Genomic DNA, 144,179 nt, shown 5'->3' with positions numbered 1-144,179 from the left:
AATGGTGAGTCCATGGGTCTGAGTGTGCACAGCTGGAGCCTTGTGTGGCATATGTTGCAATGTGTGTATCCAGCTGACTGTATGCTAAGTGACTTAGATGTGTGTTCAGATGTGTCACTCGAGTGATGATGTCCTTCCACACATTTTAGCTTAGACACACAATTGTAATATAGCATGGTGACAGACTTATTCCTGTAGAGTAAATTACCATGCATGCTGATGACAATATCTTCCCTGACTTCTTGTGTGTCTGTCATCCCCAGGTTGTTTTGCATGCTGTCTGCTCGTGTCATCGTTGGGCTCCCGCTATTCCTCATGAGTATTGCAACGTGTGCTGAATCAGCGTCCCATGCACGGACATGGGGAAAAGTCTATTTGGTTAAGGATTGCTGCACGGCATTTTGGTGTTGGTAGGTGTTTGTAATGTGTGGGCACTGCTCCTGTGCATGTTGTGTTACTATACATACATGTCGACTCACCATGGGGCACATGACATGTTGCATGACTCCCATGTATTGATAGTCACCCTTCGTAGCAGTCATCTGTGATGGGCTGTGGATTCTGATGAAGGCATCAATGTGTGTACAACTTCCCTCTGAAACATACGGGATGCTACGGGTGGACATAGTGTGGGACATCCCCATTGGATGATAAATGGGGAGTTGAAGCCCCTCCGTGTGCAGCAGGGGGTGTTTGGCCCACACACTTCACTTGTGTGCCAGTTCTATGGATTTACAGCATCTGTGTTGTGAAGGGGTGTCCAGTGTAGGTCCCACATGTTCTGCAAAATGACCTGTGAGTCTGTTCCTATTGATGCATTTCCCTAGGTGTGAACTTGAGTAATAAAGGTGTACCTCACCCTCCAAGGTGCCTCTGTCAATGCTGGTCTCTTGCCACTTTGCATACGGCATCTCTGGCATAGTTGTCAAAGATTGGGCATATGAGTCTGTGTGTAGTTTAGCAACATGCATGCAGTTCTTCAGGGATTAGAATATCCATTGTGCATGATGTCCATGGTTGTGTATGTATTTGGGCATGTTGGTTGCCACAACAGACCGTCAACACCTGCTGAGGGTGTGTATCCTGTGCGCAGCTCGTCCTTCAGTTTAATGATACGGTGTCAGTCATCTTTGGGGATTGTGCATCCATTGTCTCTGGGTGTGCCATTGGAAACCGGACACTCCTCCTTTACATACGCTTGTTGCAGTAGTCCTTTCTGACATCCTTGTCTTTGTGTGCAACTAGTGGCATAGTTTCCAGGTCATGCCGCCTGCTGCTGCAGCCCCTGCAGCGAGGGCACAGAGAGTTTTCAGATTCGGCAACACACACACCTCAAAGATGCTCCTCCCTTCCTCCCTCCACCCATTCATTTGTCTGGCATCAGCTTGTCTGTGCCACTGTTGCGCCCACGCGGTGCCAAAGGCTGGACCGTCAGCACATGCAATGTGCACATTGCACGAACCTCATGTCCTTACATGACCCACATCACACTACAGTCTGATGTTGCAGCCACCCTCCAAGCATTGTCCATCCAAGGAGCTACCGCCTGCTCTCAGGCATACCCTAGGCGCACACACGACACCTTTGCATGATGATTGTGCAACTCCAACTGCCTACACAGCGCTGCCCCTCCTTCCAGGCTCTGTCACACCAACCAGGTAATGTCCCTCCTAGTCCCCACCGGCTCCGTACACCAGCAAGGCCATGGGAGTGGGACTCAAGCCTTCAGCATATAGTATAGTGGCATTATCTGGCACATGGCCCAGGTATCATCTCTCAGCGTGTCAATCCTCAATGTGTCCAGGTCCCCCTCACCGGCATCACATGCACACAGCACCTCTTCATCAGCTCGTATGCCATTGACAGCCAGGTGCTCCTCACCCTCACCAAAGACGCAGCCATTGGCAGTTCCAACATTCAAGAAGGCATGAGATCCATTGATGGATGGCTGAACATCAGCCACCTGAGGCTGAACTTGTACAGGACTGAGGTACAACAGACCGTCAACACCTGCTGAGGGTGTGTATCCTGTGCGCAGCTCGTCCTTCAGTTTAATGATCCGGTGTCAGTCATCTTTGGGGATTGTGCATCCATTGTCTCTGGGTGTGCCATGGGAAACCGGACACTCCTCCTTTACATACGCTTGTTTCAGTAGTCCTTTCTGACATCCTTGTCTTTGTGTGCAACTAGTGGCATAGTTTCCAGGTCATGCCGCCTGCTGCTGCAGCCCCTGCAGCGAGGGCACAGAGAGTTTACAGATTCGGCAACACACACACCTCAAAGATGCTCCTCCCTTCCTCCCTCCACCCATTCATTTGTCTGGCATCAGCTTGTCTGTGCCACTGTTGCGCCCACGCGGTGCCAAAGGCTGGACCGTCAGCACATGCAATGTGCACATTGCACGAACCTCATGTCCTTACATGACCCACATCACACTACAGTCTGATGTTGCAGCCACCCTCCAAGCATTGTCCATCCAAGGAGCTACCGCCTGCTCTCAGGCATACCCTAGGCGCACACATGACACCTTTGCATGATGATTGTGCAACTCCAACTGCCTACACAGCGCTGCCCCGCCTTCCAGGCCCTGTCACACCAACCAGGTAATGTCACTCCTAGTCCCCACCGGCTCCGTACACCAGCAAGGCCATGGGAGTGGGACTCAAGCCTTCAGCATGTAGTATAGTGGCATTATCTGGCACATGGCCCAGGTATCATCTCTCAGCGTGTCAATCCTCAATGTGTCCAGGTCCCCCTCACCGGCATCACATGCACACATCACCTCTTCATCAGCTCGTATGCCATTGACAGCCAGGTGCTCCTCACCCTCACCAAAGACGCAGCCATTGGCAGTTCCAACATTCAAGAAGGCATGAGATCCATTGATGGATGGCTGAACATCAGCCACCTGAGGCTGAACTTGTACAGGACTGAGGTAATCATCTGAGGATTGTCCCCTTACAGGTGGGCCAACTGCTTGTGTCCCACCCGCAAGAGCCCTGCACATGCACCCAGTGGCCACGCACACAAGATGGTGTGCATCATGGAATTTACCATGCTAATCACCAGCATATATACGTCAGGGTGCAACACCCTCTGCATGATGCACATGATCCACAGATAGATCCACTCCAGGGAAAGACAGACCATGCCCCAGGAGCACATCCAGGCTGAATGTGCACACCTCAGCTTCAACATCCTGCGCCCCAGCCACATCACCGTCCACCAGAGATAGCTGCAATGTATCACTGTGTGCTGCAGGATGACCTTCAGACTCCTCACCCACACTCAGGAGGCAGGACACAACCCCAGACCCCACATCAACCTTGGCCGTCTGTCATCCGAGACCCCGTTGTGCCAACTCCGTGCATCCAACCTTGCCCTGGCCACCATTCTTCACATCCACCATACTCCAGCATGCTGGACATAGTTCTCCCACCTGGCAAGACAACCTGCTACTCCCTCCCCGCAACATCCACATGAGCCATGACCTCTACGCCTTCAGGATACTCTTCCCAATTGGTCTGTCCGCACAGTAATGCATGCCCCCCTCAGCATCTTGAGGCGATCACGGGTGAGTATTGTGCTCCATGTCTCTATGGTATGATACATTGTGACCCATGTGTGTCCTGTACCAGACTCAAATTCCAGGGTTTGGATGGCTAGAGTTAGTTCAACACTCATGCATAGTTTGACATTTCCCCACACATAGGTTGTGTACTCATGCGAAATGAATGCAACAAGTAATTGTAGAAAAAGAGATTTATTCTCGGTGGGGGGCCTGTTTAGTGTGGACAAATAGGTGCTATACAGTGTGCATGGAATCCAAAGTTCACAGGGGGAGATGGCATCCTTGACAGTTGGAGTCATCAGAGTCCAGACCTCAGTGTTGGTCATCATTGGTCAGACTGTGACCAGCAAGTCCATGTGGCAGAGAATGCCATTGGATGAGGTGTTGCTGTTGCGCCAGAGGGCCAGGTGCCAGGCCAGGTGACCTGGGAGATGTGGAGGGTCCGCTGCCTCTCACGGTCTTTTCCGTGGACGACCCACCTTCCTTGCGGGACCCTCAGATGCAGGTCTTGACGATGCTTGGGACGCTCCGTCGGATGAATGCTCCTCCTCCTCCCTGCCTGTGGCTGGTGCTGGTCTTCGCCTGGTGGCACAGGGAGGGTTGCCCATGTTGTCGGCGATCCGATGGAGTGAACGGCTTAAGTCCGTTTGCACCGGCAGGAGCTCAGACAGTCTTGCCTCCATCCGTCCTTGGTGTTGTTGTTGACTGGCGTGTCGCTCGGCCTGCTGGTTCTTAATCTCGTTGAGGGTCCCCACTACCTGGCTGATGCCCCTGGTGTAACGCCAGTATGTCTCCAAGATGTGGCGTATGTGTGACATACCGGTTTCCTCAGCTGGCTGGTCAGGTTTGCGCCTCCGCCTGCCTCCACTCCCACCACCCCTGCCCACACGAGCCTGGCCTGCCGTTGTGGGCACATCGGGTCTACCGGACCCCTGAGGGATGGCATTTGCAGGGTTGTCTGCCTCCTCCTGGGTGGCCGGAGAACCTTGTCCCTCCAGGTCAGACTGGGTCAGTTGTTCTGTGCGGGCAGGGCTCCTGGGTGTCTCCTGGGATGTGGCAAGAATGGGGGTGGTGGTTGGCACAGATGTACCTGACGCAGGTGCTGCAGGGGCTGGGGCACCAGAGGGTCCAGGTTGGTTGGGGTCATCCACAGAGTGCTGAGAGTCGTCGCTGCCAGTGGGATCATCTTCCTGCCGAGCCTGGGCCTGTGATTGTTCCCCCCAATGTTGGGGGGAGATCCATGACGTTGCCCTGTGTGTGAGAGAGAGAAAATGTTAATGCTGTTTCATGCGACATCCATGTTTCATACATGTTCAGGTTGCCACAGTTCCTCCAGGTAGTTGTATGTGCCTAGCATTCACATCAATGTTCACTTATGGATGGGTATGTTGCAGGGACTGATTGAAAGGTTATCCAGGGTCTTTGACATGTTGCATTTGGCCTTGGATGCTTTTTTGGCTGAGGCTTGATCTTGTTGTGTCACATGTCCATTGTGAGAGTGTGTGACTCCCTTGGCTGCCCCGGGGGTGTGTGCTTGTGTGAGGGGTGAGTGATCATCACTCAGCCTGACGCTATTCAACATCCACATGGCCCCCCTCACACAAGTGGCCCGCCACCACAACCTCTAAGACATCTCCTACGCTGACGACATCCAGTGCATCCTCTCCCTCACCAAGGACCCTCACACTGCCAAGACACACATCCATGAGTGTCTGAGGGCCATAGACAACTGGATGCGGAGTGGCCATCTGACACTGAACTCGGACAAGACGGAGGTCCTCATCCTGGGAACCACACCCTCAGCCTGCGACGACTCCTGGTGGCCAATCGCTCTGGGGACATCACCGACACCCACCAAACACGCACGCAACCTAGGATTGATCCTCGCATCCTCCCTCTCCATGTCCAAGCAGGTCAATGGCGTCTCCTCCTCCTGCTACGACACCCTACGCATGCTCCGCCGGATCTACTGGTGGATCCCGACTTAAACAAGTAGAACAGTGACACAGGCCCTCGTCAGCAGCTGACTGGACTATGCCACTGCACTCTACGCAGGACTCCTATCCACACACCAATGGCGGATACTACGCTTCTGCAACGCCTCGGCACAAGTGATCGTCAACGCCCCCCGCCACAGCCACATCACCCCCCTCCTGAGAGACCTGCACTGGGTCCACATCGACAAGAGGATCACCTGTAGGCTCCTCAGCCACACACACAAGGCACTCCACACCCATGCACAAGCCTACCTGCACATCAGACTCAGCTTCTACGCCCCCACCCGCAAGCTCCGCTCCGGCATCCTCGCCCTCGCAGCTGTCCCCCACATCCAACGTACGCCCGCCTGCAGCAGATCCTTCTCCTACCTCGCCGCCAGGAGCTTGAACACCCTCCCAACCCACCTACGACTGACCCAAGACCTACTTGCCTTCTGATGTCTCCTCCAGACCTGTCTCTTCGAGCAGTATTGGAACCCCCCCTCAGCGCCTTGAGACCCTCACAGGTAAGTAGCGCGCCTTACAAGTACCCAGACCGATTGTTGATTTATTGACGGTGCCTGCTGGTGGGTGTAGTGTGATTTGGCAGTTGGTCTCCCAGGTGATGTATCTGTCCCCCCATGGCGCATGCTGCCATGTCAGTGAGTGTGAGTTCCTGTCCTAGTTATCTGAGCTGGATGTGTTTGTGTTAGATTTTGCAGTTGTCACAGGAGGGCCTTGTGCTGCCTACAGCAGGGCCAAGTGTCAGCTACCTTGTCAGTACTTTGCCAGTCCCTGTGAATTGCGCATGGTGCATGGGTATGTACCTGGGCCATATGGGCTAAGGGCATTGGTGTCTGTTTCAGAGTTGTACAATATGTCTAGTGAACCCCACCCTCCCAAATCCTGGACATCCAGTCTTGGGTTTGTGGTTTGTGTAGGCTGGGACATGGCATGGCCTTGCTTTGTGAATGGGGCATACACATATTAGTGGCATGAGCGTTGTTTTTTAGTGTGGTTGTGTCCGGTGAGGGCTTGGGGGTAGGTGTGTGCATTTGTTGTAGTTGGGGTGTGGATGCCATTACCCCCATGTTACGTAAGTTGTTTGTGTACTCACCAGGCTCGGCAACTCCTTCGACTCCGTGTACTCCCACCGGTGGAAGCAGGGCCATCACCTTCTCCTCCCAGGGATGGTAATGTACCGGTCTGCGGGGCAGCCCAAGGTGTGTGAGTTAAGGTGTATGGGGGCAGTTGTTTGTGTGTGATGTCTGTCAGCAGTGAGTCTGTTGCAAAGGCTCATGGTTTGTGTTTGTGGGCCCTTTTTATTGGTCCATTTGTGGGTGTGGCTGTGTTTGAACTTTTGGTGGGTGTGTTATAAGAGGTGGTTGTGATTGTGGGCCTCTGTTTGACTGTTTGGATGTGCCAGGTCAGTGTTTTAGTTGTTTTTTGTCCTGTAGACCTGTTTTGTGGTGTTGTGCGAGTCGAATTGACGGTCCTTGTGCTGTTTTACAGTGTCCTGGTTCTGTACGAGTCTTTTTCGCGTAGGTAAGGTGCGTCCATGGCTATGTTGTTGTACAGTGTTCACATGTGCAATGGTGTTGTACGACTTGTACATACGCGATGCTGGGGTACGGTGTTGGGGTACGGTGCGTCCAAGTACGGGGCTGGGGTGGGGGGTACAGGGTGTACATACGCGGGTGGTCTGGTGGGGGTACGGCACTTACATACGCGTGTGCTGTGGTACGGCACGTACATGGGAGGATGCTGGGTTACGGTGTTGGGGTATGGTGCGTCCGAGTACGGGGCTGGGGTGGGCGGTACGGCGCTTACATACACGTGTGCTGGGGTGGGGGGTACGGCACGACCATATGCAGGTGCTGGGGTACAGGGCGGGTGCTGGGGTGGGGGGTACGGCACATACATGTGCGGGTGCTGGAGTGGGGGGGTACGGCGCGTACACACACGGGTGCTGGGGTGGGGGGTACGGCGCGTACATGCGCCGGAGCTGGGGTGGGGGGGTACGACCCGTACATACGTGGGGGCTGGGGTACGGCGTGTACAGGTGTGGGTGCTGAGGTGGGGGGTCCGGCGCGTACATATGCGGGTGCTGGGGTACGGCGCGTACATGCGCGGGTGGGGTGGGGGGTCCGAATGACTCGTACCCCAGGCCCAAGTGTGCCGGGGTATTGGTCATACAATGTTCGCTCCGTACGGGACGTTTTCCATATGCTTGGGGATTCGGAACGCCAGTACGGATCGGACTTGTGCGCTCGGACTTCAGTTTTGAGACTCGTATGTAAATCTGTCCGGGGACGTCTTGTAGACTTTTCCCGAGGCAATTCGTATGTAATTTGACAGTATGAATCGTACTTCGCCGTTTGTACGGGACTTGTACGACTCGTACGTAAAAAAATACGGATACGAGTCGTACGGGAAATATTTTTACCGGATCGGAATCGGCACCTAAGTGTTAATTATTACTAGAAGAACTTCACACCCTATCCCCCTAAAACACGCAACAGCATACACCTAATATATAACATAAAATATATATTTATCAAATAATTTACAGAAATATAAATAGATAACATATGTTAACTAAAATGTAAAATTACTTAAACATTAATATTTACTTAATTAACTCCTTATCCTATACCCCCACAAACCCAACAACCTGCACCTGCACCTAAAATATAACTTAAAATATATCATCATTACACAATTTAAATAATTACCAATTAAATACTGAATAATTAATTAATTATTCATTAATATTACATTATTAACTTCCCACGTATATGCCTGCAAATCCAGCAATCCTCACCTAAAATATAATTTAAAAATACAACTGCACAATTTACATAATTATTTCATCAATTTCCTAATAAATAAATAATAATAATTAATCATTAATTAGTTAATAATATAATTACCCCTTCAAAACCAACAACCCTCACATAAAATATAGTATAAATAATAATAATTACACAATTTACAATCACATGATTAATATTAATTAAATATGAAATATTAATTAATTATACTTAAGTAACTCCCCACTCTGTACCCCTGCAACCCTCACAGCCTGCTATGACCCTGCAAATTACTATTAACAATAACATTAAGGTGCCGATTCCGATCCGTTAAAAAACAATTCCGTACGACTCGTATCCGTATTTTTTTCCGTACGAATCGTACAAGTCATGTCCAACCCGTGAAGTACGATTCCTACGGGAAAAAGTACATACGGATCGGCCCGATCTGTACGAATTGTAGCGGGAAAAGTTGTACGAGACGTACCCGGACACTTTTCCATACGATTCGTAAACATACAGTCTGAGCGTACAAGTACGATCCGGACCGGCTATCCGATTTACGAATCGTAGGGAAAACGTCCCGTACACGGGGAATGACTCTACCCTCTACGAAGCGAAGTTTGTACGACTCGTAGCCCGGGAAAAGTTGTTCCCGGGGTACGAGTCATACAGGCCCCCCCCTGCGCACCGTACCCCCCGTATGTACGCACCATACCCCCCGTATGTACGCACCGTACCCCCTATGTACGCACCGTACCCCATCGTATGTAAGCACCGTACCCCCGTATGTACGCACCGTAGCCCCCCGTACGTACGCGCTGGGGGTATGGTACGTACATACGGGGGGTACGGTGCGTACATACGGGGGGGCCTGTACGACTCAGCTTTTACAGCTGTTATTGGCTCCCGTAAAAAAAGAGCCGTACGGAGTACCGTAGGGACGGATCGTACTTGCTGGGCCGTAAAACGCTGCTTACATACATACGGACATCGCGTACAGGCTGTTCCGGATCAGAATCGTAGTTTTTTTTTACCCGTACGGTCTTTTGTACGATTCGTACGGAAATAGGCTTTTTGCACGAATCGTACTTCCTAGGTTGTACGGACAGTTTACGAGGTACGAGTCGTACGGAGAAAACGCTCCGTACGACGATTCGTAGGGCCTTTTTACAGGATCGGAATCGGCACCTAAATGTGCAAATAACTTAAAATTGCAAACTATACTTTAAAACATTAACAACAATTACACAATCAATTATACAAACAATAATACAAACAGTATATAACATATGCAATTAAAATAATATTTAAAACACATACAGATAATTCAAAAACTATATTTTTCGCAACTATATTATTGTAAACAATATTAACGGCAAGGATATTCTTGAAAACAATATTATTTACCTTAAAAAATAGATATTCCTGCATAACAATATTAGTATCACTTGATATTTATGACTCAATATTTTGTCCTCATAGTGTGAATTCAAGGTGGTTTCCGTACTTCAGGAGTCACAGTAATGGTTTTATTTACAAGTGAACTCAAGTAGGATAAATAAGCAGTTATTGGTAGCCATAATAGATCTCTCTTTATGGCTAAGGATATAGGAAAGACATAGTTTGTGTCAAATCTATGAAGAAAGCATATGACATTCCACCAAGACCGAAAAGTAAAAGTTGTGAGCTTTTTTCCAATTGGATGTGATTAAATGAAAAACAACAGCTAATAATAAATCTGTCCAGAACTGTTCAGGAAAACACTGGTTAAGGAAAATGGTACAGCAACCCTCAAGAACTTATTGATTTGTTGCTAAACCAGTTTCCAAAACTGGGGAATAGAAGGACATTCAAACAACATATGTTTCAAATCAGCACTTGAACATGAACAAGACCATCACGATGAACTTAAGGATAGATAGAAGGATTTTAAGGTTATGAGATATAAGGTATAAACTATGGTAAACATAGTAAAGAGTGATAAGGTTTAGCTATGCCTGGATAGGGAGAGAGCCCGAATATGGAGGTACCTTAGTATACCTCTAGTATTGTGGGAGGGTTCCCCGGGGTGGTGGGGATGGAAGGAAGAGGTGCGTGGGTCACAAATAAAAATAAAACACAAAAAAAAAAGTTTGCCTTTTGTGCACCGGGTGGGGGAGCATGTGCGAAAACAGAAAAAAATTGTCCTCATTAATGAAAAAAAATTAAATAGATTTTATAGGTTTACACCAAATTGCGCTACCTGTTAAGTGTAGCAACCTTAGATCTCTCAGGACACCTTGTACGTATTTATATTTTCATGACAAGTTTAGGTAGACCTGAGAAGTCAAGGACCTTGAAAGTTTTATCATGGAATGTAAATGGCCTGATAGTCCCCTCCAGACGAAGGAAAATTCGAGAATATTTGAGGCTCTCAGACAGTGATGTCGTTTTTTTGCACAAGAGTCACATCTACGTAAAGAGGAGTGGGCAACAATACTTAAAAATCAGAAATGGGTGGATCATTGTATATGTACCACTCAGTCGTGCCCAACAAAAGGGGTTGCCCTCATCTTTAAAAAAAACACTCAAGCTATACTTGGAGACAGCGCAGTAGACCTGCTTGGAAGGTGGGCAATAACCAGGGCCAAAATCAACGGCTCTTGGCTGGCTTTTGTGGGCTATTATGGCCCTAATCTAGATGATCCGACCCCTCTACATTTGTTACTTCTTAAATTAATTGACATTAAAGATCCTATTATAACGGGCGGTGACTTCAATGCAGTTTTGAATCCAAGGCAAGATTCTATATCTAGAAGAGCAGTGGAGACAACTCCAAAAAATTTGAATTGATGACTGATATGGGGCTCCTAGATATTTGGAGAGTAATGGGATGTAAAGCCGGGACATTGGTGGGCAACTACCCTTTTCACAATAAAAAGTGAGGTCACTATTCCAGGATAGATTTTTTCCTGGTAGTAGGAATACGATCAAGGTTAGCCATATCCCAGACCATTTGTCTGACCATTCAGTGGTAGCCCTGGAATTTTCCCTTATGAAAGACCACTCACCCGTAGATGGACATTAAATCGCTCACTGCTTCTCGAACCACTTGTAATTGAGAAACTAAAAGCAGCGACAAATGAGTTTTTTTCTATTTAACGCTGACTCTGCATCTCCCCACATTGTTTGGGACTCATATAAAGCTTTCCTAAGGGGCATTTTAACTTCCTTGTCTATTGCTCAGAACAAAAAAGTGAAACAAGAGATTAAATCGCATGAGGCTACAATACTTATAAACCAGATAGCGTTAGGATAAATAACCAAAATAATATACAAAAATTAGCCACGGCAAAACAAGATTTGGCTGACTATCTGGAAGCAATAATCAAAAGAAAGTGGAATGCCAGTAGGTTATCGCATCATGAGTATGGGGAAGGGTGTAGTAAACTTCTCGCATGGAAAGTTAAAATAGATCAGTCTAGGAACCTGATAAAGGATCTCAGATGCTCTACCTCTGGTAATGTTATCACCGAAGATACTGGGATTGAGGACACCTTCGCTCAGTTTTTCCAAGGTCTTTATTCAGAGGATGCAACACATAGGGCCCGATACCGAAGTTGCTAAAAATGCCTTCCCAATGCTAGTCGTAGGCTTTCCTTATGACCAACTGGTATCCGGAGCTTTTATCGACAAACGAGCAAGTGCGATGTGTATTAAAGGCAAAGTTCCGACAGAATCATCCGCTCCGATTCGTGCTCTATTTCACGTCCGAACAGGCTCAGGAAACACAGAAATCGAGTCGTATGGAGGCTTTTCCCAACCAGTTTCCGGACACGCAAGTATGATGCGTCTTTACTACGCGTCGTACAGGGCGCCGCTTCCAGCACGTCGCAGCATTCGGACGAGGCGTATTGAAGCTCCAATTCACGCCAGAACACGATCAACGGGGACGAGACGGAGCAGCTATTTATCCAATCGCGCATGTCTTCCCAATACTGTATGCCTACCATTACCAACGCGCACGACGCAGAAGGTAAGTCAGACATCTACCACACACCAAAATGACATGAAACCATAGGGGGGAAGATGCCTATCACTCCCAGCATTGTCCACCCCATAGGGGGTTGGATGCCTCTCACTCCCAGCATAGTCCACCCCTTAGGGGTGTGGATGCCTATCACTCCCAGCATAGTCCACCCCATAGGGGGGTGGATGCCTATCACTCCCAGCATAGTCCACCCCATAGGGCGATGGATGCCTATCCCAGCATTGTCCACCCCATAGGGGGTGGATGCCTATCACTCCCAGCATAGTCCACCCCATAGGGGGGGTGGATGCCTATCCCAGCATTGTCCACCCCATAGGGGGGTGGATGCCTATGACTCCCAGCATAGTCCACCCCATAGGGGGTGGATGCCTATGACTCCCAGCATTGTCTACCCCATAGGGGGGTGGATGCCTATCACTCCCAGCATAGTCCACCCCATGGGGGGTGGATGCCTATCACTCCCAGCATAGTCCTCCCCATAGGGGGGTGGATGCCCATCCAAGCATTGTCCACCCATTAGGGGGGTGGATGCCTATCACTCCCAGCATAGTCCACCACATAGGGGGATGGGTGCCTATCACTCCCAGCATAGTCCACCCCATAGTGTGGTGGATGCCTATCACTCCCAGCATAGTCCACCCCATAGGGGGGTGGATGCCTATCACTCCCAGCATAGCCCAGCCCATAGGCGTGTGGATGCCTATCACTCCCAGCATAGTCCACCCCACAGGGGGGTGGATGCCTATCACAGCATTGTCCACCCCATAGGGGGGTGGATGCCTATCACTCCCAGCATAGTCCACCCAATAGGGGGTGGATGCCTATCAATCTCAGCATTGTCCACCTCATAGGTGGTGGATGCCTATCCCTTCCAGCATAGTCCACCCCATATGGGGGTGGATGCCTATCACTCCCAGCATAGTCTACCCCATGGGGGGGTGGATGCCTATCCCAGCATTGTCCACCCCATAGGGGGGTTGATGCCTATCACTCCCAGCAGAGTCTACCCCATAGGGGGTGGTGGATGCCTATCAATCCCAGCATAGTCTACCCCATAGGGGGGTGGATGCCTATCCCAGCATTGTCCGCCCCATAGGGGGGTGGATGCCTATAACTCCCAGCAGAGTCCACCCATAAGGGGGTGGATGCCTATCAATCAAAGCATCGGCCACTCCATAGGGAGGTGGATGCCTATCACTCCCAGCATTGTCCACCCCATAGGGGGGTTGATGCCTATCACTACTAGCATAGCCTAACCATAGGGGGGTGGATGCCTATCACTACTAGCATATCCTAACCATAGGGGGGGTGGATACCTATCACTACTAGCATATCCTAACCATAGGGGGGTGGATGCCTATCACTCCCAGCATTGTCCACCCCATGGGGGGTGGATACCTATCAGTCCCAGCACAGTCCACCCCATGGGGGGGGTGGATGCCTATCACTACTTGCATATCCTAATCATGGGGGCTGTATGCCCATCAGCACCAGTACCCCCTACTCATTGGGGCACAATGCCTATCACCACCAGTACCCCCACCCATAGGAGGCTGGATGCCCATCACTATTACCATCCCCACTCATAGGGGGCTGGATGGCTAGCACCACCAGGATTCACACACATAGGATGAGTAAGCAAACCCCCTCTACCATCTTTGCATGATTTAATCTCTGTGTGTGTAAAATGCTCACAACACAAATCCTGACAGTGAACATACATTGTGACTCCCAACACATGTGTGCTCAAAAGGTGATAGTGTAGTTCAAAAATCAAGCATCTCTGGACCAATGTGGTAATGGGGTCTAAATCCCCCATCACTACAGTGACCAAAAGGTGTTAGTGGGGTTAAAAAATCCAGCATCTGAGGACCAATGTGGTAATGGGGTCTAAACCCCCATCACTACAGTGCCCAAAAGGTGTTAGTGGGGTTCAACAATCCAGCATCTTGGGACCAATGTGGTAATGTGTTCTAAACCCCTCATCACTACAGTGACCATGAGTGAGTGTGGACATGAAAATAGCAGCATCTCCAAACCAGCATGCATGATTCCTGGTCCCAACACCACAAGCAATGTTGTGGCAATGTAGTGGTTGTGTCACATACAAGCATAGATTTGATGAGGCAAACATTGCTGTGTATCACAAGAACACCCTCTACCATGTGCAGAAAATCAATGGCCATGATCCCTGATAATTAGTCCAGTGTACAATTATACAATGCGACAAGTGAGCACCATGATGCATACGCACAAATCTATACAAACAGACACACAAACTAAGGAATCCTATGGAGACTGTAGCTGTCAGGTGAGCAAGTCCCATACCATGGCAGCAATGGAACACACCAATCATGATGAATGTGTAGACTGCTGAGCCAGGAGACGCAGGGACACTAGGTATTAGACCTGGCACCTTGGCGTGGGTCTCCCTTCCATTTTTGCTGTTGCTTCATGTGTTTTTGCTGGTGTTAGATGCTTTGGGCAATGTGCCACTGCTGTCCAGTGCCACAGTGCAAGTGCGCCCTATTGTAAATTGATGTATGAATTAGTGGTTCCATGATTGGTTTGGTTTGGTTTACCTGTCAGACCCTAGTACAGTGCACCAGGAGTGCCCAGGGCTGGTAATCCCTGCTGGTAGGCGTGCAGCACTGGTTGTGCCACCCACAGAAGCAGCCTGTAAAAGTGTGTCTAAGGCCTGCCATTGCAGAGCCTGCGTGCAGTCTGGTACTGTCATGCTGACTGGGCAAGTGCACCCACTTGCCAGTCCCTAAACCTTCCCTTTTCTTCATATCAGACACCCCTATGGTAGGCCCAAGGGCAGGATGCATTGGCATTGTAAGTATAAGGTAGGACATGCCCTGGTGTGTGTGGCATGTTCTAATAGTGAATTACAGCCATTTTAGTTTTTCACTATTGCAAGGCTATCTGTTCTCCATAGGCCAGAATGGGCAGTTTGATTATTACATCTTATAATCCTAACTGACTCAGGGAACATGTTCGAAATTCGAATATAGTATGCCTGAACCCAGAATGATAAAATACATCTTTTAGTGAAGTTGGTTTTAACATTCTGTGTCTGAAAATACCACTTTTAGAAAGTAGGTATTTTCTTGTCTAACCATTCAAACCTGCCTCTGCTAGGCTGTGTAATCCTTGTCTGGAGTTTGAGTGACAGGGCTGGGGAATTCCAGGAGACAGGGTGAGGTAGCCCAGTGGTGAATAGAGAGATCTGGCTCTAGATGGGAGGGAGGAGTTGCACCTGGGACCTGAATAGGGCTGTGCCTTCCCTCCACAATGCTGCCTCTACCTCCTGTGGTGTGTCTGATGTCTCTGCCCTGCACTCTGAAAGGAAAGAAGGAGTCATGTAAACAAAGTGCCCCAGGACTGACCAGAACTGGTTTGGACTAGGCAAAGGCCGCTCTGCCTTCAGAGAACAGAGAAACTTAGAATAAATATTGGGACCCAAACCCAAGTTCACTTTGGGAAACAAGAAGAAACCTTTGAGTGGAACCAGACGAAACTGAGGGGAGACTATCCCTAAGCTGAAGTGCTGCTTGGGGGATTGGCCTGCAGTGGTTGCCTGATTGCCAAAGAAAGGACAAAGGACTTTGTGTGCATTTTCATTCAACTTGTGTAAGGATCTCCAAGGGCTTGGAAAAGAGCTTGCCTTCTGCTGAAGTCTCAGGGACAGCAGACTTCAACCACCAGCTCCCCAGAGTTCTTTGGAAGTGCCTGCTGCTGTTTTGGGCCTTCTGAGGGACTGCGTGTCGCAAGGAGCTGGAAGCGCGAGTCACGGAGAAGAAGCGTGTCGCCGTCGCAGCCGCTGCTGTCGCATCACTGAACAAGGGTGTCGCCGCTGTAGCTGTCGCATTGCACCGCACCACAAGAAGCGTCCCGCAACACCGAAGAAGCGTGTCGCCGTCGCAGCCGCTGCCGTCGCATCGTGGATGTTGCCGCTGTAGCTGTCGCTATGCACCGCATCAAGAAAAGTGCCTCGCATCCACGGAGAAGTGCCGCCGTCGGAGCTGCTGCCGTCGCATCACTGAACAAGAGTGTTGCCGCTGCAGCTATCGCATCGAACGGAAGCGTCTCGTATCGTCGGAGAAGAGTGTTGCCGCCAAAGACGCAGTCGTCGCATCACTGGACAAGGGTGTCGCCGCTGCTGCTGACGCATCGAGTTGAGTCTTCTCCCAGCATCGGAGAAGCGTGCCGCATCAGGAAGATTTCACGTCTTTATTTCTTTGCACCGAACTTTCATCGCATCACCAACGTTGCAACACTTTCGTTGCCCTGCGTGTCGCATCTGAAGGTACATTGACTCAAAGTGTCGCATTTAAGATCTAAAAGAGAACTAAGCTAAATTCTACCATTTTTAAAGTAACAGTATTGTGGATTTTTGTTGTTTATGGTCTTGTGTTAAATCTATATAAAGAATACCTATTTTTGATATGAAACCTGTGTAGTGTCCATCTGTAGTGTTGTCACTTGATTACTGTATGTGTTCACAAATGCTTTACACACTGCCTCTGAGATAAGCCTGTCTGCTCGTGCCAAGCTACCAAGGGGGTGAGCAGGGGTTATTTTAGGAGTGTACCCCTTACCCTGACTAGAGGCAAGGGTCCCTATTTGTCACAAGTGCGTACCTGTGCCAACTAGAGACCTCTAAATCTAACACTAGGGAAGAACCTCCAAAAAACATACAGCCAATGGACAGCAAAAGCCATACCAATGCAGTGGAGCACATGCACAAACACAGACAGGCAGCTCCACACTGCATATCATACACAACATGTGTGTGTGTCTCAGTGTCCCCAGGCAAGTATACAACTCCTGACAGTGGGCAGAACTACAATGACACAGATGTGTACACAGTGCCATACAAAAGTAACTCATGAACTGGGCACCCCTTGGTGGGCAAGCAAGCTTTGTCAAGTGAGTGGGATCCCAACTCATTCATGTGACACAAGCTGGGTGACACAGCAAGAAACACAGCAAGAGACAGCCCGACACAGCACTACCCTCAGGGACACTACATTGGGGGTGACAGTAGCTTGTAAAATCCCACTGTGATGACAAAGGTAGATGTTGCCCATACTGTGGAGTACAGTCACCTGCGCGCACTGGGTCATGTGTCCTGACCAACAAACTGCCATCACACCTACACAAACAAATCACTGGCCTGGGCATGTCATCAATGAACAAAAAAATAGGTAGGAGCCTAGCCATGAGACAACTCACATTTGGCCACCCTCAACACAACACACCTTGATTTGCAACAATGTGCATCAGCTAGGCACACATGGACTGGTGACATTGCTCAGGCACCCATGACAATCCCAGGGGTGGTGGGGGATCTAAGGTTCCCAAAAATACTCACACATGGCCAGTCAACAACCCTTGTGAATGTCCGCCACACTGCACAGTATGCGGTACCTGGGCATGATGTGAAATCTACCATATTCATTGGGATCGCTGCCACACTCTCACAACAAAGATGAACCAAAGGAGAGCCATAAAGAACACATGTTATTTATTATTTATTATTTTATTTTGAGAATTTGTAAAGCGCGACTGACACCTTGCAGGCTTCCTGGCGCTGGAAATTACTCTGTTAACGGATAACCGGGAGAACAGTCAGACGGACAATTTATTTGGGGAAGAGCCAGGTCTTGATACGTCTCCTGAATGGAAGAAGCTGTGATATCTGACGTATGTCAGTGGGCAGGCTGTTCCACAGCTTGGCCGCTGCAACACTGAAGGATCTGCCCCCTGTTCTGGTTCTGTTGAATCTGGGCACCTTTACCAGACAGGCAGAGGATGAACGTAGGTCTCTGGCAGGAGTGTACCACAGAAACAGGGCTTGCAGAGGTTTGGGTCCAAGTCCGTGCAGAGCCTTAAAGACAATGTAGAGGGACTTGAAGGCCACTCGTTGTTTTAAGGGTAGCCAGTGTAGCTCAGCCAGAGCCGCTGTGGCCGAGGCCCTCCTCGTCCAGCCAAGAGCCAGCTTGGCGGCGGCAGACTGAATTCGCTGTAGTCGACATGTCGACACCTTCCAACATTGCAGCTATGACCCTGATGAGTGGGAGTAGTCACACACATATACAAATGACCCACTCACTGACAGATACCACATAGGGAAAACTACATCATGTTGGCAACACAGAAGTGCCAAGGGGAATCCTGAATGTGTCCCACGTGCGTTTGACAACATGCCCGGGCTTTACAAATAAAACACCTAGGGCTGACACCCTAATGACCAGTAGTGTGCCATGCACCTACATCCCAGGAAACCCAGGACAAAGATGTTGGATGAACACAGGACAACTCAGCAAGCGCCATGAACAGGAACATCTGTAGGGAACACAGGCTGTGTAGAAAAAGTTAATGGAACACACACAGACATGGTCACACTACACACACCATGGGCTCAGGCAATGTCACAGTATGACACACTGCCATGAGGGGACTCCACTCCTGGGGAAGGTTAGCTGTGCCAAACGTTGTCTGTTCAGGGCTCTGTCATGTCAAATGACACACAATTGATGGACGGAATGCAGAACAAATCAAAACATTCACCCCCAGTCAAGAGATCTGGGTTAAATCCATCATTATCTTGCTCGCCATGCCACCTCAGTTTAAACCTGGCCATATGCAAATCAGTCTTGACCTTGTGCCTCATGGGAACAGTCTAACCCGAACTGCCAAGCCAGGTCCTCCCTGGACCAGAAATAAGCATCCTTGGACTGGTTTCGGGGTTTCACCACTCTTCAGCCAGGATAGCTTGATTTTAGTGGCACAGTGAGCCCAGCACCCACGCCTGGGCATACCTGGCACACTTAGGGTGAGAAAGCAAAAAACACACAATTAATGGACGGAATGCAGAACAAATCAAAACATTCACCCCCAGTCAAGAGATCTGGGTTAAATCCATCATTCTATTGCTCACCATGCCACCCCAGTTTAGACCTGGCCATATGCAAATCAGTCTTGACCCTGTGCCTCATGGGAACAGTCCAACCTGAACTGCCAAGCCAGGTCCTCCCTGGACTGGAAAGAAGCATCCTAGGACCGGTTTCAGGGTTTCACCCCTCTTCAGCCAGGACAGCTTGATTCCAGTGGCACAGTGAGCCCAGGACCCACGTCTGGGCATACCTGGCGCACTTAGGGCGAGAAAGCAAAAGACAGACAATTGATGGACGGAATGCATGTCAGCATAACACTTGCTCAGTGAGCCAACAATTACAACACAATGAAAGCTCTGGTCACATCAGTCTGTGTACGGGAGTGTCCCTTGAGTCATCTGCACATACGCAATACACATGTAAAGCAAGGTACCCTGATGACACAGATGACTTGTGTACCATTGATGCACAAACCTGTATGTCCAGTGGAGATGGTCCCAGTCAGGGAATCTCACAATGTGCACAAATGTAAGCCCAACATATGTGCAACAGTGCATGGCAAAGATGTGGAGTAGCAAACAGAAGGAGTAATACCTTGTCCACAAATTCTGCATACATTACGCCATGAAATAGCAGCAAATTATGTCATGAATGCATACCAGGAAAGTACACATATCCCATGGACCACATGGAGTCCATCACATCAACAAATCAGTCTCTTATACCTTTAAAACACCATTACAATAACAAGTTCATGATACACATCATCAACATCATGTACATTAGATGCAACACCACTGGATAACAACAATTTGCTTTATTCAGCAGTTATATCCATGCAACTGTGAACTCAATAATGTCAAAAGGCCAATGGCCAGTCCTTCTCAAGAGTCCTAATAGCGTGACATGTGGCAACTTGACACCCATTGCTTGCCTGCACTGCTACGGCCAAGGGACATCCCCCCTTGGAGGGGCCTACATAGGGGCAGGCCAGGCACCGCAGGGACAGGATCAGGGGACAGCAGAATGGGACAGGGGGGTGGTGGTGGTTGCAGGAGTGTTGCTGGCAACTGCAGTGGAGGTGTCTGACACTGTGGGTGGCGTCACCACTGCCGAGCCCAAGTCAGATGTTGTGGGTGCTGTGACCACTGCAGGGCTCAAGTCTGATGGGGTGGTTGCTGGCACCACTGCAGTGGGCAGGTCAGATGGTGTAGACGTGGTCTGCACTGCAGTACCCAGGTCAGACGGGGTGGATGTGCTCCCTACTGCAGTGCCAATCTCAAGAGGGGTGAAATGGGGTTCTGATGAAGTGGGCGGGACAGAGGGGGGATACGGACTCCACACCACTGGCAGGAACAGGATGAGCATGTGAGGTGGGGGTGGCAGTGCATGTGGTAGGGGGAAGGGCCTAAGCATTTTGGGATGTGGTATCGGTGTGTGGGTGAACCTGGGGCAGGGAATGACGGTGGGATCTGTGGAGTGGTGGAAGTCTGTGGTTTTGGTTGGGTCTTTCCCTTCCTCATCCGGGGAGATTTGCGTGTGGGGGCCTCAGTGTTTGTGCTCCTGGGGGAGGGTGTTCATGTGGCAGGGGAACTCCCATCTGCGCATGGTGATTTCTTCTTCCCCTAGTAAGTTGGAGCAGATGGATCGGTGGGGAAGAGGCTAAGGTCACAGAGGAAGAGCTGCTTGGAAGGGGGGGTTTTAGGTGAGGCAAGGGAAGGGGTTTCGGAGGGAGGCATCTGAGGACTGCAGAGTGCTTGCTGATGCCTGTTCGTGTGTCTGCGACACATCCCCTGTGTGTGTGCCATCAGTCCCCAGAGTGTGCGTGCTTGTGGGTCTGGATTTTGTCTTGCGTGGCTGTGTGCTGCTTGTGTCTGATGTGGTGCCTGCCTGTGCTGGTGTGTGTTTTGGGACAGGTAGGGTAGTGGGGATTGTGGATGTGGCAGAGTTAGGAGGGGTGAGGGCCTGTTGGAAGAAGGGACACTGCTGCCGTCTGTGTGGAGGCCATGCCCTGAATGTAGGGCAGACATGTTTGATGAGATGCCCTCTATGAAGGATACCAGTTGTGTCAACAAATTGGTGTGCGAATGGAGGACACTTAGCATTGTGGTCTGCCCTACATGGATCCGCGTAAGCAAGTACACAGACTCCACACTCAGGGCAGCAGTGGAGACAGGGGCAGGGGGTTCGGTACCTGGCACGAAGGAGACATGCTCCCTTACATGGGAGCCTCCATGGATATCTGGGATGGGAGCAGATGGGAGGGTGGAGATGGTGGTGGTGGCGGGAACAGACTCGCTAGGTGTTGTCTGGGGGCTGCCGACACCCGCTTCCACAAGGGAGTCATCACTGAAGCTGCTGTGTTCCTCAGCCGAGGTGGTTGTAGCTGAGGTCTCCTCAGTGTGGCTCCCCTCATCCTCTGTGCCACTGGGTCCCTCCGACTCCTCCGCAGCAGACCCTGTCTGGCTCTGTGGCTCCTCCTGGTCCGTGGAGCTGTCTCCTCCAATAACCATAGATGTAACTGCAAAAAATCAGGGTAAACAGATCCACATCAGTCACCTGTATTGACCTCACACATCACAGTCAGAACAGCACATACCAACACACGGTTTAGCATCATTTGCAGTAGATTACCAATGATGCTGACACATATCTGAACAAGACACATGTCAGTCTGCCAGTCAACCATGCCCCTCATATCCTACCCGTCCATGGACCCATCTGTCTGGTGAATGTAGTTAGTCACTACTCATATGTGCACACATGCACCACATATACAGTTGTCTGAACTGCAGGATTTGTGATGCAAATGCGTCAATACACACATATCCCATCTCCTGCCACTGAATCAGTACATGTGTCAGGATAAGGGATGGCCAAAGTCATTGTCAGTCAAATGGATATGCTTCCTACACCACACACCATGATGTGCTCATGTATTGATGACCAATGCCATAATTGAGTGCATGCAGGACAACTGACATCACTGCAGGATACACATGTGGAAGTGGTATACCATGCTACAGGCCAGTCCGGCTAATCAGTCATTACTGGCTTCAGTCACAGGGGCAGTGCATCCAAAAGCAAACAGTCTGCACTGTATCACAATCATGTATTTGTGGTGAATGTAAGCCCTGCAGCTGTCAGGTGCACATGTTCCCCCACTGCTAGCCACATTTTAAGGTTTCTAATGATTCCACGTCATACAAATGCTGCAGTAGAGTGACAGCAAGCACAAGTCTGGCAACATGATGACATCACAGTCTGATGCGAATGAATTATAGCTGGCTGCACTTAAATGTCGAATACATCGTTAGGCACAGTCAAGTGATAACACACCGATGTTTGACCCCATTGTGATGATCCAACAGCCACATCTCAGCTGGCTGCCCACCCCAAACTGTTTGACACCGAATGAGCCTAAAACGGTAGGCCACTCCACAACGACACAGAGGCTGACACCTGATTGCACTTTTCACAATGCATGAAATGTAGGTTGACACACAGGAGTAGAAGAACACAGTGTACTTCATGTCTGGAGTAGGCATACCTGACCTCGTCCATGTGCACCATGGGATTACCAGGAACAATAGGCATGTGTCTATGCATGTGGGACACACATGACGTACATACTTCTGGGGCATCAACATTGTCCCACCTGCTGCATGGGTGTGTGGTAAACACTCCAGAAACATATGGTGAGGCAGAGCAGCAATTAGAACATGTATTAATGGCCCACACAGAGTACATGTCAGATATCTGGCAATGTGCAGACACATGTCAATCAATAGCCTCACTCATGTAGGCCTAAATATTGTACCGGTAGCAGATGCTGTTTCCCCCCTCAACCTTGGACAACAGTAGGGACACACACCCTAAGTGAGACAGGTCACAGACTGAAAGGGCCACACCTGTGTCTCAGATGAGGAAGGGCCATAACCTAATTCATGCACATGACTGGTGCAAGCAGACAGACAAACTGTGGTAGCGTAACCAGGCTGAAGGAGTGCAAAGATCATGTTAGACACAGTTCACAGGCAAGGCATGCACTTATCCCCTCCTTGCTGCTGTCTGGCCTTTAACTGCCCATCCAGGTCAGGGAAGACCACTATCAGGATCCAGAGCATGTGGGGGGGTCAGGGTCCGTCGCCCGCCCCTTTTGCGAGGAGGCGACAGCTTCGGCTGGACTCTTGCGATGCGACACGTCCAGCCGCATAGGTCCTGCCACCTCTTCTGGCAGTTGCAGATGCGACGCCTGTGGACCCCCACAGATCGAACTGCCTCGGCAATGGTCAGCCAGATCTCCTGTTTCTGATGGGCATCAACCTGTGAGGATGACAAAGTTAAAGGACCATTAACACACATGCAACATGTTTGTGCATCACACAGTTGGATAAACATGTTGTTCTCACAAGGGCATCTGATGTGCACAGGTAGTGCAACTATGGTGATGGTCACTTGTCCTGCATCACCAACATGGAAACAGTGCCTGGGTAGTATGACTGTCTAAAAATGCACTTTCCCAGCACAGTACCTGTTCACTGCAGGTACCTACACACTTTGGGTGTGACAACTACTGAGTGAACATGCTAGCCACTGCTTAACACAATGCCATTAGTGCTAGTCAGACAACATGCACAATGAGAGAGGATGTGGACTGCACACTCACCTGCTCCCCTGGTTTCCCATGCAGCTTGCTGTACTGTGGTAGGAGGCTGTCCAGCAGGGCCTGGTTCTCCTCCTCTGTGAAGGCTGGGGCCCTCTCCACAGCATGTGCCATTCTTGGAGCCAGAGGACACAGAGACAGCAGCAGTGGTAGCAGAGATGTAAATCTGGAGCATGTAGTGCAGGCAAGTGAGCTCTCAGGGGAAGAGACAGCCTTATATCTGTGCTGCAGAAGCAGATCCTCTCCCATGCGTCCAAAACGATAGGTCCTAGTCGTTCGCATCCTATGAATTAGTCCAATCCATGAGACATGCCTACCGCAACGTTCAAAATATCTGCATCATAACAGTTTTGATTTTGATACATTTGTGTAAAAACGAAACCGAATCTTACCGCACGCGAATCGTGCACGATGCAAAATGCGCCTCTGTCACCATGACAACCAACAGCCAATCTGTGCGTCTGGATCGGTCAGTATATGGCAGACGCGCATTTTAAACACTCACCCGCGTCGAACAGCATTGAATCAAGCATGCAATCTGTGTGTCTGCAACGGTCAGGATGTGGCAGACGCATATTTGGAAAACTCACCCGCTTTGAACAGCATTGAATCAAGCATGCAATCTGTGCTTCCGGATCGGTCAGGATGTGGCAGACGCGTATTTTGAAAACTCACCCGCGTCAAACAGCATTGTATTAAGCATGCAATCTGTCAGTCCAACTCGGGCAAAAGTTGGCTCACGCATCCATGCAATACTCACCCGCGTCGAACACCATTGTATTAAGCATGCAATCTGTCAGTCTGGCTCGGGCAGGAGTTGGCTCACGCGTCCATGCAATACTCACCTGCGTCGAACACCATTGTATTAAGCATGCAACCTGTCAGTCCGGCTCGGGCAGGAGTTGGCTCACCTGTCCATGCAATGCTCACTCATCATGTCAGACAGTATATGTAAGATTCATGTCATTCTGTATGCCCTGTGTGGATGGAGTGAAGCACGTGTCAAATGGAACACAGACATAAACAAGACTACTCCCATGATGATCCTAGCTTACAGTGCATCTATTGCATTGTTTGTGAGGAACATGACAAGTGTAAGTGACCACATCACAGGTCATCCTCCTATGCTTGGACACAGTCCCAGGGGATCATTGTGTTTACACCGGTTACATCCACACATAATCACTGCATCATCTGATTATGTATTAAAGTCCGATGTGTGAATTCCTATTGACTGTGTCCATAGTATGTGAGACTTGTACAACGGGGTAATCACTAGAAGGCACTGTTCCAGGGTCGGTATGGTTGTTAGTCAACCAAGGCCAAACCACAACAAGAAGAAAGAAAAAAAGAAAAAAAGATATATCTATGGGTCTTAGGTCTAGGGTGAGGTACTTCGGATGGGGGGAGACAGCAAAAGTGTCTCTTGTTGCCCTCACACACCCCGAGGGATGTCATGCTTCATCATCGGGCTGTGCTCCTCGTCGGGCCGGCGGTGCAATGCCCTACGGGTCCCCAGAAGGGTCTCTTTAGCGGAGATCTTTTAGAGAGCTGCCGATGGGTGCATGCGGATATGTGGAGGGAGAGTACCGAGGTCAGTGGTGAGGGAAGTGTGTGCAAAGATAAAAATACCTAAGGGTTACCTAGGAGGGTATTTTAATAAAGAGGTACCCTTGGTACAATAAAAATCGTGAGTAGATTGTTACTTTTCAAGACGTAATGTGTCTGTGGTAACTGGAGAAAAAGGTCAAATGGTCGACATGTTTCGCGCCTTTTAGTGGTCAAAATGATCCCTGGCGTTTCATCAGGACCAGTAGTGGTGAATAGCGTGGGAGAGGTGCCCAGACTAAGTGTAGTGGGAGGGGTAATAATCACCCTCTCACTAGGCAACAGGGGGGGGGGGATTAAGTGTCTCCTAAACAGGTAGTGTGTGAAAAAGGAGTCTGTTGTGCCCCCTTTGCACTGGACCTAGACCAAAAAAGAAATAATAAACATAACACGAGAGAGGGGTTAAAATACATATGCGGAGGTGCCATGTCATTCGGCATATGTAAGCAGCAATGAGAGAAATCACACACTGCTTGGAGACAGTCACATAATCATACATCAAAGGCCCAGGCTACTCTCGAGTTCAGAGGAGCGGGCAGCTGTGGGTGTTGCCCAATGCCAGCCAAGGGTGATAAGTATCGGGGCCCGGTGGCGGTCACAGAACCCAGCATGAAGGTCGCGCTGGATAACTGCTGTATCCCACGGGCCCCAACAACCTCCACCAGGCCGAGCAGAAGGCTCACCAGAAGTGTGTTCAACTGAGGGGGTCATCGAGACATATGTATCGCTACGGTAGATTCATAAACAAATCCGCAAGTTCATCACGGGTTGAATGCACATAGAGTGTTCTTACCTATAAAAAGAGTTGGGAATACTCCTTGAGTTAAAAGCGGCGTAGGAGGCCCACACCATCTAGGGCTGATAGCCAATAATGACAGGTGTCAGCAGGGAGTACCCGGTGGGTAAAGGAGACAAAGTGGAGCATTAGACTTACTTACATAGTTGTCAAAGTTGCGCAGGGTAAAGACTTACATATTGGGCTGCATGGTTTGGTTGCGTCGAGGAATACTCACGGGTTGCTCAGGTGACGGCACTGGAAACCTGCCCGGTCCAGACGCCAGCTCGAAGGTAGATGAAATAACCTAACCCGTGTTATTTAAAGGGTGAGGCCCATTTACGAAGGAGGTGCCTATTTCCGGTAGTGGGGGAACGCACAGTCATTGGACCCGGAGCTGCACATGCGTAGAGAAACACCAGGTCTCGGTATTCTATCGCGCATGCGTATTAGAATTCTCGCGCATGCGTGATGTGAGTGGTGTGTGATGCTACGCGCATGCGGGTCGTGACGGAATCCCGGTGTGCTATTACCGACTTGGAGACAGAACGAAAGTGATCTAGATTGTATTGGGTATGGGTATGCCTCAGCTGTCATCGTGTGTCACTGCTAGCACATGAAGGGCACACCCGGCTAGATACCAAGGTAGAAGGTATATGAGCAGTGTGGCGGGCCAGAGTGCCCTGGGGGGGTTAGATGGCTGAACGCTAGCAGACCCCTACTGTGTGTAGGTGCAATAACCCCATAGTTGACCGGTTAATATAGACATAATCAATATCAAATGTTAATTAGTGCGAGTTCAGCGGACCGACTGGTGGGTGTCTGAGTCGGGTTAAATGAGGGATTGTTCAGTGCTGTATAAGCGGTGGTTAGTATACCAATTGTTGTCTGCTAGTTCAGTCAAGTCCCTGGAAGGAAGTAGGGTTGTAAAATGGACAAGCCATGCACATTACGAATGTATTCAGATGTTGCCGTATCATAGCTCGGACCATAGAATATCGTCATTGAGTCCCTGGGTATCTGTGTGTAGGCGGTACACCCAGCGTTGTTCACGCCTAAAGAGGGACTCACTGGTCCAGTTGGTATTTGATTCCAGAATGGTCCATTGGATCGCCTCACAAGGATGACCCTTATCCAAGAAGTGATTAGTCAACTTAGTGGCTGAGCGGGCTCGCCTGATGGTACTTTTGTGTTCACTGATCCTCATCTTGATGGGTCTGGTGGTCATTCCGACATACTGAAGTTCGCATGGGCACGAGATCAAGTATATACAATTAGTAGTATTGCAGTTTGTATGTTTACGTTGTTCCCATTTGAGATTACCAAGTTGCAAGAATTTTGTGTGTCGTGTTGAGGCGCATGCACTGCACGTGCCGCACGGGTAATGCCCCTTCACTGCTGGGAGGTCCCAGAGGGACCTCCAAGCTCTTACAACAATTTCCCCAAAAAACTACATAGAGCGGTAACCACTCTTCAAAATGACGATACCATCATAATCAAACCGGCAGACAAAGGGGGTGCCATAGTGATCCTTAACATACAGGACTACGAACAGGAGTGCTTACGCCAACTTAACAACACTGATTACTATGAGGTTCTCGAGACTGATCCAACTTCAAGGCTGCTAGGTCAGATCAGAGTTATGGTCAATGAAGCGGCGACAGAAGGATGGATCACGTCAAAAGAGGCAGCCTTTCTGGTAAATCCTACACCAAGGATGCCCTACATTTATCTCCTGCCTAAAATCCATAAGGGGGTGACCCCGTGCCCAGGTCGCCCTATCGTATCTGGGATTGGCTCCCTTCTGGAACCTCTGAGCCAGTTTAGTGACTTCTTTTTGCGTCCTCTGGTTCAGGCCACACCAGCTTACCTTAAAGACACCCGTGATGTCCTCAACCTCATCCGGACCATCAATGATGAAAATACCGAGGAAATTAACCTACTACTCACACTGGACGTGGAAGCGCTCTATACGAATATACCGCAGGAGGCAACCATTGAAGTGGTTAGCAACCTGTTACGAAATTCGGAACTCCCAACGCAGACCCCGGCCAGTTTCATCTCGGCGCTCATTGCTCTTGCCCTAACCAATAACTACTTTATGTACAAAACTACCATCTACCACCAAGTACAAGGTACCAGCATGGGCAGCACCTTTGCGCCGAGCCTGGCCGGGTTGTACATGTCACATTTCGAGACTAACTATATCTTCACAGACTCCAACCCATTCCACCAACACCTTGTCACCTGGAAAGGGTACATCGATGATGTGTTGATCCTATGGAGAGGTCAGGCATCTGAGACACTGGAATTCTTTGAGTGGATAAACAACTAGGACCCCCATTTACGCTTCACTATGACTTCTAGTAAGGAGACAATCCCATTCTTGGATCTATCTATCCAACTGGAAAACAGGATACTTCACACCAGTACTTACAAAAAAGAGACTGACTGCAACAGTCTCCTGAGTTTCAAGAGCCACCACCCAAAAGCTTTAAGGGAAAATCTACCATATGGCCAGTTTCTCAGGATCAGACGCAATTGCAGCAAGCTACAGGATTTCGAAAGACAAGCCAACACCTTAACTGAGACCCTGACAGAGAGGCACTACCCGGTAAAAGTGATCAAGCAGGCCAGAAAACGGGCGAGGAACAACACTCGTGAGGGCCTCCTTGAAACAAAAGAGCCCGATACTAATAACCTGATCACCTGCGTAACCACCTTCACCCCCCTCTCTAACAAAATCAAAAGAATCATTAATCGAAATTGGAAAATCCTAAACAGCGATGCACTGAACATCCCCACACCTCGTTTTGCCTTTAAAAGAACCACGAATCTAAGAGACCAACTGATCAACACACGACCACGTCCAAAACAGGTGAGGAAGGAGAACACCCTCTGGGACCTCCCAGCAGTGAAGGGGCATTACCCGTGCGGCACGTGCAGTGCATGCGCCTCAACACGACACACAAAATTCTTGCAACTTGGTAATCTCAAATGGGAACAACGTAAACATACAAACTGCAATACTACTAATTGTATATACTTGATCTCGTGCCCATGCGAACTTCAGTATGTCGGAATGACCACCAGACCCATCAAGATGAGGATCAGTGAACACAAAAGTACCATCAGGCGAGCCCGCTCAGCCACTAAGTTGACTAATCACTTCTTGGATAAGGGTCATCCTTGTGAGGCGATCCAATGGACCATTCTGGAATCAAATACCAACTGGACCAGTGAGTCCCTCTTTAGGCGTGAACAACGCTGGGTGTACCGCCTACACACAGATACCCAGGGACTCAATGACGATATTCCATGGTCCGAGCTATGATACGGCAACATCTGAATACATTCGTAATGTGCATGGCTTGTCCATTTTACAACCCTACTTCCTTCCAGGGACTTGACTGAACTAGCAGACAACGATTGGTATACTAACCACCGCTTATACAGCCCTGAACAATCCCTCATTTAACCCGACTCAGACACCCACCAGTCGGTCCGCTGAACTCGCACTAATTAACATTTGATATTGATTATGTCTATATTAACCGGTCGACTATGGGGTTATTGCACCTACACACAGTAGGGGTCTGCTAGCGTTCAGCCATCTAACCCCCCCAGGGCACTCTGGCCCGCCACACTGCTCATATACCTTTTACCTTGGTATCTAGCCGGGTGTGCCCTTCATGTGCTAGCAGTGACACACGATGACAGCTGAGGCATACCCATACCCAATACAATCTAGATCACTTTCGTTCTGTCTCCAAGTCGGTAATAGCACACCGGGATTCCGTCACGACCCGCATGCGCGTAGCATCACACACCACTCACATCACGCATGCGTGAGAATTCTAATACGCATGCGCGATAGAATACCGAGACCTGGTGTTTCTCTACGCATGTGCAGCTCCGGGTCCAATGACTGTGCGTTCCCCCACTACCGGAAATAGGCACCTCCTTCGTAAATGGGCCTCACCCTTTAAATAACACGGGTTAGGTTATTTCATCTACCTTCGAGCTGGCGTCTGGACCGGGCAGGTTTCCAGTGCCGTCACCTGAGCAACCCGTGAGTATTCCTCGACGCAACCAAACCATGCAGCCCAATACGTAAGTCTTTACCCTGCGCAACTTTGACAACTATGTAAGTAAGTCTAATGCTCCACTTTGTCTCCTTTACCCACCGGGTACTCCCTGCTGACACCTGTCATTATTGGCTATCAGCCCTAGATGGTGTGGGCCTCCTACGCCGCTTTTAACTCAAGGAGTTTTCCCAACTCTTTTTATAGGTAAGAACACTCTATGTGCATTCAACCCGTGATGAACTTGCGGATTTGTTTGTGAATCTACCGTAGCGATACATATGTCTCAATGACCCCCTCAGTTGAACACACTTCTGGTGAGCCTTCTGCTCGGCCTGGTGGAGGTTGTTGGGGCCCGTGGGATACAGCAGTTATCCAGCGCGACCTTCATGCTGGGTTCTGTGACCGCCACCGGGCCCCGATACTTATCACCCTTGGCTGGCATGGGACAACACCCACAGCTGCCCGCTCCTCTGAACTCGAGAGTAGCCTGGGCCTTTGATGTATGATTATGTGACTGTCTCCAAGCAGTGTGTGATTTCTCTCATTGCTGCTTACATATGCCGAATGACATGGCACCTCCGCATATGTATTTTAACCCCTCTCTCGTGTTATGTTTATTATTTCTTTTTTGGTCTAGGTCCAGTGCAAAGGGGGCACAACAGACTCCTTTTTCACACACTACCTGTTTAGGAGACACTTAATCCCCCCCCCCTGTTGCCTAGTGAGAGGGTGATTATTACCCCTCCCACTACACTTAGTCTGGGCACCTCTCCCACGCTATTCACCACTACTGGTCCTGATGAAACGCCAGGGATCATTTTGACCACTAAAAGGCGCGAAACATGTCGACCATTTGACCTTTTTCTCCAGTTACCACAGACACATTACGTCTTGAAAAGTAACAATCTACTCACGATTTTTATTGTACCAAGGGTACCTCTTTATTAAAATACCCTCCTAGGTAACCCTTAGGTATTTTTATCTTTGCACACACTTCCCTCACCACTGACCTCGGTACTCTCCCTCCACATACCCGCATGCACCCATCGGCAGCTCTCTAAAAGATCTCCGCTAAAGAGACCCTTCGGGGGACCCGTAGGGCATTGCACCGCCGGCCCGACGAGGAGCACAGCCCGATGATGAAGCATGACATCCCTCGGGGTGTGTGAGGGCAACAAGAGACACTTTTGCTGTCTCCCCCCATCCGAAGTACCTCACCCTAGACCTAAAACCCATAGATCTATCTTTTTTTCTTTTTTTCTTTCTTCTTGTTGTGGTTTGGCCTTGGTTGACTAACAACCATACCGACCCTGGAACAGTGCCTTCTAGTGATTACCCCATTGACTTTTCGGAGCATAGGCACTGGACCATTAACCAGCTCCTGGTCCCCCCCTCTTTACTTTTTTGATACAGACTTGTACAACGCCAAAACTTATTGTTGAAAATTTTAACAGTATTTTAACATACCTCATCTTGTATTTGTCATGTGAGTTGCTGTTGTGTCTATGTGTCACTGACTTACATGTGTGCAAGTCAAATACATATGTGCTATACATCATCAATTTTTTGTGTATGTGATAGGACATGTAGGTCTGACATCACATCATGACAATGTCCACACCATGACAGTGGTGTGCATGGTGACAAGCTGTCTGTATCTAGTATTGTTGCTAGGTTGCAATACATGATCCATGTCTGTGTACCTTTAGAACATGTGCTAATTGACCTTGACATCTATGTTTGATACTTAATTAGGTGTGTGTCGTGTATGTTACGATTGATCACATGGAGAGTGACAGACAACATTGAATAGTCACAGTACAACACTGTATCACTTGAAAATTCATGACAAAATTGTTCAGGATTACATAGCTGTCATTTGTGGATTAGCTCAAACTCACACCTCTGACTTCACTGTGTCTTTATTTAAAGTGTAATGCGATATGTTGAATCTAAATTACGTGATTTTTATTTGTAATAGTGATATGTGTACATACTTTGTCATATGTTCTGCAGGAGACCAAATGTCCACAGACCCTTCCCTGATCTTGCGACCATGGTGGAACGTGAGTGCATGAGGAAATACAGGTTCACGAGGCAATCAATTTCAAAATTGCCAGACCACTTGTCACCACACTTGCAACCTGGACACACATATCCCTTTGCCCTGGCCCCCAAGGTGAAGGTGATGGCGGCACTACATTATTTTGCGAGTGGATCATTCCAGTTTACTGTGGCTGATGCTGGTGGGATGTCGCAGACGATGTTTAGTCGAGTACTCTGGGATGTGTGTGAGGCCATGTTGAGGTTCCTCAACCTGTACATCCAGTTTCGTACACCGCTACAATTCTGTGCCATTAAGGATGACTTTTATGCCCTGGGACACATGCCACATGTGATTGGATTGATTGATGGGACACATGTTGGTTTGGTCGCACCACAAGCCCATGAACAGGTTTACAGAAATCGTAAACACTTTCATTCGATCAATGCCCTTGTGGTATGTCTGGCGGACCAGATCATCTCCCATGTATGTGTGCGTTTCCCGGGATCTGCCCACGACGCATACATAATGAGGATGAGTCAGATATCCCAGCTGATGTCCCAGCTGAGGAATGAGCGTGCCTGGCTTGTTGGTGAGTCATGTTGTCAGTTTCAGTTGTGTGTTCATTGTCTGTCATGTTGTACCCTGTTTTTGCTCAATTGATCTTTTATATTTGATAAATGTAGGAGACTCTGGATACCCCAACATGTCCTGGTTGCTGACACCACTCAGGAACCCGGTCACCCCAGCTGATGTCTGTTACAAAAAGGCACATGGGCGGACCAGGCGAGTGATAGAGCGCACATTTGGGCTGCTGAAGACCAGATTTCGCTGCCTAGACAGGAGGTGCCCTTCAATATTCCCCGGCTAAGGTGTGCAAGATCATAATCGTGTGCTGCATGCTTCACAACTTGGCTGTGAGGAATGAGCTACCGCTCATCCAGGATGACAGGGACCAATGGCCTCCATCAAGGGAGGATCCAGGCCTCGAGCAAGTTGCCAGTGATGAGGAAGAGGAGGTGGATGTCAGGAGACAACTCATTAACAACTTTTTTACATGAGTGTAAGTGTGCAAAGATGTTTGATAATGCCTTTCCCAAGCGGGATGTGTTTATGTAGAACAATATGTTGTGATACGGGTGTGTGTATACTAATTTACAGGATCATTGTTGTTGTACAGTGTATGTTAAGTTATGATGGTCACTGTATTGTTGAAATTACTCCTAGCTTGGGTTCAGAAGTTACAATGGACAATAGTGAGTCAATAATTGGATATGTCATCATAGCAAGTTGTATTTAAGATTGTACTATGTCTCTCCTTCACAGGCTCCTTTGGCTGTTGTGTGGGTACACACAATGCTGTTCCAAAATGGAAATTCAATTTGGAACAGTACTCTCTCACAGACAATGTTTTCGGTCAGATTTTTCATTTCTTTAGTTTAATTGAATACTTGGAACTGTAATCAGTTTGCTTTTGTGCTGAGCAGAGCTTGTGCCTATTTAATAAACCCGTTACACACATCGATGTTTGCCTTGTCTGTTTCCACACATGCTACCATCGTTTATATCCTGTATTTATGCCATGGTGTTCATTTAATTAGACAATGGTTTATTTTGACAGCAGTGTGTGCAATGTTTTAATGTTGCATGTGCTATGTGTGTTGTGGTGACCTTGCGTCTCTATCTCTGGTATGTGTCATGTGACATTTATTCACAAGACGGTAGATGAATTGTCAGCTGGTCCCTAGGATCCTGCTGGATTATGCTAAGTTACCCTGAGCCAAGCTTACATTTTAGCTTTGTGTCTTACATTTTTGCGCACATTCTTTCTCTGCTTGTCATGCATGATGCCTTTGAGTCCACATGAGATCATTTTGGTACTGTTCAAGCGCTGCCCCACAAGGTTGAAATTCAAGACTCTTTGTAATGGAAGATCTAGTTAGCACGTATTGTTTATCCATGAAATGGTACACTTTTTGACACAAAAGAGAAATACTTGCATTGCATTGATGCACAGGGATTCATCTACACAGATGGAAGATTACCTTCTACGAACACGAGCTTTGCTGTGCATATGCTGTAACCAGTACTCCTAGTTGCTAAGGTGAGCGGTTTACCCAATTTGGCACAGAGATCTTCATTAGTATGATAAATATGTAACCATCACAGGGAGGGTGGTGATTTCCACACTGTTCATAGAAACACATTTCACCTTTTGTCTTCTATGGAAATGTGGAGATAATTATTGTTTTATTATCATGTATTCTGCTGCTGGTGCGAGCTCGTATACTGCATTGTAGGACAACGGACAGAGATTGTTCTTTCTTAAACGTGACATTTTAGACTTTACATAGACTCTGCATTATATTTTTGTAGACAAGCATGGGTGAGTGAGCGAGAAGGTGTGCATTTCAACCGCGACTCTGAGAAGTTGATAGTACTGTGTTCTGGGTGGTAGAATCTTCTGTATGTTTTGTTGAGCTAAGGAGACACTAGAGGTAGTGGCTCTTTGGATTGTGGGTTCTGATGTGCAAGGAATGTCCAACCATCTTTCAATAATGGCCTATTTTATTGTGCTTAGTTCTGTATGTGCAGAATCCCTACCACAGAACTCATGCACCTCATTTGGAGACAGTGCCAGGTTGTACTGATCATAATTTCAATTGTGGGTACAGTGTATAATTCACAGATGATACAGGGATTGTGTGAATATGATTTTATTAATGTGCATATGATAAATCTAACAGTTAAGGGTAATTGCATTCAAAAGATTTAAATCCAAAGTTCATGGTGGAGTTGGAAGTGTTGTTAGATGAAAATCTTCCAAGCAAAGTCCACAGTAATTTTAGCAAGTAGTCCAACTGAAACACTCCATCCCATGTTAGAGAATCCAGGGACTGTCAACAAAGTGAATGCTTTGCACACAATGGAGGATATCCAGGGCATTTCTTTACTTCCTGGGGGAGATGCATGGCCCTTAGTGTCTCACTTGCCAGTCTTCCTTGGGCGGCCCCTCCTCTTCGGAGGGGGGGGGCCCTCAGTATCAGGCTGCTGCGGTGGAGGGGACTCTATGCCAGACTCCTGATCCCTCACTGTGGCAGTTGCAGATGTTGCGTCAACAGGTGTGGAGTGCACACGGGGAGGGGGGTAATGTTGGTAGTTATCTGGCGTAGGCATGTGAGTATGTCCCTATGTACTGCTGTGAGATCGTCTATTTTCGACCAGTTGGACTCCATACGGCCCATGTGTTGGTACATACAGTCCATATGGTGGTCCATCCGGTCAAAATGTGCAGGATGCTGATGTTTGATGTCCCTGAGGATCCCAACAACCTGGCCAAAGTCTCCGGTGCATTCGCGATATACATCATATATGCGTTGCAACTCGGGGTCAGCTTGATCTCCGACACCAGCTGTGGGACGTGTCCTCCCACCACACACCCTCACACCACGCCTAACCCTACCCACACGGACATTGCCTGGCGTTGCACGCACTGACAGCTCCTGTCCCCCTTCATTGTTGGCAGGGCTGGTTTTTCCTGCCAACTCCAGAGTGGCCTGTGTTGCTGTGCTCGAAGGGTTTTGTTGTCTGGGTGTGTTGTGGGGATCCTGGGCGTCTGGATGTTCACAGATGTTGCAGGAGTGGTTGCTTGGGCTATTGGTCGTACTGGTGTTGCATGCTGACCCACACCGGAGGTGCCAGGTTGGTCCACATCGCCCGAGGAGGTGTGAGAGTCATCCCCACTGGAGGTCTCAGTGTCCGATGTAGTGCAGGAGGTGCTGGTGGACTCTGAATCGTGTCCAGATGCTGACTTCAGTTCAGGAGTGCCTGTGGGTAAAGAGAGACACAATGTTAGTTGTGTATTTTCACATGTTATGGTGTCATACACAGACAAATGTGAAGATGTTGTGGATAATATAGCGTTTCCTTCAAATTTATACTCATCAATCATCACAGACACTGGGATATTTGTTCATGGAACATTGGGATTTTGTAAAGATGTACTTTACTGTGCATGTCCAGCTCTATGCATCAATGTGCATGTCTTTTTATCCTTGACTGTACGAAGAAATTGATTGTCAAGTGACACACTATGCAGGGCCCAGGTGTGTTGTTATTTCACACATCAGTGTTTTCACTATGACTTACATACTGTAACAATTCTGATGTTTAGCAAGATTTGTGCATCTGTGCTTGCCTTTGTGCATGTTTGTAACTGTCACATTGCTGAGGTGACATACAAACTCACTCTCCTGAATCTGTGTCAGCATTTACTAATTTAGCTTGGATGAATGTGTTGATGTGAACCATCAATGACATCACATGTGTGACATTGAATGGAATTACAATGCGTATGTTATGACAAATGCATTCTTACATGGCAGTCCATTAAAACACAAGTCATTACATTGACATGCAGTAGGGGATTCACTAACATGAGTGGTTGTATAATCTGATATTTGTATTATCTGACATTCCCTACTGTTGCACACACTGGACTTGTAATGGTAAATTGTATCAGTTTGTAATTCTGCGCAGAGCCTACAGCAAGTTTGTGTGATGTTTTGCGTTGTGATGTTCTGCAATTTAACAACACAGTCGTTGTTATGCCTGTGTTGTTTTTGCAGGGTTTGTTAACGTATGCAATGTGAGAAGACATATTTGTGTTGATATTTCTCATCACTTTGCACACATGTGAATATCTTTCTGTAGTACATTTTGTTGCTGCTTACTTTTGCACCTGATCACTTCATGTACAATCTACTCATTCTCCATGGACAGAGGAGTTTCCCAAGGATGATCAGTTGCCTTTTCAGGGTCAGGGATGTGAGGTACAGTGTGTTTAGTGCTTGAGTTAGGCTTCTACCCCTCTTCCCAATGGCAAACAGACCAGCTTACTCATCATTGACAGAGGATCAATGATAGTGAGGGTAGTGAAGTTCAAGGATGCTGACACCGCTGACTGATGTTGAAGTACAATGCAAAACACAACAATGCCTTGTGCACATGACACAACGCAAGAATGTCAGCCATCTTGCATTGCACCTCACATCTACTGTCAGGTGGGCATTGTCCCTGATGTGTGTTTTTAGTGTGTGTGGTTTGTGTTATGTAGTGTGACTGCTAATTAGACTGTGTCCTGTCCTCCATGCACATTTGTAGCATGCGAGGGCACATGTGACTAATCTTTACCTGGCAGTGTGTGGAATGTACAGTTAAGATTATGGTCTGTAGTTGTGTGAGTAGGCCAAGAACTGGCTGTCAGTTTTTCCTAATTCATACATGATGCCCCTGTGTAGCCATCTCGACAGGGCATTTGCATTCACTCTCAGGTACAGCATAGTGACAGGTGTGTTATTGTGGGAGTGGGGTGTGTGTGTGTGTGACAAGTGGGTGCTGGTGGCAGTAGTCATAGCTTCCACTCCTCCTCCATCCAGACCAAATGGGCCAGCATGTACCATGGTTCCATGACAGTGAGTACAAAGTTAGATTCAAGATGTCTGGCTGTGATGTCTGTGGCTGTGTATTTGAGGTAATTTTAGACAAATTTGACATGTACTGGTTCCGGTATTCCAGCTAATCCAGTTATGGCCTCCGGTGGGAGGAGGTCCCGCACCTTCACCTCCCAGGTGGTGAAATGCACCGGTTTATGATGGCCACCGCCAATCTTGTTGCTCAGGGCATGTTCTCTGGCAATCAGCTTCTTAACCCTCCTGTGTACATCATAGTACCGGTTCCGGATATCCTTCTTTGTGCGCAAGGTAGGAGAATGGGCATTCACCTTGTTGACAATCCTTTCCCACATCTTGGTTCTCTGGGACTGGGAGGTCTGTTTGGCCAAGGTGCCAAATACCTGTGGCTCAACTCGGGTGATTTCATCTACCATGACTTCCAACTCAGCAGCTAAGAACTTTCGATTCTTCTTTGGGGGCATGGTGATGGGTGGTGGTGGAGATGTATGTGTGTGTAAAGGTGAGGGTGAGTGAGTGTGACTGGAGGTGTGTTTCAGTGGTGCTAGTTTTGTGGAGGTTGTGTGGTGGATGAGTTGTGTGTGTTTGTAGTGGGTAGATGAGTTGTCTGTGTAGTAGTGTGGTCTGCTTGCATGTCTGTCGAAATAGCAAATGGTGTTGGGAAGTTTTTGCTCTCTTTATATGGGTTGAGTTGTGGGTGTGTCTTAATATTTAAATTTAGTCTTTCTTGTAGATGACAATGCATGTTTTGGTAGTCTTTTTTATGTTTCTATTGTATTACTTTTTTCAGATTATGTAAGTCATTTTGACGGCATATGATGCTTGTTCTTGTGTTATTTGTTTTTTCCAAGTCTGTTCCATTTATACTAGGCTATGTGGCATCGTTCGCGCACGAGTCTGTCGCGTCGTGTATGTGCTTGGCTGTATAGAATCGTTCATGTATGTGTCTATCAGGTTGTGTTGATGCTGGACTATGTGGCATCGTTTGCGTCTGAGTCTGTCGTGTCTTGTTAATGGAGTCGTTCACGTACGTGTCTGTCGCATCGTGTATGTGCTTGGCTGTGTAGAATCGTTCATGTACGTGTCTATTGGGTTGGGTTGATGCTGGACTATGTGGCATTGTTCGCGTCTGAGTCTGTCGTGTCGTGTTAATCCTTGGCTACATGGAGTCGTTCACATACGTGTCTGTTGCGTCAGGTTGACGCTTGGCTATCTTGAATCTTGCGCGTACGAGTCTATCGCGTCAGGCTCCTTTCCTGCCGACTCGGCCGTAAAACATTTTTTCCAGCCAAGGCGGTTGTAAATTCAAGCATCGCATCGTACTCAGCCATTTGGAAGGCGTGTGTACGGTTCAGTCGGAAAATATGACGGTTCCGTGTCGGGAAAAACCTTTACCAGCCGGAATCGGAATCGACCTGATAAGTTAAGATTTTATGGAAGAGTTCCTTTTAGATCTGGAACTACCCATGCTTCAGAGCTCAGAAAAAAGACAGCCTGAGCAGTCCTTTTGTTCTGGAGGAAGTCTCTCAAATCATTAGCTTCTTAAAAAAAGGGAAAGCTGCTGGCCTTGATTCAATTCCAAACAAAATGTATACCATTTTAAAGGAAGCCCAGTCTTGCTTCAACTGTTTAATTCCGCCTTTATATCTTGCCAAGACCTCCCTTCATCTTGGGATGAAGCCACCTTAACTATTCTTCTTAAACCGAATAAGAACCCGCGGCTTTGTGAGTCCTATAGGCCAATATCCTTACTTAATAGTGACCACAAAATATATATCCAGATTTTAACTAAACGCCTGGAGAAGGTGGCAGAAACACCAATACACCCTGATCAAAGAGGTTTTATGAAGGGGAGGCAATTACAAGAATTAATACATGGTTTAATTGGGGCAATTGACATGGCACGACAAAAGGAGACTTCGCTAGCAGTAATGACCTTTGACGCTGCTAAAGCATTTGACAGGGTCAGCTGGCTTTTCCTGTACAACATAATCCAACGTTTAAATTTAGGGGAAACATTTTTAGCAGCAGTCAGGACCCTATATAAAAATCCATCTGCCAGGGCACTTGTTAATGGGAACCTCGCAAGGTCTATAAAAATAGGTAGGGGGACCAGACAGGGATGTCCTCTGTCCCCCCCTCCTTTTTAACATTTATATAAAACCACTGGCATGTAAATTAAGAGCTTGTTGAGATATTCTTCCTTTCTCTTGTAATGGTTGGGAAAAGAAAATCGGGCTTTATCCCCGTGATCTTATGGTTCTGACAGGGGATTTAGAGAAATAACTTCCTGCATTCTGGGAACAGATGGAGAGTTTTGTAAAGGGCATCGGGATACTCAATAAATCAACAAAAGACCAAGCTGATTAAATGGAATACTCCTTATATTAGTGTTTTCACAAGGCAGGAAATGAGATACCTAGCAGTCCAAATAGTTCAAAATATAAAAAACATAGAGCAGGTGAATATTGATAAAGTAACAGTTACAAGCATGGGGGGCTCTTCCACTTTCCTTTCTGGGCAGATCAAACCTTTTAAAAATGTCAATCCTCCCTAAATTTACTTTCTTATTTCACACTATCCTGTTCGAGTTTGCAAAAATCTGGTTCAAGAAAATACAGGGTTTTTTTTCTAGCTTTATTTGGGGAAACAAAAGGCCAAGAATATCTTTTAAAAAGTTCAGAAGAAAGAAGGCACATGGTGGTATTGCTACCCCAGATCTTTACCTGTATTATTGCGCTTTTCACTTAAACAACTTTCGTCAATTATTGATGGAAAGTTTGTGTATGTCCCCCCTCTTTAGGGCCCTTCCAGCAAGTGCTCCGCAGCAAGCAGACTTTTTTCTCCTAAAATGTGGTACCCTAAATTTTTTAAGAAGGTGAGGCTGAAGATCCTCCTAGCTGCCACTAAAGTTTGGTTTCAGGTGAGATCGCTCTTACAAATACCCTATTACAATGATGCAACACCTATTTGGGACTCTCCAGCTACCCCGGATTGTTTAATAGATGCACTTGCTGTACCGCTTCATACTTGGGGTATTGTCAGGTGTGGGCAGCTTATTGTGGACACTGAACTAATCTCTTGGTAACATCTCTCAGCGATTACCGAGAATTCAGTTTCAAAATTTAAATACTACCAACTTTCAAGCTGGGTAGAATCATCGGGGAAGGAGATCACAGGGAACGGGGTGTTAAAGATTTGTTCATGTAGTACAGTACAGAAAGAAATCGTAGAATGGTATTGAATGCTAGCTCAATATGGAGAAGATATACAAAAATCATTTGCTGAGATCTGGAGGAGGGACCTGCCAGGCAAAGATCTCGAGAAACTAGGGCAAGTATCTATGTCTCTTTTGTGGTCATATGTGAAACCTGCTCCATTAAGGAGAAAACAGCGCAAACGAGACCCACATGTTTTGGCTGTGTCATTCAATCCAGCTTTTTTGGCAGAAAGTGAGTAAGACCATCTCAGATATCTTGGGTCAAGAGATAAAATTGATCATATCTTCAGTGATCTTTGGAGTGCTCTTGGGTGGGGTAGAAAACCGTAGCTTTCTTAAAATCCATAAAGCTCTTTTTTTTGTTTTGATTCTTCTTGCACAGAGGGAATTATACGTTAAGTGGATTCTTACTTGTTCCCTTATTGAGGATGAATGGATTCGCTCCACACAGAGGGTGTTGCACCTCGATCGATGGGACGTTTGGTTTAAGATTTATGTCTCAAATCTAACTCAGAGAGCACAACTCTTTTCACAAACTCTTTTTCTCCTCCTATTTTTCTTTTTTTTTTCTTTCCCTGGTTAAACTTTCTGAGCTTTATGGTCCTATGATTAACAATATGCTACACAGGTTTGTTTTAGTGGCACAGCCACTACATATCAGAGCACCTGTCAATAGAAGAGCTGGCGCCATTATCCATCCAGTAGGCACACATTTTATGCTGGCTCTGGATAATTGTTTTTATCCTTTTCCTCCCTTGTGGAGAGACTGGGCTCTGTACTGCCTCTTCCTGGTTGTTGGTCAGGCCTTACCTCTTTGAACCTAGAGCATAATTGGATAAATGAGGACTAAAATAAAGAGTGTTTGGTATTTGCAGCCAAAGTAGATTTACAAAGCTTATGCCATATCCTATCCTATTGAGCAACAGGCCAACATTCCATCAAATCCTTCTCCTGAGTAAACTTTATCTTTGATTTGATTGTATCAGAGATAACATACAGTGACCAATAAATAATAGAGGCAGAGGGGTAAGTGCCTAAAAAAAGGAAGTAGTGTGGAAGATGTGGAGGGAAGAGAAGATGTATGGTAATGTGAAAATGTAGGAGTGAGGGAAGTACGAAGAAGATCATATTGTGTTCTAAAGGTAGATGGCAAGGAGAATTGAGGGCCTGAATGTGAGTTTGGCAGTCTTGGGCCTGCCGTTGTGTCGACATCGGAAACACCGCAGCACAGTTAGCAGTCCACCCGCAGTATTATGATGTTGGCAGTTTGCAGAACGAAAGACCGCCCGAAGACAGCCATTCGCAGACCGCCTCGATGGCGGTAGGGGGAAGGGCTGCTGTCAGAGGGCGGTACAGAGAAGTTCACCGCCGCTTGAATTACAAGTTGGCTTTATGATGAGCCAAAAATGGTGGGAAGACTGCCTGCTTAGAGTCAGCGGAATCGAAGGATTTAGGGTGTATACTCACCTACTTCCTTTTCTTCCCTTCAGTCTCCCACATGGATCCCGTCCTCCAGGCCCCCCTTCACAGCAGCATCTTGATCCCGAAGAAAACAACCCTGTTGGTGCCGAAATCCATGTAAGTTCATTTTGCACTATTTACCCATTGACTGGAATCGGCACATATGGTCCAGACTCCAGCAATGGGAAAATACTGATAGTAGTAGGTATTTTTTCACATGTATCATGCATTGGATACACTGCAGTCAAAATATAAACACCTGCACCAATGTATATGAAAACATATTCCCAGCCAGCAGAAATACTGCAGCTTTGACATTGTAAGCACCGTAGCCTGCTTGGGACCGCTACCGCAGCGGTACAACAGTAAGACTGCCAAACTCGTAATTGGGCCCTTAGTTTGGAGATCAGAAAAGGATAGGTAGAGGGTAATAGAGGGGCCAAAATGTTACAAGAGTGGCTAATAACTGGAGTAGAAATGAGCAATTTTTCTAAAAATATCCATAAAGGAGGATGTAGGGGAAGGTCCAGCGAGAGCTACAGAGCAGAGTGTTTTAAAGCGAAAGCATGATGATATTTTTTTTAATTTAAGGCCACCTTCGAATTTTGTCTTTAAAGTTGATAAAGCTATACAAGGTGATTTGCCATTACAAATACATTTTGATAAAAGGGAGTCTATATTTTATTTATACGGGTTGCAAACTGAATTCAGCATGAGCAGTGTTGCCTATTACACAAGACATTTAAAGGTCATATTTCAGATTTATCAGTATTAAGTGGGAGAAAATAGGGACTTGTTCAAGAAAAGCAGGAAGGGAATTGGTAGGATTGCAGCAATATAAGATGATGTAATCTGCATAAACTGACATTTTAATATGCTGTTTCCCAAAGTGAACACCAGAAATGAGTGGGTCCTGTCAAACTTTGGTTAAAAAGGGTTCAAGAGCAATAATAAATAAATTAAGGGATAACAGACAACCTTGGTGTACACCTCTAAACAAAGGAAAATAATCAGAGAGCATACCGTTAATAAAACTTGCAGCCTTAGGACCAATGTATAACAGGGAGATTAAAGAAAACAGTTTACATGGAAAACCAATCCATTTTAATGCATGAGACATAAAGCTTAAAGCTTTTTCTTCAGCCAGAGCAGCAATAGGATAGCCCACTGTTGAAACCTTGCTTAAAATATTTAAAAAAGACAAAAGTATTGTCAGAGGCCAATCAGCCTCAACAAAACCAAATTGTTTGGGATCTATGAGACCAGCCAGTATAAGGTCAATGTGCAATACCAAAATGTTTGCGAAACTTTTGTAGTCACTATTAACTTAAGAAATGGGGCAATAATTCTTACATTGCATGAGACCTTTAGTATCTTTGGAATTAAACAAATCATGGCATCCTGGAAGGAGCCTTGAGAAGTACCGTTAGTGATAATATATTTAAACAAAAGTAGAGGGTTGGGTAGGAGGAGTTTTGGGAAATTACTACAAAATGTAATGGTAAAACCATAAGGTACAGGGGCTTTCCCTCTTCGTAGCATAGAGACTGCATGGGTGATTACTGATAATGAAATATCCACATCCACTGAGTCAAAATCAACATGCTGGGTTTGAGGAGATGCAATGGATTGAAAGTAGTTGGCCAAATCTGATTGCAGGGGTTGTGTCTCCGGGGAGTCGATATTTGTATAAAAGTTAACAAATTCATTTAAAATATCCCTGTCTTTCAAAAGAGTAGCCCCTGTATTTTTTTTTAAAGATTCTATTCTGGTTTTGTATTTTTACATTTTCAAATAATTTGCAAATAATTTTCCCATTTTATTTTAATCCCCATAATATCATGCACTACTCTTTAATAAATAGGAAAAGAGAGTATTAATAGTTAATCTGTTAAACATGAGTTTGGCGTCTATGAGGTGTTGTAAGGAAACAGAATATTTCAATACCAGTAAGGGTACTCCAGTTTTTTATTTTGTCAAGTAATTGGTTTGATTAGGTTAACATACGTTTTTTTTTAGACAAAATGTATTAAGAACCTTGTGCCGTTGTTTAAACGAATCCCAAATCATTACAAAAGAGGAGTCAGGTTTAGTATTTAGAGCAAAACATTCAGAAGTAAGGGCTTCAAATTGGGAGGTAAATATAGGGCATCATTACGAAGTCAGATGGAGGCTTTATGACCAACATGGTAGGTTTAAAGTTTGACTGCCGTATTAGGATGACGGTGGTCAGAGTTTAAATCGGCCAGAGAATCCAACGTGGTTCCGACGGGCTCAGGGGGCCTATCGGTCAGTTGGAAAGACCTCATAATACCTTTCAGATGGCGATTCTGCCGTAGGGATTATGAAGTCAGTTTCTGACAGCCATTCCATGTTGGCCTTTCTGAGATGGAAAGGATGTCGGAAAGTGACATTGGGGGCCCTTAGCAGGGCCCCATCCCTCTGCGGCATCTGCATTTGGGCGCTCATCAACATTCCTGCACGATATGGCAGGCACCGTGAGGTGTGCAGTAATGTTTACAAACTTCCATTTTTAAATGGAAGCTTGTACTGTGGGTGGTTTTCACCCCTCACACAAGCTCCCATTGAAAAAGCGTTGTTTCTGACCGCATCATGTGCAGCCGCATCCAAATAAGGCGGTCAGAACCACCGACCTGAGGTCCGTCTGTTTCCAATCTGCAAAGGTTTCGGTCGGAGGCAACTCTGACCAACATTGCAATGAGGTCCTTAGTGTCTAAAAATAGTGAATTATTAAAATGCCAAATATCTGCTTGTGGTGAGAAGGGTATAAGATCAAGAACCGTGTATACTGGTGTGTGATTTGATATCAAAATTGATCGAATATCAGAGTGAAGGGTGTGTTGAGCCAAGGATTTACTCAAGAAAAGGTAATCTATTTGAGATTGAGAATGGTGTGGGGCAAAAATAGAAAGTGTATTCCCCATGATCCAGGTGGCATCATTTTCAAATATCAACTAAAGATTTGCGGTGGGTGATGGATTGAAAATGTATATGTACAAAATTGACTGCGGAATTTATATCCAATATGGGATCAGGAATTTGATTACAGTCACCACCAAATATAAAATAATCATCATCGCATTGAAGCAAATTGTCGGAAATTGTGGTCCAGAATCTATTATCAGCAGGAACTAGGCCATAAACATCGAGAATTGTTATGGGTGTGTTATCAACAAGAAGTTTAACAACAATCCATCTATCATCAGAGTCATGTTCTTGATTTATGACTGTAATACATAAAAAGTTTATGACAAAGAATTAGTACTCCATTGTTCTTACCCATAGCAGGGGAAGCACAAAAAAAATAGTAGAACCACGGAGAATAACACAAGAAAGGAAATAATGAAACAGAAAACAGAGACTGCACAAGTCATACGAATGATGACTAAAGAACATACCTAGAATACAAGTAAGACGTAAGGGATGGTAGCAACACTGAAAAACGAAGGCGACAACACTTGAACTCCACAGGACAGCAGGGCAGCCTTGATTTAGGTGAAGTTATCAAATAAGAATGAGAACATAAAGGAACAAGACGTGAAAACAGATAGCTGTATCATAAAATAGAGATATTATAAAAGTTTATCTTTGTTATATTGTGAAAAAAAACATTGTAACAATAAGCCATGAAAGAAACCATTTAGCCCAATAGTTTCAAACAGAAACATGCAAGTCAAAAAGTTAATAATTAAGTAATTCTTGAAGTGTCCATGTCTTCTCCTCCATGTTGCTAAAGAATTTTCTTAAGTGCGGCTGGCTCCTCTTAAGTGGTAGTCTTTTCTTTGGAAGCCTCCTTAAACAAGCAGGGATGTATTAAACCAAATCTAGCGTTTATAGCTCTCAGTTGAGGACGTATATCCAGGAATTGCTTTCAGCAATCCGCTGTGACTTTTAGCAACATCTTGGGGAAAAAATAGTCTGTGACCAGCCCAGATAATTTGCTTTTTAGATTTAACAGCAGACCTCATTTGTACAAGATCATTGTGTTGCAAGAAAAATAGCATAACGCCTCTTGGTTTTGCAGAAACTCTGGGGCCAAGCCAGTGTGCCCTTTGTATGTCAAGAGGGGTGCTCATAGACATGTTGAGAAGTTTTGGAAGAAAGGATTGAAAATAAAGGGTTGGATGAAATACCCCCAGTGTTTTTAGGAAGACCATATATGTGGAGGTTATTCCTGCGATTCCAATTTTCAAGATCCTCAGTGTGCACTAGCGTAACAAAATGTGAGGTGGCCCCCATGCAAATTTAATGGAGGGCCCCATTAGACTCAGTCAGGAGCTCTCTGTCCAGGGTCCTGTGCTGAGGGGGGCATTTGAAGCTCGGGCCCCCCGCACTACTGGGGCTGCGGGGGCCTATGTTTAGCCACTGTCAGTGTGCTTTTTAAGTAGAGAGATCTCTGACGCGAGATGAGAAATATGTGAAGCTGTGAGTTGAAGGCTATCTGTTTTCTTCTTCACCATCAAAACTTGTGGCTCCAGAGAGGACCATTTATCATCTAAATGTTGCAAAGTTTTGGTTGTCTCCTCCATGAAGGGTTTTAATACAGGCTCAAATTTCCTCAGGGATCACATCTATAGAAGCCAGGATAGATTTCACTGGAGAAAGGGGATCCTTTTTTGGCCTCTTATTTGACCCCAGCTGTATTTTACCTAGTGAAGATGTTTTCAGAACGGTACCTGGATGAGAGTCAGGTTTCTGAGAGTTAGCATCATCCATATCATTGTAAGTAGAGTCGGAGTCTAATAGTATAACGTAGTTGGAGGCGCCAGGTTTCTTGTTTACCCTATATAAGATAAAATGGACTCCAAAAGGGGACAATGCCAGGATAATAATGGCTGCGTACAATCACGTGAGACTGACAGTTAAGGAAAGCACTCTGGATAATACACTGAAAACAGTAAATATAAGCACTGAGGAAAGGAAAATTGTGTGAGAGAAAACATTATGTCAATAGTAGTGGGCATGTCACTGTTTGCAGCTGTAGAAAAAGATGACTTAGTAATCAAAACAAAAAGCAGCACCCCAAACATCTGAACTTTACAAAGAAATGCTCAGGAAATTATGTGGAAACATTGAGGCATGCGGTGGCATCACACACATAGAATTGATATAAATGGAGAGGCTCCAGAGACCAGCTGGGTCTTGATGACAAGAGTGCTGAGGTAACCAAACATTCTGGTATGAAGTAAAAGTATATGGAATGTGCTCACCTCCTGATTTCAAACATGCGCAATGTGTCCATGAGAGATAGAGGTCATCAGAGGTTGGTCACATAATGTTGAGAAAAGTCGGAAGATGCACACTAACGTCTCACAAAATAGTGAGCGCAATCTCTTTTTGTGAGGAGAAAACCCCTGAGGTAGGCCGCATACAAAGGCGCGGAGTAGCGCTAAATAAATTACTTCAAGCGACCCACCAAGTGCTCAGGAGGAGAAGCATTGATGTCTCCTCTGCCGGTGAGTGCTGTATCAGCCTCAAAACAGTAAAAAAATCTCCATGTCGGCCAAAGCTCAGAAGTGCGCCGCCATCTTGGTTGGCGTTGAGACCATGCACCCTTGTTATCTTTTTTATGCACCAAATATCTCTCAATCTGTCTAATTCAGCAGCACAATTACCAACGTATGGAAACATTTTTGAATAAACAATTAACTGTGGAGCAACAGTGCTTAACTTGAGCCGGTTGCTGCTGGCTGGGGCCACAGGCACTTAATTTTGGGGACTGAATCAAACATTTCACGAGAGCAAGAGCAGGAAATACACACGAACAGGAAAGAAGGAGAAAGAGAAACATGGAAAAACTGTCACCAAGGAAGAAAGTTGTAACCTTCAAGAGTGAGATAAAGTGGACCAGGAGTGTCTGGCAGTGAATTAAACAAGCCTGAAGTGGATTATTCATTACCAGCTTTCATCATGCTGGTATTTAATAGCGGCAGCCAGGCTTCAGAGAAGCTCTTGGGGCACCGGCACTCCCTATTTTACAAATTAAGCACTGTCTTTTACAGAACAGAAATCAACACATCTAACAAAGCAGCAAGTTTTCAGTTTAGAAGAACAAGCATGAAGTAAACAGATTAACACTGGTCTAGAGAGAACTCTAAAGGCATGAGCTGCAATGCCACGTCAAGGCCCTGTTTCAATTTTGCAGGCTTCGACTGATTCACCAAGCTCGACTCACTTGATAATGCAATGCAGGAAAGCTACGTCTCTATTGCCAGTATTCCATGCATGCAGGAGTGGGAATGTTGTACTTTGATGTATAGGCTGTACGGGGGAGGGGTCAAGGGTGTAGATATCATTAGTGCAGCAGTTGCAGTGGTACCAGACACCAGTGGTGTGAGTGGCCACTGCACCCTAAATATGGCTCTCTTTTGAAAGTCACCCAGGATTAAAGGGAACCCATTGCCTTTCCCAGAATTAGGGTCCTTTTGAAAATTAAAAAACTAGGTTGATAAAGTTGTATTACTGTCTAAAAAACAGAAAAGGAAATTTTATAAAAACAATTATATTATTGGGTATATAGTTAACCTGTAGTAATGCTAATAGAATGCTTTTTTCCTAACATCTCTGCAAGCATAATCTGTCGGCGTTTTGATCCCCTATTCAAAATTCCGGCAGGGCCTTCATCAGGACAAAAATAGCAAATCTAATGGTTGGTGCCACCATACAAGTGTTGTAGTGATGCTTTCAAAGGCAGAGTCGGATTGATGAAGTAAGATGAGTACAACATATTTCTGATTCGCAAAAGGCATTCTGGAGTGCTTGAAGTAGTACTCCAGTAGCATTACTTCACATACTGCAAAATACTAATCGCAAACCTAAGTTCAGAGAGCTTTACTTCTAACTTCTCTGTCTTTTCTGTACAGATTATCTCAGATGTTTTAACTCCAGTAAGTATGGGATTTAGTAGTAAATGTGGGAGAGATAAGATGGGGTGATGGGAAATGAGGAATAATTACTACCAAATGGGTTGGGTTAAGTGAAAATTAAGGAGGGGGTTTAGGTAATTACATGCTAATACAAACACACTCCCACATAAGAATAAGACAATTGCAATTTGGAAAATACACTTCTAATACCAGTACAGAACTAATCGTGATAAAACAGGCTGTACTCCAGCCCAACCTTAAAGAAAGCCAAGAACCACATATAATCAACCACTAGTACTGGAACACACACACACAGTACTGGAACACACTCCTATATATCTGTGTGTGTGTGTGTGTATGTGTGTGTGTTATATCTACAGCCACAAAATCTGGAGAACCGCGGCAGCAATGCTGCGGCTGTCCTGGCAGGGGTCAGGCAGCCTAAAATAACACAGCAACAAATCACCTCTGTCTAGAGATTGCCAGGATGCACTTGGATGCTTAAATTATTCATTAACATAGCCTCTATACCAACGCGTTTTGGCTTTTGCCGTGCTCGCGCTATGGTTTGAGAGCCAGCATTGTCAATTACATACACATTATCTAACCAATTAACAACAGACTACAAAATGTGCAAGGTATACAGAGAATGTCAAAAGATGGCCGCCATCTTGGAATGTATATATTACATCTAAAAAGCATAAAATAGCTGATTTAATACATCGTACTATGTACCAATTCATGCCATATTGTAATAAATTAAAAAGTATATCATCATATACTCAATTACTTTACATTTAGCATGATATACTGGCAAATAGCTTATCATTTGTCAAAGCCCTAATTCCTCTTTGGGAAACAGAATGAATGCTCCGCAGTTAAAACTCCCACCAACCCACAGCAAACAGCTATGTCCTGGGGTGGGCACCCTGGAAACTAGCAGGAGCAGGTCCTGGGGACTGGTGGTCCCCAGGGCTATACATTGCTCCAGGATGGGGGCCGCATGGCCCCCCTCCTTTGATGTAGTAGGGACTTCCCCATGGAGGTGGTGGTCACCAGGGCCGAGAATGGCTTGGGAGGGGGGGCCATGCTGCCCCCTCCCATTTTAAAAATACAATTTGGCCCCAGAGAGGTGGTGGTCTACTGGGCCCGGGAGGGGGGGGTCAGTGAAGCCCCATTGCACAGAAAATAGCCCCGGGCAGGTGGTGGTCCCCGGGGCACGGGGGATCTGCAGGTCCCCCCAATTTATTTAGCATTAGCCCCAGGTATTTGGCGGTCCCTGGGGCACAAGGAGGGGGCCTCGTATGCCCCCCTCCTATATAATTTCTTTAAAGCCCACATGCCCCCGGGACCTGACCCACCCGGGGATAAATAGTAAAAAAGCATGGGAGCCCATGCTTCTTCTTTTTTGGGGGGGGGGCCGGAACCATGGCTCCCACCGAAAATTTAAAAAAAAATGTATTTGCCTTGGCAAGGTCTCTCTGGCCTTGTGGATCAGGGCATTCCTACCCTGCACGCTTCTCTTTTTTTAATGATATTTGTGGTATTCGGCTTAAGCCAAGTCCCAAGAATGCTGCCAACACTTCCCGGTTTGAATTGCTGACAAGCAATCAGATTTCAACTCTCCTAAATAAATGGAAGAATGAATTGAAAAGCATGAAGAAGAGACACGGATGCACAAGGTTCATGAGTTCAATTGAGATAGATTGGACAACCAATTTGAAAGAATCTACACGTATGCCCAAAAATATGAGCAGTTCAGAGCGGAAGAAAAGCTTAACATGAGGGGTTGCACAACAGTTCACATCAGTGACACAGACGGGAGATCAAAACCAGGGTCCTCTGCGGATGAAGGACCCAGGGAGAAACTGGATTTTCATAAGGAGATGCGATTGCTGAGGATGGTGACGCCCCAAAGAGGCAGGGGCAGAATCGAGGCCAAGGGCAAAGCAATGTAAAACGAGGAGAGGCAAAAGGAAAAGGAAAGGGCAAAGTGAAGACGGAACCTCAGGACAAACATTCCTGAGTGGTACAAAAGAGGATGTTGACAATACAGTTATCAACATCTCTAGTGTCCCTCTCACACCGGGCCAAGTGAAGAAGTTGAATTTTGGCCTAAGCTTTCGCCCCACTGTAGGACCGGATTTTGTAAATCTTAGGATAGAGGCCTACAAATTTGTTAAGAAACTAAAATTGGGCAAACAGTTTGCTGAGAAGGATACCAGAATTACAACTAACATGAGCAACCCGGATCCTGGTACTACCCATTCCTCCATTGGCGATATCACATAGATTGTAGAAATCAGTAGTATGGATACAGAAGGAGGCATTGGTTGTCCTATATTAGCATCTAATGAAATGAGTATTCCACTACTTGAGCAAATGAGGTTCTAGACAGGTCACACCATTGACAGTGGGTTGAGACCGTCAAGTAGATTCATGTCGCAATTGCCTACTGGTAACTTGGTGGATGTATTTCATGAATTACTAACTGATGCCATCAACAAGCAGAGGGCTGGATTGCACCGCAGGAGGCACAACATTTTACAGTACAGGATTGGCGTGAGTTGAATGCATTCAGAAACAATACATCTATTATCCAGAAATCCTCAGACAAAGGTGGAAACGTCGCTGTCATGAACACCAGCCAGTACACCAGAGAGATGAACAGGCAATTAGGGGTCAGAGAACACTATTTGGAGTTAAAGAGTAACCCCATTTGCAACCACCAAAGGCAATATCATGCCATGCTGAAGGGATGGACTGATTTGGGGTTGTTGTCAATTGAAGAATATCAGTATTTAAAGATCAACCACCCAAGACGCTAGTCATATACTGCCTCCCGAAAGGTACACAAAAGTTTGCACAATCCACCAGGGAGACCCATGGTTAGTATGATGGGGTCCCTAATAGAGAACAGCTCCAGGTTTTTAGATCTTTTTCTATGTAACTATGTGACAAGTCCCACATTGTATATACAGGACACAAATAATTATTTTATGCAAGATTAACAACATTCCTTGGCGCAGTAGTTACATGATGGTAACTATGGATGTCTGTTCTCTATATACTTCTATCTCCCATGAGAATGGTATTGATGCCTGCCGTTATTTTTTGAGATCAAGAAACCTCGCTCTTGCCTGACATACCATGATGCTCCTCACAATACTCTCTTTCGGTCCCACACACAATATATTTATTTTTGACAAGAAGATATATTTTCAAAAGCAAGGCATGGGGATGGGGTCAGCATTCACCCCCACGTATGCCAACATCTATATGGACTGGTGGGAAAAAGAGGTGGCGTGGGCTGACTGTAATGCGCACCACACAAATAAGATGATTAAGTGGGTGCGCTTTATACATGATGTTTTCATCCTATGGAATGGAGATGAGACATCATTGAGTGAGTATGTTACAACTTTGAAAATAACAACTGAATCACTAGGCAACATGAAGGTCAGACAGCAATAATGACAGACCTTAATACAAATTTTGATAAAGAGATCAACTCAATGTACCAAATGATAAAGAAAATATGTCAATTTATTTTTATTTTCAAAATCATTAAAAAGGTGGCTAAAAGTTACAAAGACAGTCACTCAGGAACATATCATGAATAGCTGACCAGTGTGTTACTTGATAAATACAGGGATTAGATTCTTAATGGTAGTGATATCACTCTCTGTCTTGTTTTGAAAAATCTTGTCACTACACATTGTACATGAAAATACCCCTATGGAATGATACATATACAGTCAGAAGAGAAGCCACTCTACTCAAAAGAGTGAAACATACATATCAACAAATAAATAAATGTGGCGCTGATTCTTCAGTATGTCGACGCTCGTTTCGGCAAGCGTGCCACCTTCATCAGGAAACCACATGAAAAAACATTATCATGGCCAAGCAACAGATGTTGTTGCTCTTACCTCAGCTCCTTTTGGGATCTAGTTCTGCCTTTGAGGCTGTTCCCAGAAATCAAAGATGTAATCAGTTGCTTGACCATGATAATGTTTTAATGATTTTGTAATAAAAATAAATTTACATATTTTCTTAATCATTTGGTTATCAACATTTTTATTAAGGTCTGTCATTATTGGTTTCTGACCTTTATGTTGCCTAGTGATTTAGTTCTGCTATTTGCATTTTCCCTGTCCTAGGAACATTCATTAGTTACAGGGGGTCCTTACTTCTGCATTATATGTTACAACTTTGAACAGGAATCCTTATAACACACACCTGACAGTGAAATGGAGCTCACATGAAATTGAGTTTTTGGATGTAAAGCTGCAAGTGATAGGTGACTCCATTCAAAAAACTGTAATTCGTAAGAAGACAGCCTGTAATTTGATTCTACATGGTAACAGTTGGCATCCTCGCTCATTGAAATAGAACACACCATACAGTCAGTTTTTGAGGGCTCGCAGGATCTGTTCGGCTGATGATCTATTTGAAACAGAAGCCAGGTCTATGATTTTAAGGTTCTCTGAGAGAAGATATCCAGAACAAGTGCTCAAAGAGGCAAAAGAGAGGGTCCTCACTTAGAGCAGGGAGCAACTGTTGTTTACAAATACACAGGTAAATCCCATAACCACACCAGGAAATGCAAGTAAACAAGACCAGGTGATAGGGTTCTTCATGGGTTACAATATGGAACATAGCTCTATTAGTTCCCTGATCAATGGAATTGGCATATATTACAACATGATGAACCTCTCAAAGACATCATAGTTCAGTATCAGAGTATAACATATCACAAGGTTCCATTGTTGGGCATTATGTTAATCAGATCTATGTTCTATCAAGAACCAGATTGGCTCACCAGTGGAAATCAGGGTTTTAAAATGTGTGCAACTTGTAAGGCCTGTAAATGTGGAGCCTACCATATGAGGTATGAGACCTTTAAGGGTAGAACTTGAAGAATCAGGGAAAGGATCACACGTGAGACCGAGTTTGTGGGCTGCATTCTGGAATGTGGTTGTGTTATGCGATATGTGGGCAGCACTGTCAACAAAGTCAAACTCAGGATCCTGTAGATCATTAGAGCTATTAAGCATCAAGATAGAGTATACCCCATGACTAAGCATTTTTGGGAGCTGCACGGGCCAATTTGACATCCTTGCAGTACTACGGCATAGAGCATATTACGATTCATCCATGCAGAGGCAAGAGGGAATCGGAACTGCGTCAGTTTGAATCGAGGATAATTGTTCTTCTGGGCACTGAGAAGCCATGGGGTCACAACCTTGATGCGGAACTGCATGTTTACCTATGACCAATTTTGAATCACAAAACAGCACTTGCACTTTACTGGATGTGACGGACCCCCAAGCCCCGGGGACCACCACCTCCCTGGGGCTTGGACAATGGTGCATGCGGCCCCCCTCCTGGAGGCTGTGATGGCCCTGGGGACCGCCAACCCCCAGGGTCGGCTCCGGCAGTGTCCCAGGGTGCCCACCCCGGGACACTGCTGTTTGCAATGACAGGGCGGGAGCCTCGCGGCTCCCGCCCTGTCATTGCAAACTCTGCTTTGCTTCATTGAAGCGAGAGCAAGGAAACCTGCTCTTGCTTCAATTAAGCAAAGCAGAATTGCTTTACCACACAGGGAGCTGCATGTCAGCAGCTCCCCATGTGGAAAAGCAATGCCGGCTCCCACAGGACTCGGGGAGCCGGCGGGACCGTGGGGGCATTGGGGCTCCCCCCACGGTCCCCAACGGAGAGTGTCAGCCCCGAGGATGGGGTACCTGGGGCTAGAAGTGGCCCGGGAGGGGAGCCACACGGCCCCCCTCCCCAAAATACAACAAAAAAAACGAGGCAGAGCCCCGGGGCTAAAAGAAGCCTCAGGAGGGGGGCCACGCAGCACCCCTCCTTTGTAAATATGATTAAAAAAATAATAAAGTGGCCATGCCTCGGGGGTTGGGGTCCCCAGGGCCAAAAATGGCCTCGGGAGGGGGGCCCTCACGGTCCACTTCCCGATAAAAAAAAAATTAGGGGTCAGGCCCTGGGGGATGGGGTCCCCAGGGCCCAAAAAAGCAGGAAAGGAAGGGGGCCCACACAGCCCCCCTTCTATAAAATAATTTTTTTTAAAAAGCCGGCTTCGCGCCGGAGGCCCGCCCCCTCCCACCAACACTATGCAAATGCGCCCTGTGGCGTGTTTTAAGTTGAGGAATTAATTTCCCTACAATCTTGAGGGTCTCTGGGGGCTAACTAGCCCACCAGGTACCTCTAGTTAGTGCGAGTTAGTGAGAGTCTGAGAATGGAGGATACCTTGTGGCCAGTACTTGAGGGTTAAAAGAAATTGTTCAGAAGAAAAAGACTTTGACAAACAAGCATTGGAAATGACACAGAGACTCCTAAAACTGGTATATCCAGTTTTGGTACTGATGTATGCATTGAAAAGAACAAAAGAGAAAAATAGAAATGATCTCTTATTACTGAAGAAGAAAAAGAAAATATATCAAAATGAAGAATGCATAAACAGATATATCATGGATTTTAGTAAGTCTGAGAAGGAAGTGAAAACATTAATTAAAGATAATTGTAGGATTCTGGAACGAGATGGGGATTTAAAGGATATTATACGGAATCATCTCAGAATAACCTTTCAAAAGATGCATTCATTATTGGATCATTTAGTCCATAGCTATATGTCAAATCAAGATCAATTATGTAACTGGACACTACCGAAAAAATGTGGCTTCCATAAATGCACTAAATGTAAAGCCTGTAAATGGGGAGATAACAGAATGGAAGTAAGATTGGTCTATGGAAGAGTAAAGAAAATCAAAGAAAATATCTATTGTGAAAGCACCCAGTCTATTCATTGGAATGTGAATGTGGAATGACATACATAGGGAGCACTATCAATAAATGGAAGCTTCGGGTCTTACAGCACATTCGAGCGATCACAAAGAAGGATTTTACATATGTCATTGCAAAGCACATCTGGGAGTGTCATAATGGGAACATGAGCAAATTTGCGTACTATGGAATCCAACAGATTTCTTCTAAATTGAGAGGTGGTGACAGAGAATTAAAACTACGTAAGTCAAGATGGGTTCTCCCATTGGCACTGAAAATCCATGGAGATTGAATACAGATGCTGAATTATATGTACATCTTGAATAACACATTGGCCATGATAGGAAATTTTAGCTTTCATTTGTTGCACGTATAATTGTCCTTTTTGAAGATACTAAAATATCTCAGAGGGAGCCCTTAGATTGCAGTACTCCTAGAGTGGGTCGTTTTAATGGTTTCATAATTCATTTTAAGAAGGTTGACATTTTGAAGTACTAGTGAGCACGATGATTCTCATGGAAAATAAGCAATCTATGAGTAGAGGCTGTGCTTGGAAATAAGTCTTGATGAAGTTCACAGATGTACTTTATCAATCTTTTTGTCTATCCCTAAGCTTAATATAGTTTATGATCACCAGCACTTTAGTGAGACTGGAGTGAGATATTTAAGATGGCATATGGCACTATAAATTTGGTTTTTATACTTACATTGTGCAAAAATGATGTATTGCTAATATGTACTTTACGATCACTTTTTATATATGAATTTGATCATCAAAATTAGCACAATGCAGTTTGAAACCTTTAAAAGCTGCTATTGATATGCTATTTCCGCAGCAATTTATACAGATTTAGGATAAGTCTCTGGGAGATAGCACAAAGCACTTTAAATCTGGCTTTAAACCAGAAACCTTTAAAAGCTACTATTGATATGCTAATTTATATGGCATAAAATTACCAGCACTTTATAAGGATCTAGCATAATCCTCTGTGAGATGGCACCAAGCACTTTAAATCTGACTTAAAATTGCGCAATGATGACTGTTTCAAATTGAATAGTGTGGCATGGTATGAACAAGAATGTTATTTATGTTAGAACTACCTCTGGGCCTCTGCAGAAAGATTGGAAGAAAGGAAATTACTGTATTCAGAAAGTATTTAATTTAGAAATCCGACTTTTAGCACTTTTGAAAAAGGGAGAGGATGTAGCCTTATGGCTATAGCGGTCAACCTCGCAGCTGTGGAACCAGGTTCAAGTCTCGGCAACGACGCTCAACATCCTGTGATTCTGGGCAAATCACTTAATCTCCCTGGTGCCTAACAAAAATGAATGTGTCCTTCTGTAACAAAATGGGTGCTCATGTAAAGCGCTCTGATACCTGATATCCTCGGGTCTAGTTTGTGCTATATAAAACTTTGCACTTTATATACTAAAATGCCTTTGGTTGAAATTAAATTTGCAGCACTTTAAAAAAACTTCTGAATAGGACAAGTGCTTAGACTGTGGTAACATAATAATTTTTATATTTGTGGTTTTGCGGTATATACGGTTTGAACGGATCAGGCTTGGATTACCTTGCTTTATCCTCGTAGGAATGTACAAAGGTATATTTATCAAATAATATTTTGTAGATAAATGTAAAACATGTGAGGGAATTTCTTGGGAAGGTTTTGGTACTTTAACATTTCTTTGCCTTTTTCCTACAGAATATTGTGCATTTAATCAAGAATAATGTAAATGTAAATTTGGTGCGCTTAATTTAAGTGGAAAGACAATCAAAATATAATGTGTATATAGTTTACAAAGATGAGAAAAGGTAATAAAAGTTTGTTGAGGTGTAGGTAGGAGCATCTGCTCCTTTAAATGGGCATCATGTACACATATCTCTATGGCCCTGTTGAAGGCTACAGCTGAAACGTGTAGGCAATTTCACGCTGCTGCTGCAAATGGTGGAATTAATGAATAAATAAACAAATTCCAGTAAATGATTTGGAGGTGCTGTGTCCTGTTTTTGAGCACGGAATGGATATATTGCCTGTGATTTTGAGTGCTCATTGAACAGACTGATATATTTTGTGTCATTTGACGAATCTTCATGAAATTTTCAAAACGAATGGCCCGCTCAGGTCACCTCCTGTCTTGGAAGTTTCGGGGTGATTCGTCAAGCAGGGGCTGAGCAAAAAGGGGGTCCCAAAACGTGTTTTTCCCATGTTCATTTCCATAGGAAAAATTGGAACAGGCTACAGCCCGAACTGCTGAACAGAATTAAACCAAATTTGGCAAAAAGGAAGCCCTTGGTTCAGAAAGAGCCCTTTTTGTTAAATGTTGTAAATCCGTTCAGTAGTTCCTGAGACATAAGAAAAAAAATAATATTGATATCTGAACACCGAGGAGGGTTCGCGAAGCCTCCCGGGCACGAGCTTCACTCTGATTGGCTGCCAACACTCCAAACCAGGAAGTGTTGGCAGCCATCTTGTGTCTTGGTAGAACCGAGTCACAAGAAAACAGTGAAACAAAGATAAAAAAACAAGAAAAAGGGCAGAGTAGAAACACCCCGACCCACTAGGCCTGCTCAGAAGGGTCCCACAAGAACCCACAGGGCCAAAAAAAGCATTTTTTAAAAATAAGTTATGTGGAAATCGCGATGGGGTCACAAATTCCGCCTAAATTATTTTTAAAAAACCAAGCGCGGGCTCCCGCGCTTCGTTTTGAAAAAGCCCCCAGGTCGGCCAGGTCCCAGGGACACTGCCAATTAATTAGCGGGGCCTGCGGGAGCCCCAGCAGCCCCAGGGACCGCTAACTCCCAAGGGCTTTCAGAAATAACTGCGGGGGGCATGCAGCCCACCCGCAGCCCCTGGGACCGCCACCTCCCCGGTTCATTTTGTCTATGAACAAAATGCATGGGGGTCACTCACCAACACATCCATACACACACTATGTCATGAATGATGTAATATATGACGACATCAGCAGTGCATTGTGGGGGCGCGAGTTATAGTTAGCTGAACTAACTATAACGGCTAAATTTCTCTGGTTTTGTATGAGTGAAATGTCCAAATAACTATAACGTCACTAAACCCTATGTTTTTTTTCACTGCATTTCTAAGGTTTTTTAAATGCTAATTTCTTACTATAACATGCCTGAAACCTATGTTTTTTTCAGTGAATATATATATATTTGGAAGAGAACCGTGTGCCTCGAGGGCTTCGAATACTGTTGGCGCCAAGTTATGAGAAACCTAATCCAAATATGCTTAAAGAATGGGGCCATGCTAATTTGGAATCTTCGGCTAAATTACTGCAAATTTTGGTCAAATACGCCATTATTGATAGGGAGGCATTGATGGTAGAGATTCAAGACATCAATGACCTGTTGGCAAAATTTGAGCCTAATGCTTTAATTACTGAAACGCGCAAATCAATTAATGAGAGGCTCGTGAAACAGGAAGATAAGATCAAGGCGCGAAAGGTGTACAAGTTCGCCCGTGACAAGGATGATTATGCCCAGGGCCGTATCTACACCTTCGCCAAGAAATTCGATAATGCGAAAAGATCTAAATTTGCGCAACGGTCACAACAAACTAAATCTGCTAGGCCCACAGATCGTATAACAACGCTTAGTTCTGTTGTGCTTAATGAAGCGACAAATGCAAATCAAGAGCCAAGTGATGTTGAATCATTAACAAGCGGACCTTCGTCGGACGAGGAAGGCTGCAGCACATGGGACCCCAATGCCATTGTTTTAGACTTAGGAGAAGAGGTGGATTTTTTAGTGTCGGACAGGCTCCAAACACTTTGACCACGAAACAAACCACCACCAAAGACTAAACAGCAAAAAGAACAAGATGCAATAAAAGGAGGAGTGAACGTCGGAAAAAGCATAAAATCGCCCAAAAAACAAAAAAAGCAATATTGGCGAAAAAAGCATTAATAAACAACGAAATTATAAATTTATCCACAGTCACCCTTACTGAAGCCGAGAAACAACTTCTAAGCCTTGGATTAACATACTGTCCGGTTTCAGACTTCAACTATACAAAAACGAGAGTTGATATTTATCTTTACATCAGAAAACTTAAATTAAAAAAGTTCTTTTGTGTCAAGGAGGGTCATAATGAGAATGAAAAGGATTCAACCATTGACACTGCTGTTGCAATGAACCCCTTGAATTTACATGCGAGAGACACCAAAACCTTTTTGACAATGCATCAACTGGCTACTAATGACACGATTGATCTTGATATGACTTCCACTCAGGAGGAGCTTAAAATGGCCTCGGTTGAACAATTAGGAGCCAACCTGAGTCCGTTCAAACCTAAATCGAAATTTATCCCCACAATGTCTAGGGATTCTATTGATGTTTTTCAAGATATAATTGTAGATGATCTTAAAAAGCTACACCATAGGATCAAACACAAAAAAAGATATAAAAGCCAGCATGAAAAGGATTATGCATTGTTAACCAAAAAATTGAGTGATGACTATAGGATTATTGTGGCCACTGCTGACAAAGGAGGTAATGTGGTTATCTGGCCTCAGGAAGCCTACATCAGGAAAGCAATGAATCAGCTCAATAATCCATCATGCTATTCCAAGAGTACCATCAAGGACTTCAATGAAGCCAGAGAAGTCCTGAAAAAACTTTTGATGAAATGGAAAAGAGAAGGCATGATTTCCAAACAGGAATTTGAGTTTCTACATGTTGAGCATCCTTTACTACCAAAATTATATCTTTTACCCAAGGTCCACAGACAAGTTGTTCCAGTGCCTGGGAGACCTATTATCTCTGCCATTGCAGGTGTAGCGGAACATGTGACTGAATATATCGACTACTTCCTGCAGGATTTGGTAAAGGGTCTTCCTACTTACATCAGAGATACTGGGGACTTCATTGGTAAGATTAAAGATGCTGGTTGGAGCGATGATATGATATTTATCACCTTAGATATCGAATCGCTTTATACAAGTGTTGACCATGCATCTGGACTAAAGGCCTTGGAATTTTTCCTGGGCAAAAGGCCGATCAATTGTTACAACCATAACAAATTACTGATGGAACTTACCAGCTGGTGTCTTAATAACAACTTTTTTCTGTTTGGAAATGATATTTACATTCAGAAGCGTGGTGTGGCGATGGGGGCATGCTTCTCTCCCAGCTATGCATGTTTACATGTAGGCTGGTGGGAGGAGCATGTCCTCAGACTAACACATCATGATATGTACAAAGAGCATGTGGTACTTTGGATGCGATTTATTGATGATGTTTTTATCTTATGGCGTGGTGATTCTGCCAGTGCGACCAATTTTATCACTGCACTTAACACTAATCAGCAAAATCTTAGATTCACCTCTTCTATCAGTGAGTGTGAAGCTGATTTTTTAGATGTTAAAGTATTTGTACATCAGAATCATTTGGCCACTAAACTTTATCGAAAAAGCACTGCTGGAAATAATACTCTTCATGCCAGCAGTGCACATCCTAGACATGTTATCGATAATATTCGGTTTGGAGAATTATTGAGGCTCAAACGGATCTGCAGCGAAGCCGATGATCTTAAAATTGGTACTACTGAAGCTCTGGAAAGATTTAGGCAAAGAGGCTATAGGGAATCTATCTTGAGGGATGCAGTTCTTAAAATGGAAGCCAGAACTCGTGAGTCACTATTATTAACAACACCTAATGTTTCTGTTGATAATGACTCTACAAATAACAGCCAGACCCCCAGGCTCATTATAGCCTACAGCAAACAGGCGAGACAAATCAGGTCCATTGTTCATCTAAAATATTTGCACTTTATTGCGTTATTTGCACGGTCAATTAAGATTGGATATCATTGAAACACTGACTATGGAGTTTTATGTATTTTATACTGAATAATGATACGTATTCATATATGTTTTGCAGAATTATTATGTTAGAACATATACATTATTTGCGCCTGATGGTTTTGGATTTTAACCTGTTATTTAGTTGCACAGCATGTTTAATGTGGTCCAATATGAATTGTTTGGAAAACAGACTTTCTAAGTTTGAGTAATGTGTCTTCACTTTCTAAATGTCACATGGTGTAAAAAAACGGTGAAAAAAATGCAGCCAATTGAAAGCCTTGATGTATAAAATGGGCTCATTTTATTTAACTGATTGTCTGTGAGCAAGGGCGGATGCCCGAAACGCGTCAGATGTTTGTGAAGACTCGGCTTTAAAATAAATTAACAACTATTGTGCCTGACTTTGGATCTGCGTGGTTTCTGCTTTCCGTGGACACGGATTCTTTTGAGACTGCAAGCATGGGATATATATATATATATATATATTATCTACTGGCGGTCGCCAGTAGATAGTTATAGTTAGGACCGTGTTTCCATAGGAAATCCGCAACATTCTATTTGGAATAACCTTGGCGCCGGTTGACGTATCCTCGCGAAATTTTCAAAATAGGTGGGGCGCTCCGCACCACTCCTACCCTGAAAGTCTCGGGGGGATTCGTCAAGCGGGGGCTGAGAAAAAAGGGGGGTCCCAAAACGTGTTTTCCCCATGCAATTTTCCATAGGGACCTTTAGTCCAAGGTACAGCCCGTACGGCTGAACAGAATTACTTGAAATTTGGCAGAGAAGTAGTCCTCAGCTCAGGGATGTGCCTTTTGCATATATGGAGTCAATCTGTTCAGTAGTTCCTGAGAAAATCAAAAGTAAAATCATATATATATGTGGGCGGAGCCTAACCACACATCTCATCCTGAGATCTGATTGGCTGTCAGCACTTCATCCAAGAAGTGTTGGCAGCCATCTTGGGACCAATATACATGATAGCACCTCATTAAAAAGCATTGCAGTTAATAGAAGGTTTTAAGACTTTAGTTACATTATAAATCATTTGTTGATGGTACCATACTCATTTTAGGAATTGTGGTATGTTCTAAGGTGATTTCACCATGTGAAAAAGCCTTCTGCTGGGATATCATGATTGAGAAAAAAATATTTTCTCATGCTTTTCCCACAGAGGTTTGGAAGGTGATCTATAAGCTAAACTGAGAGCTTATTTTCTGTAAATTCACATTATCTTTCTCAGTCATGTGAGAATGAAGTCTGACATTCTCAGTAAAACATGTACATCCAACAAGGGCAGAGACTGTCAGTTGATTCCTTTGTGTTCTACTGCAGCTTCCCAGAGTGTTCCAAAGAACAACTAGAGCGCTAACAGTCCTACTTATGACAAACGTATGGCACACCTGAAGCCATCTTGCTTGGATTAAAGTGGTAACTCTTAAAACATTTAATTTAAAAAGGTACAAAATGAGGGGGTTAATTTTTCCATAAAAAGTATGATTAGTGCTGCAGAAAGAAAAATTAGGGCACATTTTGAGTGACTTCTCAAATCCTCTTCTATTTCATTAAAAAATTCTGACATGCAGACTGAAACATGCACTTTCAATACCAGCAGCAGTTTTCCCTGGTGAGCAGTAGCTTTACTACAGTGATCTAATGAGCAAAAAGAGTGCTAACATTCTGAATTTATGGCAAATGTGTGACACATCTGAATGCCTTCTTGATGGAATCAAAGTAAAAAACTGAAAGTATTTCCTACTGAGGAGACTGTAGTAAATGAGGAAATTAGGAAACTTCATAACAAATAAGTCTCCCAAGATGGCCACCAGAGACAAAAGAGCCCAAATGTAGCCCAAATATCACCCAGATGTAGCCCAAGTATAGTCCAATGTCAGAATGTCCCAGAGTGTTCTTAAAAACAACTAGAGCGCTTACTGTCTTCATTATGACAAAAGTATGGCACACCTGAAGCCATCTTGATTGGAATAAACTGGTAACACTTAAAACATTTAATTTAAAAAGGAACACAATGAGGGGGTTCATTTTGCCATAGAAATTATGATTAATGCTGAAGAAAGAAAATGAGGGCACATTTTGAGTGACTTCTCAAATCCTCTTCTATTTCATTAAAAAATTCTGACATGCAGACTGAAACATGCAATTTTAATACCAGGAGCAGACTTCCATGGTGAACAGTAGTTTTACTACAGTGATCTAATGAGCAACTAGAGTGCTAACATTCAGAATTTATGGCAAATGTGTGACATATCTGAATACCTTCATGATGGAATCAAAGTAAAAAACTGAAAGCATTTCCTACTGAGGAGACTGCAGTACATGAGGAAATTAGGAAACTTCATAACAAATAAATCTCCCAAGATGGCCACCAGAGACAAAAGAGCCCAAATGTAGTCCAAAATCACCCAGATGTAGCCCAAATATAGCCCAATTACAGAAGTGTGCAAAACACTTATTATTTTGTGTTTTTGCAGTGTTATATAGTGCAGACTTGTCAGGTATTGGAGTGCTTTACATGAGCATTGGTTACATCACACAAGAACAAATTAATTTTGGTTGTAGACATGGGGAGACTAAGTGATTTGACCAGAACCACAGAATGTCGAGATGAAGCAGAAACTCCAACCTGGTTCCCCAGTTGCAAAGTCTGCAGTTCTGGAAGTAACACCACATCCTCTCCCCTAAGTGCAACATTTAATCAAGTGGTCAACTGGATAAAAAAACATAAAGGTAACAAATAATTTAAAAGTGCTTTGTCGCTATTTGAAAACTCAGAAAATATGTCCTTATTTTAGTCTTTTACAGACTATGTAATAAATATAGAATGTTAGCAATCTAGTTCTTCATTAGGATACTGTTGAGAGGCAGAGGCCAGGGGCACGGACTCTGAAAATTGAAGGCAGGTAGGAGGGTGCAAAGGCAACAATTTAACCACACTGAGCAGGCAGAAAGGGCCATGGCAGCACAACAGACTATGGAGGGCAGTGGAAAGGGGGGCAGGGGCAACAAACCAACAATACAGGACTTGCAAGAGAGGCTGTGGAAATGTAATAGACCATTGTGGGCAGAAGGAAGAGGCAATGGTAGTACAACCATACATGCCAACAGACCCGATTCAGCCAGGAAACGTCCAATGTTTTTAAGCTCAAATGGGCTTTATTTGATCTGTCTCCTGTCTACAATCTCCTCTTTTTCAATGTAACTCAAAGGGGAAAATCAATACCCCAGTTTTTTTTCAAAATCTCCCTCTTACCAAGTTCAAAATGTTCGCAAGTATGGTACATTGGATCATGGAAGGAAATGGAGTAGGGACATGGACTTGGATAACAGAGGACAGGAGGGACATGGAGAGGTGCACCAAACTGACCCTGCAGGGCAGGCATCAGGGTTTGCAGCAGCACAATACACCACACAGGGCATGCGGGACGGGAGTGCAGCACAACAATTCATGGAAAGCAAGAGGGAGGGGACAGGACCATGCACATGGACAACAGAGAACAGAGGGGCAAGAGGCAATGGTAGCTAGCTGACCATAATGGACAGACAGGAGAGAAAGCTGCAGCATAACAGACCATAAAGGGCAGGAGGGACGGATCAGGGGCATTACAATGGAACAGACAAGCCAGGAGGGAGGGAGTAGGGGTCTGCACATGTAAACAGAGGGCTGGGGGCAAGGGGGCAGGGCAGGAGCAGCAAGATAGCCATGGAGGTCAGGCAGGATGGGCACTAGAAGCAAGACACACCATGAAGAGCAACAGTGAGACTGTGATGGCATACACACAGACCATGGAGGGAAGGTGGGAGGGGTTCAGGGGCAGCTAACTGACCACACAGGGAAGGTGGGAGGGGCCATGGCAGCACAGAAGACCATGCATGGCAAGTGGGAGGGTTAGTGGCAGCACAATGGCTATGATGGGCAAGAAGGAGGGTGCAGGGGCATGCACAAAGGACGATGGAGGATAGAAGGGAGGGTCAGGACCTGTGCACAGACAAGAAAGTTCAGGGGAAGGGGCCTCACAACAGACCGCACGGGGCAGGCAGGAGGAGCAGTTGCAGGACAACAGACCAGGGAGGGCAGAAGGGTGTGGCAGTACAATGGACCATGTAGGACAGGAGGAAGAGGATAGGGGCATGGCATGAGGACAGGCAGGGTGGAGGTGGCAGGGACAGGTTACAGTCATCTGACAATGCTAGGCAGGTGGGAGGGGAGTGGCAGCTCAACAGAACACTCAGAGTAGATAGGAGTGGCAGGTCCATGGAACATGGTGGGCAAAAAGGATGGAGCAGGGGCATGCACAAAGACATCGGAGGGCAGGGGGAAGGAGAATAGGGGCAGCAAGCTAAGCACAGAGTTTAAGCAGGAGGTCAATGATGGGGCATAGAATTGGGCAATAGAGGGCAGGAGGAGTGGACTGGTACATCATACTAAATTGAGGGCAGTGGCAGCACAACAGACCTTGCATGGCAGGAGGGAGGAGGCTAGTCCATGGATTCACACAACAGAGGATAGGGAGAAGGGGGATGGGGCAGCAAGCTAACTGTTCAGAGAAGGCGGGAATTAGGAACTTTATTGTTTTTAAAACGTGTGTCTGTGCGAACTACTTAAAATATGAACAAGTATGCAGCATAATCTCACTTTTATTCAGGAAGAAGAGGACGTTTGTGACTGTGACTCCGGGCTCACTTGGCAGAAACACCCCCTGACCCTCCACCCCCTATCGCAAAATGTAATGCCCGTGAAAAGGGTAGGTGAACACAGTGTTATATAGAACATAGTCCTGAGAGCACGATTGAAAATGAAAACTAAATATAGTGTATGGTATAAACTATGCACCAAAAAGGGTGATATAAGATGAACCGGGCGTGAAATATAATATGCAATACATTGTGCGCAATGACAGATTCATTGGAGAGCGCGAGATAGCACAGGCACTAGCGCGTGCTATACGATATGCGCCTTGGAGTGTAATATGCACAGGGCAGTGTTGTGTAACCTAACTAGTCTCTAAAGTTGTAATATACAATTTGTGCTGGGGAGTGTAATGTTGCATATGCACTGTGACAAAGATATGGATCCCAGATTGTAATATGTATGGCATAGCACTGTGCGTTGTAACATAGGCATCGAGGAAGGCACGTTAGATGGGGCAATATAACCCGTGCGAAGACAAGTGTGGCATGACATATTCACGGGGTGGTGTTACAGTGCACATGGGCTAGAGAGTGTCATAGCATATGCACTAGCTAGTGGAATACAACACAGAGGTGTGTGGCACTCAGCAGGCAATGGTGGGTGTAACACAGCATTGGGCTCTGCCAGGAGTGCGCTGTGACTCTCAAGTGATGTTCGTCCCCTTTCCAGAGAGTAAAATAAAAAGTATTACACATCCGGCAGTGGATGTGTGTTTTATTAACCGTGAGGGGGGTTTCTTGCATAGTTTTGGTCGAATTTTTGTCGAATCCCCTTTGAATGGCTTGGTGTGCATGTGTATTAAATGTGCCCGTCAATAGCTACCCATGTTTGTATAAATAAACGACAAGGGTGTCTACCGGGATTAGGCACGGTAGGGCATCAGACATGTCAGAGCTTCGCTAGTGGTGTAAATACATTCCACGTGGATTCATTGTATGCATAGTCGCCTTTTAATGAACATCACGCAAATCGTCATGGTGATAGGTACGTACGGTTTGTCCAGCATTTCCTAGGTGTGTCTATAAATATATATTTTTAAAAAATAATAAAAAACAGTGGCTGGCCCTGTGGATTGGAGTCAAAAAAATATAATTAGGAGACAGGCCCTGGGGGATGGGGTCATCAGGGCCAATAAATTAGAATAAGAAGGGGAACCACACAGCCCCCCATCTTAAAAAAATAAAATAAATAAAAGACTGGCATCGTGCCGGAGGCCACACCCCTCCTTGCAGCACTCTGCAAACGCGCCCCCTGGCGAGTTGTAAGTTGGGGAATTAATTCCTCTTCAACACTGAGGGTCCCTGAGGGCCAACTAGCATCTCCAGTATGCGCCAGGGAGCTGCGCTGCAGACAGGTGTTCTGAGGCCAAGCCCCTTTTTACACCTCTCTGCAACGCAGCTCTGTGGCGCTTACTGGAGGTACCTAGTGGTCTAGTTTGACCCTAGGGACCCTTAGAATTCAAGGGGACTTAATCTCTCAACTTAGAACAGCCACAGGGCGCGTTTACACAGTGGTGAAGGGAGGGGACGGGGCCTGAGGTGACGTGTGCAAACACGCACTATGGCACATTTTAAATTGGGGATATAATTTTCCTTCAATACTGAGGGCCCCTGGGGGCTAACTAGCCCACCAAGTGCTTCCTGTAAGTGCCACTGAGCTGCATTGCAGAGAGGTGGTCCAGGCCGTGCCACTTTTTACACCTCTCTGCCACGCAGCTCTGTGGCACTTACTGGAGGTACCTAGTGGGCTAGTTGGACCCTAGGGACCCTCAGGATTCAAATTAACTTAATCTCCCAACTAAAAACGGACACAGGGCGTATTTACACAGTGGTGAAGGGAGGGGACAGGGCCTGAGTTAACGTGTGCAAAAACGCCCTGTGGCCTGTTTTAAGAGGTAGTTTTAATCCCCCTGCCCTATTATATACTAGGGGCTTACAGAGGAGGTCATGATAATCACAGGGGGACCCCAACACATAATGTTCCCTAGTGTATGTAGGTGTTTTCACTGTATTCTAAGTGTCTTTTAACATAGCACTGGCTCTAGGACTGGTTAGTCAGACTCAGTTACCACCAGTATCCGTCTGAAAAAGTTGAGGGTACAGGATGATTTTGCAACAAGGCTTCTTTCTGCTCTTCTTTTTGTTCTTTCTGCACGTTATCCTTCTTCCTGCACTTTTCTTCGTCTTTGAGGACTTCTGTTGCTTCTTTCTGCACTTCTTTTTTTCCTTTCTGTGCATTTTTTCTTCTTTCTTCACATGTCCTATCTCTGTAGGCATAGTTAGAAATTATCATTTAAAAAACCTTTGAAATTCACAGAAAAAACCATAGGTTTCAGGCACGTTATAGTTAGGAATTAGCATTTAAAAAACCTCAGAAATTCACTGAAAAAACCATAGGTTTCAGGGGTGTTATAGTTAGCTGGACTTTTCACTTGTACAAAACCATTGAAATTCCCCCGTTATAGTTAGTTCAGCTAACTATAACTCGCGCGCCTGCAATGCACTGCTGATGACGTCACATATTACATCACTCATGACATGGTCAGTGACATCACTCATGACATCACTGATGACATCTCAAATGACATCACTGATGACATCACTGATGACATCATCCTTGTGATAGAGTGGCAGACCTCCTCTCACCCTAATATAACCTTTGATACACACATTCAAAAACAGAGACTAAACTTTTCAAAACAATGGACATACCAATACCAGTTACAACAACCTCTTCAGTAATTCTAAGATCCACATACACATCCACTCATTCACCAACAGTCCTATACAGTCACTCATACATGTACTCACTCATCATATGTACTCATACACCTATACATCCTGTTACACAATGCCACTCATCCATAGAGTTACTCACACACATAGTCACTCATGCTAATAAAGAATCAAACATACGTTTACTTGCATATACAGTTATACACACACCACCACACTTACTTCTACGGAAACTTACACATACTTAGTCTTTTAAACAATCACTTATAGAAACACATACTTATTCATACAGGAACTCTTTCAATCTCTCACTCTCACATACACTCACTTATATACACCAATAGTCACATATACTAGTTTAAAACGGGGAACAACCTTTACAACGCAACTGTTACAACGCACTACACTTACAACGCATTTTTTACAACGCATAATCCATTACAACGCACTACACTTACAACGCATGACACTACAACGCATTTTTAAAAAATACCTTTACAACGCATACCATTACAACGCCCACCATTACAACGCATAATATTACACTACACTATCCAACACTTACCCTACTGTTGCACCCCCTGGAGTTAGAATAGTAATTTTTACCCCTATACTATCCAACACTTACCCTACTGTTGCACCCCCTGGAGTTAGAATAGTAATTTTTACCCCTATACTATTCAACACTTACCCTACTGTTGCACCCCCTGGAGTTAGAATAGTAATTTTTACCCCTATACTATCCAACACTTACCCTACTGTTGCACCTCCTGGAGTTAGAATAGCAATTTGTACCCCTATACTATCCAACACTTACCCTACTGTTGCACCCCCTGGAGTTAGAATAGTAATTTTTACCCCTATACTATCCAACACTTACCCTACTGTTGCACCCCCTGGAGTTAGAATAGTAATTTTTACCCCTATACTATCCAACACTTACCCTACTGTTGCACCCCCTGGAGTTAGAATAGTAATTTTTACCCCTATACTATCCAACACTTACCCTACTGTTGCACCCCCTGGAGTTAGAATAGTAATTTTTACCCCTATACTATCCAACACGTACCCTACTGTTGCACCCCCTGGAGTTAGAATAGTAATTTTTACCCCTATACTATCCAACACTTACCCTACTGTTGCACCCCCTGGAGTTAGAATAGCAATTTTTACCCCTATACTATCCAACACTTACCCTACTGTTGCACCCCCTGGAGTTAGAATAGTAATTTTTACCCCTATACTATCCAACACTTACCCTACTGTTGCACCCCCTGGAGTTAGAATAGTAATTTTTACCCCTATACTATCCAACACTTACCCTACTGTTGCACCCCCTGGAGTTAGAATAGTAATTTTTACCCCTATACTATCCAACACTTACCCTACTGTTGCACCCCCTGGAGTTAGAATAGTAATTTTTACCCCTATACTATCCAACACTTACCCTACTGTTACACCCCCTGGAGTTAGAAAAGTAATTTTTACCCCTATACTATCTAATACTTACCTTAAATGCAATTAAATATTATGCGTTGTAATGGTATGCGTTGTAATGGTAGTTTTTTAAAATGCGTTGTAGTGTCATGCGTTGTAAGTGTAGTGCGTTGTAATGGATTATGCGTTGTAAAAAATGCGTTGTAAGTGCATGCGTTGTAAAAGTGTGCGTTGTAACGTCATACATCCGTTTAAAACATATGTAGTTACTCATAAAGACACTATTGAGACAGTCATTCACTCATTAACACACCCATACACACACTCATCCACCCATACAGTCCTGCACACATGCTGTCTTCAACACATACAAACAGTGAGTCACTCATTCATGCACCTATGCACTACGTAATACCCCCCACCGAACCATGCAGACACTCAGACTGATACTCAAAAAACCAACTAATAACCTATATAGACACCCATGTAGCTACTCACCAACCCATGCAGCCACGTATACACAAAGTGAGAGACTGATACAGATATTTACATATTTAAACATTACTCACTAAGCCATGTATTCACTATGATACACTTAATCAGTCAGTTACACAATCAATTTTTCAAAAACAAATCATCCATTTAGACACTTATATACCCATTTATTCTTCCATCGACCTTAGTTGAGATATACATATATAAAACATATTTAATTTTCAGAAAAACACACATTCACTGGATGATGTCATCAGTGATGTCATTTGAGATGTCATCAGTGATGTCATGAGTGATGTCACTGACCATGTCATGAGTGATGTAATATGTGACGTCATCAGCAGTGTATTGCGGGCGCGCAAGTTATAATTAGCTGAACTAACTATAACGGGGGAATTTCAATGGTTTTGTACAAGTGAAAAGTCCAGCTAACTATAACACCCCTGAAACCTATGGTATTTTCAGTGAATATATATATATATATATATATATATATATATATATATATATATATATATATATACATATAGATAGATAGATAGATAGATAGATAGATAGATAGATAGATAGATAGATATATAGATAGATAGATAGATAGATAGATAGATAGATAGATAGATAGATAGATAGATAGATAGATAGATAGATAGATAGATAGATAGATAGATAGATAGATAGATAGATAGATAGATAGATAGATAGATAGATAGATAGATAGATAGATAGATAGATAGATAGATAGATCATCTAATGGGGTTTGCCCCTAGGTAGTCATAGTTAAGTCTGCTATTCAATAGATAGTGTGTTTTTTGGTTTTCTAATAACTTTGGCCCCGTTTGATGAATCTTCATAAAACTTTCCCACCAAAAAATCATCCACCTCAGCTCTTTCCTGGAAACCTTTGGGGGGATCTCTCACGCGGATACCCATGCAATTTCCATAGACTTCTTTAGTCAAGGCTACAGCGAAAACTTCTTAACGGAAGTACACCAAATTTGTCAGGAAGCTAGATCTTGGTCTGCAAACTGTGCTTCTTTAGTTTTGGGATATTAAGACTAAAAAAAATATATATTTGGATAAATAAAAAAATGGAGCCCTGTAACTGGGCGAGAGGCCTGTTTTTCCCATGAGCGTTCACGTTCTTGCGGGAGCGAGGCTCTCATGAGTTTTGCGAGTGCGAGCGCTCTGATTGGCTGACTGTAAGAGTTTTAGAAATGGAATGGTTGTAAGAGTTTTAGAAATTTAATGGCTGTCATTACTGTTTAATGTAAAAAACTGCAGATGTTGTGGAAATTAAGTAAAAAAGCTGTATAAGAGAGCAGCAGAAAGGCATCCTGTACCCTTACATTCTGAGACGAGGCATGTAGGGATAAGTACTGTGTTGAAAGTAAATCTAGATTGTTTATAATAAATTATGATCTCGCGGGATTGCACTTAGTAAAAAGGAGTAGATGAATTGTGAGTACATTCTACTAGGAGGAATGACTATTATGCACCTTATTACTGAGAGGAGGTGTGTAAGTTCTAAGTACTGTGATGAATAGAATGTTAATTCTTTTTTTTTTATTTGCTGCAATCTTGCCAGACTTTTGCAAGATCACGAAAAGTAGAAAGGAGTAGGTGATCATTTACTACACTCTGGTGTACAGGCTGTAGAAAGGAGTGTTAGTTGAGATGGTGTTTATCAGAACCTACTATTTACACCCATCAGGAGAGGAAGAGCCCTGAGCAGAGAGATAGGTCTCTACGCACACCCTACTATGTAAACCCATTGTACAATGAAGGGGTCTCAATGGAGCATATATATCACAAAGAGAGATATTTGTGGGTCCTAGGAGGTTTAAAGCCCTGCGAGGGTTTGCCCCCCAAACTGCATATGATTCACAAACAAAAACCCTCAGGTCTATAAGGCCAAGAAAACTTTCTCAGTGTGTGACCTAGCTAGGGGGGGGTTTCACTTTTAAAGGACGAAATCCCTCACCCACCAGAAGGTGGCATGCTTCATCATTGGGATTCTCCTAGTGCCTTGATGCCTAGTCACGGCACGGGTTACAAACCCCCTCTCTGAGAGGGAGGAGCTCAGGGACCTTTTAATTTTGGAGACAAGATATATTAAATATCGCAATGAGGAGCTCATGATAAGGGGAGGACACAGCACAAAAAAGGAGTGAAAGTAAAACTAGCTCCAGGGTGCACAATAACCCTTTATTTGCATGTCCCTGGGCCAGGATTAAAAATCAGGGCACTCACAGTAGGACATTATACCTACGGTGAGTGTTAATCGGTGGTCGACATGTTTCCGGCTTATTACCCTCACACGGAGGTGTAGCGGCACTCTTTAGGATCAACACGTGCTCCTGCTAATAAAGTGTACAGTGAAAAAATTGAAAAGGGTTTCATACATAACCATGCTATGATCCCAAGTCCATCTTGGGTCAGCGGGGAGCGATTCACTGGTGGTCCCAAGGGAGGTGTACAAAAAGAAAGTGTTACTGACTGTTGTGAGAAATTGCTAGGTAAACACATGGACATTTAAAACAGCCCCACTATGAGGCCACAATAATTAAGTCAAAATTTATATGACATCAAAAAGGCATGGAACAAAACATCCTCAATAACATTATTTATATTTATTAATAGAATTTTAAGACAACAGAATGCTGAATATGGCTTACCCATAAGTGTCGGGCAAACAAACCTCACCTCAATCTGGCATGTGGCTCAGGAAAAATCACCACCCCGGAAGGGAATGTGGGAGGTGAAAGGAATATGTGATCTCTTGTGACTCATCTGGGTATGTAACCAAGTAAAAAAAATTAGAAACAGATCTGATTGGTAGATTTTCACCAGAAGATAGCAGAAACTCTAATGGTGTAAGATTGATAACCAATCCTGTCTGTTGAGAAATGTTTTGTGGACAAAAGGCACACGCTTGTATTGGTAGCGTGCATGTCTGGCTTTTGACCCCCATTTATCAAGGAAAAACTCAGGTCAAGCGTGTGTTGAGAGGTCGACGTGTTAAAGCATTAACATCCTCAGCTTTAAAGTGTGATCTAATTAGGCTGCATTTGCCCATCAGAATGAAGAATGAGAACAAAGGCGCATAATGAAGTATCGGTCCAGTCATGCAAGTAACATAATTTTGCTTCTCAAGGAAATTCATGCTTGGTAACATTAGATAAACAGCTGCCGAGTGTGTTTAATCCAACTGATAGTAGTGATAGTATTAGGAGTGTACAAGGCATGTATGAAACACTGCTCTTGTTTAGTGTAGAGCATGTTACGTCAGTAATTTGAATAAAAGCAAAAGATAGGTCCCACAATCTGGAGGCAAATCAGGTAGATGTATGAGGCGGCAAGAGGCGGCAAGGTTGAGCGGAGGCAGCTGTATTTCAAAACTGCAGGATTCTGATCAAATACCCCACATTCACGTTGGTTGCATAAAGCATGTGGGAACGGAGTAGGGAGGAGAGGGAAGGTTTGCTTAACTCCAGAGACCTGCACTGTTTGTTAGGCGCAGACATGTAAGATATTTGAGTCATTCATAAAGCACCCGTTTAAATATGGAGCGAGTCCAAACTAGCACACAAACAGAAAATCTCATTACGTGTTTTGTGGGTGGTTGGACTTATTGTGGCCACACCGGGAGGGGAATGAGGTCTCGGCAGGATGTAGTATTAGTACTGCCTCCTGACCAGACTCAATTAATACCCGTATGTGTATCTCTTGGCCCTCTGTCGGTCACACTGCCCAGGAGTGTACTGCGTGATCATGCAATATCTCGTAATCATGCGAGATGTAGTCCCTTGTGCTTGTTAATATCTTGTAATTTGAGATGCATTATGAAAAGCCTCCACATTGTACTTCACAGGAAAGCACAAGTATTGTAAAACAATGAGGACTGGGAGAGAAGAAACTCTTGTTAAAATGTTGTGGCAAATTACTGCATACTTGGACCAGTGTTGTGGTACTTATAATGAGGTGGGGAAGAGATCGCATCAGTGTATGTGCTGTCTCCTTATTTCCGACTGGCTTTGAGTTTTGCTGTTCTGTTGCCTCATTCAGTCATGTGGAAAAACAGTGATGAAGAGGCCTTAATGTTTTTGGGGGCTGGGATATAGACAGTGGGTGATATGATGTGAAGTCTAATTGGTAAATATTCGTTTAGTAAGGTAATCCTGCTACGTTTGTATAACCTAGCAAAGGATAATGGAATAGTATTAAAGGGGTTCATAACTTGTGATGTGGTTCATCAGATGTTAACTGCCTGCTCTTTGTCATTGTTTACCCAAATGGATCTATGAGTGATGGTGAAGGATTTTCAAGTAACCATTGGGTTTGCCAGTCATGATGGCGGCCCAGGGGATGTACTCATTCAAACCATCTCTATCATTGCACACTCTGTAAACCCACTTTTGTTCCCTAAGGAATAGGAATCTGTTGATGTCTGAAGCAGACTGTGGAATAGTGGGTTGATCAAGTACTGTCCATTTTAGGGCATCCACCATGTGGCCCTTCTGCAGGAAGCAATTGGTTAGTTTTGTGGCTTGTTTCCTGCATCTAATTGTGCTTTTATGTTATAATTATGTGGGCTTTTTGCCTTGTGGGTTGTCATTCCCACAGATTTTAATTGGTAGGTGACCAGGTACATTAGTTTCTCACTATTACAATTTGTGTGCCAATATCAATTGTAGTTGTTCACACCCTACTATGAACATCTATCATCTGAGAGAGAAGTCTCAAAGGAGAGGCCAGTCCATCCACATACTCCACTATGCACACTTGTCCTTTGAGGGAGAGGTGTGAAAGGAGATGTCCCTCCTTCCCCACTCACTACTAGACAAACCCGCCATTTGCGAGAGAGGTCTCAAAGGAGGGACCAGTCACTTCTCATACACCCAACTATGCAAACCTATCCTCTGACAGAGATGTCTCAAAGGAGAGACCAGTTCCTCCCGACTCACTATTATGCACACCATTCATTTAAGGGAGAGGTGTCATAGGAGTGACCTGTCTCTCCCCATACACCCTACTATGCACACCTGTGATCTGAGAGAGAATTCTCAAAGGAGAGGCCAGTCCATCCACAAACTCTACCATGAACACTTGTCATCTGAGAGTGAGATCTCAAAGGAGAGGCCAGTCATTCCCCATACACCCTACTATACATACCCACCACCTTAGAGAGAGGTCTGATAGGAGAGGCAAGTCCACCCACACACCCTATTACGCACACCTGTCATTTGAGAGGGAGGTCTCAAAGGAGAGCTAGTCTATCCACACAGCCTACTATGCACAACAGCTGTCCAAGAGAGAGATGTTACATATAAGGCACTCCCTCTCTACACCCTACTATGTACACCTGAATCTTGGGGAGGGGACTTAGGTGAGAAGCAAGTTTCTCCCCTCACCCTACTAAGCACACCTGTTATTCCAGAGAGAGGTCTCAGTATAGAGGGAAGTCCCTCCATATATCCTACTATGTACACCCATCAAACAAGAGAGGGGTCTCAGCAGAGAGGTCAGTCCATGTGCTCACCTTATTATGCATAGTTGTGATTTGAGAGAGTGGTTTGAAAGCAGAGGTTAGTCCTTGCTCATACTCTAGTATGCACATTCATCATTCAACAGAAGGTTCTCAGTGGATAGGCTAGCCCACCCAAATACTACTATTTCTCCACAATTGTGTTGTAATCCTCAGAGAGTCTTGTAAGAGTAGAATTCAAGCCTCAGAAGTGACACTTGCTGCATGAGGCTCGTTCGATGCCACAAGCGTCTTTCAAGACCTGCATGGAAAATTACTGAGTCTGCCATGAGAGGTTTTATGATTCAGTGAGAGTCTAGTGAGATCGGATGGGGAGAAGTAGAAAAATAGAGCTAAGCTCAACCAATAGTTAGCATTCTTATTACATGGTTGAATAAACACTGAGGTGTGATTGGCTGCAGAACCAGAAAGAGTTCAGATTGTCCTTGATGGTTTGGAGGAGAAGGAAGTCTCTTTGAGTTGTGCTCAGCAGACGTGACTTAATTTGGAAGTTAAAGAGACTGGTGTTTTCAGCTGAATTGAAGAAAGATTTCCAAGTTTTGGTATTTAAGAATATAGTTTATGAACTTTTTTGAGAAGTGTGAGTAAATGCACTACTGTTGGGAAACTTATTCTACAAAGGTTTTCCTTGACTGAAAAGTTGTCTGTAGAGGCATAGATTTCTCAAGTTTTTGAGAGGTAAACATTAGAATGTAAAGCGAAATCAGGCAGGACTGCAGATTGTGTTAAAAAATGAAGAGTTCTAACTCTTGTTAGCAGCAACTTCCTGAGCAGGCACAGTGTATTCATTTTGAAAGGATGTGGAAGCAGAGGGCCAGATGTACAACCCACTAATTTGCGACTCGTAAATTGCGTCGCATTTGCGACTCGCAATTTGCAAATTGGGCTGCACAACAGTGTCTCAGACACTGTTTGCGATTCCTAATGGGGTCGCAAATTGCATGCCTCATTAATATTAATGAGGCAGGCCCAATGTACCACCCCATTAGGAATGGCTAGCACTCACAAGGATGGTGGCCTGCTGGGGTCAGCAGACCACCATGTCTGTGACTGCTTTTTCAGTAAAGCAGTTTTTTGTTTATAAATGCAGCCCATTTTCCTTAAAGGAAAACAGGATGCTTCGAAAAAAAAGAAAAATGAAACTTTTTTGTTTCATTTTTTTAAGGGCAGGCAGTGCTCCCTGGGACCACTGCCTGCCCTTAAAAATATTTTTTCACTTATTCACAAAAGGGAAGGGGTCCCCTAGGGGACCCCCTCCCATTTGCCAGTGGTTTACCACCTACTTGAAGTAGGTGGTAAACTGCGAGTGTTTTGGGGCCGCAAATGCATCGCAAAACATTAGTACATGGCATGCTGATTCGCTATTAGGAAGGGACGCCCCTTCCTAATAGCGAGAGTTGCAAATGCTATTTTGCGAGTCAGTGACTCGCAAAATAGCATTTGTACATGCAATTACACCTTTTTTGCTTTTGCAAACGGGAGGATCTCCTGTTTGCGGGTGCAAAAAAGGGTCGTACATCTGGCCCAGAGTTCTCTAGTTCAGCAGCACAAGCTAACTTTGCTCGAGCTATAGTTTGTGAACTCTTTTAAAAAAAAACTGTAAACAATGTTTTTACAAAGTTTGGAGATGAGAAGCTTTGCTGAGACTATTTTGCCTTCTAGCAGGATATAAGCAAAATTGTGCAGCTAAAGAGTCTTTGGCAGGCTAAGGTAGCTGAAAGTGAGCAAGGGAAAACGGTTAACCCTAATCAAAATCCAGCAGACAAATGAAGGAAAAAGGTTGGAGTTGTTGTTGGTTGCTCATCACAGTCACATGAAATCATAGATAAGAAAATGAAATGAAATGAAATGAAAAAAGTATTTGATTAAGCGCACTGCGGCCAAGCGGCTTCCTGGCGCTGGTAGCAAGAGCAACAGTCACAGAAGCAGCCCGAAGGAGTTAGCCGGAGTACGCCTGAGAGAACAGAAAAGTTTTCAAAGATTTACGAAAATGGGAATAAATGGGAATGGATCGCATGGACAGGGGAAGGCTATTCCAGAAACGGGGGGCCAAAACAGAAAAGCGTGTGCCTCCAGTTCTGGTTTTGCGGAAACGGGGGACATTAAGAAGGGCCAAAGATGAAGAGCGGAGAGTGCGAACCGGGGTGTGAGAAGAAATAAGGGAACATATGAATGCAGGAGCAGAGCGGGCAAGGGCCAAAAAAACCAGACAACCCATTTTAAAAAGAGAACGCTGAAGAACAGGGAGCCAGTGAAGAGACCTGAGGACGGGAGTGATATGATGGGTTTTGGGAAGGTGAAAAATGAGACGGGCGGCCTAGTTCTGAATAGCTTGCAAGCGGCGTGATTCGTAGGCTGGGATGCCCACGTACAAGCTATTCCCGTAGTCAAGACGGGAGGTAATCAGGGCCGTGACGATGATTTTGAGTGCCTCTGAAGAAAAGAAGCGGGAGATCTTTCGAATGAGGCGAAGGGATAGAAAGCAAGAGGAAACAACAGAGCTGATTTGTGCATGCATGGAGAGATCATGACTGACCTGAATACCCAGAGTTCTGACTGAGGAGACGGGAGTGGGAAGAGGGCCAAAAGAGGAGGGCCAAAAAGCAGAAGACCAGGGACTGGAAGAGCCGCCCGTCAAGACCAACTCGGTCTTGTCCGGGTTAAGCTTGAGATGGTTAGAGCTCATCCAATCCGAGATAAAGACCAAAGTAGAGCGAAATTTAGAAGAAGACAGAGGTGAGGAGGAAAGATCAAAGACAAGCTGGAGGTCATCGGCATAGTTGTACACGGAGACCCCCTGAGCAAGAAGAGCGGAGATAAGAGGGTGAATGTATAGATTAAATAGCAGAGGAGAAAGAGAGGAGCCTTGGGGAACACCACAGGAAACCAAGCGGGGGGGAGCAGAAAAGCCAGACAGGTGAACAGCCTGAGAGCGGCCAGAGAGAAAGGAGGCAAGCCAAGAGAAAGCAAGGCCCCGAATGCCCGCTGCGCTGACACGGTCAAGAAGGATGGAATGGTCGACCGTGTCAAACGCAGCGGATAGATCAAGGAGAACCAGGGCTTGAGGAAGAGAGGAGTCAGCCTTAAGTTTCAGCTCATCGAGGACAGCCAAAACCACTGACTCAGTGGAGTGGCCTCGACGAAAGCCTGCCTGATGAGAGGCCAGGACATGGTTCTCCTCAATGTAAGCAGAGAGGCAAGAGGTGACATAGCTCTCTAAGACCTTGCCAAGATAGGGAAGAAGGGAAATAGGCCTGAAGTTAGAGGGAAGTGAAGGGTCAAGGCCAGGTTTTTTTAAAATGGGCAGGACAATAGCGGTTTTGAAGAAAGAGGGGACTAAGCCCAAGGCAAGAGAAGCATTAAGGAAAGAAAGAGGGGGAGAGGGACAGTTAGTGAATAGAGCTCTTAAAATCCGGGCCGGAGCGCAGTCAGCTGGAGAGCCTGACTTGATCTTAGCGAGCAGAGTAAGAAATGTGTCCGAAGAAATAGGGGGAAAAGAATCAAAAGTAGAAGAAAGAACCGAAAAAGAGGAAGTAGGAGTAGGGGGAGGGAGCAAGGGGATGTTGGCTTTAATCTTAATGATCTTCTCGATGAAGAATTCATTAAGCGAAGAGCAGAGGTCTTGAGAAGGGAGAGGAGTGGAGTTGGTACGATTCGAGAAAGCCAGATCTTTGACCAAGGAGAAAATCTCCTTGGATTTATTGGCAGAGAGAGCCACTTTCTCAGAAAAGTAGTTGGTTTTGGCCAGGAGGACGGCTCGCTTGTATTCCAGGAGAAGATGTTTATATTGGGCCCGGAGAACGGGGCAGTAATTTCGTCTCCAATGACGCTCAGAGCGTCTCAGATCTAATTTCAACGCTTTAAGCTCGGTATTAAACCACTTATGAGCGTCATAGGGACGAACGGCCTTAGTTTTCCCCAGCGGGGCGACCAGGTCGCAAGAGGAGGACAGCCAGGTGTTAGGCGCTTCAGCTTGGGAGTCCAAGGAGAGTTCAGAAAGATCAGGAGTAGAAGAAGCAAGAGAAAGAGAAAGAGAGTTGAGGTCAATCCGATTCCAGTTTCGAACAACAAGGTTTTTGGGTAGGGAGGGCCTGTCGGGAGCACCGAGAGTGATGGAAAAGGAAATAAGGGAGTGATCAGACCAGGTGCAGGGAGAAATGCTGGGGGGAGAGAGCGTACAACTTGAAGACCAAATCTGGTCGAGTGTATGACCCTGGACATGGGTAGGGCCAACGACATGGGGATGAAAATTAAGACACTGAAGAGTAGCCGAGAAATCCTTGGAGGACAAGTCCTCCTTAGCGTCACCCGGCCAAAAATTAAAGTCACCCAACAGGAGAACCGAAGAATTGTTGACCACAAGTGTGGCAAGGAGTTCCTGAAGGGTAGCAACGAACAGGGGCATGTGCTGGGGAGGGCGGTACAAAAGGACAACCGTGAGAGGGGCAGGGAGATTGAGTGAACGAGCAACCAGAAAATCCACATTGGGTATAGGTGAGTGAGGGAGAAGCTGAAACTGTAGGCTGGAGCGAACTATCATGGCCACACCGCCACCCATCTTGCCGTCAGGGCGATCCGACCAGAGGGCGTAATAGGAGGAGGGAAGAATGGCCTGGACGTCAGGAAGAGAGTCGGACGAAAACCATGTTTCAGTAAGAAAAAGAAAGTCAGGGGACTCAGTGTGCAACAGATTAAATAGTTCCAATTGATGTTTCACAGCTGACCGAGTGTTAATTAAGAGAGCCGAGGCAGAATTGGGAGAGATAGAAACAGACGATGCAGAGATATCTAACAAAAGGGGGGGGTCTGAGACTAAGATGCCAAGCGAGTCCAAGTGTAGCAGCAATGAGGGTGCAAGAGGCTGAACAAGTTTACAGGAGTGCAGTTGAGCGGAGGTATACACCAGCAGAGAGGCAGAGTCCAAGGCCCCTGGTCCCGGCCCGTCGCGGACGGGCGCAGACGGGCTTAACTTAGGCGCAACTTTGGCGCGCCTTCGTCGCGCCCGCTGCGCTCGTCCGCTGCGCTGCCGAGGAAAAAGGGGCATGTTATAGGCGCCAATGATAGAAACAAGGCGTGGCAGGGGTTGGAGGGACCAAGAGACTGCACCGCCAACCCCAGAGCGTCCAAGATGGCGAGCTCACCCACCCCGCTCCAGTGACCAGCCGGCAAAGGAGGAGAGCGAGGAGCGGAAGGCGCTCGGGACAGCAGGCAGGTTGGAAAGAGCAGTACTTGTATTTAAAAAAGCGCGGAGTCCACAGCGCTGGCAGAGGGACTGCCGAGGTTCCGTTTTAAAAATGAAGCTGGATGCAAGCGTTGCTCCCGGAGTCGCGTCGGGAGATCAGGGACGTCAGTCAAGCAGTCAAAAGTTGTTTGTTTTCTTTGTTTTATAGTTGTTGATGTAGTTTGTTAATGTAGTTTTGTAATGTTGTTAAAAAAAATTGTAATAAAAAAGTTTAAAGTTACTACAGATATGTTTGCTTATTAGTTGTTACAGATTTGACTATTATTACAGTAGTGTTATGTTAGCTAAAACTGGCAGGTCCATCTTGAAGGACTGCAGATTGATCCAAGGCCAATTATTTAAATATTTAAATATGGTGACTTGTCATGTAATAGTGAGGTCTCAGTAGAGACCAGTCCTTGTCCACACTGTGGTATAGACACCTCTCATACAAGAGAGAGGTCTTGCCACAGAGGCCAGAGCATCCCCATACTCTACCATGCACTGCTTTCAGTTGGTGCAGATGGAATGGTGGAGTGAGTAGTTCTTTTCCATATGTTACTATATATGCCTGTGACTCTGGAGATAAGTTTCACAAGAGAGGTCTGTCTCTGTCTACACCCTATTACACATGCCTGTCCTCATAGGGAGAAGCTTGAGGGGAGCTAAGTATGAACCATCATTCAAATATGCACACCAGTTGTTCTAGACACAGTTCTGAGCAGATCGGATACTACATTGTATACCCAACTAGGGCAGAATTGTAACCAGAGAGGTAATCCCCTTTTCACACCCAAATGTGCACACCCATCATCCAAGACACAGGTCACAGGAGAGGGGTCAATGTCTCCCCAGATTCTATTATGTAGACTTCTCACCCAAGAGAGATGTGTCAGCAGAAAGGGCCTTTGCCTATCACCGGCTGCCATGTTGGTATCCGGGAAGGCGGTTGGTGCGGTACCAGACTATATATCTGTGGTTGATTATTAACGTGAACTATGCTAGTTGCAAAGTGTTTGGTATATGCTCAATGTTGTACATAGCACATGCTTTCTACACCTAAGGGAGTTGTGTCGTCTGTGATAGCAGTAAAGAAAGCTGATATTCTACTTAGCTATTTTGTTCCTACTGTCAGGCATCTAATGCCGTAGTAATTTAAAGAGCAATATGCAGCAAAATAAGCTTGGATGGTGTCATCAGTGATGTCGCCAATTTTGTCATTTGAGATGTCATGAGGGATGTGATAATTGAGGCCTACTATGTATACCTGTCTGCATGAGAATAGGTATGGACAAAGAGTTTGAGAGAGAGAGAGATAAACAACGTTTATTTAGACCATAGTCTTTAAAACCATACACAACTTTGGATCCTCATAGTGAAACATAGAAAAAAACACAATACATTTTATCACAGTTTACAAAAAATATATAAATCCCTAAAATTCTCATCCATAAAATTCTCACTTTTGGGAGGACATTTTAATTTTTTTTTTTTAAATCAGCATCCCTCTTTTAATTTCTCCTTTATAAAGTAATGTGTTTTGCTTTCAGGAACTTCCCTAAAGCAATTGTAGTATCTAGGGATGACATATCCATAAAAAGACAAGCCGCTTGAGCACGTGAGTTCACCTTATATTTTAAAAATATTGGTCGTAAAAATACTTTTTGTATCGCTAAAATCAATGTGCAATCAAGCAATATATGCAGAAAATCATTTCTTACCCCATGCCACATTTACAGATACCATCCATTTGGATCAATGCTGCTTTTATTTTTCCATCCGACTTCCAAGGGTTAATACCCACTTGAACCCGTAGAATGTCGTGTCTTAACCATTTATTAGGCAAAAAGTCCAAATATGGGAACCGGTCCTCCCTTTCCCATGCGCTCCTTACCCAATTGACTGATTTTTTCACCCTCAGATAATCAAGGTCTTGTGATCTAGAGTATTGAAGGCCTTGATCCCTAAGTATTTTCTTTGTAAAGACTATGTCCAAGGATGCCTGCGAAAGGCTCAACTTTAAATGCGCCACTACGGACTGGAGGATTTACCTTACATCCCGTGCCCAACCTAGGCTACTAGTTATAATTTCTTCTCTACACCATGTTGAAATCTTTTGCACACCCCCTAACTCCTGGCGTTTCCAGAATCTTAATAAGGACATTTGGGTCTTTACATTCCAGGCATTTTTATGGTCTTTCCGTCTTCACGATCCCAACCCCTTTTGCCACTCAAATAGAGAACTTCTGCACCATACAGCACTTGTGGGGGGATCATGGCTTCAAATGCATTTAACAAGGGTCCATGTGACATGTTGCCATATTCTTTATTAAATTTTTTCAGGCCACACACTGACGACTTGTGCCTCCAGATGGGTATCCCACTTCAATGTACTGTCAAACCAAAGGCCTAGGTATTTGTATTCACTTACAATATCCAGTTTAACTTGTCCTAAAAACCAATTACAATTTTTATTTTTAGCTCTCTTCCCAAACTGTAAGACCTTTGTTTTATCCATATTTACAATTAAAAACTTTTTATCACAGTAATTTTTTAACACATTTAATTTTCTTTGAAGTCCCATTTCGGTTTGGTCAAGGACCACAAGATCGTCGGCGTATAAAAGACAAGACACTTTATTTCTGTTTATACGCGGACTCGCACTTTTTTCTATTTCCAGCACTGCGGGGAGATCTGCCAGAAAAATAGAAAAAAGCAGGGGTGCCAAAACGCACCCCTGTCTAAGACCATTCTTTACAGGTATTTTATGAGTTAATTACCCATTTGTATCTCTAATGACCTGGGCCCAGTTGCGACAGTGTAACTCTTTTAAAATATTCAAAATACTAGCTGATATTCCATAGTTTTCCAGGACTCCCCAGAGGCTATTACGATCCACAGAATAAAAAGCCGCCCGTAAATCAACAAAGCAACAGAACAATTTGCCATTTTGTCGACTTCCTGGCCATTGCCCACAGGGCAAAGCAATGATATATTGTGGAGTGACCTTCTTTAAACCCTCCTTGTTCAACTGGCACCATAGATCCCTCTTCTAACCAATCTTTTAATTTGCTTAAAATTATTTTTGCAAAGATCTTTTGTCCTCTATCTAACAGGTTAATAAGTCTGTGGTTCTTAGGAGCATATACATCCCCTTTCTTGTGAATCGGCCTGATTATTGCACCCTTCCAATTTGTGGGGATATTCCCTGATTCCAAGATTACTAAAAACTTCTTGGAGAAGAATTCTGCCCACCAGGACTGATTTGAGTTTATTATCGTAGCTGGGAGGTTGTCTGGGTCTGCTGCTCTTGTTAAATTCAGCGTCCTTATTGTACTAAGAACGTTTACTATTGAGCAATCTGGTTTTAAGTTCTCTACTAGGCCACTCCAAACCCTTGGTCTCTCCTCCTCGATTTCTCTCCCCTGGGGGTATAAGTCCTGTAAGTAATCTTCCCCCACCCCCTCTTCCACTGCACAACTCATTGGGGCAGCAGAAGATTCTGTAGCTGATTTTATTAACAACCAGAACTGACGAATATTCTTAGATTCTATTGCTTCCAACAATTTTCCCCAGCATGATTCTTTATAGGCCCTTTTGGCATTACGGATTAGTAAAGTATATTCTCTCTTTATTTTGGCAAGATTTTCAGCTTTACCTGGTCAAATTTTTTATGTAGACAAAATTTTTTTCTCCTTAGTTCTTTTTTCTCATTTAAGCAATCTATATTGAACCAATTTCCTTGTTTGGCCTGCCACCTTTCTTTATCCTTGGCTGCTCTTACATCTGTTCTTAATTCTAGTGTTATACATTTAACTACTTGATCTATTTTATCAACATATCATGATAGACTTTGGCCGCTCACGCATCCTAACCTAACATTTTGTTGCAGACTAGTTAACCTTTCTATAAATACATCCGATAATGGATATTCCATCTCTTGAAAGATAACTTTGTCACAAGCTGCCTGTGGGACTATTACCAGCTCTAATTCTATTAAATTATGGTCACTACATTCCGAAGGGCTAATCCTGAAATCTGCTATTAATTCAAAGTTCCATGCCAACATGAAAACATAATCAATAGGGCAATTTTGAAACCCATATTTAAAAGTTTTCTTTGCCGGACAGTCTTGAGCTAGCCTGCCATTTAAGCAAAATAGACTTTTTGATGCTAAATAATTTCCCAATTTTGCATCCTCTGTCGATATTTTATTTTCAGAGAACTCAGCTTTTTTTATGTCATGTGAATCCAAAATTTCTGTGTACCAACGGTCTAACAGTTTTGGGTTTAATTTATGATTAAAATCTCCCACCAACAAAATTAAATCAGTCCCACACTTATCACAAAATGAATCCAAATCATTCTTAAAGTGTCCCAGTTCGAGCCCATATTCTTCCTGTGAGCCCCATTGCATATAAACATTTAAAATCAACATATTTTCATATTTTTGTCAATAAACGTTGTCAATATCCTACAGGCCAAAAGCCACTTACATGTCACAAGTAACTGGGATACCCTAGTCACTAAATTTGTAGATAATAAAATCAATGAGCCGCCTGCAGCGCGGCCAGAGCTGGATTTTATCGCCGGACGATGGATTTGTCGAAACCCTTCAACTACCGGGGGCTCTCCACAAAGCCAGGTCTCTTGTAAACAGATGATCTCATTATTTTTAGAGAGCTTTTTTAAGACTTCCTGTTTTAGCTGTGTTCCGAGGCCATTTATGTTCCAAGAGACCAATTTTATGCCATGTGGCTGCCCCGTTACCTATTCTACATCGCTCAATAGCCCGGTAAATTCTGTTCCCTCCATATAACGCTGGGAAGGACCTGCCGGGCTTGTACTATAGCTCCAGTTCTTCCAGGCTTTCATCAAGTCTGAATTATTTATTACTATATTGAAGTTTTCCAACCCTTGGTCTACTTCTTCTCCCAGTAGCTGTACTTTTCTCTTTACTAGGCCTGCATGGAATCGTAAGAAAGTTTTCTGTTGCGGAGCATTAACTTCTCGGATGACTTCTTCTTTAGGCACTAGCCTGATCCCTTCTTTTCGTATCTCCTTCTCTGCATTTATCACTGCTTCTTGGACCAGGTCAGAATAAAACTGTACCCTAGTGAACTCCTTACCATCACTGGTTGCTTGAAAACCCACCTGCCGAAGATCTTTGGATCCTATTCCTTTTAAATTTAGGCAGTGGGCAAATGAGTTAAGTAGGTGGATCTATTTAAATAAGAGTTTTTCTTAGTTTTTTTCCCGCCCTTTCCCATTTTCACTTTTTCGAAGTATAGCCACTTATTCCCTTTATCCTCCTCTCCTTCCAATCTAGATCCCCTCGGAGGCGGTTGGGTATTATTTCTTGCCCCTTCCTCCGAGCTAACATCTCGTGATAACTTATCATTAGGTAAAGTCATAAGACCTGGATTTCTTACTACCTTGAGAGGCATTTGGTTTAGATTTTTTAACTCCTTATCCTGATGGTTTTGCTTCCTATTTCTGATCTCCTTTTCTACTAACACCCTTACTGGTTTCTCTACACTTATTCTTGTCATTCCTGTTTCTCTCACTACTTCTCTCACAACATTAAGGGGTTCAAACTTAGATACTTGTTCATGTACTCCTAATTGATCCTTCTTCTCCCTTTTCTTTTTCATTACTCTTATTTTATCCTTTCTTTGTACATTTCTTCCTACCATTCTCCCACGTTTCGACAAACCATATCTTATATGTCCACCCCTTCTCTTTACCAACATCGGCCATCTTGAAACATAAACTTCGTGATTGGGAGTTGGTGATCCAACATTAGGGCTAACCGTCGGGGGATCAACATTTTTACCCTTCCCCCCCCCCTCCCTTGCCGGGGCTTTCAGTACTGGGTCCGAAACAGATGTTAACATTGATGGCATTTGCCCCCTGATACCATGTAATTCCCCCACAATTTTAAAATGGTGCATTTTCTGAGTTTTTAAAATGTCATGGTTTAGCAAAGTCACTTCCAACAGGCCTTGGAGTGATTTTTGTAACATCAGCATTAACTCCAGCATTGAAAAAGCTGGTGTTGCTGAAGTTTCCATATTTGACTCCAAGGGTTGATTTTCATCATTAACATCACCAGTATTGATCACATGCCCTGGTCCCTTGGTTCCGTGTGAGACCGAACTCTCTGTCCCATTTAATCTTCCATCTGAGGTAAGGGCTACTTCTTCATTTCTCCTTTGATCCAGTCTTTCTACTTCATCAAGCGACTGTAACAGTCTCGGGGATGAGGAAAGTCGCGGTGACATTATTGCCCCCTTAAATCCTATCAAAGACTGTACTGATTGATTAGCCAGATTTATCGAGTCCATTGTACGTTCGTCGAAGATTAAAGAGGACCCCCCTTTCCATAATTCATCCCCTTCTTCTGTAGCCGGGGATTTAGCCGGAGAAAAGACCTTTTTAAAGTGCTTCCCAACGAATTCTTTGAGGGAGTTGGATGCTGTGCCTCCCTTACTTTTTCCAAGTAGTGTCTCTTTAGAGGCTTTCCCTTTTTCCATTTTGAACGCATTTGGATATTGGCTCTGCCCCTGGGCCGATCAAATTCCCCCCAGTGGTGTTTTGATCTCCTGCAGTTGTCCTTTCTTTCTGCACTGGTCCCAATACGCTTTTATTTCTCCGAGGGGCCATTAAGCACTTCAGATTGACTTTGATGCAGTTTTAATGCCCACGCAATATTGTCCCCAAGACCTGCCCCAATATACCAAACACAGACCTCTCGACGAGGGGGAAGGGGGGGTGACAACAACTTGATATTAATTACTAACAATTGACGAGTTTTTTTTTTTCACTTACCTCTATTGTGCCTTGTACTTATGCTGTGCGCCGTGCCCTTCTTCAACCTACATCCAACATCCAATACAATCAGACAATGAAGAACAGTGAAGAAAGTTCCTCCTCACAAATCAGCTACAAGTATTGAATTGTATGGCGCTTGTGTGGGGTCTAACTCAGACCGCTCCTCCAGAAGGCGCCTTCCACGCTGATTTCGCCTTTCCTCCACCGCGCTTAAGGTGCACTCTCTCCTTTCCCCCTCCCCCTCCCCCTCACTTCAATCCCCCACTGAGCGAGGACTCGCACTGCGCTTGGGGGGAAAGACGAGCTAATAACGCCATGGACCAATAGGGGGTTAACTCTACTCTCAGCAGACTTTTGTGCAGACTCTTGCGAGCACGCGTAGGACGCGTTTAGGCTCCGGCTCCTTATTTTGCTCCCGGCTCCGGCTCCAAGCTCTGGCTGCAAGCTCCGGCTCGCTTCGACGTCAGGATCACGGGTCACGTTCGCGCAATATGGCAGTACGGCAACAACAAAGGTATTGAGTCCTCAAACAAAGACAAAGAGTTAAATTTATAAAGTATACTACAGACACCTCTCACCTTGGGGAGATGTGTTAGGGGAGAGATCACTGGCTTCTCAGACACTACTGCATATCCCTGGAAAAAGAGAGAGGCCACTCCTTGCCCACACCATACTGGACATCAATGTTGTCCTTGAGATAGGTCTTAGAGGGCAGGACTAGGTTTTCCTACATACTACTGCGTATGTCTGCCTTTCAGGAAAGAGGTGTCATTGTATAGGCAATTACATTCCCATAACCTAGTATACATGGTTATTACTCTGGGGAGATGTGTTAGTGACCCAAGAGCGGATAGCAAGCCTCTCACGAGAGTGATGAAACACCTTAAAATAGAGTTACCGAGTGAAAACTAATACTATACATTATTGCAAAAACTGATTACTCTCTTTTAAATTACAATTACAATTTTAATGTAAAAACAGATACAAAAGCTATGAAAAGTATGGTTTCAAGATATTTGCTGAGATGTCTCAATACGAAAGTTACAAGAACTAAGGAGATGGACAAACTCAACACAAATATTGATGCATTACTCTGTTTTATACTGAGATAATATTTTTAGAAACATTTTGCAAAGTGTGCACCCTTTCATGTTATGTTACAATACAAAAGCCATCCCCTTTTATAATAATGTCCACACAAGGGATATATTATTGAGTTATTCTATCACAGATACACTTAAAAAATATTTAATTTACTAGAACAGCACTGAAAAAACGACCGGTTAAAGTAACTTTTTGTTTGGTGTATTAAAACGATTTGATTTTGTTAAAAAAAACTGAAAGGTTATACTAACATCATAGGTGAATTTCTCAGTGATAACATTAATGTTTTGAACTAAAAAGCACAGAAGTTCAACAGTTATAGTTAGCAGCACTAACTATAACATGTGTCCCTACCTTGCAGTGTTTATGACCTCATATCTGGCATCACTCATGACATGCTCAATGACATCAATTATTACATCACTGACGACATCTCAAATGACATAATTGGCGATATCACTGATGACATCATCCAAGATTGTTTTGCTGCATATTGCTCTCTAAATTACTATGGAATTAGAGGCCTGACAGTAAGAACAAACTAGCTCAGGAGAATATCAGCTTTCTTTACTGCTATCACAGACACAACTCCCTTAGGTGTAGAAAGCATGTGATATGGACAACATTGAGCATATACCAACCACTTTGCAACTAGCAGAGTTCACATTAATATCAACCACAGATGTATAGTGTAGTACCACACCGGCTGCCTCCCCGGATACCAACATGGCAGCCGGTGATAGGCAAAGGAAACTGGAGGTTACGTACCAGTATCTGCGGTACGCGAAACAGAAGAGGACAACAGCGCTACGGCGCCGGAGACTAGAAGAGGATCCTGGGTGGTGAGCGAGGGGAACTGGATGCCGGAGGCGACAGGGAACGTGCTGGACGAGCCTGAGCAGGAGACAGAGGGAACGGAGAGTGGGAGCAGCCTAGACAACGGTACCGGAGCTGCTACTTCGACTTCATGTGCCAACGGACTAGAGAAAAGTTCTAACAACACCAGAAACACGGGTGCGGTGACGGTGGCACTGTCTTTTGAAATATTTGACTACAACCCATTCACGACCAGTATTTTTTTTCTCTTTTTTTTGTTGGTGTTGTTTTCTTCTTCTTTCGTTGTTTCCTAAGGCCCTTCCACAAACACTCCAGGCAACTGGAGACTCACGGACTTTCAGACGGGCACCCTCTATGAAGGATGCCTTGGTTAAATCTAGTCGGTCGGAGGTTGGTGCCTCCAGTAATTGGCTTTCAAAAAGGACAGGTTTCCACAAATGTATTTCCTGTCGGGTTTGCAAGTTTGGCATCAACAAAACTGAATATCAGAGTGCTTTTGATCCCAATCCAGTCAATATCAGAGGGTTGTTCACTTGCCGTACGGATTTTGCAGTATATGTGCTTGAATGCACTAGTAATTTAAAATATCTTGGCAGTACTAAACTGCAGGTATTCAACTGTATATTGCAACACTTACTTGCTATTGTGAACTCTGATCAAAGCTACCCTGTAGCTCGTCACTTTAAGTTAGGACACAAAAATGATTTAAGTGACTTGAGCTATTTTGTGATTGATTAAGTTCCTAAAGATCCAAGAGGTGGCAACAGAGAGCAGAAACTTAGACAATTAGAATCCAAATACATTGTATTACTTGATACTAGGATTCCAAAAGGTCTTAACACAGGGGAGGACCTTCATAATTTTTTGTAAAATAATAGTTACTGTAAATTAATGAAATGTTTAGTATCAAGGGTTTCTGTATGCCTAAATGATGAGTATGGTTTTTAGGGAAGCAGTTTTTAAACCTGCTTTTTAGGACTGGTTTGGGTCTCGTTTTTACCTGGATTTTAACCTATGGTTGGGTCTTGGTGAGGGCGGGCACTTTTTACAGTTTTTTTTACGAGGGTTTTTAGGCTGTTCTTTATTAACCTTATTCATTGTTAATCTTGGATTTGATGCTATATTATGTTTATTATTCTGTTTAAATTTCCTGTATGTATATATCCTAAATGAATGTTTAAGGAACTGGTGTGATCCGGATGGGTCATAGTTTTCTAATTATCAGATAGAATTTAGTACTAGATGGATTTATCCCAACATCTTAATGAAGCTTACTTTTTTGAGGACTTCATTCGAAAGTTTTTTTAAATCTGCACTTGCACTTTGGTACATAAGAAATTTAATGCACTAGCCACATGCCTTCCCTTTGTTTTTAATTATTTTTCTGGTGATTGATATGATGGTAATATCAACTATGTTTAGATAATACTGTATTTATTTTTACAGATTTTTGCACATGCACTTTATTTAGTTGTCTCTGTTTACACCTAGGCTTGGGCAATTTTGATTGTCAGACTAGGTCCCTGTATTGATAGGTCATGAGGAAGTGTTTTAAACCACTTGGTTTTAAATCTTTAGTAAATGTTTGACTTTTAAGATTTTTTAGCTTATTGTGACCGCATCAATGTCAATAATGTATTTATACTTTGAATTTTATACATTTGTATTAAGATTTAAGGGGACCTAGTAATTTTCATATAACATCGTAGTATGTTTTCTTGCTTCATTATCAACCATGGTGGGTGTAACCAGAGCGATAGGGGTATCCCTATAAAATGTCCGTTCTGGTTCCGGTGCGTTATGTGATCAAGGCTGTGGCAATATGGCCGAAACGCGTCATGCTGAGACTGCAATAAAAGCACTTTAATTGAACTACCACAGTGCGGTCCGTACCTGTTTTGTTACCGGGAGAGGTAATTCAGGAGTTGGTGTTTATATCGGAATTGGGTATCCCGTGTTTCCCTTCCGTTTACTCCACCACCATCACCAAGGGACACAGAAAGGCAGCACTCGACAAAACGAGATCACCGCAGGTTGTAGCTTCTTCAGAAATATTTTTTATTTTCCTTATTTTTCACATTGTTTTCTTTCAAAATAAAGTGCGAAGTGCAATCAGTGCATCTGAAGAAAAAAACGACCTATGCATTTCGGCCAGAGGCCTTCGTCCGGGTCATAGAGTGTAAAGTGCAGAGTGTACTTAAAGAGGTTAGCTAACCCCTCCTTGCACCATAAAAAAACACATGTTGGTTGTTTTAATGGAACATTGCCTATTTTGTTACAACATCTTTGTGCACAAAACCAATATGGTATTGTAAACGAAATCCCCAGTACAAAAAGAGGGTGAGAAAAGGGGAGAAGTCCCTTTGGAGAAATACATTGTAGAATTTTCATAGAGACATGATGTTTTTAAGGACTGATTTATTAGTCTTATAATAGGTGACGTACCCATTGTAAATTCAGTTTACATTATTTCACCTATACATGAATCATGTTGTGCACAGATTATATAAAGTGCACATGCTTTTTCTCTTTAAAATTTCATGATTTTGCTGTATGTTGGAATTTCAATATTTGCAATCATCAGAAGTTGAAGCATTACATTTGTTGCCAACGCATGATAATAATTAACAGAGATATTTATAAGATGCATATGACTTTATTCTTTACAGTTTCTTTGTTCATCTATCATTAAGAGTAAAGTGCATGTGCAATAAATATTAAAGAATATTAAAGATAAGTAAACGTATCTGTTCATGTGAGGTGTTTCAAAGTGCATAATTACTTCACTCTTTAGAGTTTCTTTGTTCGTCTATCTATCATTGAAAGTAAAGTGCACATGCAGAAAATATGATAATATGCAAGATAAAAAGATGGATCTATTCATGGGAGGTGTTTCACCTCCGATTGCATAGTGATACCAATTTGTACATTTTGGTCGTTAGAAAAGTCAGATTTTGCAAAATGTTTGGTTTCTGTAGATTCTTTTCATCACCTTCAAAGTAATTGCAAAGTACAGATCTAGTGGGGTGGGCATATATATATTGTTTCTGCCTGTCCCTAAGAATTTATTTAAGTCATACGAAGTATTAACCAATGACCCCTTCTCCTCCCCTTAAAGTGCAAATGCCAGATGTAAATTCTAAGAAACATCATTAGGACCTAGCCTGTGGTTTGAAAGAAATATTTGAAATGCACAGTTTGAGATACATAGGGGTTCATTGGGATGTAGGGCGGTGGGACCACCGCCGCGCTGGCGGTGTGGAATAATGCCTTTTTCCGCCCGATAGCAGCGGACATCACGGCCGCCATTTTAGTATGGTCAAACATAGGCCAATTCCCGACCGCCGCGGTGCGACGCGCACCACCATCAAAGTGCGCCTGCCACCACGGCGGTGGGAGCCAATGGAGACCCTCTGCCGTGCAGAATGACGTCTGCCCCGGTCCACAAATTAGGATGACTCAAGCAAGCAGACGCACCGCAGCGGAGATACCGCACAACCAGAGACGGCAGAAACTCGACAGCGGAGCCCCGGTCCACACCACCGCAATGGACCCAGCTCTACACGTCTTTCCGGTGCTGTACCTGCTACATCACCAGGAACTCATGGACCGCCGCGGACGCCGCCGCAGACACGCAATAACACAACACACAACACACAACCCACGGCCTGACACAGGGTCCAAATCCACATCAGACACCCTAGGGGGGATAGGGACACATGCCCAAGCACACCCACACATCATCCACCTGCCACAAATGCACCCAGCTGCATCCTAGACACACAGCTACCGCCACCATTCAGCAATGTCCCGGTCACGTCACCGCACCGGCGAACACAAGTAAATACATGCGCAATGCAAAAGGCAGGGCCAGTGCCAGGCATGGGCAGGGCTCAAAGACCACAGGGCCACACCCACACACTAGCACACCCCATGAAGGCACATGCCATGTGCCCCCCGTGCACCCCATGCACAACAACAAGCCAGGGCAATACATACCCTGCACCACACAACAAACAATCATGGAGACACACAATGCAGGAGTGGCTGCACAGGAACACACAACACACAGCACAGTAGCACAAGGCCAGGGAAACACACACTACACCACACTCAGGGAAAAAGCAATTAGGACAAGCAATAAATGAACACACACAAGGAATCAGCATCGAAATGGACACACAGCCTGCACAGTCACACATACATATCACAAACTGACACACACACACATACACACCCCACATGCCAACAGCAATGGAGCACAACAAATAGGGAAACCAAAGTGGCCTGCACACAAATGGAAGGCCATGGAGACACACAACAAACATGTGTACATCACATCAACACAAGGAACAGAGCACAACACCCTCACACCATCAAAGCACACATGGCTGGCACAGTCAGTGAAATCAAACCACAGACAGCTCAGTGCAACCACACAGGGAGACAGCAAGGCAAACCATGTATAGGCACAAGGATGAAAGGATGAAAGGAAGGCCCTGAAGTCAAACTGGGAACAGCCACACATCCATACAACTAGGAGTACACAAGCAGCACTACACACAGGGACCATCTACACACCTCAGGACTGACAAACACCAGTAAGAATCTACACACATACCCCCCTCACACCAGCAGCACACAACACCAGTGCCAAACACACTGAAGGCTGGCAATACTTCACAGGCAATACACACACAAACAACCACACACCCTGGGCTCAGCCACAAACATCACACACACACACACACACACAGGGATGCCACCGCAAATGTGGAAACAAATACAACAGACAAACACATAACCCAACTGAAACACATACAGAGCCTCAACAACAACAACAGACATGCCCTGTGTAGCTAAACTGGGGAAAGGCAATGGGAGCACAGACACAACAGGAGTGCACAACCTCATCACTCAGGAACAATGCACAGACAACATTCCACAACACACACAAGAAGTGCACCATCACAGAACAACACAGCCACAGCAAACAAACAACAGATGCACAGGCAGAACAATCACATAGCAAACATAGCACGACATCAGGGGATGCACAACAGGCAATCACAAGGCAACATACACAAAACACAGCAAGCACAACAAGCTGTGTGTGCACACCAAGTGACAGAACAGCAACCCACACAACACTATACAGCACAGCACAAAGACAACAGCACACCCAGGAAGTGAAGCAATAACACAAACAACACACATACATCCAACACAACACCCAATAGATGCACAAGTCTGGGACACAAAGGTGGAAACAACCTGACCACAGGACTGGGAAGCACACAAAGTTGAACTGCATAGCAGCAACCATGACTGACAAACAGCACCAGAACATCACACATGACCCATTGGGGAAATGCACTGAGTGACACATTGACCCTGGACAAATAACTGCACCACAAGGCACAGTGGCACAAATGAAGTCACGAGGAGGCGCACACACACATACAAACCAAGGGGACAGTTCACACCAAAATGAAGTGTACTGCAGGTCAGTAGGGGACATGGCAGGAGTGTACCATACACAAAGAGAGGGAGTGCAGACCCACCATGGGTAGGCGGCTGATGCACAGATAGGGGATGGCATGACAACACACACAACATGCCACACTGGAGGCAAGAAGGCACCATGGGACAGCAAGGCATGAGAAAACACAACCACAATGGCAGTGTGGAGCAGCAGGTCTGCACAGACCCCACAAACAGCCACCAGACACAGGGATGTGCAACAAAACACAATTTGCCAGTAACACCCTCTGCATGGGCAGAGTGCAGAGTATGACCATGAGAAGCTGCACAGGCAAGGGTCCAACACAGCAGTGAACAACAAGGCCAGTGGCCAGGGCAGAGTGCAGAGTATGTCCATGAGAAGCTGCACAGGCAGGGGCAAAACAGCAAGGCCAGTGGCCAGGGCAGAGTTCAGAGTATGTCCATGAGAAGCTGCACAGGCAAGGGCAAAACACCAAGGCCAGTGGGCAGGGCAGAGTGCAGAGTATGTCCATGAGAAGCTGCACAGGCAAGGGTCCAACACAGCAGTGAACAACAAGGCCAGTGGCCAGGGCAGGGTACAGAGTATGTCCATGAGAAGCTACCCGGGGGGGCCAAGAATAACAGAGGAAAATAAAAAGGGGAGCACAGAACACTGCACAGTATAGTATAATACTAAAAGGGCAGAAAAATTGGAAATTGAAAAAAAAAATTTTGGACAAATAATAATGGAACAGAAAATGGGAAAAAACAAGGGAAAGTAAGGAAATTCAAAAAAAAAAAAGAGAGAGCCAAAAATAAATATATACAATACAACAGCAATAATATACCTGGAGTGAAAGGAGCAAAAGGAGTTGAACCACGTATGGGCTCTCTGGTGGTTGGCCAAAACTCTCAGTTGATCTATTCAGACCTACAATTGGGGAAAAACACAGGTCTAGACATTAAGATTCTTTGGGGGAAAAGAGCGTATGCTGGATTCCCAAGTTTACTTAAATCAACTGCAAGATTTAAAGGCGGAGGACCTGGGGCCAGAGGTAACGCAGTACTGTTAGTAAATATAACGGAAATTACCATACAAACTTTGAACACAATCATGGAGAAAGATATGGAAAAAGATAAAGAGAAAAAACAATGATAGAACCAGTGACTTTGTTTCGCAAGATGAAACTCAAACTCAAAAACAGAATCAGACTGGGATAAAGAATGATACAACAACCGATACAAAAGCTAAAGCAAAGGCCCAGGCCCAGGTTCAAGGAGGTGAGGCTGATCAAGAAAAACTGGAAATACAAGAAAATTATGAAAGAGAAGAGAACTTAGAGGACCAGGACAGAGGAAATACCAAAGAGATCCTTAATTTACAAGGATCTCAGAAGATAAAAGAAATACAAAGACGACCCGAAACCAGGGGCTACAAAGCAATGGAAAATAACGACGAAAATAATGACGATGGCAAAATAAGAGATATCAAGTCTGATGGAAGAGATAGAAACATCGAGAATGGACAGATTGAACAGAAACGGAATAAGGAAGCTGAGAAATTAAAAAATAAAGCCAAGGAAAAACAGAGAGTAAAAGAAATAGAAAAGGAAAAGGAATTGGCAAGTAGAGAGAATCTTGACCTATTGGAGAAAAAGGCCAAAAGACTACAGACGATCAAAAATTTAAAAGCTGTGGCTAATATAACTGGGCATTCAACAGGCTCCCAACCCAGAATTTCAAATATATTCAGCCCCGCAATTAAAGAAAGACAGCAGAACGGCCCTTATAATGAAACTGCATCAATCACAATGGATCAACAAGGATTACAAAATAGGACCATAACTGCTGTAGATGAGGTTTTAGTCCCGGTAGAACATCTAGAACAAGAAAATATGTGGAAAGTGAAAGGCAGCACTTTAGTAGAACTATCGAATATAAACCGAGCTACGAAGGGGTACGCTTCAGCAGAAGTTTCCGATGGCTCTGAATCGGAGATCTATGAGACAGGAATATCAATCTCCAGTGAATTCAGCAAATCCAGTGAAGAGACTGATCTTGGCGAGAATCCCAGACAGGAGGAACTGGACAAAAAAGTACTTTTACCGACAGAAATTGGATCTAAAAATGCTCTACTATATGATTATATATCAACAAAGAAAATGGGGAGAAAAAGAAGCAAACATAAAAGGCACCCAAATATAATTCAGGATGAAACGACAGATCCTGAGAGCAATCCAGAACAAACAACAGTGAGAACCAAACTCTCACGCAAAAGTCCTCATCGTAAAACAAACGCAGAATCTGAAAGAAATAAGAATATTTTTGACAACCCGGATGACGATGAGCAGCTGAAGCATAGAGAACCTACACTGAGTGAAGTCTTCGAATCAATTAAAAATTTTCATCAAGATGTAAAGAAAGATAGCCAAAGAAACCATGTCGCTATTCAAAAATTGGAAGGAGCTATCAATAAAGTTGGAAATACATGTCAGGAAATCTCTGATAGAATGTGTTCGGTAGAAGTTCGTGCAGAAAACCTGGAATCAGACGTTGGCAGATTACAACTCCAAGCAAAGGAGCACGAGGGTATAATCAAAGACCTAATGACAAAGGTTGAAGACCAAGAAAATAGAACAAGAAGGAATAATCTTCGATTTCTTGGGATTCCCGAGGGCTCGGAAGGGAGTGATCCAAGAAACTTCATGATTAATTTACTAAAATCTTCTTTCCCGGAACTCAATTCCTGGGAAATGGATAAAGAAGTATGCCGAGCACATCGCTTTCCACTAACATTACCAAAACGGTCAGAGAAATCTCTAAAATATCCAAGAGCTTTCCTAGTCAACTTTGGAAACTTTTTGGTACGTGACACTATATATGACTTGGCTAGGCCAACGGCTCAAAGAGAATATAGGGGCTTTAAGTTTTTTGTAAGACCAGATTTTGCACACGCAACAGTTGAAAGACGATGGCGAATGCGACAGCTGTTTGCCCCTTTTGAAAAGCTTGGAGCAACGGTCTACCTGCAAAATCCGGCACGATTAAAAATAACATATAAAGGCACAACGAGGAGCTTCACAAGTGAGATTCAGGCGGAGGTCTATCTTAAGGAGGTTGAAGCAAGAATGAAACAAAACAATGGTAACTGAACAGAAGAAGACATTTAGTGCCGACAAACTATTAACTACTATTATTTGATATAAGGTTGACACTCAGTATGATCATATAGTATCAGGCCAGGTAGTAGGTCCAGGCGTGTGGAACACACGGCCATCAACAGCTGGGTGAGTCTAAACCCAGGATGCCTCAAAGGGTGGCAGGAGGGGGGGCGGTAAGAGGGGGGGGAAGGGAGGGGGGGAAAGGGGGTTGGGTGGTGGATTTGGGGGGAGAAAATAAAAAACCGAAGAGAGTTCGCACTGTTAAAGGGGTTTCGAATGAAGGAGGAAATTTGAAACAAAGGATGGGTTCTTATTATGAATTCAGGTATCCGGACAGGTTGATGTTATGGAAGTATTTAAAAATTGGCTATGCCGAAGCTAAGGATTGGATCTCTTAACATAGGAGGATTAAATGATTGGAAAAAGAGGGGGAAGCTTGAACAATATTTAAATATGATAAACTTAGATTTAATATGTCTACAAGAGACCCACTTACCTTGGAGCAAAAAACACTGGTTGAATTTTAAAGGCTATGAATTGTTGTCATGTACATCCCAGACTTCTATGATAAGAGGTGTGGCCATAATTGGCAAAGTGGGGTTAGGGGGGGCCAAAAGGTTTAAGGCGGACTCACTAGGAAGATGGGCAATATGCGAAATGAATTTAGGTTTCACTATTTGTACAGTATATGGATCCAACACAGACGAGCCACAAGTTTTTAGCCACATTGAAAATGAATTAATTGATTGGCATACCAACATAGTACTATGTGGAGACTTTAACATCTCTGCGAATTTTACGGATGGTAGTGCATACATAGGCAGGAAGCCAAGGGTGTTTAGAGCAATCATGTCAATGATGCAGTCACATGGCTTATACGATGTCTGGGGAAATTTACTGACCGGAGATCCAGGGTTTACTTATTATTCACATCCTTTTAATAAATATTCGAAATTGGATTATTTTATGATCTCGACTACCTTACTTAAGAGTGTTCAAATAAACAAGCTTCCCAAAATCATGTCAGATCACAACCCCCTAGTCTTAAATATGGTTATCAATAGATCATACAAGGTTCCTAGACCTTGGACATTTGATAAAAAATTATTAGCGGATGTCGACTACATCACTCATATGAAAATATGGTCCCAGTCCTTTTTTGACGCTAATAGGTATAGTGCATCAAGGGGAGTGGTGTGGGATAGCTTCAAGGCAGGAATAAGAGGAGAGACCATAAGCTATACCACCAACGTATGGAAAAAGGTTAATAGGGAAAGGGAAGCATTGATGGGAAAATTGAGTGAGGCAGAGACACAACATAGACAAGATTTAATTACAGGTGATCAATCTGTTGAGAGCCTACATAAAGTAAACTCCTTAAAAGCTGAGATCCAGAAACAATTAGCAAGAAAGGCGGCAGCATACTACCAGGCACAGAGATCATGCCTTTATGAAACTGGTGAGCAAGCAGGTAGAGCTCTTGCCTTGCGAATCAGGCAGGTTGCAAGTAAAAACATTGTGACACAAATTGAATATCAGGGCCAAATATACGACAAGCCTGGTGAAATTTTGGAGGGGTTTAGGAAATTTTACCAAGAACTATATCAGGAGGAAGCGGTTGGAGGGCACCCAAATATAAGATGGTTAGACATGGGTAGTAAGCTAAAATTAGGCCAGATCGAATTACTGGAACAAGATATCACATTGACGGAGGTATTGGAAGCTCTGCAAGATCTTGCAAGCGGAAAGGCGGCGGGCCCAGATGCCATACCGTTAGAGCTATATAAAAGTCTAAGGGAGGAAACAATACCACTGCTCTTAGATCTATTCAATGGTGTTATGAATACCAGAATAATACCTGAGTCTTGGCAAGAAACCAATATAGTAATCTTTCACAAAAAAGGGAAACCAAAGACCAACCCGGGCTCCTACAGACCAATATCATTGATTAACAGTGATAACAAGCTATATGCCAAAATCATGGCCACTCGTATGGGAAGGATTATTGCGTCCTTGGTCTCCCCCTGGCAGCATGGATTTATCCCAGGAAGAGGAACCACAAACCATATTAGGAGAGATATTACCTTATTTGACATCGGTGCTGCTAGGGGGGAGAGGGTCGCAATGATCCTCCTCGATGCAGAGAAGGCATTTGATCGCGTTAGATGGAGTTTTCTATGGAAGGTTATGGAGGCAAGAGGATTTGGCCCTAGATTTTGTCAAGCTATTCAGGCTATGTATTCATCACCTACGGCTAGAATTCAATCAATGGGGGAAAGATCAGATTGGATCAATATAACAAGGGGTACGAGACAGGGCTGCCCATGCTCTCCAATCTTGTTCGCGCTCTACATAGATCCTTTAATTACACAATTAATGAATAGTGCGATTATTAAACCAGTAATATCAAATGGGTTTCATACTAAAATTCTCGCTTATGCGGATGATTTAGCAGTCATTACAAAAGATCCAGAGCTAGCTATGAGGGAGGTAGTTAACATAACCGGTCAGTTTGGAGATGTGTCTGGCTACCGACTAAATGTTGATAAAACTCAGGTATTATGTTAAAAAAAAATAGCCAAGGTGGATGGAAGATATGTAGGATCTGTAGCTTACCTGGGTATAACAATAAATGCAGAACCAGGTAAAATAATTGACGATAATTACACCCCTCTTTTGAAATCTATGGAAACAGACCTAAAAAGAATGGACTCATTACAGCTGTCACTGATAGGGAGGGCTAACGTTATAAAAATGACAATGTTTCCTAAGGTGCTTTACAAATTAAGGTCAATCCCATTTAAAATTGATGAGAAAATTATTAGAAAGATTGAGGCCATTTTTATGAAATTTTTATGGCAATACGGCAAAATAAGGCAGTCAAATAGATATATGTCATTACCACAAGATAGAGGTGGGTTGGGACTGCCAGATATTAAGAGCTACCATCTTGCATGTCTCCTCACAGACATGGCTATTCTACACCATCCGGGGGGTCCAACCCTCAGACAGGCGGCGATACCATCAATTATTCAGCTATTGGTAGGAGGTGAAGCCGTATGGCTTTTATTAAGGAGAACTCAGAGGAGTTATTACAAGGAAATTGGATACAAGACGCTTGAGGGTGTATGGTATATTTGGAAAACTGTTAAAAAAGCTCTAGATATACCTACCATCCATCATCGCACACCACTTTGGAACTCAACACTTTTTCCAAATTTTAGTAGGGATGGAACGTGGCGTCATTGGGAGAGTCATGGTATAGTGGAGTTGGGGCAAATAATGATTGGTGATCAGTGCAGAACACTCGAAGAACTTACACAACACTATTCACTACGAGGCTATCAAGAGTTCAAATACATGCAGATTGTAAATAGAATTAAATCAATTAGGCCACGTATCACTCTGCAAGGGAAATACGAATTAATTGAGTATTTGAAGTCAGGGGGCCATAGAATTAGAGATATATATAAAATATTTAACGATGCATCAATAGATGATATTGGGAAAATTGAAGCTGCATGGTCCAAAAAATTGGGAGATCCCGAAATAGACGTTGATAAGGCGTTAGCTATGGATAAGAGGTTCTTGCGCTCCTCGAATCCCAGAGCCCAACATTACAAAACCTTATTTAATTTATACTATACACCCGAAAAATTATTTTCGAGGGGGAAAGCGACAGATAGCAATTGCCCCAGATGTGGAAATGGTACAGCAGATCTTATACACATGTTCTATGGCTGTGAAAAATTTAAATCTATCAAAACTGAAATAATACGGTTTTTAGAGGGGCTACTTGATGTCAAAATTAACCTATCCCCGACCCTGATAATAATTGGCTGCGACGTGAAACTAAATATAAGTATCGAGGCTGAAGCTTTAGTTTTCATCTCTGTAGCAGTCCTTAGGATTCTAATTAGCGCAGCCTGGAAGGATACAGAAGCCCCAACTTTTCAAATGTGGTTGTGCAGAATGTTGGGCATACATAATATTGAGGAAGCATTATATGATTTAAAGGGAGCCAAGCTAAGGGATGTGGGCAAGCGACTTTGGGCCCCAGTGGCTACATGGAGGACAGCAAAATTAACTACAAATGAATGACTTACTGGCTGTGTAGATATTTAACATGTCAATTGATCTCGTATTGTTTATCACTGTTTATCACTCTTTCTGTTTCTGTTTCGCATGACGGTATAATGCTATGCTTCTATTTTATGTATTTATGTATCCATTTAGGAATATGTATTTACCGGTACGAACTCTCAATAAAAAAAAATAAAAAAAAAAAAGAGAAGCTATACAGGCAATGGTCCAACATAGCAGTGAACAACAATGCCAGTGGCCAGGGCAGAGTGCAGAGTATGTCCATGAGAAGCTGCACAGGGAAGGGTCCAACACAGCAGTGAACGGCAAGGCCAGTGGGCATGACAAAGTGCAGACTGAGTCCATGAGAAGCTGCACAGGGAATGTGTGCAACTGTACCTTTCCATGGACAGCAACACAGTCAGGGGGCAACAATGGGCAGTACAGGCCCTCCTGTGTGAGCCACAGGTGTGTGAGGGTGACTACCACTCAGACTTGGCTGTCAGGCAGACTGGGAGCTGGCTGTGCCTCGGGGACTGTCGGGGCACTTAAAGGGGGAGAGAGCGGAACAGCTGAGGTAGAGTGATCAATGTCTTGGCAGGCTGGAGGGCTGCTTGGACCAGGTGGTGTAGTGGCTTGTGGAGGTGGAGTCATGCAGACGGGAGTCACGGTGTGGCTGGGAGATTGTGGAGGGGTGCCCTTCCTCTTCTTGGGGATCCTAAATGGCTTGGCTGACTGTGGATCAATGGGAAGTGGTGTGGGCACAACAGGCACACTCACCACCACTGCTACAGCAGGTGCAGGCGCTGGCAGCCCCTCTGGTGATGTGCTGGACCCAGCTGAACGCTTTGCCTTGCTTCGCCTCGGCCCCCCCTTCCCCTGTTTACTAGGTGTCACCCCTACAGTCCCCTCCGGCTCCTGCTTCACTGGGCTTGGAATGGGAGTCGAGGTGGATGGTGATGCTGCCTTTGAGCCCTTCCCAGGTGTACCCTTGGCATGCACCACCTCCTTGGTGGGCACAGACACTGTACGATTATCTTTACGCAATGCCTTAGGGGCAGGAGAGTCCTTGGATGGGGATGCCACTGAGGCATGTGTGCCTGAGGTCTGCTGCTTTGCTAATTGTCCCCTGGTGTTGCCTGACTGGCTTTTCTCCCTGCGCTCTGGGGTGCCTTTGGTCTTCTGTGGGGATGGTGTCTGCGCACGGGACCGCTTGGGTTGCTGCTGCTGTGTGCTCTGTGTGCTGTATCGTGACTTTGATGTATGTGGACCGTGGTCACTATCATCAGACGTGGCCACTGCCTGGGTGGTGGACAAAGGGACTTGAGCTGGACTGTGAGAATGTGCCTGTTGCAGGGCAGACATCACTGTTGAACAAAACCTGGACTGTCCGATGCAGCCCACCCACGTCGGAGTGTATGCCCTCCATGAAAGCAACCACCTGGGCAAATTTCTTGTCGTGGTCAATGAAGGCATTTAGGAGAGCTGTCTGGCCTACACACAGCTGGCGCAAAAGGTCCACAGACTCAGCACTGATCCCAGCAGGGGAGACAGGGGCAGCGGTGCCAGGGGTGAAGGACACTCTTCCCTCTTACTGAGGCAGACATGGGCAGCACCAGAGGAAGTGGCTGGGAGGGTGGGCAATGGCCGCTGTGTGGTGGAAGTCGATGCAGAGTCCCCGTTTCCTGTGCCCTCCAACATGGACGCATCCCCTCTGGCATCGGATGATGTGGTGCTTTGCGTCTCAGGCTGGGACTCCTCCAGCAGACTCCTGTCCCCCTCTGATGCGCTGGTGACATCTGTGTCACTGGGCTCCTGGGCAGCTGTGGTGCTAGTTTCACCCCCACTGGTGTCCGTCTCCTGTCCCTCCGTAACCACAGGTGATGCTGCATGGGAAAGAGAGAGATGTAGGGTCAGGTCAGTGACAAAAACAGAACAAACATATGCAAGCAATGCATGACAAAAGTTGAGCAAATCTACATATTGCACACCACCCTGTGTAATCACATCGTGCCAGCTCTTTTCATAGACTCAAGCAGTGCATGGAAACTGGAAACTCAGGCATGAGTGAGCCATGTGATGACCACACAGCACAACACCCTGCTTGTGGCTCTGTTCAAACAGACACACAACTAGCTCTGAGCACACCTAGGGACATGATGGGGGCACACAACTTGTTGCCAATGACACAACTGGTTGTAACAGGAGGCGACAACACAGACCCAGACTACAACATGACAGTCCACAATGGACATTAGCCCATGCCACCCACCATATCGTACCTAGGGGAAAATAGAATGCTGCACATTGCTGAAAGATCTCTGGCCCTCCCCAATATGGGTGCATGCAATGGACGCATTGATGTACGCAAAGTCAGATTGGGCACACTGCCGTTCCCTCCCATGGGATTCCCAAGACTACACCAATGCAGAAGAAACCTGAAGAGCACAACTCAGAATGTAATGTGAAGGCACAGCTTCCAAATCAACTTTGTAAGTACAGGTACGGCAAATGCATGCCACAGGCACCCAGGCCAGCAGCCACTTACATGCCACAGCATCACACTACCAACATCACAGAGGCCAGCTCTGGCACAGGCTCTGTACACATGCAGCCACTCCCATCCAAAGTCAGACTCCCCAAATGCTCACCCCTGGCTTGCTGCTGATGCTCCTTCAAACGTGCATCCAGCTCAGGCTGTGTCACTGCCAAGATGCGTCCCATTAGTGGTGTCATCCTGCAGTGTGCCATATGCCCAGTGCGAGGAAGCAGCCCCAGGGTCATCTCCGCCACATTCTTAGGCAGCCGGCTGATGTCATCCCATCTCTTGTGGCAGAGGGTGCGCCGTCACTTTGAGACCCCCAGGGCTCACACCTTCGCTGCAATGGCCCTCCACACAGCCTTACGCTGGTGTACCTTGAGCTGCAGGCATGGGAGACAAGAGGGAGAAATGATCAGGTACACAGTGCCATGTACCGACATCTATCAGCATAGCAGCAAGAAACAACAAAATCACATATCCAATGATAGATTAATCAGAGACTATAGTACAGCCCACATGTGACCCCTGCATGGGAAAAGCTGATGTTAAAACATGCAGGTGTGAGGGGAACACAGTCCCTGCACATTTCACACACATGCAGGATGCCAGCACTGAAACCTGCCTGCCCACATCTCCAGTCAATTGTTGGGTTGAGCAACACATACATCACATATCAACCTGTGTTTGGGGGGGTGACCCACGGTGTCCTAGACTGCGCAGCCCTCAATGTCCCTGCCCTGTGAATAGATAACTGTGCCATGGATGTCACATTGAGGGACATGATCTCACAAATACAAAATGCCCTTCACAAGGGTGGTTGTGTGCAATCTACAGTGCTGAGATGGGTCACAGCTGGAGTGCAATGTGAAAAGACTGATGTCATACTCTGTGAAGTGATGTGTCCTTGTCTTTGTAGACGGGACTGTGCTGTCCAGCTGGGCTCACACTGAGATGGACTACAGGGGCACACACAGCCATCCAGCTAAGCAATCACTGTCCTGACTACAGCATGAACAACCTTCTGTGTAACTGTATGGCTGACAACACAACACAAGTCACTCATACTTACATGTGCAGGGAGGGAAAGCTGTGGCATTGGGTACACACACCCTCCCACTCGAGACAGCATGTCAGGCAGTGCATTACACTACCCCACACTCCCAGACACATACTGCATCAGTCCTCTACATGTGTGCCCCCCTGCCCTACCACAACACTGTTTAAGACTTACCACGACATTTGGGGCACCATATAGCCTTGGGTACTGTGTGAGCACCTCGTCCACCAGGACCTCCAGCTCCTCGCTCGTGAAGGAACTGGCACTGATCTTCTCTGTCCTTGCCATCACTGTGGATGTGAGACAACAGCAGGGGATTTTGGTGGCGAGGGTCCCCAGGCAGCAGTCCCTGGAGGCAGCAGTAGGTGAGGGGTGTCAGGCAGCAGCAGTTCCTGGAGGCAGCAGCAGGTGAGGGGTGTCAGGCAGCAGTCCCTGGAGGCAGCAGCAGGTGAGGGGTGTCAGGCAGCACTCCCTGGAGGCAGCAGTAGGTGATGGGGCTCAGGCAGCAGGCTCTGTGAGCAGTGGCAATGTGAGGCTCACTCCCACATATATAGCCCCCTAGGGTTGTTTCAAAGGTGCCAAGCTGCAGCAATTGGTGGTCCATGTCTGCCTCTTTCAAATGCATCCAATAACCGCCTCCGCAGTGGTGGAGCACGCCTACTGCGACCTTCAAAATTGCATCATGTCACCGCTATCGAGCTTCCCATTGGCTCTAGAGCGAGCTCCACGGTGGTGTAACAGCGCTGGGGCCCGGGGTACGCTACCGCGATTTTAGTGGCGGAGCATGCCAACCGCCATTTCCACATGTCTCCATGACTATGACTACTGCACTGGTGTGAATGGGGGTGCTGGTGACACACCACCAGTGCCAGGCGGTAGCTACCGCGATATGGGTGCCATGCATTGACACGAGGCATCATGTCCACATGTCTCCATGCCTATGACTACTGCACTGGTGTGAATGGGGATGCTGGTGACACACCGCCAGTGCCAGGCGGTAGCTACCGCGATATGGGTGCCATGCATTGACACGAGGCACCGCCATTCTAGCGGCAGAGCATGCCAACCGCCATTTCCACATGTCTCCATGCCTATGTCTACTGCACTGGTGTGAATGGGGGTGCTGGTGACACACCGCCGGTGCCAGGCAGTAGCTATCGTGATATGGGTCCCATGCAATGGCGATGGCCATCTGTCACACATCAACAGTGCATAGTGCCAAAATGTTCAATGGCACATCATTGTGCACACGATGCCAATGTTCAATTTACTCCACTGATGGCTACACATGCCATGTTTGTGTGTGTGTAACGTACATTTGTCTGTACCCACTCACATGTCACTTGAGGATTTGATGTTGGTGTAGGCAGGACAGTGTAGTCCTGGACTGTACAATGTGTACACATGTCAATGTGTTGAGGTACAGTGACAATCACAGCAATGCCCGTTTCGATGAATGTTGATCTAATTAGCATTGCCTCTCATGTCTGCTCATGAACACATTCATCATTCCAGCGCCAACTGTGGTCATTGTGTGGTGGATGTGTGCCAGGTTGTAATGACGCATCAAGGTGTGACCCGTACAGCAGCTAGGTATGAGACAGTGGATTTGATTAGTTACACATATGCTGGATGCTAGACTCCCAGGCGTGCACATGTGTACTGTGGCCATATCCCTATGTGCATTCACATAGCTAAATGTGGTGTTTGAGGTACTTGTCTTGTGTAAGTTGACACGTGTGCCCTTTGTGTAGCTGAAGGTGTCCCTCCATGTAAGCTGGTCTGTTAGTCACTCTAGATGTCAGTCATTGTTGTCATTGTGTCATCCAGAACGTGATATGCTGTGCACATCTCTTGGTGTATTGTATTGACATGTGTCCACTATCAACTCCAATAGGAGGAGGCCAAATTTGATTCGTCACTTGACAGTGCTGGAGGACATGGAGGATGTTGCGATCATACGCAAATGCCGCCTGGACAGAGCCACCCTGAAGACCCTTTGTGATCTGTTGGAGCCCCACCTGCAGCCACGCGGGACATATCCAACAGCTTTCACCCATACTTATAAGGTGATGGCAGTCCTTCAATTTTTTGCCACAGGATCGTTCCAGGAGACTGTGGCCAGCACTGGTGGGATGTCACAACCGATATTCAGCATGGTGCTGCGTGATGTACTGTCCGCCATGATGCTATACAAGGACAGATACATCCATTTCCCCAGGGGTGCTGAATAGCCAGCTGTGAAGGGAGACTTCTATCTCCTTGGACACATCCCCAATGTTGTTGGGTCCATTGATTGCACCCATGTCGCTCTTGTGCCACCACAGGCAAGTGAGCACATTTACTGCAATCGCAAGCATTACCACTCTATCAATGTGCAGGTGGTGTGCCTGGCAGATATGACCATCTCGCAGGTGTGTGCCAAATTCCCAGGCTCGGCCCACGACTCCTACATCCTGAGGAACAGCATAGTGCCCCAGCTGATGGCTAATCTTATTCCAGAGCGTGCATGGATTGTGGGTGAGTATGCCTAGTCGTGTGGCGTGCTGTGTGTGTGACCTGCTCCCCTGAGACTCTGCGACATTGCAATGTCTATTTGTGTTTGTCATACCTAGGTGACTCTGCATATCCCAACCGTCCCTGGTTGCTGAGCCCACTGCGGAATCCCAGGTCCCCGGCTGAAGTCCGCTACAATGAGGCCCATGGGAGGACACGTTGTGTGGTGGAGCGCACTTTTGGCCTGCTCAAGTCATGTTTCCGGTGCCTGGACAAGACCGGAGTTGCACTGGCATACTCGCCCGGGAAGGTGTGTCAGATTGTTGTTGCATGCTGCATGCTCCACAACCTAGCCATTCGCAGGGAGATTACCCTGCTTCTGGATGATGGTGAGGACCCAAGGCCCCAGCCTACAAACCAAGCCGTGTCCAGTGATGAGGACAGTGGAGAGGAGGAAGGTGTTGACCTGCGTGAACAGCTCATCACCCGCTACTTCCCTTGAAGGTAGGTAGTATATGCAACATACCCATTGTCTGATGAGATTGCTGTTGTCGTGAAGGGGCATGTGAGAATTGTAGCATCAGCCAGTTGTAGACTCTGTGGTGGTTGGAAATGTTTCTAGGACATGTCATTTGGGAACATCAACGGGACGTGTATGTTGACACTTGTGGGCCATTGTGACATGTGCATGTTGGGTTATCCTGATGTTAGGGCTTGTGTGATGTCTGTGATGCCACACCCAGACCAGTGACAGTTGTTCTGTTGTGTTTCCCTAGGTGCCTTCGGCTTCTCCTTGCCTACATACAGCCCATGGTCCTGGTACATTGTGATCATGTTGAAGACTGTACACCCTGCAATAAAGACGGAGCAGACACAACAACATGTGTGTGAGGATATTTTATTTACTATGGTGAGATGCAAGGGGGTGTACATTTCCATTGGGAGTGAGTGAGTTGACAGTCGTGGTAGATGAGACGGTCGAGTAGTCACCACATTGCTGTGGTGACCCAGTCCAACAGGCAGATGCCATTCACAAGGCAGTGTGGGGTAGGACAGTACACAGAGTCAATGCAGTGGTGGAGAGGGTTACCATCATGGCTGGGTCCGTGACTTGAGTCTGGCAGGTGCTTTGCCTCCAGATACTCCCAGGGTCTTCTTGGGACAGCCCCTTTGTCGTTTGGCAGGGGGGGCCCAGCTGCAGGGCCAGTGGGGTCTGAGGACTCACCCCTCTCTGTGTGCGCAGGGGAGGGTGGTGAACTGTCATTGTGCAGCCCACCAGAGGGAGGGGGAGGTGTTGCCTGGGGCGCATGCCTGTCCCTCAGTACCGCCACTTGCTGGCCCAAGAGGTCCACGATTTGTCCCATGCGTCTGTCGATGAACCTCTTCAGCAGGATGAGCTCATGCAACAGATCGTCCGACCGGCCCGTTCGTCCATGGTCCTGTTCGTATGCGACCTGGACTCTGGTGATGTGTTCCAGGGAGTGGGTCCCAGGCTCCTGGTGTCCCTGGGTGACCCTGTCCCTCCCATCTGCCCTGCTGCCACGGACCTGTTGCCTCACCACTGTGGGCACCCGCATCCTCTCCCTGCCCTCCTCAATGGGTGGTGTGTGCAGGGCATCCTCTGGGACAGGGAGGGTGTTGCAGGCAGCACTGGTGGTGGCGGTGGCCACACAGGCGGTGATAGCAGGGGTCTGCTGGGGAGTTGTTGTTGCCGCAGATGTAGTGGGGGGGACGCTGGGGTCCTGGGACCTGTTGCTCCCTGGCACACCAGATGGGCCGGCCTCGAGCTCATCGTCCACGGAATCCTGGGAGTCAACATCTGAGAGTCCTTGTACCGGGGGTGGAGACTGGCTCTGCAGGTTGCTGGTGTTGTCCTCTGTAGTAAGTTCTTGGTCACCTGTGGGTCAAATGGGAAATGGTCATTGCAGTGCACCCGGCAAGCTTTGGGTTACCTGTGTGTCATTCACATTTTGTACACTGCACAATTGACATATCATCACATTGTTGACTGTGTGCAGTACTGTGCTCCCTGACATGATACAGTGGTACAAGCATTACTTGTCCATGGTGCGATGTGTCAGGGCATACCATGCGAACCGTGTCCAATTGAGGTTTACTGGGACTTGTTGCCATCTAGGGCCTGGCACAACATGTGTTTAATTGTGGACTCATGGTTTAGTTGTCTGACCTAGCAGACGTCACATCTGGCCATGGACAGGCCATTGTAATCTCCTGCATCCCTTTGTCCTGTCATGTGCATATCTTGATTTGTGCCACCACACATGCTTTCATATTTTGAGAATGGTCCTTGTTGCACTTGACCCATGATGATACACATGTAACTAGTTGCTGTGCATGAATGTGCCCAGGCTTTCTTCTACTTGTGCATTGGTGTGTCACACTTTGTTGGTTGTGACAGTTTCCTTCACTTACCTGTGTGCACACTGTGCTTGGCAATGGGGTAGATATGGCTCTTTGTGCAATGTGAGGGCTGGTGTTGTCATATGGCACCATTTAATTTGGGAAAAATGGGTGGGTGCACGTACTGGCTACCTACCTGTAAGTTTGTTTGGTGTACTGCAATGGCTTCCGACTGCTCCTGGGTGGGGTGGGGGAGGGCTCTATCTTGCTAGGCTGTGGGAAAGGGGGCATGGTGGGAGTAGTGGTGCAGGCCCCCCACGCGCAGACACCCTCATTGTGAAGATGGCTACCTACCTGTAAGTTTGATGAGGGTTGTGTAATGGCTGACACATGCTTCTGGGTGGGGCGGGGGAGGGATCCATCTTGCTAGGCTGTGGGACAGGCGGCATGGTGGGAGTAGTAGTGCAGCCCTCCCAGCCACAAACACCGTCCCAGGGAAGATGGCTACCTACCTGTAAGTTTGATGAGGGTTGTGTAATGGCTGACACATGCTTCTGGGTGGGGTGGTGGGAGGGATCCATCCTGCTCAGGTGTGGGACAGGGGACATGGTGGGAGTAGTAGTGCAGCCCTCCCAGACACAAACACCCTCATTGTGAAGATGGCTACCTACCTGTACGTTTGTTTGGTGTACTGCAATGGCTTCCAACTGCTCCTGGGTGGGTGGGGGAGGGCTCCATCCTGCTGAGGTGTGGGACACGGGGGGCATGGTGTGAGTAGTAGTGCAGCCCTCCCAGCCACAAACACCCTCCTAGGGAAGATGGCTACCTACCTGCAAGGTTGATGAGGGTTGTGTAATGGCTGATACATGCTTCTGGGTGGGGTGGTGGGAGGGATCCATCCTGCTCAGGTGTGGGACAGGGGGCATGGTGGGAGTAGTAGTGCAGCCCTCCCAGACACAAACAGCCTCATTGTGAAGATGTCTACCTACCTGTAAGTTTGTTTGGTGTACTGCAATGGCTTCCAACTGCTCCTGGGTGGGGTGGGGGAGGGATCCAGCCTGCTCAGGTGTCGGAGAGGGGGCATGGTGGGAGTAGTAGTGTAGCCCTCCCTGACACAAACACCCTCATTGTGAAGATGGCTACTTACCTGTAAGTTTGTTTGGTGTACTGCAATGGCTTCCAACTGCTCCTGGGTGGGGTGGGGGAGGGACCCATCCTGCTCAGGTGTGGGACAGGGGGCATGGTGGGAGTAGTAGTGCAGCCCTCCCAGACACAAACAGCCTCATTGTGAAGACGGCTATCTACCTGTAAGTTTGTTTGGTGTACTGCAATGGCTTCCAACTGCTCCTGGGTGGGGTGGGGGAGGGATCCATCCTGCTCAGGTATGGGACAGGGGGCATGGTGGGAGTAGTAGTGCAGCCCTCCCTGACACAAACACCCTTATTGTGAAGATGGCTACCTACCTGTAAGTTTGTTTGGTGTACTGCAATGGCTTCCAACTGCTCCTGGGTGGGTCGGGGGAGGGATCCATCCTGCTCAGGTGTGGGACAGGGGGAATGGTGGGAATAGTAGTACAGCCCTCCCTGACACAAACACCCTCATTGTGAAGATGGCTACCTACCTGTAAGTTGTTTGGTGTACTGCAATGGCTTCCAACTGCTCCTGGGTGGGGTGGGGGAGGGATCCATCCTGCTCAGGTGTGGGCCAGTGGGCATGGTGGTTGTTGTAGTGCTGTCTGCCTGTACACATGCTCCATGGTGATGTTGTTAGCTATGTTTGTGGTGAATGGCAGTGGGTGAATTTTGGATCTGTGGGCCATGTTTTTGTGAGTGTGTGGTGCAGATGGATGGTGTGAATCCTGGGTGGTGTAGCTTCGCAGTTGTGCAAGGCAGTACATAGCAGAGTGGTGGTAGTCATTTGTTTGTACTTACCAGCCTCCACTCCCCCAGCTACTCCTGTGAGACTCTCTGGATGCAGTATGGCAAGCACCTTCTCCTCCCATTGTGTGAATGTTTTTGGTGGAATGGGAGGGCCACCGCCAGTCCTCTGAGCCAGCTCACGGTTCTTGCTCCCCCTCTCCTTTACCACCCTCTTCATTCATGCCACCGCTTCATGATCTCCGTTTTTGATCTTGGGGTGGTCCCTACTGCATTGACCCTTTAGACTATCCTAGCCCACATTTGTGTCCTTGTGGCTAATGGTGTCTGTGGGACCAGGGTACCAAAAAGCTGTGGTTCCACATTGACTATCTCATCTACCATGACCTTCAACTCACTCTCAGTGAATTTGGGCATTTTCTGTGTGGCCATGGTGTGTGTGGTGTGCAAAGTGATTGTGGGGTTTTGGCTTCGTCCGCCATATTTTTGACAGTCGGAGACGGCGGTACGTACCGCGGGACCGTCGGGGATATGCTAATTTCCGGGACGGTGTCTCCGCTATACTTGCGGCGGGTTGTTTTTCCCCCACGATTCCGACCGCCGCAGACAGATTTTGGCCATCTCCGCCCACTACGGGCGGTTATTCTGGGCCTTGTACCGCCGCGGTCTGATTATTTGGGCGGTTAATGCTAATTTGGCCGCCGGTTTTCCCATGGGGCCGACGGGCAGTTGTTTTCTGCTTCCATGGCGGTCGGGGTGTTTTCCGCCCTACATCCTAATGGACCTCATAGTTTCCTAATCCCAAATGATCACATGTGATTAAGATACAAGTTCATAGGAAGGTGTAAAGTTCTGCATCAGTGTTGAGTCCCCATCATGATTATCCATTCGGACTCCGCTTTCCGCAATGTGAGCTCACGGTCCCCACCTCTCAAATTCCAAGGAACATGTTCGATGCCATAGAAGGAGAGATTCTCTCGGTTGCCCTCATGATTTTTGCATATATGCTTTGATAGTGCATAGGAGAAATCTGTGTTGTTGATTGCTCTAAGGTGCTGTAGATTTCGCAGTTTGAGTTTGTTCACTGTGCTTCCAATGTATTGTTTTCCACATGAACACTTTAGAGCATATGCTACATGTGTTGTCTCACATGCTATACTTAGCGCTGGTAACTATAACTGGTGAATGTCTGTCTTTTTTTTAGTTCAAAACATTAATGCTGTCACCGAGAAATTCCCCTAACTATAATTTTACATTAACCTTTATATATATATATATATATATAGTGCAGGCGTGCACCCCTGTTTGTAATACAAGGACTGTACCGAGCAGCCCGAAGCTGAGCCTGAGAAGGAGCTGACCGACGCAGGACACCGGCGGGAAGCCAGGTACGATTTCTGCTTGTTTAACGGCAAGGGAAGAGGGGAAGCCAGTGACGATTACAAGTACTGCAAGCAATTGTTTTGTGCAGAGACTGGCGGTTCCTGTCTCACAGCGACCTGCTGTGAATTGTAGGGTATTATGTCAGCCGCGGAAATGAAAGAGAGGGAGGAGGCTGCACTTTCCATCTTCAATGACACGAGCACAATATCGTCAAAACCTGGCGTTCGTGCTACCAGCACCAAGACTTCGGATGTTCAAACACGCCTAAAACGCTTAGAAAAACTTAAGCGTAGCGAGCTATCAAAATGGTGGGAATCTAAATCCCTTCAACGCTATCTGGAGGTTAAAAGAATTCCTCGAGGCCTTCGTATCACGGTGACCCCGACATATGAAGACCCCAACCCACTCATGCTTAACGAATGGGCACAAAATAATTTTGAGTCGTCATGTAGGATGCTGGTCATCCTAGTTAAATATGCGGACATTGATCGTAATAGAATCCTGGAAGAAATCTCTCAAATCTCAGAGATGCTGGCTAAAGAAAGCAATCAGGAACCCATCGAGAAGTTTATGAAAGAAATGAAGGAACGACTTCTCAAACTGGAGACCACGATCAAAGAAAGAAAAGCGCAAACATTTATAAGAGATAAAAACGACTACGAGCGTGGGCAAATTTACACCTTTGCAAGGAAATTCGACAATCTACGAAGACAGCGGATGAATCCAAAAGGCCCTAAGCATGCAGATGCTCAGGCAGAACTCAGCAGTATCCAAAGCTCAGAAGTGGATACAGATGTCGAGGAAAGTTTAAACCGCCAAAATGGGGCAGTGGTGCCATCTATAATTGACGAAATTAGTTTTTTAGAACAGGAAAGGAGATTCAATCTCCGACCACGCCCACCCCAAGCAAACGACGGCACACGAAGAGGAAGAGGCAGAGGCAGCAAAGGCGCAAGGGGGCAAAGCTTTGGCAGAGGAAAGAACAGCAAGCAATAATGGATGAAGTGGCCGAAAAAGACAACCCAATAATTAACATGACTGATATCAAGTTGACAAAACAAGAGGAGCATATTTTAAGTCTCGGTCTATCCTATTGCCCACCCGCCGACTTCGACTATGTCAAGACGAGAGTCGATGTTTTCAAATTCGTGAGACAACTAAAGTTGAAAAAACACTTTGCCTCGAACTTTGATAAAAAACCCGTTCTATTCAGCCCAGAGCGTTGGATGATGTTAACCCTGGAAGTCTAGCGGTGAATGATATGAATCTACTACTCAACCTAAGACCCATGGATGAGGTATCTGAATCTATGGGAAATGAGGATGCAGTTATTAATACAACAGATATACATCTGTCTATTAGTCAGGCGCAAGAAATAGCCAGACAGCAGGAAGTTGACATTGGGGGAAGTGACCCGACAAAGTTTAAGCCATCTTCCAGATTCATTCCATTGACTACCAGAGACTCGGTGGACGTTTATAATGAATTAGTGGTGAACGACCTAAAAAATCTAGAAAAATGCACAAGTGTCAAACATAAAACGCTGACCAAGCACCATCAAGAATACACTGCGCTGATCAACAAACTTGCCACGGACGACACCTGCATAATTCGGAATGCCGACAAAGGAGGCAACCTTGTACTGTGGGACAGGAGTAGTTACCTCGCAGAGGCATATAAGCAACTGAATAACTCTAAGAACTATGCCAAGATCAACGACACTTTGATGCATTAGAGTTTTAAAACGTTCAATGACCAACTTTATGGATGGTATAGTCAGTGTTTGATAACTAGAGATGAACTAGCCTTTTTGAAAATTGTTAACCCTGTTCTACCGGTATTCTATCTGATCCCAAAGGTACATAAGAGTATACAGAACCCCTCAGGCCGCCCTATTATCTCTGCCATAGGGGGGGCCTTTGAAAATACATCTAAATTTATCGACTCTTTCTTATGTCCCCTCGTGCGAACTCTTCCATCCTTTATCCAAGATACGGGAGACTTCCTGAAAAAAATCTATGACCTCCCTTGGGAAGAAGATCTTTTGCTGGTTACAATTGACGTGGTTACGCTATATACCAGCATTAGACATGAGGATTGCCTTAAAGCTATGAAGCACTTTTTGGGCAGCCGCCCAATCAAATTATGGTCACATACTCAAATGTTACTTTCTATGATTTCTACCTGTTTGAAAAATAACTTTTTCCTCTTCAATGATCAACTGTACCACCAGCTCTGTGGTACGGCGATGGGCACCTGCTTCGCCCCCAGCTATGCGAATTTGCATATGGGCTGGTGGGAGGAGCAGGTGGTCAGGGTCGTCCACCAGAGGGAGTGGGATGAAAATGTGTTGCTTTGGAGTCGGTATATCGACGACCTTTTCATTATTTGGAAGGGGTCGGAACTTACAGCACAAAACTTCATTGACAAATTGCAAATCAATGACCTAACCTAAGTTTTACAAGTACAATCAGTAAAACTACAGTAAATTTTCTTGACCTCACGATCTACATCAAAGATGAGCAAGTACACACCAAACTGTTTAGGAAACCAACTTCAAGCAATACTTTGCTACATGCAAAGAGTTTTCATCCCTACAGTTTGATTAGAAGAATCCCCTATGGGGAAAGTTTAAGAACAATTCGGAATTGCAGTGAAGAGGCAGTAATTGAACAGGAGCTCACCCAGATGCATAACCGCTTTAAGGCCAGAGGGTATGCAGACGATGTCATTGACCATGCAATAACAAGAGCCAGAAAGAGAACTAGAGAAGATATTCTCTTTAATGAGAGTCAAAGTAAAACTAATCGACAAAAAATTCAAAGCAACCAGATTCGGATGATTACATCCTATAACCAAAGCCATAGACAAATTAGGAGCATTCTCTCTAAACACTGGCACTTAATTCATAATGATCCCCTACTAGGTAAACTTGTTCAGAAAAAACCAGCATTGACTTTTAGAAAGGCTAGATCTTTCAAACAGATGCTAGTGTCTAATATGATAACATCTAAGAAACAAGTTCCAATAGGCAGTGCCTGGTTAACGAGAAGAGTAGGCTTCACGAAATGTAACAAATGTAAGGCCTGCAGCTATGGCAAAAACACCACTTCTTATACACTAGGACTCTCCAAAAGAACAAAGAAGATCTTAGGCAGCTACTCATGTAAGACGGACTTTGCTGTCTACGTGCTGCAATGCCCTTGTGGCATGCGGTACGTGGGCAGCACAATCCATCCGGTTCACAAGAGAGTCCTGCAACACCTGAGGGCCATCAGAAATGGGGATAAGACCTACCCCGTAGCACGCCATTTTGAATCTCACCATGAGAAGAAAGAGACAGGCCTTTCGTATTTTGTCATTGACAGCATACCGCCAAATGTCAGAGGGGGTAATCGAGAGAAAAAGTTGAGGAAACTTGAGTCATGTTACATTCTTGCACTCAACACACGAACCCCCACAGGTCTTAATATGGAGGAAGACTTAATAACACATCTTTAAAAACCTGAATACTGTATATATATACAAGATTATAGCAGCTATCCCCTCGTTATTGTTTTACATGTATGAGCTGTTTTTTATAATGTGTTTTAGTTTGTGCACTGTATATTTCACTTTTGGGAAGTAGCCAAGGGAGAACCGTAACATTTGTGTTGAATTTTATGCCCACTTGGGCTTAATTGTTAAAGTTGCATGACGTAGCAAGCAGGCTGCTATATAGGCATCTATGCTCGGTTAAGAAAAACCCACATGGGTTTAGAGAGTATTATAACTGTAGTTTTACATATCTGCATAGTCCCGACTCAGCGAATAATCTAAGAGGAAATGAATTATACACTTGCATGTAATTGTTGTGATTGATTCTGGGCGAGTCAATACATATGCCAAAATATTGAATTTAACTCTACTCATTTAATGAGTTATTTTTTGCATTTGTGATTGAATGAATTATGCACCTACACATAATTATATTGATTGTTTTTGGACGAGATAATGTATTTGCCAGGCCATTGAATTTAATTTAATTTTATCCAATGCATCACGATTTGCATTAACGATTGAATGCTAATAAGCCAAAAGCATAATGGTCATTTCTCCTGTTGAAACTACGAGTCTGTTTTTTAATACACTAAATTTGTAGTCACATCACGTGACTTGTCACGAGCACGCAAAAAAAGTATGTAAACGATGAGTTGAAGTTTGTACTGATTGTTGGTGATCAAGCCTGCAGGGCAGGCGAAACGCGTACAACCGGCTGACTTTACAATAAACTAGTCTGAGCCAGGACAAGGCGTCGTCATCCTTTGGAGTTTTTCAGGGGATTGGGTGATATATATATATATATATATATATATATATATATATATATATATATATATATATATATATATATATATATATTATAGTTAGGACCGTGTTTCCATAGGAAATCCGCAACATTCTATTTGGAATAACTTTGGCGCCGATTGACGAATCCTCGCGAGATTTTTAAAATAGGTGGGGCGCTCCGCTCCGGTTGTACCCTGAAAGTGTCAGTGGGATTCGTCAAGCGGGGGCTGAGAAAAAAGGGGGTCCCAAAACGCGTTTTTCCCATGCAATTTTCCATAGGGACCTTTAGTCCAAGGTACAGCCCAAACGGCTGAACAGAATTACTTGAAATTTGGCAGAGAGGTAGTCCTCAGGTCAGGGATGTGCCTTTTGCATATCTGGAGTCAATCTGTTCATTAGTTCCTGAGAAAATTGCAGTTAAAAGTACATACATATCTATATCCTCTCATGGTCCGATCATCTGGCCGTACCGTTTGAGGTGTCTTGCTCGACCGTCGACAGGTACAAAAAGGCTCTGAGCAAAATGGAACTACGTAGGGATTTTAAGAAAATCACTGATAGTTCCTTTGCTCCTTGGACTTCTAGCCTGTCCATTCCTCATGAGGAGAATGTCCAGATGGCGGTCGCGCAATTTGAAAAGGCTGTCATTGAGGCGCTGGATGAGTTGGCTCCTATCCGGGCGCGTTACTCAGTGAGAAAAAAACCTTCTGCCCCCTGGTTTTCGGAGTATTTAAGATCTCTCAGACAGGAAGTTAGGAGACGGGAGCGGCGATGGCATACTAGCTGGGATCGGGTGGACAAGGAGGCCCACAAAACCCTGATGAGGAAATATAAGATGGAAGTGATAAGGGCCAAACAGGAATATTTCATGGCCCTTACTTCCTCACTCTCCTCCCCTAAGGAGCTTTTCAGGATTGTGGACTCTCTTATGTTCCTTCAAACCCCGGACCCTGTTACTGCTTCGCAGCAGCTCTGTAACAGCATAGCTGTCTTTTTCCAGATGAAGATCTCTGACATTTATTCCGCTTAAGAGCTGCAGAGGACTTTAACCACTGAGCCCCTTGTACTTGGGGATGTGGCTCCTGTTCCCATTGCTCTTACTGAGAATTCCTCTCTGGGACGTTTGGAGTCCTTCCCTCCCCTCTCCTTGCAGGATTTAGAGATCCGCCTGAATAATACCAAGTCAGGCTCACCACTGGATACCTGCCCACTTAAGATCCTTAAGCAATGCAGGGAAACCCTCTTGCCCCCTCTCGTTGACATCATGAATAGGGCCATGAGGGATGGTATTTTCCCCCCTCAATGGAAAAGGGCGGTAGTGAAGCCTTTACTCAAGAAACCATCTCTTGATCCTGGGGTCTTAAAGAACTTTTGCCCCATCTCACTGCTCCCTGCCCCTGCGAAGATGTTAGAAACTCATCTGAAGGAGGAGGAGCCTAGCGCGCAACCAAGATGGCTGCGTAGGTGCGAGGCTCCCGAGGACCTCCGCAACCTCCTACGACTATCCTGAATTTATCCTGTCTCGGACGAGGGGAATGTGTTGGTGAGCCTGAGCTGAGGTGGCACCCGTTTCCCGTTGTCAAATCGGACCTCGGACACCGGAGTGAGCACGGATTGAAGTCTGCGGCCTTCTCCTCGCCAGACCCCGGATTTGCGCTGAGGGGTGACCCAGTGACAAAGTGAACAACAGCGGCGGGCCGGGCCTGGCGAGTCGTGTACCCCGCACTTTCGCTTTCGCACCCCCTTGCCGTCTCTGCAGGGTTGGGTCGCGGGGCTCTTTGTGTTGGTGTGGTCTCGCAGGGAGACTCGGCCTGCCCGCCGGCTGTGACCCACCCCGCCGATCTGGGGTGGCCCCCCCCGGAGCTTGTGGTCCTGATTGCCTGCCCTTCACGACGTGGCTGGTGCAACCGGGGGACTGGTGGCCATGGCCACGAAACAAGATGGAGACCGGGCAAAGACCAAATCGACCCGGCGTGGCACCACCCATCAGGCCAACAGTATGGACCGCTATACCCTCCAGAAGGGATCTCCCGGCGGACCGCACAAATCCCCTGAGGGCCCTCCTGATGCCCCGGACCTGCCCACGGATCTGACTCTGCGTGATGTCATGGGCGCCATTGCCGAGATGAAGGCCTCGGTGGGCCAGCGGTTCGACACACTGGCACAGAAGATCGACTCAGTCCTCGCGGATGTTGGCCTGGTGAGGGCCGATCTTTCCAAGACCAACGACCGAGTTGATTCTTTGGCCCACACCGCATCGGGCCTGACTACTGAGGTGGCGGCACTACAAACAGAGGTGCGCCGGCTTAGTCAGGCGAGCGCGCTTATTGATCGGCGCCTGGAGGACTCCGAGAGTCGGGCCCGGAGGAACAACATCCGCATCATCGGGGTGCCCGAGGGACGGGAGGAAGCGGCGGCGAACCTATTTGTGGAGGACCTGATCGCTACCCATCTCCAGCCACGGGGGCTGAGTAAATTCTTCGCGGTGGAGCGGGCCCACAGGGTTCCCGGGGGAAGGCCGAAGGTCGGAGCCCCTCCGTGGCCTCTCATTGCCCGGATTTTCAACTTTCGGGACAGAGACGCTATCCTGCAAGCCTCCAGACTGCATGGGCCGGTTAAGCTTGACAATATGGAGGTGAACTTTTACCCTGATTTCACCCCAGCGGTCCAGAAGCAGAGATTGAGCTTCCAAGGCGTCAAGCGCCGTCTTCGGGACCTGAACCTTAAATACGCTATGCTCTTCCCAGCCAAGCTGCGAGTGGAGGTAGAGGGTCGCACGCACTTTTTTGACCGTCCCGAAGCGGCCGGAGACTGGCTGGACACTCTGTCTGGGGATCGTGATCTGGGGGGCGGGGGGGGGCGGCGGGGGGAGACGGCACACTGGATCGGGACTGAGGGGGTAATATTGGGCTTCACTCTGGACAAAAATGATGCCACTCTCGATTAAGCGTCTGTCTGTATAATTTCCCCTCCTATGGAGGTTGTGTGGGGTCTACTGGGGGTTCTCCTTCCTCCTCTAGGGGGTTTAGCTAGTTTTTACTATATATATGGGGCGACAGGCACACTGCACGTTGGGGGGGCTGTTCGGGCTCATGCAGGGGTGCAGGGAGGGGGGAGTTTTGTTGGGGCGGGTGGGCAGGGATGGGGGGGTGTTGTTCGTTTTTACCACAAGGCAAAAGTATTATTGTGCTAGCTCTATAGTGCTCTCGGGGGGACAAATGGTGGCTTCTGTCTACGATGGGGGGTAGGGAACTAACTCTGTTGTCCTGGAACGTGAATGGACTGGGGGACAGGATAAAACGAGGTGTGGTCCTGCAGTTCTTGAAGCGAATCTCGCCCGATGTAGTTTTTCTGCAGGAGACACACCTCATTGGCAACTCCTTCTGCGCCATGAATCGGCGTGGCTATCGCCTAGTGGCCCATTCGGGCTTCACGTCTGGCTCAAGGGGTGTGGGCATCATGGTTAAGAACTCGCTCCCGTTGGAGATTGATGAGGTGCTCCATGACGACAGGGGACGTTACGCGGTCTTGGTGGGACGGATGGAGGGCAAAGTGGTCGTTTTTGTGTCAGTATACGTCCCGCCGGGGCTGCAGTCGACTACCTTTGCGGACCTGGGGCGCCTCCTCCTTGACCTTCCGGGGGGGATTCTGGTGGTGGGGGGGGGATTTCAATGCGGTGGTTTCCGGGACTGTGGATCGTCACCCCCCTAGGGACCTCCCCGGGCCCAAGCGTGGCTATCTGGTCTATTGGACACCTTAGGATTGGTGGATTGCTGGCGTTTAAAACATCCCACGCAGTTACAGTATACCTTCCATTCGGGGGCCCATGGTAGTCTCTCACGACTAGATTATGTCCTGGTCCCGGCGGCCTATGTTGGGAGGGTGGGAGAGGTGCGTCATTTGGCACGGGGTATCTCGGACCATTCCCCGCTCCTGTTACACCTGGATCTTTTTCCGAGGGGTGAGGGTAGGGTGGTCCCGATCAATCCCTGGTACCTGCGCGACCCCACCATTCGCGCTGAATTGATTAAATCCCTCCAGCGCTATTTTGACGAGAATGTGGGGTCCGTGCCGTTGGCTGTCTCACTGTGGGAGGCATTCAAGACAGTACTACGAGGAGAGGCCCTGTCCCTCATTTCCCACGCCCGGAGGCGCGAGCGGGAGGAGGTGACCCGGGTGGAAGCTGAGATAGCCGAGTTGGAGGGTAATCTAGAATGTGGGGTGACGGATGCCGTATTACATGTCCTCCAACTCAAGCAAGCGGCCTATAGGGTCCTCGTCACGGAGGCGGCCAGGGGCCTCAGTAGAGAGCAACAGGGGAGACTGTATGATGTGGGTGATAAGGCTGGTAAATTGATTGCGTGGCTGGACAAAAAGGAGAGAGCGAGTCGTGTAGTCCCGCTGATTGAGAAAACGGATGGTGTGTGTGTTACTGAGCCGGAAGAAATTGTCTCCTGCTTCGCGGATTATTTCCGTGGGGTGTATTCCCCGGTGTCTTCCCGCTCTGAAGAGGATTCCCGTGCCCTGCTCAGGGATATCGCACTGCCTTCCCTTTTGGAGGAGGACAGAGTGTCGTTGGACGCCGCTCCAACCTCCGACGAAATCGCCCTCGCCATACGTTCGGTCGCTTCCGGCAAGGCCATGGGTCCTAATGGTCTCCCCATCGAGTTGTACAAGTTGCGACCGGATACGCTGGCTCCACATCTCCGATCGATGTTCCTGGAGGCTCATTCGGTGGGCTCCCTCCCGCTGGACCAGCGTCTGGCTACAATCGTGGTTATCCACAAGGAGGGGAGACCTCGGGACCGGGTTACATCCTATCGGCCCATTTCGCTACTGAACGCGGAGCCCAAAATTCTCGCCAAGGTCCTGGCCAATCGGCTGGTCGGCGTGGTGGGCGAACTGGTTCACCAGGATCAGTCCGGCTTTATTCCCCATCGTAGCACGGCCCTTAACTTGCGGCGTTTGCATGGGGTGCTCGCACGTGTTCAGTACATCCGGGAGCCAGCCATTTTGGCGTCCTTGGACGCCACTATGGCGTTTGACACGCTTGAATGGCCATACATCTGGGCGATGCTTGCGAAGTTTGGCTTTGGCGCTGGGTTCATTAGTTGGGTCAAATTGCTGTATTCGGGCCCATTGGCGCAGGTGGTGGTGAACGGTAGAGTATTGGCTCCGTTCGAGCTGGGCCGGGGCACGCGGCAGGGCTGCCCCTTATCGCCGCTCCTTTTTGCGCTTGCCTTGGAGCCCCTGGCGGAGTGGCTGCGGTGGGAGCCTTCCATCCGTGGTCTCCGTTGGACCCCCGAGTATGAGGACCGCGTATCCCTATACGCTGATGACATCCTCTTATACCTAGCTTCCCCACGTAAATCACTGATAGTACTGGTTGATGTTTTGCATTCATTTGGTCGTAACTCCGGCCTTGTCATCAACTGGGCTAAATCGTGTGTGTATGTTCTCTCTGGGGAGGCTCCTATTCTCCCGCGGGGCTGTCCGATCCAGATCGCCCCGCAGGGATTTCGGTACCTGGGTGTCTTCATTACTCTGGACCCGGAGGCCCGGTATGATCGGAACTTGCTTCCCCCCCTCCAGCGCCTGAAGGAAGATGTCACGCGCTGGCGGCGCTTGCCGCTTTCGCCGCTCGGCCGGGCGGCATTGTTTAAGATGATGTCTCTGCCGCGTTTCCTGTACGCTTTGCAGAATACTATGGACCTCGTCCCAGCGCGCTACTTCCGTGAGGTGGAGAGTTTGCAGCGCCGCCTGTTCTGGGACGGGAGGCCGCGTATCGCGCTGGCGAAGCTGACGCTCCCATGGTATGACGGAGGGATCGCCCTCCCGGATATCAAACGGTACTATTGGGCCTCCCAGCTGGCTGCGATTAATCACGGCCTGTACGGGCCCGCCTTAAACCCGGCATTCGAAATGGATAAGATGCTACTCCCGGGTGGGGACTATAATCGAGCGCTCTACTCCAGCGCGCCCGACGCTCAGCTGACCGGCCCCACGCGTGTCATGGTGCAAGTGTGGCACGCGGCCAATGTGGCGATGGGGTGGAAGGACCGTCTGACCCGGGCATCGCCACTATACGCGTCCGAGCAGTTGGGCTCCCTGTGGACCTCGAAGGGCTTCGAGAAGTGGGACATGAGAGGCATCAGCAAAGTGGGGGATCTCTGGACGAGGGGAGGATTTAAAACGTTCGAGATGCTGCAGACGGAATTCCAGTTGCATGACAGGGAGTACTTTCGGTATTTGCAGATCCGTCATGCACTGGGCTCCGTCTTCCCGGACGTTGCATCCATCCCGGAGTATTCCCCCCTGGAGGATAGAGTGCTGGATGGACACGTTCCGGACAGCACGATCTCACTGATCTACAACAAACTGATCAATGACCGCTCGGGAATGCTGACTGCCCTTCGTGAGGCTTGGGTTGCCGATGGACTGGAGCTGGATGACGAGGACTGGACCTCTGCGGTGGCCTCCCCGAAAGAGGTGGCCATACCGGCCCGCCTTCGCTTCGTCCAGCTCAAGATACTCCACAGAGTCTACATGACGAGGCCAAGGCTCCTGCGTATGGGTTATGCTGTGGACGGGTTGTGTAAGCGTGGATGTGGCGCTTTGGGGACCTTTCTACATATACTGTGGGAATGCCCGGAGGTGGAGCGATTCTGGCGTGGTGTGCATGAGGTCCTGCGTGTGGTTACGCATGTGGTGCTGCTACCCGAAGCGAGGAGATGCCTGTTGAATGTGTGGGAACCTACCGACTACTCGGCGCCACAGACGTGGTGGGTGACTCTGGGATATATGGTGGCCAAGCGTGATATTGCTCAACTGTGGGGATCCCAGAGGTCCCCGACTGTCTCGGCCTGGAAGGAACATATGGATTGGTGCATGTTTCGGGAAAAGGTGGTGTATGTGGCGAGAGGTAAGCCTGGGACATGGGTGAAAGTATGGGGCCCCTGGAACGCCTACCGCGGGGGAATTTGTGCTCCGCCGTTATTGCCCGATCCGTCGCCTGCCCCATCCCCTTAGCCGACCCATCTTCCTTGTTCCGGGCATTGAGTTTACCCAGCCCGAGTCCTGATCTCTTCCCCTTCTTGATACTCCTATGGACTGGTAGGGTCCCCCTCTCAGGGGAGCACATGCTGCTATTTCGGATTGTGGATTGCCTTGTGGGTTTGTTTTTCTGGTTGTTTTTTCAGTTTAAAATGAAACCGTACAGTGGGGTCCGGATGGTGTGGCTATCAACGCTGCTAACTCCTGTGCATCTTCCTCAGCCGCAACGCACGCTCTACAATGTGTATCATATGCTCCTTTTGTCTACTAGCGGCCGGCCGGAAGATTGTAGGCCCATCTTTGTATATTTTTTGAGTTTTGTAATAAACGGTTTCAAAAAAAAAAAAAAAAAGAAACTCATCTGAATAAACATCTCACAGCCTTTGTAGAAAGTTCGGGCTGCCTTGATTATTCCCAGCATGGTTTCAGGAGGGAACATAACACCGAGTCGGCCCTCACCATAGTGCTGGATAATATCCGCACACCTGTGGATGGGGGTCAGACCGCCCTCCTGATCCTGTTGGACCTCACGGCAGCCTTTGATACCCTCTCTCCCTCAGTCTTATCATCTCGTCTGAGGGAGATTTGGGTTGAGGGAGCAGCCCTGTGTCTATTGACCTCTTTCCTCGACCAAAGAGAGCAAAGAGTGAAGTTGGGGGAGTTCCTATCTCCATCCATGTCTGTGCAATGTGGGGTCCCTCAGGGGTCGGCATTAAGTCCGACCCTTTTTAACATATACGTGACCCCCCTTGCCAGACTAATTAGATCTTTTGGGATGGAGGTAGTCTCCTATGCAGATGACACACAGATCCTCGTCTCTCTCTCCCAGTCAGTTAGTTTGACCGCCTCCAATTTTAGATCTTGTATGGAGGCAGTCGGCCAATGGATGATTCATAATTCATTGAAACTGAATGGGGAGAAGACGGAGGTGATGGTGTTTGGAGGAAAGGAAGAGGTATGGTCAACCGACTGGTGGCCGGACTCATTGGGAGCGTGTCCTGTTCCCTCCTCGTCGGCCAAGAACCTAGGAGTTTTGATCGACTCCACCCTCAACATGTGTCAACAAGTCAATAGAACTGTCTCTACCTGTTGGGGCATTATACACATACTGAGGAAAATTAGGCACTATCTCTCGCAGCAGGCAAGGAAACAAGTTGCTATTGCTCTCATTGGCTCCCGGCTGGACTATTGCAATGCGCTATATGCGGGACTAAATAGAAGTCTGCTGCAGCGCCTGCAAATGGTCCAGAACGCAGCAGCTAGGTTTGTCCTGGATCTGCCCAGGCGTGCCTCGGCTACCTCTGCCAGAAAATTGTTACACTGGCTTCCTATAGAGGACCGGATACTGTTTAAGATCATGTGCATGACCTACAGGGCTTTAGCTAATGGTAGCTCCTCTGGAATTGGATCTATTTTATCTTTCTATAGCCCCTCCAGGAACTTGCGCTCTTCCAACAGACTTCTCTTATTAGTCCCCTGTTTCCGGAAAACTAAATGGGGGGGCAAAGCCTTCTCCATTTTGGCACCTAAGTGGTGGAATGATCTCCCACTGGAACTTAGGTCCCTTCCCACTCTACAGCTATTTAGAAATGCTTTGAAAACCCGTCTTTTTGCGCGGTCATACTTGTAGCTGTGTTCTGCCTTCCGGTTTTGATGTGTTTTGTAGGCGCCTTGATGCCTTCGGGTTTTAGTTGCGCAATATAAATTTTATTTCATTAATTCATTCATTCATTCATTATAGGCGCGCACCGTGCGCGAGCGTAATTCTGATTGGTTGTTACATGTCAGTCAACGTTCGAATCGGTCGAAATCAGGAAGTGTCGGCCGCCATTTTGTTTGTTTTCAGTGCGAGAGTGGAAAAAGAAGGTGGCAAACGTGAAAAGGGGGCAGGGTGGACAGTTCCTGACCCCCTAGCCTTGGTCAGGGGGTCACAGTAGGCCCCTGAAGGGCCCCAAATTTTTTTTTAATTTTTTTTTAAAAATCGCGAAATGCGTAACGTGGGCGCGCGGTGCGTGAAGCGCACCGTGCGCCCACCGCGAGCGCACGGTGAAAAACCTTAAAAAAAAATATATTAATAAATACATAACTTAGCATTTTAAAAAACGTACAAATTCACTTAAAAAACCATAGGTTTCACACATGTTATAGTTAGCTGGACATTTCACTCGTAAAAAAACAATTAAATTCCCCCGTCATAGTTAGTAAAGGGAACTATAACTCACGCGACCGCAATCCACTGCTGATGACGTCAGATATTACATCACTGATGACATATGTGTCTTTCTGTAAAATAAATATTTGTAATATATGTATAGCTAAAGATTAATGGAAGAATAAATGGGTAAATAAGTGTCTAAATACAGTGATGTAATATCTGACGTCATCAGCAGTGGATTGCGGTCGCGTGAGTTATAGTTCCCTTTACTAACTATAACGGGGGAATTTCATTGGTTTTTTACGAGTGAAATGTCCAGCTAACTATAAGATGTGTGAAACCTATGGTTTTTTAAGTGAATATATATATATATATATATATATATATATATATATATATATATATATATATATATATATAATGGTATATAAGAACAGTTACCATAAAAATATTATTGCTAATCATTCTTTACTTCTTTACTTCAATAAATATTTTTACTGTTACCTATCTATCCTTTGCTATAGGGGAGTGGAGATCTCTGTATGATAAAGCATAGGGAAAACATAAATAGTTTATTAATCTTGGAAAAAGTTAGTGAGATATTTTTATGCTAAATTTTATTGTAAATTATTTTTATATATTTATTTTAGAAGTAGAACAAAAGAGAAAATAACACAGCACTTTTATATTAATTCTAAATGAAATATTTAATTAATGTAAATACATTAAACTAAAATTGTTTTTCTAAAGTTTGAATTAAAAAATGTAATTCCCTCCTAAAGAAGAAGAAAAATCAAAATGATTAAAAAGTATGCATTGAATTAATTATGAGTACTTTAATTATCTAACATTCATTTTTTAATTAAAAACAATTCTTATTTTGAAGATATTTTATAATTAAATAATAAATATGTGTCATTTTTATAATTTTTAATATTAAATTGTATGTATGTGTTTATGCTTTAACTATTTGAAAAATGTGAATATATTTAACATTATTTCCTGTGGGTTTTGATTTTAAATCCATACTTCGTTTATTTTCTAAGGTACGCTGTTGCAATGCCACTGATTGGTCTTATGTGGAGCTGGACTTAGTACTATTTCCTTTTTAGCAGTAGTAGCTTACCTCATACGTTTAGCTCCACCAGCTATTTCAGAGGGCGAAGATGTGTAAGTCTACACTTTTGTATAACTTTACATTAGGATTTTGTGAATAACCAAAAGTAGTAAGATTATTCAAAAGTGTAAAAGTAGAGTTCCTCCCTCCCTCTCTCCTCCCTGCTTTTAGGGGCTGCTGCAAGGTGGTTTGGGCCCACTGGATTCCGTGATGGCCTGGCAGAGAGAAACCTGAAGCTCACTCACAGAGGATGACAGCACAGGAGACAAGGTGACGGGGACTGGTGCGGTTGATGGTGCTGTAGCGCCAGTGCCAGAGCAGGAGGAGCTGATCCATCGCCGGCTGGTCGCTGCGATTAATTCCCACAAGACTGCCACTCATGGCCTGACCTGACCTCCGTAATATTCGGTCAATGGAGATTACTGAATGGTCTGGGCCTCTGGGGAGAAGGTGACGCTTCGCCCTGCCTCGAGGCCCGCCTGAGGACCTGAGAGAGTTGGGCCCTTCATTGGCGCTGCTGTTGTGACTCAGGCTGTCTTGGGGAGCTGTTCAGGGAGGGCAGCAGGATCGAGCCTCCCTGCCTGCTGGAGAGGCGACATCCACATCCCTGACAGAGTTACCTGTTAAAATGCTGCTGTCCCTGCCCCCCAGTCCTTCATTTGTGGCTCCTGGCGAAGACATGTCCATTTCATCCCAGGAGAGGGGGCCACATGAGACTGCTGGACTCAGGGATCCACTGGCCCCTGCCGCAGACTGATTGGTGAGGACCGGGTGGCTGTGGGCCGCCCGCCCAGGTGAGGAGGTGACCCGGGGGATGGGCAGCGCAGTGAGATCCCCTGGATATGGGACGACCCCCCCCCCAGAGGGATCAGTTGACTGCTGAATATGTGCCAGGGATGACGCCGCCGGAGGCCTCATGGGGTGGGACACCCCCACTCCCTGGTTCCAGTCACGCAGACTCGGGAACCCGGTTGGGCCCTTTGATCCCGGGGGGAGGACTTTCCCCCCCGCCTGAAGACATCCCCGAAGTTGACTGGTCTGAGCCCACCTGCTCCAGAGTACACATTCCTGGACTGAGGGACACTACTGATGGGTGGGAGCCATATAGAGTGAGGGGGTGCATCAGCCAGACATCCCACCACCCTGTGACAGCGACCCACCAGCAGGTGGGACCATGGGTGTGAAGCCCATACATGGTACGGGGGGCCCTCTGCTGTAAGTCAGCAGATCCACGCCAAAGGCACCCCAGTGGAGAGGAGAGGGGCTTAACGGGCACAGGTCCTGAAATAGAGTGAGGACCTGGATGCCAAGAGCTGCCTGCAATGGCAGCCTTGCCCTATGGGACACGCCAAACAAAACCTCACCTGAGGTGGGGAGAGTAACAACAGCACGATACCCCGGTCCCCACTACAGACAATAAAGCAGAGCTGGGATCTGAGCTGCCCGGGCCCACCAGAGGGGACCCCGGTGGCTTTGACCCCTAGGGATAAGAACAACTGACAGAGACTATGAGTCACAAGAAGATGTATAGTTGAAGTTCTGGCCACCCCGGTGACTCAGGGAAAACAGACTCTGAGGAGATCGCAGCCCTCCCCCTTCTTCCCTCCTGTAACTAAGAGCAAGTGAGAAGACGGGTGGCGTGACCATGGGTAAAGACAAGGTGTCGAAGCCGCTTTCCACTCAGACCACCATGGACCAATACATGACTGGTAACCCTGGTGCCAACGGCTGGGCCCAGACCAAAAAAACTCTGCCAGAAGGGGACCTGCCCAATATCCTTCAGGCCATATGCACATCCCAAGACACAGTGGAGAACAAAATAGGGGAGGTGCGGCGCTATACCCACACCTCTGTGGCCCACCATTCCCACACCCACATTGGCATGATGTTTAAGCTCACCCCTGATTGTTGCATGGTTACATGCATCCAGACCCTCGCTCGAGGGATCTCCGATCACTCGCCTGTACTCCTCTGTATGGCAGGGTCCACCGAAACACTCCACCCTATCGGACGTCTTAATGCCTGGTTCCTCCAGAATAGGGATTGTGAAAAGGCCTTGAGTGAGGAACTTAAACAATATTTGCAATGTACCAAAGGTACCATAGGATCACCAGGTACACTGTGGGCGGCAGGTAAAGCCATCAGCTGAGACCTCGCTAAGGGGTACGTCAGAGCCATGCACCGGTCCCGGGAGGGGCACTTCTCCCACCTGGAGACCTAGGCGCTCACTTTGGAGCTCACTATGGGGCAACAAACCGGGATGCGGAACCCCGCCAACTTGAGCTCATACGCGAAGAGATTCACCATATCTCCTTAGAATCGGCCAAACAAATGTGGAGGTCTTCTGTGGCCCGCGTCTACAGCTGGGGTGATAAAAATGGTAAGCTCGTGTAAAGGCTGGCATCTTGCCCTTTAGCGAGTTGGATAATTCCTGAAATTGTCGATACTAACGGGCATACCCAAAAGACATCCGAAGCAATAGCCCAAACTTCAGGCATCCATCTCCCAACGACTATCGGAGGCTGACTCCCTGCCTTTGATCAGCCCATCACAAGAGAGGAGGTAGATCAAGTCAAACTATTACTAGCCCCTGGTAAAATGCTGGGACCGGATGGTTACCTGGCAGACTACTCCTCGACATTTTGTAAAATTCTGGTTCCGCACCTCTAGAACCTGTATGCCGAGGTGATAGAGCAGGGAGGTTTCCTGAGTGGCATTGATATGGCCACGATCGTAGTCATACCTTAAGCAAATCCACCGTCCGATCCTGTTCAGATTGCAGACCGCTTACCCTCATTAATACGGAAGTAAAAATGTATATGCCACGATTCTTGCTGCCCGTCTCAGGCAGGTGCTTGCTGCCCTGATACTCCCAGACCAATGGACCAGATACCCAGATTAAATTGGTGAGCTGTAGATCGGGACCATTGGGAAGGCTAAACAAATCCCACATGGTCAAAGCTGCTCCTTTTAGGGAATTTTGGCGGTTTTTTTTTTTAAAAGGGTTTATAGCTCTACCATAGGACAACTATTTTCATACTTGTCCCTGAATGTGAATCTGACATCTCTCTCAGTGTTTATTTATTTTTGAAGTTTTTTATAGCATGGAGAAGGCCCAACAGGGCCAGAGCAATTATTGAGTATCAGATCGATATCAGCAGTAAAAAAAGCAATGTGATGTATAATCTACTATGTAATAATATAAAAGGATAAGAAATGCAAAATAATGTAGAGGCAGCTACCAAATGTGAGGTGACTATGCATGGACAGTGACATATATCAGATTCGAAACGCTGTCAAACACAATACCCATTTACAAAAATCAAAGTAAAAAAAGAAAAGTCTTTCCTAATCGGAAATGGCATTGCAATGTCATTGATCTGAATTGTCCTAATGTCAAGGGAAAGGAGTTCACACCCTAGATCCACTTGACAGAAGATTTGTATAGTTGTATGTGAATTTTCCTTCTTAAATCCTGGTATTTCAATGAAAAGGTTGTCTCTAAACTGAAGGGATTCCTGTCCTCCGTATCTGGTCAGTTTCTGGATGCGCCTGGAAATCACCCCAAATTAAGCTTAATTAGTGATGCAAGCTTATCTATGATGGTCCTCACTTCAAAGAGAAGCCATTTCAAATAGATCAGGAAGGGTGAGATGATGAAAGTTGTTTTTAGCCTTTGGTTAGCATGGCAGTAACATCTAAGGATGCTTAAATGGAGGCTAGCTGCAGTTTGGGAATACCTGTGGGCAGGCTGTTGCCACAGTGTTGACTTGACTAAATTAGGGTTTAGATAACTAGTTTAAGTCTGGGTTGGGATCAAAGGTTTGAACCAACAGTAGAGTCTAAATTGAAATTGTGTTTCTTTTTCTTTTTTTAATATTGGCATAATCTTTTAGGCTTTTGCTCATAACAAAATCATGGGATTTAGTTGATGCAGTTATTAAAGGGTTACTGTTTAATACTGTAACTGAAGTTTGGTGTGGATAGAACTCAGTTTTAAGCTGGCAAATCTTTAGGTGGTGATGTGAGTTCCAGACTAATGTCCTCATGAATTTTGCCCATGAAGTAAACATTGTTAAGAATGGATATGGGAGTGAGTTACAAAGAAATGATATTAAAAGTTAGGACAAATTAGGGCAAATGCTACTAGCTCTGTGTAGAAATCTAAGGGTTGGGTGGTGGGTGGTGGTGGGGGGGGGGTGACCAGTACCACGGGGTAGTCCCTGATGGTTTGTAACAGGGTTAGACGGTAGATGGCCATTTTTAGGTTATAGTGCTAGTTTTCCAGGTATAATGAGAACTAACTAAGGACTGTGACATTTATCCACCTTCTTTGATGATGTTTAGGAGAGTGGCTGGTTCACAGTTTTGAAGACCACTGATAGAATGCCAAGGCAGAAGCCACCCTTATCTAGGATGCAGAGAACATCATCTACTGCAGAGAACGTCACTCTACGCCTTCACTGCGTCAAAATCGCTACGCTTACTCAGACCGGACGTAAGGAATGACTCAGGGCTTTTTGAATGGGACTCACCCATCTGCCGTGGCGCATTGCTGGAGCTGCGTCACTTTCATGCGCAACTCCAGCAATGCGTCACTTTTGCGCCAACAGATGCGTCAGGATTTCTGACGCATCTGTTAATCCTTGTGCCATGGAGCACTGTATTGGAAATACAGAGCGTACATAGTGGAGCAAGGACATTCGGCGCTGACGCAAGGAAACTGACACATCTAAGCAGATGCATCAGTTCCTTGTAAATCTGCCCCCTAGGATGAAGACAGTCATTGCCCAACGTACTTTTATCATCTCTGGTAATTTGAATATTGCTGTAATTATAAAAGGTGGCGCTGGCTCAATCACAGTTAATACAATATCACAGTCTCAAGGTAGAACAACATGTGCAAAAGAGCTGCTTCACTGACTTTTTTCTCCATAGTGAGTCCAATTCAACGACAGACACAACTGTTCATAAAATATTATATATTAAAGAACCCATACCAGTAGGTTGCTCATGGAAAGGACCTTTTCTGAATATGTTCTTTTACTCATTTCCGTCTTGTCAATAGGGTGGGCTCTTCCAGTCAAATATTTGTGGATGAATCATGGTTTTGGAGACTGATTGAATACCATCAGGAACAGCTCCAACTCGAATGATACAGTTTGCTATATTAAATCCAAGAACTGGCCAGTAGAAGACTCCTGGATCTAAATTAACTGAAGAAGTGGCCTTCGAAGAGGTGGAATACTACCCAGAGGAACTGCCGGGGCTTTACACTATTTGCAAGCATTCCTCCTATCACCTTTTGTGTGTTTGATATTATACTTCCTCACCTTTTTGTGTGTTTGGGATAACACCTTGAGTGCCCAATGTATGCTCAGACGTAGATCCTTTGCTCATTGTGCCACAGAGACCAAGCTACACCTCATTGATGAGGCTTATCAAGGGCAAAACAGGTCTGAGGTGCTTTGTTTTCCCTTCTGGCAGCTCAGGGTGGACTGTAGCCATGACCTGAAGAGTTCATGCCGATTAACATAAGGTAGGTCTGTGTCCTGAGTTGCATTGTAGAAGAAAAACAATGGCTTGGAATGCTACCTAGAGTCATTGCCAGTGGTTTAGACAATCGGCAAGCATTTCCTTCATCACATTTTCTGTTCTTGATGGCTTAAAAGAAACAATGTTGCTGTAACTCCTACTGCTATCTTAACACCAGCCAGGCATTAAGTCAGGATGTTGCAGCAAGATAACAACATTTCAAATAGTAGATGATAGGCATAATGTGACGCAGGGCTTTGCAACGTGACGCATCTCCCTAGATGCGTCACGTTGTAAATTGGCCGCATTTGTTACACCACCGCTGCATCACAAAAGTGACGCAACGGTGGCACAAGAGTGCCGCAAGGGGCTTGTAAATCTGCCCCTAAATATTTAATAGACTTAATTAATTATAAGCAAAGATGCTGAATGTAACACATTATATTCAAGGGTTGATTCACAAAGGCATAGGTTTGAACTAAGTTATGCTTGATATATCTTTAGCCTTTGTAACTATGCCTCAGAGTATTCGCTTACGTTCCATTGTCACTCAACTTACGTGTGTTTTATGCAAGCATATGTATGGTTTCATTGTACATTGGGAAGTAATGCTTATTGTTTAATGTATTTATTAGTAAAATATTTAATACCCTTAACAGCTCTTAAAACATCTCTGCTGTTATGGAAAATGATCACTAAAGGCTATAATACAAAACATTTAGGGGCATATTATCAAGAAACGGCGTTAAAATTATCGCCAGAAAACTGCCGCTAAAGCGGCGATAATGGGCTTGATAATATGCCGCAGAGAATTCCCATAGAAGCCCATGTTGACACCAGAACATGGACTTCTATGGGAATTCTCAAGGGCATATTATCAAGCCCATTATTGCCGCTTTAGCGGCAGTTTTCTGCTGCTAACACAGCGATAATTTTAACGCTGTTTCTTGATAATATGCCCCCTGGTGTCAACATCTTTACAACAGAATCTTTACAACAAGCCATTATACTCTCATCGAGACTTTTATTATGTTTTTCCCTACAAATTAAAAAAAGGAAGGGGTGAGAGGAAAAGGGCACAAATAGAGAAAGATCGAAAACCAATCAGAGAACTGGGGTGAGCCAGCGAATGAGAATATACTTAATTTTAACACTGAGGGTAATAAGTAGTTTATTTCATTTGTGGGTTTTTGACAACATTCCCTTACCATGCGGCACCTGTGTGCTTTAATGAGAACTTGGGGGCCATATTATCAAGACAGGCGATACAATTATCGCCGCTTTAGCGGCAGAAAACTGCCGCTAAAACGGTGATAATGGGCTTGATAATATGCTCTATGGAATTCCAATTGAAGCCCATGTTAGATGTGAAGGACATCTAACATAGGTTTCAATTGGAATTCTCTAGGGCATATTATCAAACCCATTATCGCCGTTTTAGCGGCAGTTTTCTGCCGCTAAAGCGGCGATAATTTTAACACCCTTCTTGATAATGTGGCCCTAGGAGAGATGAAGAAAAAGTAACAATAAATTGTGAGAACACACTGCCGTAACGATTAATGGCGGGGTCACCCTACAGAACGTGACGAGGCGCCCCTGAATCTCACACATCTCACTAATATTCATCGGCCTTGGTTAAAATGTGGGCCCCCTGAAGGACTGGGGGCCCTCCTACACTCGAAGGCCGCCCCAGGTAGAACAGAAATTACAAAACGGAAACAACCGTTTGTATTGAGAGAGTCACAATCAAAATTCTACCTTGAAACACAGCAGCAGCCATAAATTGTCGGCGGTACTTTATCCTCACACTTCATGGTGAACTGAGAGATTGAGGTTAATTGAGGGTAAATTCGGCCGGGCTCTATTTATTTGTTGCATCTGCTTTATGCCTGTATTTTGCACGTCAAGTAGGTAGGAACAGCGTCTGATACTAGTACAACTTTACGTTGCTAGGGAATAAACATGCGTAAAGTTGTTGTGTTGATGTTTCAACACTGACATGAGATTGCTGCCGAGGGTGCAGGACGCTGCTCTAAGATTTCCTTTGTCTGCAATGCATTAAGTGCCAGACATTGCTAATGCGGAGTCTTCTGCTGGAGAGCAATTTGAAGTTTGGCAGTGATGCAGAAAGATAAAAATAACATCAGCTGCTGCCTCGCTCCAGACATTTAAGGCTTCGTGAAGATGTATTTTTCAGACAAGTAAAGTACAGTTTAATTTGTGAGACCCTCGCGGATCATGTCCCTCTGGCTTGACTGGCTACATAAATTGCACCGAAGGTGTGCAGGAGGTGATATGATTGTGTTAAAATATGTGCCCCCCCCCCCCCCCCCCCCTTGAAACCAGATCATGTTCCCAACCTCTCTTGGTCCTGCTAGATTTACACAAAGACTTGACAGATGTCTTTTCCAGTTACTGGTCTTTTTGATTATTCTTATCAGGAAGCTATTCTCAAAGGGGATACAGAAGAACCCAAGACAAGCACACTTTCTAATATAGTAACAATTAAAATCTTGCCAATATAATTATTTACATATGCAAGTTAGTCTGATAGTGTAAATCTGCTTCCTGCATCATTGGCAGGTTGCTTTGTGAAAATGACTTTAAAATTACAAAATGTCGAGGCTACTTACAAAGGTAACTTACACTTGTGAGTAGTATGTTCATGTAATTTACTTTTATATTTTTTTTGATACTCAATTTTATTGGGTTTCAACAAGATGTACAGTCAGTAAACACATGAATCAAGGACATCATTTCCATGCAATTCACCTTTTACTGTATATATTACAGCGCAGACCACCACTCGTATCAAAGCCCATCACGTTTGCCATTTAGCCCAACAGGACCAACCACTTGCCCCATATATTCTTGTGTTTATTAGCGCAACCCCGGGTTCGTACACTGGTTGTACTTGCGCAGCGCACCAGTCCAGTCCTTTACCCCAATGGGAGATTGTGAGCGGACGGGAGTATTTCCACTTATCAACAATGTCTCTCTTTACCACCATACTGGCTGTACCTAAGAAGGCCATGTCTGCCCTTGTTCCTTCTGTGGCCTCCATCACCCGCAGAATTAGGGTTCAGGCATAGGGGGAACATCCCATCCCAGTACCTTAGTCAGCTCCTCAACCACTTGCCTCCAGTACCTCGCTATGACCCTGCATGAACATGTCATAAGATAAAAGTCTGCAGGCGCATCTGTGCATCGTGGGCAGTTGGGACTCTGTAGGTGCCCGGCTCGGTGAAGTCTACTAAGAGTAAGATACGCACATTGAAGATAATAAAACTGGATTAAGCGCAATCTTGCTGAGATGGTGATTACTCGGGGGCCTTAAGGGCGTCCCACCAATCCTCATCCGTTAGGGGGCCCAGCCATCCCTCCCATCAGGACCGCAAGTGGTCTTGGTATTGGGTGAGTTATTTACTAAAGATCTCTAAATCTGGGAGACTCCTCCTTTCCCCAGGGTTCCCTAAAGAAGTTTAGATTCAAGAGGGCTGAACTCTGGTAGTGTGGTGCCTATTGAGATGATTGGGGCAAGAGCATAGCCAAGTTGTAGCTACTTATAACATTTTGTATGGTTGAGGGAGTAAATATCTTGTAAATTTTGAAAGGTCCGGACTTGCCCACCCAGTTGGGAGATGCAAATGAGATCTCATTTTTTAAACCCATCTAGGGACGCCACAGCTCCCACCCAAGTACCTTGCCATTATGGTTCTGGAGTGTAACTTTGGCTTTCCAATGAGTGTACTGTAGTGCTTCCCACCAGGCCAGAAGAACCGTTCTAGTGACCGTTGGAATGGCGTCAGCGATGGGTGACCCGTAAACCATCACCTGAACCTGTGGGAACCCCAACTCATTAAGTCCGACCAATGTGACTCCAAGCCCTGTTCCATTGGCTCTCTTCACCCCACACTTCCCTCTATATATTGGTCAGTGGCACCTCACCTCTCATGGGGGGGAATTGAGGGTCACAATGGCACTATAGTGTCTGTAAAAATTACCTTTTGTTCCGACGTTTTGTCCTGAATTTTGACCTTTTGACCTGAAATTTTGTCCTGAATTTTGACCCTTTGTACTGAATTTTTACACTCACCATCCTAAATTTGCACTCATGCCAGTTGGTCACCGTAGCCCCACGCGGGGTGCTTCGGTGCTTCGGTACCTCCCCATAGTAAGCCTCATACGACTGATTTGGCGACCACCAAGGAAAGGCTCACTCCAATCCATCCGCTTGGTCAGGCCACCCTTCTCTCATCTGGTGCACCCCATCTGTGCTGGTGCTTGGGTGTCTGCACGTGGACTGCCCGGGTGACCCCTTGGCTCTTCTCCCAGTTCAGGACCTCGTGAGCCTGTTCTCCTGCTTTAGTCCACCACCAAGCCAGGCACAGACATATTGATGCATGTGTGGGCAGGCTTCCCTTTTTGATCTCCTCAAGCCACGACAGAGAGCGTCCTCATCTACTCCTCGGTGTTGCGCTGCGCGGGCCCCTCAGTCCGTCCACCACTGCAACTAGTTGGATAGCCCTCAGGGGGCTTTGAAACAACAGGATAATTGCACCCACAGGACATGTGGTATTGCAGCGCTGGACAGCGTGTCCATCTTCATTCCCATTGTGGCCACGCCCACTGCTGCCATCGTTTCTTCTTCCTAACACAAGAATTTAGATCCGTCTTCAAAAAAAGCTAAGAGGAACCTCTCTAGCATTAATATTATTGCAAATCTGTCCTGCTCTCTCATTTTAAGAGTTCAGAAAGTGCTATCAATTCAGATTTTTCTTTGCATCTTGACCATAATGCAAATCTTAAACTGTGCTCAGGTAGGCAAATACTCCAACCACTGCATGCCGTCCGGGTTTGTCATCATGGCTGAAGGTCTGCATAAGACTGAGTGGGTGGAGGAGTTGCATAGTTCTATTCTTGCTGGCTCTTTCTGCCACTTTCAGCACTGCCTACTCGCCCACACTGCTGCTTTGTTTGGTGAAGGGGGGATTGTGTGGCACTGCCCTTCCTTAGATGAGCTCTTCCTTAAAGGTAAGCACAAATGTTGTCCACTCTCCCACACCAATCAGCTTTCAAGGCACTTTTCTGTGAGGTCTTGAAATGCTAAGCACTTTTGGGATTTCAGTTGCCTGGAGAGAAGAAGAAGAGCAAGCTGTGTCGATTGCATTACAGAGGCACAAATGGCTAAGCCATGAATGCCTCCACTATGCAGCCTAAACCACGAATGCTTCTGAACAATACATTTCTTTACCACGCATGCCTTTACCACGCAATTTTGTGGTAAAGGCATGACTGGTATAGGGATGTGAGGTAATGATCCCACCCTATGCCACCTACACTTGGCCCTAATAACTACCTCGACCCCCCCCCCCAGCCGTAAAAAGTACCTTGACCCACCCTGACCCCTAACAACTAACTGACCCCCTGATCCCTAAAAACTTCTCAGATGCCCCCAAGCCCTAAAAACTACCACTGACCCCCCAATCCCAAAAAAGTACCCCGCTCCCTGAGCCCTTAAAACTGTTGTGATCCCCCGAGCCCTAAAAACTACCTTGACCCCCTCCCAAGCCCTTAAAATTACCCTACCCTGGGCCTTCTACACAACCCCGACCCCCAGCCCTAAAAACAACCCCACCCCCAGCCCTGAAAACAACCCTGATCCCCTAGCCCTAGAACTAACCCCCACCCTCAAAAACCCAGCCCCACTTACTTCACCGCATCCTCTCCTGATCTTCCTGCTCCTGGGCCCACCCATCTCAGCATCTAGACTGGGCATTGCCTTAACCACGCATATATGTGGTTAAGGCAAGCGTGGTTGCGCTTGCGTTGGAGCTGCAAGCGTGGCTCTGTCCACTTTGCTCAGGCCATGGCCCAGCTGTGTCTGCCAGTACTTTGAGTCTGGTGTTCTTTTGTGGAATAAACTTGGTCTTCCAGTTTATCCCAGTTGTATTTCTTAACAAATTTGACGACAAGTTGAAGAACACCACAGAACCTATGTGATGCCTCTTGTGGGGATGTATTTCATACTGGAATCCGCATTTGAGATTAAAGTTTCCTGAGTAACTCCTATTTAATAATTGCCTAGCCTGAGCGGGCTGAGTTTTACCTGGAATTTGTTTCAATGTGAACATTGGCAGCTTGAGAGCAGGGGTGGCCTCTCATGCTCCTCACTCATTGTTCCTGTACAGCACTGCTGGTTCGTGGGACATTAAACCTTGTGACTTCATGTGCAGCTCTGTCTGCAAAAGTATCTTCCTGCCAGGGTTGTGACAGTATGTGGTCAGGCTTGTGTCTTCATGTGCACACTGTCTGCTAGAGTATCCTCCTGCCAGCTGTGGGATGTACGAACTCATGCCTGATTACAGCACATGTGGTTACGCTTCTTTTGACATGTCACCATCTTGGATTGGGTTGCAGATCATGGTGATCCGTACATTGCAACTGTGAAGTGAAATTTAGGCCATTATTTTGCCACAATACTTTTTCAGCCATCGGAGGATTCGACAAAAGTCTGATGAAGTACTGAGGTGCAAACAAGTGCTATTTTCATCATGGAAGTTAAACGTGGTAATACTGGCATAGGTTCCGATTTTTTTTTTAGCAAAATACATTTCATATCACATTATTGCTATTTCCAGTGGACTAGTCCCTTTGTTGTTTCAAAGGATGAAGAAAGAACACTCACTTGTTGCTTTTATTCTATTGATTTTAGTTTTTTATCTCTTTAATATTGGTATCAATAGTACTTCTATGTAACAATGAGTTCACAGAAGTTCACATTAGCGCCACCTAAAATTGTATGGCAACCAGGGGGTAACCTTGGCATGAACTGGGCAAAGGGAAAGCTTATTTTGTTAATTATCTGGTGACAATTGATGTCGAAGGTGAATTATCTGCACATCAGATGAAGAAAATATTATTACATTAAGTAGGACCAGAATTTGAAGGTCTATGATCATATGTCGATGGAGACAGAGATGATGAGATGAATGCTTTTGAAAAAGCTATCAAGGACTTTGAAGTGTATTTTGCATCTAATGTGTGCACTGGAATAGAGAGATTTAATTTTTCCAGAAGAAACAAGAAGTTAGTAAAGCAATTGATGAATATGTGGCCTCACTTAAAAGGTTGTCCCTGGATTGTAGTTTTCAAAGTTTGCAGGAAGAGTTAATTAGGGATCAAGAAGTCATGCATTCTAGGGACTCAGGAATTCAGGAGAGAATATGGGGCAATGCGATTGCAGATTTAAAATATGCCATAGCGATTGTAAGAAAGGCAGAGTTCTTAAGCTGTACTGCTGAGGTCATAAGAGTGGAATTGCATGACAAAGTAGGAGGTGGTAGGCACAATAAAAAACAATGGTTATGTCAAACCTCAGAGCAGAAATTAAAAAAGTAAAGAAATATCCACAGAGGGTCCTAGATGTTACAGGTGTGACAGTAGTTTGCATTTCACCTATTGCAAGGCATGTCCTGCCATTAAACAAAAGCAAACATTTTATTGTATAATTGGACACAAATGTACAAGAGGGAAGGGGAACAAGGTAAAATGTGTAAGAGATGGTACTTCCAGTGAGGAGTGTTGCACAAAGGAGGAACCTAAATTATACAATGTGAATGATTATAAGTACTCTTTTGTGTTAAACATTGATGAAGGTGAGAGGAGAAAAATAAAGAAACGTTTTTTTAACTGTGCATAGAGGGAGTAATTGTGCAAAAGTATGCATGCTGACTGTAAGTCCCCTTATACTATTGTGAATGAAGAGGTGTGGAAAAAGGATTTTGTGAGCAATATTGGAGAAAAGATATTTGAACCAGACATATGACCAGAGCGGTTCTCAGGTGAGAGTATTGCCTTGCTGGGTTATAGACCTTAAGTGTTCAGATTTAGGAATGGGGAAACGTATGGCAAATTATATATTGGAAAAAAAGGGGCCCTCTGTTCTGGGTTGGTAAAATCAAGGAAATCTCCATACAAGTCAAACCCTAGTAGTCCGGAGACGGTTATGATTGTGGATGAGAAAAAAGATTTAATAATGTTTTGCTTACCAAATTTGCAAAAGTATTCAGTGTAATGATTGGTAACCTTACGGATTTTGAACATCATATAATCCCAAAAAACAATGTCCCTCCTAAAGTCCACAAGGTTGCAGGAATATTCCCATCCTCTTGACGAAAGAGGTGGAAAAAGACCTTAAAAAATGTGTAAATGCTGGTATTGTTGAAGTTGAGGACGCATCTGAATAGGTTCCCCCTATTGTGGTAGCCAGGAAGAGTAATGGTAAAATTAGGGTGTAGATTGACCTAGGGATTTAAATAAGATTGTCGTGGACGAATTTCCTCTTCTCAAAATTCCAGAAATGTAATCTTTGGTTAATGTAACTAAAGTATTTTCTATCATAGATTTGTCAGCCACATTCCATCAGATTGGTTGAAAAAGCTGAGGCGGGATGAAAGCCACAGATTTCAGAGGGTTC

This window comes from Triturus cristatus, chromosome 10 (genome assembly GCF_964204655.1).
Source record: "Triturus cristatus chromosome 10, aTriCri1.1, whole genome shotgun sequence".
Classification (NCBI taxonomy): Eukaryota; Metazoa; Chordata; class Amphibia; order Caudata; family Salamandridae; genus Triturus; species Triturus cristatus.
Note: the sequence above shows the minus strand (reverse complement) of the source record.